This window comes from Heteronotia binoei, chromosome 21 (assembly GCF_032191835.1).
Source record: "Heteronotia binoei isolate CCM8104 ecotype False Entrance Well chromosome 21, APGP_CSIRO_Hbin_v1, whole genome shotgun sequence".
Taxonomy (NCBI): Eukaryota; Metazoa; Chordata; class Lepidosauria; order Squamata; family Gekkonidae; genus Heteronotia; species Heteronotia binoei.
The window spans coordinates 123433145-123577323 of NC_083243.1; the positions used below are offsets into that span (position 1 = coordinate 123433145).

The 144179-nt window shown below is 41.9% G+C and overlaps 1 protein-coding gene across 1 annotated transcript; it reads left to right on the top strand.

Moving 5' to 3' along the window:
• The first annotated feature begins 14638 nt into the window (after positions 1 to 14638).
• On the top strand, positions 14639 to 101490 carry SLC17A6 (solute carrier family 17 member 6). Its single transcript, XM_060262071.1, has 12 exons — positions 14639 to 15724; positions 18634 to 18889; positions 21234 to 21352; positions 78669 to 78783; positions 79719 to 79806; positions 80752 to 80838; positions 92074 to 92216; positions 92811 to 92960; positions 94870 to 95002; positions 98299 to 98409; positions 98561 to 98688; positions 100734 to 101490. Exons 1-12 carry the CDS (start codon positions 15639 to 15641, stop codon positions 101067 to 101069), a joined length of 1752 nt encoding a protein of 583 aa, XP_060118054.1. The 5' UTR covers positions 14639 to 15638; the 3' UTR covers positions 101070 to 101490.
• Positions 101491 to 144179: the final 42689 nt, after the last annotated feature.

Sequence of the window (144179 nt, forward strand, 5' to 3'; positions counted from 1 at the left end):
ATTCATTTTTGGTGTGATAACATGGCAGTGGTCCATGTCATTAATTCCCTTTCATCCAAATCTCAAAGGGTTATGAAATTGGTGAGGGTCTTCACTCTGCACTGTCTGCGGCTTAACATACTGTTTTTAGCCAAGCATGTTCCTGGGGTAGATAACGAGGTAGCTGACGCTCTCTCTCATAAACTAATGGAGAGGTTTCATCAGCTGGCCCCAGATGCTGTTCAAGAGCCGGCACCAATGCCTCAGGAGCTATGACTGATTGGGGAGCCGAGGCCTTCAGAGCGATAGGCCTAGCCATTACACCTAGCACCAGGAAGTCTTACGAACGTGCTGTGCGGCAGTTTGAAGAGTTTAGGGCTGAGGTAGGGTATAGCATTGTTTGGCCCCTCCAATGGAGCAATTGCTCCACTACTGTGTTTCTCTAAAAGGTAAGGGATTGGCCGTGAGATCCATTAGGGGATGCCTGTCTGTTTTGGCTTTTGCTAGCTAGGCGTTGGGATACAAGGAGGAAACAGCAGACTTTCGCCTTCGAAAGATGCTGGAGGGATGGGCCAGAGAGGCTGGGACTAATTTTGATACTAGGAAGCCTATTTCCCCTCTGATTCTTAAGGGTTTGAAGGGGGTTTGGGGCACAGTGTGTTCATCTTATTTTGAGTCCGCACTGTTCCATGCTGCTTCCTTGGTTGCCTTTTTTGCGGCCCTTATAGTTAGTGAGTTAGTGGCGGGCTCCAGAAATGATGTTTCTGGTAATGCTTTGTTGCTATGGGACCTGAGGTTAGTTGAGGGTAAGGCGGTCATTACCGTTCGACGCTGTTAAGACTGACCAGCGTCGCAAACGGACCGTGTTGGAGCTAGGCACATGCTCTGAGCCTGAATTGTGCCCAGTTTCCACTTTGGCTGCTTATTTGGCAATTCGGGGGACAAAGGAGGGGATTTTGTTTTGTCACCTTAATGGCAGCCCACTGACAAAGCATCAGTTTTGGGCCGTGACTTCCTGGGCTTTAGCTAAGCTGGGGTTGTCCGGGGTGCGGTTTGTACCCACTCCTTTAGAATTGGGGCAGCCTCTACAGCTGCTGCCCTGGGAGAGATGACCCAGGACCACTATAATTTGGTCAGCCATGATCCCCCGCCTTGTTTGGCGTAGTGCTTGAGAACCTGCAGGTATAGAGAGGGCCCATTATAAAGCTAACAAAGAAATTAGGAAGGCATTGGAAGGGGGGTTGGGCCACTTTCTGCCCCACCCAGATATTTCTATGAAATTTCCTGACCTCTACAGATGGGATGGGGTGCATCCCTCTGAAAAAGGTAACATGCTTTTCTTGAGAGATCTCCGGCAATGGCTGCGGGTGGCCTTGGGCCTCCCGGTGAATGCTAAGCCCTAAGTAGAGACTTGGCCTTAGTAGTGGCAGGTTGTTTATGGCTCTATGCAGCTTTAATGTGTTTATGGCTCTATGCAGCTAGGGGAGGATCAGAAAGCATCCCCCCTTTTGGGGAGTTAGAGGTCTGGCAGGATCAACCTTAGGGTTTGATGACCTGGGGTGTGAGAATACAGACCATCCTGGAGACTCGACTAGAGGGTGCCTTCCGTTGAGATGTGCATCTGGTGGTTGGGCCCCCTGGGGCTTGCCTCCTTGCTGGCTGGCCTGGCGGGAGCTGTGTCACACAGCTCCAGCTTGGGGGCTGGGTCTCTCACCCACAAATGGCAGGGGAGCGTTTGTTGAGACCCCTGGCCCTGACCAGACTGCAGTTCTTGTTGCCCTTACAATTTATTATTATACTTAATAATAAAGTGGCCCTTAGTTATACCAATACCTTGTGTCCGACTCTTCATTCTGACTTGGGGGGCAAAGCAATCTCACCCCCCAAAACTAAACTAGTGATGGTGCTAAAATTGGGAGGGTATTGCTCCAAACTGAGTGCTGTTCCCGCTCCCCAGTTCTCCCCTCCTCAGACCATAACTTACTACCTCTTCCCACTTATTTATCCAGGGATGGGAGTTGTCACCATACTAGCAGCAAAGAGAGATCTGGAGACTTGAGAAGCTGTCCAGTCATCCCTAGTCCCTGAAATGTTGGTCCTCCATGCTCTGTGCAGTCTAGGAGATGCAGCATGCCTCATGTGCTTGAGCTGATAGAAGTTTCAGGAGGCAAAAGGAAGAAGGAAACATATGTGAAGGTGCCTTACAATAAGTCAGACATATAAAACAGCTTTTGTCTGCTCTGACAGGCAGCAGCTCTCCAAGATCTGTGGTAGACATAATTCACAGACAAGTTAACTGAGACTCTTGACTGGAGATGCTACTGGCTGAACATGGAAACATCTGCATGAAAATATATATACTCTGTTATTAAGACATGATCTATCCATAGCCAAGACAAGCAAACTTCTTAAGATTCCAGTTGCTTTCACATACATTGAATAATGCAATTTCAATACTCTTCATTAATGATTTGCAACTGGATCTTCCTTTCACAGAGGAGGAAAAGCAGACCTCATCACTTTCTGGCAGCCATAAAATAAGCTGCTAGGCCTTCTTTGTAGGGGAAAGGTAACAGCAATGTTCAGCTTCCTGGAAGAAGGATGAAGGTTCCATGGAGCTTTCAGGATATTCTGATTCTGACAGTAAAAAATGCATCAGGATTTCTGAAACTGGGTTCAGAAGAAAGAGTTAGTTTCCATTTTTTAGAAAAAGGATCTCAATTTAGAAAGTCAAAGAGAATTTGCTCATTACTGTCAATCAATCAATACATAAAGGAGAGGAGGCAGCAGTCATCCCTGGGCATTCTGGATATTATAATATTGTCTGAATATTGCACAGTGGTGATAGTCTTTTTTAACTCAACAATGTAATGCTTTCTCATCATGCTCAGAAACAGCTTTTACTCTTTGCTGCCTGTTCTTGTTTAACTCCCAGCCTGAAGAAGTTTCCCAGGAAAATCAAAAGCTTGTTACATCACAACATTTTACTTGCTCCTAATAAAATCCATTGTTGACTATGGCCAAAGAAGTTGAGCAACAGTGCTGATCCCCAGGGGCATAACACTTGACAGCTGAAGGTAACTATGTATGATTTATGAGATGCATTGATAATGTGACCAGCTGAGAGCCAAAGACAATTAATATTGTCATAACTACTGAACAGCATATCCAAAAAGCAGAACCACAGTTTAAATAATGCAATGGCAAAAAGATAAACTGTGTAACACCATCCAAATTATCCAGAAACAACTCATTGCCACAATTTCAGTATGTAATAATACAATACAGAAAGAATAAAAGTATTGTATCATATACAGTGTCTGGTGTCTGTTGGAAATCAGTCCTAAAATGGCTGACTGACTCCATCTTAGTAATAGTAATGTTGTTTCTGCAATGTCATGCTGCATCATGGCCCAGCTGTTTCTTGTTACTGAGGTAAGGTGGAATGACCTCACCTGTAATTAGGCTTTGTGCTGACTCACAGAGCTGATGCAACCTCTGGTGAGCTTGCATGATTGATGTGTGTATTTAGGGAAGCTCAGTGAGCTTGCTCTTCCTGCCTGTAAGGATTGTGGGTACTGTGAGACTCACCGTCCAGGTGGCAGCGAACACTGCTGGTGTTGATCCTGTGCTACTGTGCTTGGATCATTCTGTTTATACTTACTGGTGTATACTGTTATCTACTGTTGTGTGTGCTGATTACTGTGTATGACCTTGGCCTGGAAATGACTCTGAATATTGGATACTGTCCTGATAAATATATTCCACTGTTGCATACAGTTGTCTCTCTTGTCTATTAATTCCCATGTTTCCCTGTCCCTCTTCTTCAGTGTCTTCTGCTGCGTGCAAATTCTCTAACAGTGTCTTTCATATCCATAGCAAAATAATGCACTAATATTAGTAATCTCAGTCCCAAAAACATTAACTGGAAAATTCCTTGTAAGTTTCTTTTCTTCTGTGCCAAAGAACGAAGAGAAAGGAAACCGGTTTTGGTGATGGACCTTCTTCAGCCCATAGCTTCATACACCCCCAATGAGGTCATCATATACTGTTGCAACAGAAGACTAACAATCACAAAATATTTTACAGGAATATAGTCCAAACATATATAGGAATCACAGGTAAAAAATGCATATGAAAAACACTCACCCATTCCCAGATAACGTGTCTGTTGATGCACCAGTCCTAATGAATTTCAAAGAATGTATTCCAACACTCTCTTGCCAGTATTGCTTCTCCTAACAAGCACCCAGATGCACTCACACAAATACAGTTTCATTCAAAGTGTATTTAGCTGTTAGATTCTCTGCTCCATCATAGAAATTTTCTTAAAGGTACAGTCTGATTATAACATTGTCACATAAAATACTGTCACAAATCATTGTCACATAAAACACTGTTATTGGACACACACACTCAGAACAATGAGGCCGTTGGGATCAGAATATGGAATTGGCAGCATTTTTGTAAAACTGTGACATTTTGATGGCTAGTAACACTCCACCCAGCTCCTCTGGGGAATAGTCCAGGCAGATATCCATTAGTAGATAGAGCTGGGTGTCATCCTCATATTGGTGACAACCCACCCCATATCTCCAAATAACCTGGATGAGGGGGTGCATATAGATGTTGAAAAACATTGGGGAGAGAATTGCTCCCTGTGGCACACCACATTCTAGTGCAGTCACCGAGATAATTCCCCCCTCGAACACCACCCTCTGTCCCCGACCTTAGAGAAAGGAGGCCAACCACTGTAAGGCAAGCTCCTGTATCCCTGCATCAGCAAGGCTGTGAGTCATTACTTAATGGTTGACCATATTGAATGCTCCTGACTGAAGGCAGTGCTAATCTGCCTTCATCCAAATGTCTCTGGAGATCATCCACCAAAGTGACCAGCACTGTCTTTGTCCTGTGGGCAGAGTGAAAGCCAAACTGGAAGGGGTCCAGGATGTTAGCACCCTCCCAGAAAACCTGGAACTATGTCACCACCACCCTCTCTACTACCTTGCCCAGAAACAGCAGATTAGATACTGGGCAGGCCACTGTGTGATACAGAGTGTTGGACTGGATGGGCCATGGGTCTGATCTAACATGGCTTCTCTTATATTCTTATCAAAGGCAGGGGTGTCAAACTCATTTGTTATGAGGGATGAATTTGACATAAATGAGACCTTGTCAGGCAGGGCCATATGTGTCATGAAATGTGATGTCAGGTAGCAAAGATATAAACTTCATAAAGGACACAAACAGGGCTGGCTTCAGGGTGTCTGGTGCCTGAGGCAAGGCCCTGCCCTGCTATCCCCTGCCCTGAATTGCCACCCCACCCTGATGACTGCAGCCTTCCTCCTCCCACTGTTGCCCCCAGTGAGGGTGTGCATCATGGCAGTGGTGCAATGTGGCTCCTGCACCTCATAGCGTATGCACTGCCTGACTGCCATCACTCAGCCCCCTGTGTGCTTCCAGAAGCTTCTGGACATGCAATTCCAGGAGGCTGAGCAATGGTGACCTTGCAGCACACATACTCTGAGGGGGGGGGAGCTCTGTAAGAAACTGAGCATGTTCAAATAGCACATGAAAGGGACATGATTTATCTTTCCTTGTTTATGTGTTCCATTTTTGTAAAACACCAATAACAACAGGTATCTCACCACATCATTTGAAGCTTCAAAGAAAGGAAGGAAAGCTCACATGGATTCTGTCATGTCCCTGTACCTCCTGTGCAAATCAGAAATTTGATTGCCTCTAAACCAAGGATACCTTCTCTATTTGTCTGAATATTGGAGGGAGGGTACCTTGGCTGAGGGATGAAATAGATGGGTGATATCCTGACTAAATTTCCCATTAACTGAAGGGAGGTATATCTTCTGTCAATTCCCCCTTCCTGCTGCAGATCCACAATTTGACCATAATGCTATTCTGGAGGGTCGCTTGTTCTCCAGGAGCAACATTTGAGTGAGATGAATGGACTGCTATGGAAGAGGAGAAGTAAAGAAAAAAAGCAAACCATGTAGCACTATATATGAGGTTATATTAACATATATAACACATAACATTCCATAACAAATTCAGAAGGAAAATATCCGTATGCTGTAAACCTATTTGTTGTCAGTTGATGTCCTCCTGTTAAGGTGCCTTTACATTCAATAGTCCAAGCAGAAATAATTGACAAACAAGCCCTCTTTGTATAATATTGTTGTGAATCCAAAGAAGGAAAAAGCGGGACTGGTTTCAGTTTATCCAAACTTCATCAGCCAAAGATTAATAGTTCAACAGCACATGGCTCCTTTATTCTTAAACAGAATAACACATAATTGGAAGCACCAGTCCTATCCCTTTCTGGGATCAACATTCCATCATTTTGTTGCTGGTATATGCTTCTCTGGAAGAGGAGAGGCAAGAAAGTTCTCTTCCACTGATGGAAGTGCCTTCTGTTAGTGAGAAAAATTAGTCTGGAGCCAACTCATTTGGCTGGATGGCAGAAATTACACCTAGGCATGTGTTTCCAATTGAATTGGTTTATTTAATAACATGACTAGCTTTACTTATAAATTAAAAGATTCTGACTCAATATGTTTAAATGTCAATTAACCTCCATATCCATTTTTGCACACCCCAAATGACAAAAAGGAATATGCTCAGCTTGAGACTTCTCAAAACTTGTTTTCTTATCAGGGCCTGTCTGCTGATGTCCTCATTAATGATGACCTAAAAGAAACTGATGACTTTTCTGTACCTTCTTTGAACAATGTTTCATTCAAATTTCTCAGGGTGAGAGGGAAGGAACATTCTAGGTATCTAAAATAACAAGCCATTCCTTGAGCAGGCTCTATCCAAACTCTCAAAAGCCATAATCTCTTGTTACTTCATAGTTTTTGGAGAGAAAAGGACATTGCTCCCCTTTTTCTTTGATTCTATGAATACTTTTTATCCAAAGAAAAATGTGCACTAGCATTGACCCATTAAGGTATACATCACTAATAGAGGGAAAGATAGGGCATGCTTGAAAGATTTCTGAAAAACTGTTTCTAGCTTACTGACTGGACATCAAAGGAGAGCCTTCCTTCCTTCAATTGTAAAGTTTGCTATAATAAATATTGGGTGTGGGAAACCCTACAAGGGGCTCTATAGGACATATTCAAAAACTTTGATTTCTGTAGCTTTTAGTTTCCTTGATTCAATTAGGGATGGGCATGAACCAGGAAAACACAGTTTGGTTCATGGTTTGTGTCATGCATGGTTCATGAACCATGACAATCATTAACTTTTTTGCACTAGATGAACCAGTTTGGTTTGTAAAGTCCATGCCATGGTACAAGGGCCCCTGGCATCTTGCAAGGGATCTCCAGCTGACTCTCCTCTACCTGCCCTAGAAGTTTGTTGGAAATTGGACTCATAGGGTCTGAGTTAACAGCCCCCCTCTGAAAGAAGGTGACCCATCCTCCACTGTTTTCAAAGCAGTAAGGTCAAACCAGAGATTCTCTCCATAGAAACTGAAGATGGGGAGGCATTTTTGCTGGCCCAGCAGAGCTAGTGCCACTGTGGCACTACAAACCCAACAGGACTAAGGTCAAGCCAGGCACAGGTTCAAAAGTGTATAGAATGGACCTCCTGTAAGCTTCACACACCAGATCACCCTGTCTCCTGTTCCTTTACAATCTCTCCAAGCTGGGGGCAGATCACATTTCTGGGGCTCCAGTTACAGACTCCCCTCCCCCAAAAAAGTTCTCCCTGGTGCTCTCTGGAAAAGACAGCTGAAGTTACAGGAGTCTATGGAACAGCTCAGGAACAAGCCTGTGACACCAAACTCATAAGAAAACTTCATTTTGGCAGATCCGCCCTCCCAGACACTGGAAGCAAAGTAAACATCCCCCCCCCCCCATGCTCACAGCTCTCCCTTCCCACTTCAAGTCTCTAAAGGCAGATTCTGAAGGATGAAAAGGCAGACATCCCCAGAGTTTTGACAGGGACTCTCAAAAGTTATGCCATGACAGCTTGGTGGGCATAACTTTGGTGGGCATAGCTTCATGAGACAAGTGTAAATCAGAGTTTTCTATTTAAAGTGATTAATGATGCAATGACAGCAAGGGAGACATGACAAGAGATTTGCAACAGTGGCTCCCCAAAGTTACCCCACAACAGCTTGGCAGGCCGGACACCCCAGCCCCACCAGACCAGTGGAAATCAGGGTTTTCCGCTTAAAGTAATCATGAGGTAGATGTTGTGTTATGAGACAGATGTTGTTTCATGAGGTAGATATTGGGTTAGGGAGCCCACCACCCCCCCCTGGTAGAGGTGGCCATCCTACCACACAAGCACAACCCACAGGGTGGACCACCTAGAGAGGAGGAGGGATGGGGGGATGACAGGAGGCATGAACCTCTGTGAGGTCCAGAGAGGGGTAGCCCAGCAGGCGGAGGTTGACCTTCAGGAAGGCCAACTCAACCACCCTGGCTGGGTCCAGGTAAGAGTGGTGGGGGATAAGAATGTATCCCAGGTGGGAGAACACCTGCTAGCTCTGAGCAGTGGTGGGAGGTCAGAAGTGTTACAGGCAATGCTTTTAAGTCTTTTATTTTAATGTGGAAATTAGCTAAGAGACTTGGTAGAGCGAATTAGGAGCAAAGATCTTTGCTTTCAATAATACGGAGTTCAGGTTTTCAACCAAGAATAGTCCAAGCAATTATATTTTATAGTGTTTACTTAGGATATGTAGCAAAAGGATTTTACACACACACATATCTTTGTACAAGCAGTCAAGAGACTAAGAAAACAGAGGTTATCGATAAAGGAATTCAAGGGTTGTTGAAGCGGGTAATATTCACCTGATCCAGAAGAGGAGACGTCCGTTCAATGGAAAAATACATGGAGAGGAACGCGAACAACCAGCATAACATGCCCTATAGACTCAATTACAGGGGTAACGCGTGGTACAGACTGCAAGTGGCGCCCTACAGAATGCACACCGAGGTGGGTTTTTGACCCACACTATATAGGGGTTAGTTGTTAGCTAAAAGGGGCTTTGATGTACCATTGATGGCTGTCTTGAATCGCTATGTTGGGAAACTTTGCACATTTTGCTAGGATGATAAGCTTGGAGAGACTGCATAATTTGTTACCAGGTTTTTGTCTGACACTCGGAAAAAGGGATCAAAGACCTTTAAGGGTAGGATCAATCAAGTTATGCATTTGATTGGATTTAGCAAGGTAGAGGCGATAGACTGGAGGAAGGGACAACTGGCAAGTAGCAGAAGATCAGAGTGAGAGTAATACTTACCCTCAGTTCTCATATTATTATGCATCCCATTTGGGCAGAGGCTCTAGAGGGGGAATGGGTGAGATTACGCTGAGAGACAGACTGCAGGCGCTGAGATTACGCTGAGAGACAGACTGCAAAATAAGCTCTCTACTGGGTCCACTCCATCTGTTTAGATGGAGTGTTGTCTTGGCCTGTCTTTGGTCGGACTCCATTTTGTTTAACAGAAGTAGGAGACCCTCTCTCTTTATCTGCACTGGGGTACTCCATTTTATCAGGCAGTGCTTCTCAGTAACAGAAGAGAAGATTCATGCAATAAAGGTTAGGCCAGATGGCGGCCTTCCATGATCAGTACTCCAGGGGATTAGTGGAGGTAAGTTCACGGGACTCAGCAAGGTGTTCCCTCACCATCACCTTTGACAAATCCTCCACCATCACATGCCTGGCATCTCCATCACTGCTGACCTCCCAGTTCTCCACTGACACCCAGTAGTAAGGGTTCTCTCTGGTTGAGCTCTTTGAGGCAGAGGTGCTGGGCTGCCCTCCCCGCCCCCAGCTTCTTCTATCTGCTGTTCCCTCTGCCCACATCTGCTGGCTTGTAGTCTTGGAACTTCTTGGCAGAGTTCATGCTTCAACTGCATGAGCTCTGTATTAAAGAAAGCAATGCTCCCTTTTATCCAGGGGTCACAGATACATGCCAGCTTGTACTCCCCTTCCTTGCAGAAAGGATGCAACCTGGTGGTGAAGCCCATTTGCAACCTTTCTGTCAAGGCCCTGACCTGTGGAAGAAGCTGCAGTGCAAAGGCCAGCATCCAGTCCACTCTCCTATCAGGAGGATAACTTGCCCCAGGCTGGCCATGTGGCTGTAAAGCACATTGCTGGTGTCCTAGAAAGACTTGACGAAATGCACGATTTGGGAGGGGGTCAGGCAGTCATTAGAGTTGATACTGAACTCCTCTTCCCTGGGCAGGGTGGTCATGCAGGGGATGGCAACATGGCACACCATGCTCTTCTGTTCCACCAAATGCACAATAATGGTGTAGGTGGAATGCCAGCAAGTGGGTAGGTTGAGGATGAGCTCAGACTCCTCCCACTGCCTCTCATGAGAAATGGGTTTAAACCAAAGTGGTTTAAACCTGACAGCTAAGTGCCGGAGAGCTCCCAGCCACTCAACTAGTTCTTGTGAACAGCAGAAAGCCTTGAGAAGTGGCTGCCTGAGAAGTGGGTGGACAGGCATTGTCAGGTCTCCTGCAAGGCATGCATCTCAAGGGTGGTAGCATCCCATGTGGTCCTGACAGTGCTCCCCAGCCCCAGAACATCCTACACCACCAGGTAAAGTGTGTGCACCAGGCAGGGATGCCCTTGAGGCATGCAGCTTTCATCACTTCCAGCATGCTGGCTCAGGTGTCTGTGGCCATGTAGCCATGTATGATGTTGCTACCATTCACCCACTCCATCAGGCTACTCTGTATCATGGTTTCAGTTCTCTGCACCATGTGGTCTGCATCCATCCCCTGTGTACGTGGAAGAACTACTTTGGAGCTCAGTAGCAGGACTGTCTCTTCCTGGGGCCCGGACTCTAGTTGCCACCAGTGGGTGGTAAGAGAGATTTAGCCATGCTGCTGGCTTCTCCAGAAGTCTGCCATGAAGTGCACAGTTTTGTCTTGCACTCTGGAGAGCTCACCCTTGAGCATCGCCACTGTGGAGCGATGCATGGCAGGCAAGACTCATTGGCTCATGGTCCTCTGCAAGAGGATGGAGTGCCGGAGGGAGCCACGTGTTGCAGTAGCTGATGAAAGCCTACATCCTCCATGAGGGTTGGCTATCCAAAGCAATCATCTCATCAATGAGGTGAGTGACTGCTTCCTGGGCCCTCCATGTAGCCCTTTCAGTAGTTTCTGCTGAACCTTTTCTACAAAAAAGCCCTGCGTGAAACAATAGTGATGTCAGGGGTGTGGCCTAAAATGCAAATGAGTTCCTACTGGGCTTTTCCTATAAAAAGAGCACTGGCTGGAACAAACCTATAGTATATGGCAACTCTAAACCTAACTATAGAACTATCAATCTGACATAGAGAGAAATTATTTTATCTGTTGGAATATTCAACTGTTAATCATTTTTAAAAGAAAGCAAGTAAAATCCATTGACTAGGTGATGCTTAAGAACTGTTCCTGCTATCGCATAGCAGAGGATATCCCTCTTTACACCAGGATTTGTGTTGATTCTGGATATCCTACATTCATCTGATATTCATCTGAAAAGTGGGATGCAATGTACAGGACAAACTGCAGGGCTTTGATACCTCAGTCTTGCCTCTCCATCACCATATCATTCTGCAGTAACTTGTGGGCTTCCTTAGGAACTGCATTTTTACTGGTTGTTTCTGAGGCAGATTTGTTCACCTCCAACCAATAACTGAAACTATGGCAGTGATATCATAATTTGTAGATACTGCATAGTGATCCAGAACTCTAGCTGCAGTAGAGAACACTGAGTCACTCCTGCATACACATAACCAGGCAGTGACTCCAAAAGGATTCCACACCATATAGAATTCAAACATTTCATTAAAATACGATGTATTTTCAACTACATGACACATGAATGGTCTTTAAAAGAAACAAAAAAGCCCACTACCATCAAAGTATTCCAATAGCATTGGCTAAACACATAGATATTAAACAGGTGAAGTTTTCCATAGCATAGAGATAAAATAATGGGGAAAAAATTCAAGCACTTACTATCTGCATGTTAAGCTGCTACGATATGAACAGGAGCAAGGCTAGTAAGGGGCTTGGCAATATTGGTAATCATTCTGATTGTGAAACGGCTAGAAAAGCATAATGTCCATTCCCACTTCCTCTTCTTATATAAAGTCAGAGTATAAGCAAGTTCCTTGAAGGAGGGATCCATCTCAAGTCATATTCCTATGCCAGGAGTGGGGAACCTCTGTCCCGAGGGCCATATACAGCCCTTGAGGTCACTTCGTGTGGCCCTCGAGTCGAACCGAGCCATGTGGCAGCCTCCCTGGGGCCTGGCTGATCAGCAAGGATCATGGGGCCCAACCACACTGTGCAGCAGCCTCCCCAAGGCCAGGCAGGAATCACAGGGCCCAGATGTACTGTGCAGCAGCCTCCCTGGGGCCTGGCTGGCCGGCCAGAATTGCTGCAGGGCCTAGAAAAGTGCAAGTTAGTTTGCACTTGATTATCCCAGATGGTGTGGCCTAATATGCTAATGAGTGTGTAACCTAATATGCTAATATTAGGGGATGTGGTCTAATATGCTACTGAGTTCCTGCTGGACTTTTTCTACAAAAAAAGAAATTTGCCTAGAGCGGCGGGCTGTGTCTGTTTGTGTGTGTGTGTGCGCGCGTGCGCGCGCGCGCCAGATTAGGCTCTCCCCACATGACTTCAAATAGAAAAACAATTATTTGCATGAATTTTGCTGGCCTGAATCATTCTCCCTCAGCAAAGCACTGTTTTTTAAGTTGATAATTTTTTTATGGCCCGCAAATGATGTTATATCCATATGGCCCTTGGCAGAAAAAAGGTTCTCCACCCCTGTCCTATGCAAAACAACATGTACAGTGATAGAGCTATATAAATAGCAAACAATTAACATTGCAATATAGGCATGATACTGCTTTCATTTAGTAGAACTGCAGCATTAATGGTAATGGTAAGTGCCATCAAGTCACATTTGACTTGATGGCCCCTGTAGTGTTTTTAAAGGAACAGACTAACAAAAGTGGTTTGCCATTGGCTGCCTCTATGCAGTAATCCTGGAACTGTTTGGTGTTTTCCCTTCAAATACTAGCCAGGGCTGACCTTGTTTAGCTCTTGAGATATAATGAGATTGGGCTAGTCTAGGCCATCCAGGCCAGGGTGCAGCATTAATAGTGCATCCCTAACTAGGGTTATACTATTCTAATAGACTTGGATAGACTTAGAAGGAAGTATTCCATTTAGGATTACACTATATGTCTATTAAAATATTTTGATAGCTTTAAAAGATGGCTCTAACGAATCAAGCAACAGACACACAAAACAGCAGTACTCACAAAAACTGCAGGCAGCAGGCACCACTTAGAAGGGGCATTCTCACATTTATACCCCACAAAAGAGTGTTCCTCTTCTAAAAGGATGCTTACTGTGATGTGTATGTGTGTCATCTTCTGAACTATTCACATGCAAATATATGCTGGCATATTCAATTTAAATGATAAGAAGAATTTGATAAATATTTCTGTAACTGGATGATAGCCCTAATATTTTGGCAGAGGCCATGTATAACTCATTTTATCAAAATTACTCACTAGCCCTTTCAACATTCAGAAAAATCTTTTCTTAAAATATTACAAACAATTAATTAATATGAATCAAGAGAATATGTATTGAATTTTGTAGAAGAATAAAGACTAACAGTCTTTAGTTTTTTAAACCATAAAGCCACAATGTATAACATAATTTACAACCATATTTTACATCCATATATTAATGTTATTGTGTAATGTAATTCATTCGCAAGAAACAACAACCTGCCCTCTATTGGCCAGTAAAACACAATCTCATGAAAATAATTAATTATAAAACATCATTGACCTTCCACCAGAGGGCATCCTTAGTAAAATGTTTCAATCACAGGGACAATGGTGTATTTATAAGGGAGCAACAGGGGCACACAGTTTATCAAGTAATTGTGTTGGTGGACCCCATATTTATGCTTTGCATAAAATTATCAATATTTAATGATTCAATGTACAATGTTTACATTTAACAATATACAGTTACTTTTTCAGGAACTTAAAATGAATTATCCAAACAATAATGAATTATATTTATAACAATGTCATCAATAATGTGTTGATGAATGGTGATGCTGTTGAAATATATACATTCTTACTACTCTTTGGATAATCCATTAATTTACACCTTCAATCTCACTAGACTACAAGTTCTAGAACAGCCATCAAAGTCTTCCTACCATAAAATGAATAAATTCCAGAAGCCCCAAATGAAAAATAGGATTTGGATATATTGTTATGAACTTAAAAATATTATTGTTAGGTAACCATGTCTTTCAAGGAAACTGATATTAATGAAACATTAGTCCGTTTTAGAACATACTGCATATGATTAATATTTAATCATGTTTTCCATTCATATCAGACAGGTTCGGATTGATACAAATAATGTAATCTGAGATCGATCCAGCGCTATCCATCTATCTGTTACCGTTTTCATTGAAGTTCTGACAGTGCTATCCTGTTTGTCTACAAACCCAGATTAGCTGTTTTGGAAGAGATTCTATCTTTCCTTTGCAGGAAATATTCGGGGGGGGGGGGAGGGTTATACTGCAGCAATCGCTCCTGAAATGCTCTATGGTGCTTGCACTGCGCAACTGGGTCAGTCTATGCGTCAGGAAAGAAACAGACATGGAAATCCGAAAGTTAATTGTCAGCGTCTTGTAAATCCCCGTTTTCTTTGAGACTTGCAGTGCTCTCTGGAAAACCTGGAGAGGGACCTAGACACGGCTCCTGTTTGGTTTCCATGGCATCCGTTCTTCATTGACTTCATTGTAATGAGTCCGCCCAATTCCCCAACGTTGATGATGGAGAAAATCTTCCGATTGAGCTTTCCGTGGTGCTGAGAAAACCCAAGCGCATGCAATCTTCATGAAGCGCTGCCTATGGTGCTGAAATCCCTCCGGAGCGCACGGGAGTGATAGGGGTGGTGGACAGGACAGAGCCGCCAACACGTACAGCATATTGACCTCCAAGTCTTCTTTACATTACTCTTTTAAGCACTGGAACGAGTGGCTGATGAGTTGGACACTAGTAATGGTAGCTCTGTCTCTGCTTCAGAGCTTGCAAAACAATCAGCAAGAGATTCACTTAAACTGGTTGGTGGTTGGCAGTGGGAAGGTTCGTATATATCCTCTTTTGGAAGCTATTCTGTCTGTCGGCTCTCTTCATATCGCAAGCTCAGAAAAATAATCGGGACAAACCTGGAATTTCATTTGATACATTGGACTTTCGTTAAAGATTGCTGCCTTGTTCCAGCTAATCATGACACCTTTTGGTGGTGGATCTTGCACTCCTAAGAAGACAGTCTAGTTGAGTCTCCTCTTCTATTAGGAAATCCGTGGGCTGCTTGTAAACGTTGAATCGCCTCTTTCTGGCTCTCTGTCTCTCTTCCCCTCTTCCACAGTCACACACACAGAGCCTCTCTCGGTGTGTCTCCCTCCCTCTCTGTCTCTCTCTGGCACACACGCTCATCTCTTTATCTGGATACACACCAATAGCCATTTTACGGGGGAAAGTTAGAGATAAAATCAATATGAGCTATCATCGCTGTTTGTAAGAGTGCTCGAGTTAACCAAGCAAACGCCAGTTCAAAGCTTTACAGAAATGGAGTCGGTAAAACAAAGGATTCTGACCCCTGGCAAGGAGGGGCTGAAAAATTTTGCTGGGAAATCACTTGGTCAACTCTACAGGTAAGGAAGAGGTTCTCTTGGGCAGGAACGTTTTACCTGGAATAATGTGGATCTAAGATGACTGGTCACTTCTGATAATAATTCTGTACATGCATATACGTTTGGCTGAGTAGAATTTAAAATCTATTTATAAATACTTCTTGTGCTCTTCGGATTTTGCTAACTGTAACTGAAATGAGATGACAACGAAGTGGTCAGGATATTTAAAGATTTAATATCCCTACCTACACACATTTGTTTTGAAGGAGGAGCTATAGGTTTCAATATATTTGGCTTGCAAATAAGTGATCTTAGATCACAGTCTTAACTATCACACTGGTGCTGGGTGATTTCCTCTTTAATTTAGTCCTATGTGATGTGGATTTCAAACCCAAAGTTACATACTCCCTTGTATTTGGGGGGGGGGGGGAAGATGCTTTATTGTGTTTAGTTTTAACTATGCAATGTATTTAAAGGAAAGTTTCTCCCCCCACACATACACAAAATATGGTTTCTTATTTGGAATAACCGTTCCCTTGTGTAATCGCCATTCAGATGAAGAAAAACATGGAGATGCATAATTGATAATCCAATGACTTCTCTCTGGGACACATAGGGTAGACCAAGAGAAACAGAATTTTAAATGCACCCTCCTGTTGAATAATATATAATAAAACTACTACAGCCTCAAAAGCAGAGGTTTCTCATCGTCAACAAATCTCTAAATCTGAGTAGATACCTGTAGGCGATGCCCATAGAACTGAAAAGGACTGCTAGCTTTACTTTGAATTTGACAAAATTCCAAAACGAAAGTAGTCGATAAACCAAACAATCCTATCTTAGAAGGCTGTGGAAAGGTAAAAATGATTATTTCAAGAGTTTTAAAACAGTCGTCGTTTCCTCCTTATGCTCAACCAGAGTGGTAGATTCTTTTAATACCTTCATGGGAAGGTCACCTTTTCATGAAATCTACCAATGCGGCAGTCCTTTGGAAGCCATGCTGTACAGCTGGAAACTTTACGGTATTCCGACCCTTTGGTAATGTTTGGAAAATGAAAACAGTACTGATTGAGAACTTCAAAGCTTTGCGTCGGTATCTGTTTGAATGGAACTAGACTGGCTCTTTAAAAAACAACAACCTATCAACCCATGTCTTTATCATGCTCACTCCACGCAAAGGCTGCTTTAAATTACAAAAACCAAACATTGCATATAATAAAAGCAAACGACTGGGCTTTAAACTTTTATTTTTAAAATAACGTTTTAGGAATACTCTGTTTTTAGGAAATGTTCCATTTCGCAAGAGCTATAGAAATGAAATGGTGGAAAAGCAGATTCTAATTTTCCTCGCTTGATATCAGTTTGACATCAGGTACCTTGCCATCTTCACACATATCTTTCTTTGGTCGATGTTCAAAATAAGCAGGTGTGACTACCGAGCAGGGTTTCTCTGCATTACTTAAATAATTTTTTAAACCCGCAATCTTCCATGATTGTCTATTGTCTCAGATGCTTTCGTGGACAAGCATGGAATCGGACTAGATAGGATTCAGGTGCTATATTGTTTTAGGTATAGTTCAGCCCATACTTTAAAGAGATTTAACTGATTTCATTGGGGAAATAACCTACACCCTTAAATTAGCTATATCCTGAACCTACCGCCACCACTGGATCGGAGATTCTGGTGGTATAGAGAATTGTAACGTCTGAAAATGCACCTGATCCCGAAAAGCGCCTGATCCTGACCCCAGACACAAGCACGTCTGTCTTCAGTGTTCTTTCCCTCCACTGAGTCTATGCTGTAGGCAAGGTGACTCTAGGAAGGGAGGGAGGATTCCTAGCAATGAGGCCCCAAGTATAAAACTATAGCATGAAGGAATGTTTGGGAGAACCCCGAGGGCCTCCAATTACTCTTGGCAACATAAATCAGCGCAAATTAAAGGAAGTTTCAACACTGAGCAGCACTCTGTCTCTGTATAGATAACAATTCAGTTCACAGTATGAATGTAGCAAATCAACTGTTGATGCAACGCAAGCCGGTATACATTTTTGGTAGCATTAGTAGCAGAATGCTAAAACCATAATCGGTTTGATATTTGTGTTTTTTTTTTCTTAATACGCTGAAGCCTTGGCCTGAGCCCTAATTTCAACATACAGAGAATGAAGACCGTTCAGTATTCTTCCGGGATTTAAAAAAAAAAATCAGATTGCGCGGTATGAAAGACATGAACTTGCAAAGTCATTGGTCTGTAGCTGAAATGTGTTTGCTGGAAATGTGCGAGACAGCCATTTTGAGCACAGAAATAAAATCAAAGACCGGCCAATCTTTTCCAGTTGCTGTTCTTTACCTCTCGACAAGCCTCACCGGGATGCATGGCTTGCACGTTTCCCCCTACTGTTGGCCATTAATTATAAAACAGTTAAGCCCATTCCTCAAAGCAATGTGTTTAGTTTCCAAGATCGTTTTGTTCTTCTCTGACCTATCCAACATGGCGTCTCTGCAGTAGTAGTTGGACGTGATGCAGGGGCATCTCCTATGCATTTAAGCAGGTACACAAGGAATGGTACAAAGACCATTTGGCTGGTTTGAGTGACACATTCGTGAATCCGATGCAGATATTAATTCCTACTGTCTACATTCTACAGCCAGCAGCCCCTCGTTGTTATCTCAGGTGTGTAAGGGCTGCTGAAAGGGATGTGCACTCTGAACATGCTCAGAAGTGGCCTGTCTTTCAGCAATCCTTGACCTTGAAAATATATGTTCCAAGACCACCTGGTTCTAATCAAGCCACCGATTAAGCATTTTTAAAGAGGAAAATGTACATGGAAAAACTTGGGGGGGAGGGGGATGAAGGGGAACTGACAGTAAGAGGGCTGCTCCTTTTTTTTTTTTAAGTCCTTTGATTGACTTGTCCTCTTTGATTGGGTAGAGTTCTAGAGAAGAGACAGAAGACTGGAGACAATATCGAGTTGACGGAAGATGGGAAACCTTTGGACCTGCCGGAGAAGAAAGCCCCGGTGTGCGATTGCACCTGCTTCGGGCTCCCCCGGAGATACATCATTGCTATCATGAGTGGACTGGGCTTCTGTATCTCTTTTGGAATCCGCTGCAACCTGGGAGTAGCCATCGTAGACATGGTCAATAATAGCACAGTACACCGAGGAGGGAAAATCATCATCAAAGAGGTGAGAGGCCCTAGGACAGGGGTGTCGAACATGCATTTCGGGGGCCGAATCAGGCCCCCGAGCATCTACTTCCTTCTCCCTCTCTCTTGCTTCCTTCTGCAGAACAGCTCGATTGCACAGGAGCTATAGAGCAAAATCTCAATTTTCTCCATTTGCTGAGGCTCCTCCCTTGGGGAGGAATAGCTTGCTTTGCCAACCTCTCAATTGCACAGCAGAGCTACTGAGCCAAGCCTCTCTTCCTTCTACTGGCTGAGCCCCCCCCCCCTCCAGCCCTGGAAAAGGAAGGAAAGAACCAGAGCTTCCTTTGCCCAGTTCCCTGGATCCCGTGGGAAAAATACAAAGGAAGCATCTTTAAGATCAATGAGCGCTAACGTTTTAAGCATGTTTTACGTTTTTTAAAATATATATATTCGTGTTTGTGTTTTTTATAAAATTTATATCTCTGCTACCTAATCTTAAATAGGTGCACACATGACCAGGCCCGACATGGTCCGGCCCAACAAGGTCTCATTTATGTCAGATCCGGCCCTCATAACAAATGAGTTTGACACCCCTGCCCTAGGACATTCGTCCTCCGCGCCGGATCCGTCAATCCAATCACCGGGGTGACTTCCACATGCCCTTCGCGTTGCCCACCTTCCAGAAATCCACAGCCCGCCCAGCTGTTACCCGAGTGTTGGGAGTTTGGCTCCAGACCTGAGGAACGTTCAATCATCATTGTTGGGCTTTCGTCAGAGTAAAACCAGTTCTTAAGATAAAACTTAGAACTGTTACGATAGAAGATAGAACTGTAAAAATATGTGTGTGCCCATTTTTTTTCTCCTCCTTCATTCTCCGTTGTTTCCGTGCTCAGATACAGTGTGGTTGCTTTTGGTACCAGTAAATCAAAGTGAAAACTCGCCTGCCCCTAGATTCCCCTCCCAAACCAGTGGGATGTACACCCACCCCGCCATCAAATCCAATCATTTACTTCACCGGAAGTTCCATTTATCTCTAGTGAGCCCACCTCTCCCTGGCCGTGCCTAGCAGCATCGGCAGCATTCAAAGGACCCAAGATAGATCAGTTAGAATCTACCTGCTTTCCTTTCCTCCCAGTGGCTATACGAACAAGTCGCTCCATGCACCCAACCCAAAGCACAGTGCTACTTGGCCACGTCTGTACCCAGCTTTTGGCAAAACTGATACCTGTTGGGGTGGGGAACGTACGTTTCTTCACTGTAAATAACTATGGTAGATAAAAATATGCGTTATTAATAATAGGACGCCAAGTACCAAAATACCGAAAAGATCGAGCAGCTGTCGTTAGGCTATGTTTGGAATCAACCAGACACAGTTCATGTGGGAGGCTCTATGCCGATTTTTAAAAGCAGCTCCACTTTTTTTTTAATTGAGAAAGAGGTGGGCACTGGGGGAGAGAGGGAGACAGTGAGAGAGTGGGGGGGGGCGTGTGCGCGTGACAGAGGCGGGGGAGAGAATATCTGGAAGTAGGTCATCAGGAAAGGAGGTAAATCTACAGCAACTCCCCAAATTGGTGGGGGGGGGGGAAGGTGGGGCTAAGGACAGAATAGTAGCTGGGTTTGCAGAGGGATTGGCATATAGTGTTGAAATACAGAATCTCAGACTAAGGTTTAAAGAGATTTACTTAAATGTATTAAGTGGGGAAAAGACACCTCTTTCGTTTACTATAAGGGAAATATAGTCAATTGAGAACATTTTTTCTTTAAAAAAATCATTTAAAAAGCAATCGAACTAAAATCGAGGGGAGGAAATCTGCCATCAAAGAAAACACCCTATAGAAGTGTGTGCGAAAACGGGAGGGGGGGGGGAGTTGGCTTGAATCAAGTCTTCTCAGTGGCATCTTCCTTGAGCGATCCTTCTCTAAAATGAGGGTGACAAAAAGGGGTTTTTTTGTCAGCCCAGTCGAGATTGGGCGTGGGCAACAGAACAAAACTCTCCTGGACTAATGGAGTCGCCATAGACCCTTTCAGATCCATGCATTACTCTTTGTATTGTTTTTAATGAAGTCACTTTTATTAAGTAAATAGCCATTCAGAAGGCACTGGTTACCCATCGAGACCTTAGCACCATCTCCTCCATCCCCAACTGTTCTTGATTCACGATTGATTTATGCTTCAGACTGTCTATTGCTTTAAACTGGGAGGTGGGGGGGGGGGCGGTTGTCCGATATTTATTGGCTTTCGCTGGATTTTGTGGCTACCGACAAAGTAGTCTCTCTGTAATTCCCACAGCCTTTCGCCTGGTCTTTAAAATTGCTTTGTTCCGCCGTGATTACAATCCCACCTTCTTTCTCTTCTTTTTTCCCATTGTCTGGCCCCTTTCGAAGAAAGCGAAGTTTAACTGGGATCCGGAGACCGTCGGCATGATCCATGGCTCCTTTTTCTGGGGCTACATAATCACGCAGATCCCTGGGGGGTATATTGCATCCCGTCTGGCAGCTAACAGGTAATGGCAACCTAATCTCTTTCCTAGGCGTGTGCTGCAAGTCAACAAAGAGGGAAAGTGCCTGCTTCGTATTTTGGGGAGGATTCCTGTTTCTAAACAGTCTGTAGCGGAAGCAGACATAACAAGAGCGGGAGCAGAGCCACGCAACCTGCTGGGGTTGGCTCGGGACTTCTTTCCTACCAGGACAGCTGGTTGCTGTATACACGTTTGGAACCCGGCAGCACTTGATGAGCAAAGCTAGCTAGACTACTTGGCCTCGGAGCGCTGGGAGGGGCCAGATCAGGCACACAGACTCGTGGGTTGTGATCCTGGGAATCCTTACTGGACAAGGATTGACCACTGCAATGTCACTTACTTACGAATAAATATGCATGGGATTCTTTGGCTTGAAAGCATGATAACAATGCAAATTGTATCAGTAGCGAAAGGGGAAGCAATCCCGCCACACGTGTGCCTGGGTGGTGTATGCGAGAGCACAGATCGTGCTGCTTTGGCTTTACCAGCCAATCTTTGCAGGTGGCGCCACATAATGTTTGGGTTACATTTACACAGAAGAGACTTTTCACAGCCGAACAGAAGGCACCAGGCTGACAGCTCCAGAGAAGACTTCGCCTAGGGTTGCTGAAATTCGAGTGGCTCTTCCCCTCCCCCTCCTAATTTAAAGGCTTTGCCACGCAGTCCTGAGCATAGTTGCATCCTTCTACATCTATTGATATCAAGAGTTTTAGAATAGTGTCTGTTCAGGGATGCTTAGAAAGGCAAGTCAAAACATTTCAGCTTCCCTGGGGTGACTAGCATAGTGCACAACGCTAATAAAACTTCTTCTACTGCTAAATGACTAGTAGTAGCAGCAGTAGTAAAGCTAGCTTTAGTTAAAATCTACAGTGCTTTAATCAAAACATCCTCTTTTTGCTCTGTAATTCTTTATTCTTAATTATGATTATTCAGATATTATTAGGATGATCTCCATGGATGAAAACAGCAGTGAACTGTTGATTTGGCATTCAGTCTGAATGGAGCGCTTTCATGTATTTGCTTGACAGTCAAGATCATTCTAGCCGGTCTGTTGGGCACTCTGTTCCTACTGGCTGCATGCAATGAACCCCCTCCCCTCTTTCTGGCCCAGTTATTCTAGTAGGCCTTTCATTGATTCGGAGTTGAGTAAGTTATGATTAATTATTTTTTTCCGTTCTTAACAAAGAGACTATATATCTCGGAGATTTAAAGTGGCTATTAATGGATCCAAAGAGACTGAATGAGGTGCCCTCTGTACGAAGCGGAGGAGGAAAAAAAAAGGTTTCCAAGGGCTTTGCACAATGAAAAGGAAGTGCAGATGGCGCAGGGTCTTAGGGCTTCGTTTCTATGGTGTCTGGCAAGGAGGTTTCAGGCACCCAGGGGGTGATTCTACCTGTTAATTAGATCCTCGGAGCTTTCCGACCGCACGAAGCATTCAGAGCCACGCTCAGTCGCTCGGAGGGGCCGGGAAAAGGTCCTGCTGCCGCTTTGGAGAGCTGCGCGGAGCTGGGCGCAGATGGGAGTTTGGAGCACTTCATAGGCTCTGGAGCGGCTGGAGAGCGGCGTGTGCTAAAGAACAAAGTAGCCTCGCTTAGGTCCTCCGGCTGCTCGACAGCCGATAGCTCCTTTCAAGGGAAATCAGTCCCGAACCATAGACGTCCGTTTGTCAGCTGATTCAGTTGCTCTTGGCTCCGAAACCAATTTAATTTCTTTTTATAGGTTGCTATAACAACGTCTCCCATCGAAACGGCAATATTTAATTCAGCAAAATCCATTCAAGATACGTGGGTGGGAGCACCCGGTGGGAGCGCCCTCCCAGGCCTGTTAAAGATAGCAGGATTCCCCCACGAATTCGATCCTCATTTCCCTGGGGAAAATCTAGTCAGTGCGCTCCTTTCAGGTACCGCCGATGTCTATGCGTTTAAATCGGAAAGGACTTGACCCAGGGTACTTTGCGAGAGTGGCGGGAAGAGACAGAAACCACATGTGACGCTTGCAAATGGTAGCAGGAAAGATAAGAGTTACGGTTTCCGGTATCGTCACCATGTAACAAGTGTTATAGCTGGCGCCTTTAAACATCACGCGGCTTATAATTAAGAACATAAGAACATAAGAGAAGCCATATTGGATCAGGCCAATGGCGCATCCAGTCCAACACTCTGTGTCACAGTGGCCAAAAAAATTATATATATATACATATATATACACTGTGGCTAATAGCCACTGATGGACCTCTGCTCCATATTTTTATCTAACCCCCTGTTGAAGCTGGCTATGCTTGTAGCCGCTACCACCTCCTGTGGCAGTGAATTCCACATGTTAATCACCCTTTGGGTGAAGAAGTACTTCCTTTTATCCGTTCTAATCCTACTGCTTAGCAATTTCATTGAATGCCCATGAGTTCTTGTATTGTGAGAAAGAGAGAAAAGTACTTCTTTCTCTACTTTCTCCATCCCATGCAGAATCTTGTAAACCTCTATCATGTCACCCCGCAGTCAACGTTTCTCCAAGCTAAAGAGCCCCAAGCGTTTCAACCTTTTTTCATAGGAAAAGTGTTCCAAACCTTTAATCATTCTAGTTGCCCTTTTCTGCACTTTTTCCAATGCTATAATATCCTTTTTGAAATGCGGTGACCAGAATTGCACACTGTATTCCAAATGAGACCGCACCATTGATTTATACAGGGGCATTATGATACTGGCTGATATGTTTTCAATTACCTTCCTAATAATTCCCAGCATGGTGTTGGCCTTTTTTATTGCAATTGCAAACTGTCTTGACATTTTCAGTGAGTTGTCTACCACCACCCCAAGATCTCTCTCTTGGTCAGTCTCTGCCAGGTCACACCCCATCAACTTGTATTTGTAGCTGGGATTCTTGGCCCCAATGTGCATTACTTTGCACTTGGCCACATTAAACCTCATCTGCCACGTTGACGCCCACTCACCCAGCCTCGACAGATCCCTTTGGAGTGCCTCACAATCCTCTCTGGTTCTCACCACCCTGAACAATTTAGTGTCATCTGCAAACTTGGCCACTTCACTGCTCACTCCCAACTCCAAATCATTTATGGACAAGTTAAAGAGCATGGGACCCAGTACTGAGCTTTGTGGCACCCCACTGCTTACCGTCCTCCACTGCGAAGACTGCCCATTTATACTCACTCTCTGCTTCCTATTACTCAGCCAGTTTTTGATCCACAAGAGGACCTGTCCTTTTACTCCATGACTCTCGAGCTTTCTAAGGAGCCTTTGATGAGGAACTTTATCAAAAGCTTTCTGGAAGTCAAGGTAAACAATATCTATTGGGTTTCCTTTGTCCACATGTTTGTTCACCCCCTCAAAGAAATGTAACAGGTTAGTGAGGCAAGATCTTCCCTTACAGAACCCATGCTGAGTCTTCCTCAATAACTCGTGTTCATCAATGTGCCTACTCATTATGTCCTTGATAATGGTTTCTACCAACTTCCCTGGTATTGAAGTCAGACTGACTGGCCTGTAGTTTCCTGGATCTCCTCTGGAATCCTTTTTAAGATGGGGGTGACATTTGCTACCTTCCAGATCTCAGGAACAGAGGCAGATTTCAATGAACGATTACAGAAGATCTACAAGTTCAACTTTGAGTTCTTTCAGAATTCTTGGATGTATGCCATCCAGACCTGGTGACTTATTAGTTTTTAATTCATCTATCAGTTGTAGGACCTCCTTTCTTGTCACCTCAATCTGACTCAGGTCTTTCAACATCCCTTGCAATATAAGTGGTTCTGGAGCAGGCAAACACTTCTCATCTTCCACAGTGAAGACGGAGGCAAAAAATGCATTCAGCTTCTCAGCCATTTCCCTATCCTCCTTCAGTAATTCTTTGACCCCTTGGTCATCCAAGGGCCCCACTGCCTCCCTGGCTGGTTTCCTGCTTCTAATATATTTGGAGAAATTTTTATTGTTGGTCTTTATGTTTTTTGCAATATGCTCCTCATAGTCCCTTTTTTGCCTGCCTGATCACAGTCTTGCATTTGATTTGCCACTGTCTGTGTTCCCTTTTATTAATCTCACTTGGACTAGCTTTCCACTGCTTAAAGGAGTCCTTCCTACCTTTTACAGCTTCTATTACTTTGTTTGTTAACCGTGCAGGCCTTTTCTTATACCTGTTTGTACCTTTCCTAACTTGTGGTATATATTTTATCTGAGCATCTAGGATTGTAGTTTTAAATAGCCTCCAAGCTTCCCCAAGGGTTTTGACTGTATTTATCTTTCCTTTCAGTTTCCTCTTCACATGCCTCCTCATCTCAGAGAATTTACCCCTTTTAAAGTTAAACGTGGTTGTACTGGTCTTTTGGAGCAACTCTCTATTTATACAAGTGGTGAAATCAGTAACGTTATGGTCCCTGATCCCAAGCGGTGCAATCACTTTTACATCTCTCACCAAGTGTTGGCCATTACTTAGGACCAAATCCAGGATCGTCCCACCCCTGGTAGGTTCTGTGACCATCTGCTCCATAGCACAGTCACTGAGAGCATCAAGAAACTCCATCTCTTTCTCTCGACCAGAACACATATTGACCCAATCAATCTGCAGGTAGTTAAAATCACCTATGATGACACCGTTTTTACATCTAGCCACTATCTTTACGCCTTCCATCATATTATAGTCGTCCTCTATCTTTTGATTTGGTGGGTGATAACAAACTCCCATAGTTAAATTTCCTTTTGGGCCCTCTATTTCAACCCAAAGCATTTCTAGAAGGGAATCTAATTCTCTGACCTCAGTCTTACTGGACCGTATGCCCTCTCTGACATACAGAGCCACCCCACCTCCAACCCTTCCCTCCCTATCCTTCCCATATAACTTATATCCAGGAATCACTATGTCCCACTGATTCTCCTCATTCCACCAAGTTTCTGAAATTCCCACAGTGTCTATGTTTTTTCCCAACACTAAACATTCCAACTAACCAATTTTACTTTGAAGACTTCTAGCATTTGTGTACAAGCATCTATAATTTCCCAGGCAAGCTAGGCCCACCACCATTCTCCTGCCGCCTCGAGACTCTGGCAGGCACTCCATTCTGTTTGCCACCATCTCAGTGGACTACTCTGATCCACTATCCAGTAGAAAAGTTACAGAAATGATTCGCCTCCTAGATGATTCTAGGCAATAGATGAGCTAGATGTTTCAAGGTAATAACGTAATATACCATTTAGCAGTTCAAGCAAGTTCTAAATATGAATATCTCCAGCTGCACTTGAAATCCAAGCCTTTTAAACATACATATTCTTTTAAAGCAAACATGTTTACTCCTAAGTAAGTCTCATTGCGCCCAGTGCATAAGATTGTAGCTTCAGTTTCATTGGAGTCAACAGTGGAATCATCAGAGAAAGGTTAAAACGCTTGGGGCTCTTCAGCTTGGAGAAACTTCGACTGTGGGGTGACATGATAGAGGTTTACAAGATTATGCATGGGATGGAGAAAGTAGAGAAAGAAGTACTTTTCTCCATTTCTCACAATACAAGAACTCGTGGGCATTCAATGAAATTGCTGAGCAGTAGGATTAGAATGGATAAAAGGAAGTATTTCTTCACCCAAAGGGTGATTAACATGTGGAATTCACTGCCACAGGAAGTGGTGGTGGCTACAAGAATAGCAGCTTCAAGAGGGGTTTGGATAAAAATATGGAGCAGATGTCTATCAGTGGCTATGAGCCACAGCATATCATTGGAACTGTCTGCGGCAGTGATGCTCTGTATTCTTGGTGCTTGGGGGAGGGGCAAAATGGAAGGGCTTCTAGCCCCACTTGTGAACCTTTTGGGGGGTTTTTTGGCCACTGTGTGACACAGAGTGTTGGACTGGATGGGCTGTTGGCCTGATCCAACATGGCTTCTCTTACGTTCTTAGAGATTGAAGTGCAAATTGGGAATTGTGTGAGTGGGTGGGGGTCACGCTTCTATTTTGGAACAGGAGAGGGCTGTAAACTGGAGAAACATAGGTCCGCTGTTTTTGAGCACTGAAAGTAAAATAATCGTATAGTTGGTATGAAGTGATAAGAAATTGTAGCCTTCATTATGCAGCATAGATTGATATAGTAGATTATGGCCCTTACTGAGCAACAATTTAGTTGCTTGCAGCAGCCCATAAGCTTTCAGAACAAGGAAGGTAGCCGATCTACAGGTTCCTTCCTCACCTATTGCGGGGGATAAATTCACCAACCGACCACACGCAAATATCTGGTGGCCAGACCGGTCCATTTGGGGGTTCAATACACAAGACTTCCTTAAATATTTATACCGCCTGTCCTATGAGAAAATGTGCCGCCCTCTCCTGGTTGAGGAAACAATCACGTTTCCTCCTGGAGGGATTTGCTAGTGGTTAGCATCCCTTCCTCCCATGCAGATGAACAGAGTGAAACTATATAACTGAAGACAGTATGAATATGTGTGGTGGGACCCTCGTATCTCCATTCCAAACAACAGAGTCCGAAACAGGAATGTTCTGTTTTCTCTCGGAGAGTTTTTCCCCTCCTGCTTCATATACCTGAACGACATTTTCCATTGTGTTGAACGAAATAATAGTAATAATAGTAATAGTAGTAATGATGATGACGATGATGATGATGAATGGAAGGAATCTGGCCATAGGATTCACAATTATTGGATCTCTGGCCATAGAATCCGCAATCCTGTTTCCTATGACCAACTAGATGGTTCAAGGCCAGTAAGCACGCAGGGAGGCCAAAGCTCCCAGCAAAGATACCGCCTTTGAATAAGGAGTTTCTATTTAGATATGGTGATTAATAGTTATCGCGGCCCTTATTCTCCACTAAATGCATCTTTTGAAGCCGTCTAAACTAGTGACCCTCACTATGTCGTGTGGAAATGAGTTCCAGACGTTGATTATGCTTCCCATGATCGGAAAAATGGGAGTCAGATGGGCTCCCACTAAGGAGCTGGAATATGCGGGACTTCTGCAGTCTATGCAGAACAACAGGTTCGACCCAGAACAACAGACAAAAACTGGCAAGAGCGAGTCAAATGGAAAATGCCCTTGGGAAGAAAGGGGGGGGGGGCGCAGCGGCATTCCAGACTCTGCAGGGTGCTTGGCCGTATGACAGCGGCAAGAAATTGCCCAACCTGCAAAATTGCCGAAATTGCAAAGGCTCTCGATAGTAATCGGGGCTTTAAGCTCCAATTGCAGCCATTTTCCTACAATGACATCTGTTTACACAAGAGAATGGGCAAGGAAGCTCCAGTTAACACTTAATTCAGACCTCATTCCATCTCGTTTTAAATGGAAAACAATAATTATGCTTCTGTTGAAACAAATTCGGTTTAGCTGTCTCTTTAAGGGCACCAGCGATGTCGTCTGCCTTCCCTGGCGTAGTCCTTTTCCTCCAGTGTGTTCTTGCCAAGCGCTGGCACCAAAATTGCGTCTGCCTATTAGAAAGCTCTGTGATCACGCAAGAGGGCGGTTGCTATTGTTCAACTAGTAGCGAGCGGGGCGTATGCCTCGGGGCTCCATGCAAACAACAGGAGGCGGACCATGTTGGGAAGGGGGGATTCTATTTTCATTCCGTGTCTCTACGACTGCCTTCGTTCTTGTTAGTAACCCTGCCATCAGTCAGTAAAACCCTTCACTCGATTGACTGTTTTGCTTTTTAACGATTTAATCCATGACCCACCTGATTAAATTACATGACAATCAGATTTCAGAATAAAATAAAGAGAGAAAATAATCTGAAAACCTCTGTCCAAATCTAGATGTTCTCTACATGTATCAAGATAAGGACACACATTGCTTGGCCCATGTTGTCAAAGTTGTACAGTTTAGTGACAATTGAGGTTTAGAAGACCTACCATTCATTCGTGATTAATTAATAAATCAATCACACCAATCTGGACATTAATGAGCTGCTGTTATGCACACAGTACCAAAGTGCTCTAGCAAATCAGATCTAGTAATTAAGAAGAAAAAGAAGATATTGGATTTTTATCCCGCCCTCCACTCCGAAGAGTCTCAGAGCAGCTCACAATCTCCTTTACCTTCCTCCCCCACAACAGACACCCTGTGAGGTGGGTGGGGCTGGAGAGGGCTCTCACAGCAGCTGCCCTTTCAAGGACAACCTCTGCCAGAGCTAAGGCTGACCCAAGGCCATGCTAGCAGGTGCAAGTGGAGGAGTGGGGAATGAAACCCTGTTCTCCCGGATAAGAGTCCGCACACTTAACCACTACACCAAGCTGGCTCTCCTAAATTATGTAAGAGTCAATAAGGAGGAAAATGAAAAGTCAGCCATATATGGAGAGGTAGATATTGTATTATTTCTATGATGCTGAGCTAAAACATCTAAACACGGTAATAGTAAGTAGTAGAGTAGATACAGATATGTGATTTTATGTGCTGGTAATACACCAATAAAGAGCCCCATGGTGCAGAGTGTTAAAGCTGCAGTACTGCAGTCCTAAGCTCTGCTCACGACCTGAGTTCAATCCCCGGCGGAAGCTGGGTTTTCAAGTAGCTGGCTTGAGGTTGACTCATCCTTCCATCCTTTCGAACTCAGTAAAATGAGTACCCAGCTTGCTGGGGGGAAAGTGTAGATGACTGGGGAAAGCAATGCCAAACCACCCCGTAAAAAGTCTGCCATGAAAACGTGAAAGCGACGTCACCCCAGAGTCAGAAATGACTGGTACTTGCACAGGGGAGTTTTCCTTTCCAATACACCAATACTTTACTTTTAATACTGACTCTATTTACACCCCCATAAAAACATACTATAAGCAAGTCACATTGATTTAAAAGGCCCTTCCTGTCACAAAAAATGATGCCCCCAATAGCTCAATGTGCAGTGTCATGCCTATACATGTCTCTTGTGTGTCTCAGTGGCTCCATTCACTCCAAGGAGACAGGAAACTGGCATGTGTGTCTGTCTCAGAGTCTTCAATAGGGAGGTTATTAGTGCAAGGACAAATGGGGACCCATTCTTGTGGGAGCAGCTATCCATTCCCTCACCTTTGCTTCCTCCCCTCTCCCTCTACTTCTCACAGTCTTTCACTCTTTCTCCTTCCTGTCACCATTTTCTTGTTCTCTCCTCTATGCAAGTCACTTTCTCTCTCTTTCTGCCCCCACACTATAGCTTCCTCAGCCTCACACCTGCTTCCTCTCATCACAGCAGCATTAATTAGGATGGCACCCACCTACTCTCCAGGGATCACAATGGATCTCACAACTACAGAAATCAGTTCCCATTAGTGCTGCAAACTCCAGGTTGGGAAATTCCTGGGAATTTGAGTGTGGAGCCTGGTGTGGGTGAGGTTTGAGGAGGGAAGCAACCTCAGCAAGGTGTAATGCCATAGAATCCACCCTCCACAACAGACATTTTCTCCAGGGGAACTGATCTCTGTAGTCTGGAGACCAGTTGTAATTTCAGATCTCCAGGCCCCACCTGGAGGTCAGCAATCCCAGTTCCCCTGGAAGAAATGCCTGCTTTGAAGGGTAGAGTGTATAACATTATACCACTCTGAAATCCCTCCCCTCCTCAAGCCCCATCTCTCCCAAATTTTTAGGGATTTCCTAATTTTGAGTTGGCAATTCTATCTCCTTCCCACCCAACAGCCAACCTATCTTTATCAGCCCTACATCTTAAGCTGTCCCTCTCAACCCCTGGCAGCCTCTACCTAGGAAAACCATGGTGACCCAGTTGTGTGGTGCTGACCACAGAGCAAAGCCTGCTTGCTTGGTAAGGAACCCTCAAGGACTTGTGGGGTTGCACCTCACTTTCCTCCTCGCCCCAATATTTCCTCTTTCTCTCCTCTTGGCAATTCCCATATCCTCTCCCTGCCCATCTGCCTCCTCTCTTCAGCTGTATTTATTATTTATTTACTTCACTTATACCCCATCTTTCATCACATTGGGGACCAAAGCAGCTTCCATTATTCTTTTCTCCTTTTTATCCATGCAACAATCCTGTGAAGTAGGTTAAGCTGAAAATATGTGACTGGTCAAAAATCACCCAGTGAGCTTTCATAGCAAGGTGGGGATTCAAACCTGGGTCTCCTCTGAAGCTATAACTGCTATACTGCACTTATGTTCATTGGGTAGCTGCTGTTTAACAGCAGCAAGCAGCCAGGCCAAGTTAAGTCAGGCAAGTTGGATGGTTATCAAGTCACTCAGAGGCTGCTACTGGGCATTTGATTGCCAGCCTTTGGGTGGGATCTGGAAATATCCCATAATTACAATCGAACTCCAGACAACTCCTGGGAGAAAAATGGCTGCTTTGGAAATTGGACCCTGTGACATTACATCATGTCGAAGCCTTTCCCCTTCCCAAATCCTGCCCTTCTTAGACTCTATCCCAAATTTCCCAGGAATATTTCAACCTGGCGCTGGCAACTAGGGATGCCAAGTCCAATTCAAGAAATATCTGGGGACTTTGATGGTGAAACCAGGAGACTTTGGTGATGGAGCCAGGAGCCAGGTTGTGACAAGCATTATTAAATACCAAAGGGAGTTCTGGCCATCGAATTTAACAGGCCACACACCTTATAAATGCCTTCCCTCCATTGGAAATAATGAAGGATAGGGGCACCCTCTTTGGGGGCTTATAGGATTGGACCCCTGGTCTAATCTTCTTGAAATTGGAGGGTGTTTTGAGGAGAAGCACTGGATGCTATGCAGAAAATTTGGTACCTCTACCTCAAAAACCAGCCCCCCCCCCCCGAGCCCCAGATACCCATGGATCAATTTACCATTATACCCTATGGGAATCAGTCCCCATAGGAAATAATGGGCTGCCAGCAGACATTTCCTCCCCCCCTCCGGTTTCTGATGACCCTGAAGCAAGGGGAGGAGCTCCAAACTGGGGGATCCCCAGCCTCCATCTGGGGATTGGTAACCCTACTGGTAACCCTAGCTAGGCTTGGCCATAATGAGTCCTCCCTCGAAGGCCAAATAAGCCTGGAAAGGGCTCTGCTTCCTCCCCCTGCCTTTTTACTGACAGAAACTGAAGCCTGGAATACTGTGGTACCCCAGCAAATGGCCACTGGGGGAATCCACTGCTTAAAACTGCAGATGCCCCTTTTATCATTTTTGGATTTTTTAAAGCTACCCAGTGTAATTTTTTTTTTTGTTAATTTCACATTTTTCTGCAAACCTAGTGCCCTTTTCACAGCCCATTCACAGCTCTGGTCACCAGAATTAATTATCCAAAGCTATTCTGACTTCTTTATTGGTCTGGGACATGCAACATGAGGTTTCTTGCAAAATATCTCACTTATTAATGTTAGTTACGGGTAGAATGTGAATGTGCTCCACTGTCAGATAAAATTTTATATTCAAATACAAAACCCAACTGTAGTGCCACTTGTGAAAATCTTTCATTTACAGTCACACATCAACAAATGTTACTTGGTTTTTTGCTAATTTGATCTCACCAGTGACAAGAAACCAGTCATTTCCTGGTTCTAAGAGCACTCTAAAGAAGTAGGTTTCACTAAAATCAGTGAGATATGCGATACAGCAATGCTGAATGTTTTTACTTAGAAGCACCTTTCATCAAAATAGATGGTGCCCCCCATGACTGAGTGAGGATCAATGTTCCCTCTGAGTTAGCATGGGCTAGCGCACAGATTTTTAACCTCCAGCTCACACATTTTTGTCATAGCTCAGGAAGGATGACCTCAGAGCACACTAATTTATGCAGTAGCTCACAACTTTAATGCCAGTAGTAGCTCACAAAGTAGAATTTTTGCTCACAAGACTCTGCAGCTTAGAGGGAACATTGGTGACAATATAATTTTACATTTAAAAAACATCCAGCTTTGCTTGATCATGGATTGAGCTGCATAAGAAATTATGCAAATCACAGATCTTCTATAGCAAACATTTCTAAATATATTAGAAATTAACAAGGAATTGTTGTGTCCAGTTAAAATTTACATATGAATGTTAGGGCCATTATGCCATACAGTTTGTATTTCTTGCTAACCAGACTTGAACAAAAGTACTTGAAGAAATTAGGGGGAAATACTGTGTGATTAATTCAGGGTATGGATTTCTATAGAGTTTTGGTCCTGCCACAGCTGGATTCTGTGTTAATGAAGTTGAGAAAACAGTTATGAAATGTAGAGTCATTCAGGGTCATTGTCCAGGCTTTGACTTCAATAGGATATACTGGATTTCCCCTGTGACCCTCAGCTCTTCAGATGACTGCATTGGGACTTCAGGAGAGGGCCAGTCTTTGCACTGTAGGGTAAAGACTTTTCAGAAGCCTGTAAAATGAGGGGAATTGTCTGAAATTAGGTAGAACACATCAGAATCCGATCAACTCCCCCAATATTATGCAGCAGGCTTTATCTTGGTCAGTACCCCAGATGTGGTTAGAATTCTGATGTAATTCTTCAATGAATATATACCTTGGAATAAGCCCATCATTTTCAACAAGTAAGATTTAAAAAAAAAAAAAAACACTGGGGCTTACTTTCAGCTATACTTGATCAAAATCATAGCATCATCTCATAAAATACTTGTGCTACAGAAGTACATAAACATATTTTCCCCAATGGCATTTGAATCCAGGCATTATGTGATATCTTATGTTATGCTAGTGATTCTAGCCTTAATCACCTAACTTGAAAATAAGATTGATTTTTTTAAGGGTGTATAACTAAGCAAGGTGTTAAGGATTGCAATTACTGGAACCTAGGTTTAATCCTGATAGTACTAAAATCACTCTTTTTATGTAAAATGGGTAGCCGTGTTAATCTGTCTGTAACAGAAGAAAAGAGTAAGAGTCCAGTAGTACCTTAAAGACTAGCAAAATTTGTGGTAGGATATGAACTTTCATGAGTCACTGCTCTGAAGAAGCAAAGCTCATACCCTACCACAAATGTTGTTAGTCTTTAAGGTGCTATTGGACTCTTACTATTGTCTACTGCTATTTTTATTTAAAATATTTAAATCCCAGATTACTATCAGTGTGAAGACACACAAGGTAGCTCAGTTCCTACCAATAAGAAAATAAATAAGAAGACCATGACGTGATCATTTCTGCCAATAATCCTCTTGTACTGTACACAATTTGAACAAAACATCTCCCTGTGATGCATCTAAAAAAGGAACAGGATTTCCCTTGCCTATAAATTCTTGAGACATCTTTCCTCCCTTAAGGGCAGAGTGATCTGCCATTGGAAGAGGGCATTTGTGACATCATTGTGAATTCACTAAGGGCAGAAAATAGGAACAAAAGACTGTTGGCTTTACACTCACAAGGGTATGATTTAGTTCAGCCACCTTCTTCTCTTTGGGGAAATTGTCAGTGAAAAATTGGTAGCATACAATCCACTTTTCATTGATTAAATGTCTCTAAACCCATAGTACAAGGCTTTCTAGAGCTTTCAGTGTAAATTTCCTCCTTCACATGAAAACACATTTTTCTCCTAAGCAAACATTTTGCAACTTATTCCTGTTATTTGCATGTATCACATTCTTTATGTTCTCTTTGAGATAACTTATCCTTAGGGTACACTTCTTAGTTTTGTGTAGAGTTGCCAAGTCTAATTCAAGAAATATCTGGGGACGTTGGGGGTGGAGCCGGGAGCAAAGTTGTGACAAGCATAATTGAACTACAAAGGGAGTTCTGGCCATCACACTTAAAGGGACCACACACCTTTTAAATGACTTTCCTCCATTGGAAATAATGAAGGATAGGGGCACCTTCTTTTGGAGCTCATAGGATTGGACCCCCTAGTCCAATCTTTCTGAAACTTGGGGGGTATTTTGAGGCGAGGCACTGGATGCTATGCAGAAAATTTGGGAATTGGTCTCCATAGGGAATAATGGAGTGCCCAGCAGAAATTTTCCCATCCTCCTGCTTTCTGATGACCCTGAAGTGGGGGGAGTGCCTGCAAACCAGGGGGTCGCCTGCCCCCACTTGGGGATTGGCAACCCTACTTTCAATCCACTTCCAATGTAGTTTCCAGCTGGATTTTATTGTGTGAACTGGCAAAATCCAAATGGAAAGTGCTTTGAAACTGCATTAATAATAATAATAATAATAATAATAATAATAATAATAATAATAATAATAATCTTTTATTTATATCCCGCCCTCCCCGCCGAGGCAGGCTCAGGGCGGAACATAAGTGAAGCCATGTTGGATCAGGCCAATGGCCCATCCAGTTCAACACTCTGTGTCACACAGTGGCAAATAACCCAGGTGTCATCAGGAGGTCCATCAGTGAGACAAGGATACTAGAAGCCCTCCCACTGTGCCCCCACAAGCACCAAGAATATAGAGCATCACTGCCCCAGACAGAGAATTCCAGCAATATGCTATTATTTAACGTGTGTGATTGCAGCCTCTGTCTGTTTACCTTCCTTCCTTCATTTTCTCTTTCGCTCACTCTTTTCTCCTCATCTTTTTCCTACCATTCTTTCTTTGTGTATCTCTTTCTTATTCTTTCATTCTGTTTGTCTATCTTCCTTCCTTCCTGCCACCTACACATTCATCACCCCCCTCTCAAATATTTTTTCTTTTTCTTTAATCTAAAAGGTCCGTTTATTAGTTTCATACATCACATACAATGATAAACAACCTACTAACAATCAAATACATACAGTCATCCATACCAACCACCAACCACACATCCAACCAAGGAGCTTAAAGGTCACTACCATCACATAAATCCTATTTTCTCAAACTAATTCCCATAATTCCCGGAGGAAGTGCGGGCCCTGCGGAACCTTGACCAGTTCCGCAGGGCCTGCAAGACCATCCTTTTAAAACGAGCAGACATCGACATCGACTGCTGAATTGTTGTGAATAAAGGATCCGCCAGCATGGTCCTGCTTAGGAACCTACATTACTATGGAACTATTTAAACTGGCAGAACCAGCGTCAGAATATCACTATCGCTGCCAGATTAATTTAAATCAACTTAAATTATGTATTTTAAATATACTAACTGTTTTTTATAATGTTTAATCTTTTATTGTTAAATTTAAAGTTTTTATTCATTACTGTAAATGTATAAAATGTTGTCAGCCGCCCTGAGCCGCCTAGGCGGGGAGGGCGGGATACAAATAAAATCTATTATTATCTATTATTATTACTTCTCGCCCTAACATATAATGGTTCCCAAGTCTTTCTGCATTCTTGCAAATTTCCATCTCTTAATCTTATAGTTAATGTATCCATCTCTGCGGCTTCAAATAATTTTTGCAGAAATTTCTCTCTGTCTGGCATTTTGGAGACTTTCCAATATTTCACATACAAAATTCTTGCAACCGTAATTATATGAAGTAAGAGTTTTTTTCTCAGATTTAGGGATATTTTCTTTATACACACTCAGTAAGTACAATTCCGGCATATGTTGGAACCTTATTTTTAGGATTTTTTTACTCCAGATATTAATTTGGGTCCAATATTTTTTGGCATGTTCACACTGCCACCAAATATGGTATAGAGTCCCCTTAATTTTTCTACATTTCCAGCACATATTGGAATAACTTGGATATATTTTAGCCAATCTTTCTGGCATAAGATACCAGCGATACATCATTTTATATAAATTTTCTTTAAAAACAGAAGATTTGGTCAATTTTAAATTTTGTTTCCAGATTTTTCCCCATTCCGCCAACTAAATACTAAATCCAAAATCCTTTAACCATTTTATCCAACTTTCTTTAACACTTTCCTCTTGCATTTTAATCTGTAACAGCCAATTATACATTTTTGAGATAAGTTTCTGGTTATCTTGAATTATAGTATCAAATTCACTTAGTTTTTTGGAAAAACCTATTTCCTTATCAGATCAGTATCTTGACTTTACTTGAATCTTAAGCCACCAATCTAGTTTTACATTGTCCTCTAAATTCAAATTGTTCTCCTCATCCAATAACAATCCATAATTATAATTATTTCCCCAACAATATAGATTGGGATGAATGGAGGCTTCTACTGGAGATAACCAAATTGGTACATAATTATAAGTCATATTTTTAACTTCCATCCATGCTCTGTATATCAATTTCCTTATTTCATGTCTCAAAAAGATATTATTTCTTGAGGGAGCCTGATACCAAATATAGGAATGCCAGCCTCTTACTAAACCTACACCTTCTAATATTAATAACCTTTTGTTCTCCAATACTAGCCAGTCTTTTGCCCAGGATAGACAGCATGCCTTATAATAAATTCTCCATTTGGGTAATGCAAAGCCTCCTCTTAATTTGCTGTCTTGCAAAACTTTTAATTTTATCCTCGGCTTTTTATTCTGCCATATAAATGTTATCATCATCTTTTTAAGTTGTTGAAAAAAGGCTTTCTTTAATATGATTGGAAGCATCTGAAACACAAATAAAATTCTGGGTAGCACATTCATCTTAATTGAGGCAACTCTCCCTAAAAGTGCAATTTGTAGATCCTTCCAACTAACCAAATCTGCTTGAATTTCTTTTAAGATCTTTTCGTAATTATCTCTTTTGTAATGTTTTCAGATCATTCGTCAAATAAATACCTAAATACTTTATTCTTTTTTCATGATTAAACCCAGATTTCATTTCTAAATTAGTGATTTGTTCCTTGGTCATATTTTTGGCCAGAAATTTAGTTTTGTGTACATTTACTTTAAAACCAGCTACTTCTCCATATTGTTTCAGTCTCTTCTTCAAATGTTCAATTGAAGAAATAGGATCTTCTAGTATAAATAACAAATCATCTGCGAAGGCTTGAATTTTAAACTTTTCATCTTGGATTTTAACACCCCCAATTTCATCATCATCTCTTATCTTCTTAATTAAAAATTCTAATGTTAACACAAAAAGTAAAGGCGACAGCGGGCACCCTTGTTCTATATCTATCAATCAATACCCTGTTCTATATCTATCAAATCAGTAAATTGACCATTAAAGTTTATTTTCGCATTTTGTTTAGTATAAATAGCTGTCACTAACTTTCTAAAATTTTCTCCACATCCAATAGCTGTTAATGATTTTAGAATAAAATTCCAATTAACATTATCAAACGCCTTTTCTGCATCTAGCATGATGCCCACAAATTGCTTTTCGGGATGCTCGCGATAATGTTCTAGTATATTCAAAATAAATCTTATGTTCTGTCTCATCAATCTCCCTGAAATAAAACCTGTTTGATCGTCATCCACTATAGTGGAGATAACTTTTTTTAGCCTATTTGACAAGATTGCCGCAAAAATTTTATAGTCAACATTTAGAAGTGAGATTGGTCTATAGTTTCTAATATCTGATGGGTCCGTCCCTTCCTTATGAATCAATGAGATCAAAGCCTCACTCCAAGATATCAGCATTACCGTAGATTCTTGTATTTCCTCTATCACATTTTTATAGGGAATCAATAGGATCTCTTCAAAACATTTATAGAGTTCGATTGGCAATCCGTCAGGGCCTGGTGCTTTGTTACTTTTCTGCCTTTTAAGTGCTTCTATTATCTCATGCATCGTGATAGGATTCTCTAATATTTCCTGCTGCTCCCCCGTTAGTTGTTTAATCTTAACATTCTCTATGTATTCTTCTCGAGATAGTTCTGTAATCTCCTGTTTTTTATAGAGATTCCGATAAAAATTTTGAACAATTACTTTCATTTGGGATTCTTGTGTAATTTCTTCTTTATCTTCATTTTTAAGTGATCTTATAATTTTTTTTCTCCCTTTCCTTCCTTAGTTTATATGCTAACCACCTACTAGTCTTATTGGCACTTTCAAAATAGTTTTGCTTCACCCACTTCAGCTTCTTCTCTAATTCTTCAGTAAGCAATAAATTATTTCATGTTGTATAGCATAATTCTTTAATTTTATTTCTTTTGTATTTTTAACTTTTTGTTGTTCCTTTTGCTCTCTTAATTCTTATTAACTCATTATATGATTTCATCCGTTCTTTCTTCCTTTTTGCAGCGTAACTGATTGCAATTTCTCTAAAGAAAGCTTTAAAGGCATCCCAGATTGCTTGCATGGATGTATCTTTTCTCAAGTTACATTCAAAAAACATCCTTATATCTTTTTAAGCTTTTTCTACGAAAGCTTCTTCTTTTAGAATCTGTAAATTCAAAGTCCAACGAGTATTCCTTGGGGAGTCTTGCAAATTAACTTGTATTGGGTTGTGATCTGCATACGTCTTTGGCAATATACTTGCTTGGTTAACAGATAAGGTTAAGGAAACAGACATCCAACACGTATCTATTCTAGACCAGCAGTTATGTACATGAGAATAATGGGTAAAATCTTTAGTTTGTGGATTTTTTATTCTCCAAACATCTATCAAGTTAAGCTCATCAGCCATTTAAAAAAAAGTCTTAGGTAATGAACTTCGAGATTTTTTAGCTTTTGCTTTCTCAAATTTTTTATCTTTTTCCACATCAAACACCGCATTATAATCTTCAAAAATACAATAATTTTCCAAAACAGATTCAAGTAATTTTTTATGCAACACAGTAAAAAATTTCTCCTGGCTATTATTTGGAGCGTATATGTTGCCGACAACCACTTTTTCCCCATTGATTTCTATTTCTATTAATACAATTCTACCAGCATCATAACAAATTAGATTTTATCTGCTCCTGCACATAAATAGCAACTCCCCTTTTTTCCCCCGAATCACATGCATGGTAAAGCTGTCCTAATTTTTTATTTTGTAAATATTTTATATCATCTTTCTTGATATGCGTTTCTTGTAAGCATATTACTTGAGATCTTGTTTTTTTGAAGTTGAAGGAAGGTCCTCTTTCTTTCTTTTGGTTCATTTAGTCCATTTACATTAACTGATAAAATCTGTAATCCTGCCTTGGTCGTCATCCTAATATTACAATATTACTATCCAATATCTTTCTTTGCTCTTTTTGCATTTGCAATCTTGTCTTTTCTCTTTCCTTTTTCTTTTTCTGAGAATCATCTTTTCCCATTCTATTTGGGTCAATCTTCTCTTCTTGGTCTTCCCCTGACTCAGACCCCTGACCATTTAACACAGCAAATTTCCCCCCAAAGTCTTCCATCTTTTCTAGTGAGGTTATATTATATCTCTTAGCTTGGTAAATAAAAAAAAAATCCCTTCTGGTACCAGCCATCTAAATTGTATGGAATGCTTCATTAACCAAGTTGTTAGTTTTCTGTATCCAAATCGTCTCTGCCTTATTGACCAAGGTATATCCTTTAGAACTTTGATATTGTTGTCTTTCCATTTTAATCCATTTTCTCTTGCCACTTTCAAAATCTTCTCACATATTGCAATTCTTGTAAACTTAAATTGTATCTCTCTAGGCAAGTTAAATCTTTTAGTATGGGCCGAAGCAACTCTTTTGGCCCAATCAATCTCTCTCTTCCCATTTTCTAACAATTCTTCTTCTTCTATAGTCAATAATTCTATAATCTTACTTTCTAGGTTCTCTCCCTTTTCCTCTGGGATATTTTGAAATTTTAAAACATAAGCCGCATTATCCATCTCCAACCTTGCAATTCTGTCTTCTAACTCTAACAAGTTAGCTTTATTTTCCCGGGTACTAGCTGATGTTACTTTCCCTTGATCCTCTAAATTTTCTACCTTTGCTGAAAATTTGTGTACTTGCTGCGTATTAGCTAGCAATTGTTTTTGGAATTCTTCAACTTGCTCATTTGTTTTCCTTATTTCTCCCATCAGTTCTGTCTTAATTTCCTCCAAGGCTTCTTGGTTTTGTTTGAACCCTGCTATTATTATATTTTGCAATTTTTCTAAAGCCTCCTGATTCAGAGTTGAATCTCCTCATCTTTTTCTTACCATTCTTTCTTTGTGTATCTCTTTCTTATTCTTTCATTCTGTTTGTCTATCTTCCTTCCTTCCTGCCACCTACACATTCATCACCCCCCTCCCAAATATTTTTTCTAGGGCTTGTTGTATTTCTTCCTACAATGGGCGTTACTGCTATGAAAGTAGAAATATTATTTTTAAAGAATTATGGATAAAACTCATAGGCAGCTGGGGCCATCTAAGAAGAAGTGTTTCTTTTCTCTTTCTAAAAAGTCATTTGCTAAGTTAAGCACATTCTTCACCTAGAAACAAAGTATGCTTTCCATTAAACCTGTTCATTTTTATGTGCAAATTCATACAATTAAATCAAAACTTGTACAGTGACTCAACAGTTCCTTCTTTAATCATGGGGCGATCCTAAAAGTATTATGCCTATTTTCATCACTGGATACCCATTGTGAAGGAGATGACTGCTTCTGAGGGGCATTGAGTATTGTGAACTAGTTACCATATCACATTAGGATTGGGGAGAGCTGCATTCAGTTTCTTCCATGGCCACCCAAGTAGGTGACTTTAGGCCAATCACTGTCTAGCCCAAGCTACTGTATGAGCATGGGGGGGTGGGGGACAGCAGGGAATTATGTAAGCATCCCTGAGCTCCTTGCAGGAAGGGCAGTCTAAAAATGAAGGAACAGAGCGAGACCGCTGTCCCATTTTTCATATTAATCAGAACATCAACCATGGTCAAATTCACACAAAGTTTTATCAGTATCATATTTCTTCATTACCTAATCAAATCAGACACAATTCAAAAACTGGGACATTGATAGTGCCATTAAGCAGTGTAAATCTCATTTGTCTGCTCCCTCAGTGCAGGCTTGAATGTTGCTATTATATTTGCTCCTATCAGAGTGGATGACATTTGAGAAGGCTTTAGCCTTGCACTCCTTTGTGTGGGTAGGGAACCATTTATGCAATTCTGAAGGCCTTCTGATTTTTTAGTTTCAAGTCTTAATCAGGTTTACTGATGCTAAACCTATCTTGTTTTGAAAGCCTAGATGTTTGATTTTCATACCATCATCATAGAATTAAACATTTATGTGAGAAATGATTTTGTTAATGATATTTCATGAAGTGATACCTCAAGCAAAGCTTTCTGTTTTTGTCAAAAATGAAAATAAATTATGGCTAAAAGAATTCACTGATTGAAACCATGGCATAGGATGCAGGGTGTAGTTTAAAGAAGAAGAAATGAATAGCAGAAATTAATTGTTAGTTGTATCACATGTCTGTTGTCCTTCAAGGCCATTTTACCAGTCAGGAACTGGCTAGCTTTGTGTTGTCTCTCAGTTCTGCCAACTCTGTACATAGGGACTTGGCTGATATTTAAACCCATCAACATGGAGTTCCATCAGACATCATAAACTCTGACCACAGATTGAGCAGTTTTCTGGCCAGTGCCGGATTAAACCCTGTGGAGGCCCCTAGGCAATTGAAACCTTGGGGGCCTATTTGCAAATTATCTCAGAGTGAGTGCCTGCCCCACTGCCCACGGCCCCCACTGCAGCCTGCAGGCATCTTCTTAAAAGCCCCTTTTACTAAGCTGCAGGGGAGAGGCAGAAAGAGACAAACTTGGTGATAATGCCAGCAGCAGCTGCACCAGCCAAACTGGGCAAAGAGCAGCTCAGTTGCTGGCTGCATGTGCAGGCTGGGAGGGCTGCAAGCAAAGGGGAAACCATGGGGAAAAGTTGGCCTGTGGCCCCTAAAGGCATGGGGGCTCATAGGCCAGTGCCTACTTGGCTTAATTGTTAATCCAGCTCTGTTTCTGGCTATGGCAAAGTTGTATTTAATAAACAATGAAATTCTAAGCACAGTTGCCTGTGAGTAAGCCTCATGGAATAAAATAGGATATACTTCCTGTTTAGGATTGCTCTCACTATGTAGCACCAAAAGATAAGGTTAAAATCATTTCATATGCCAATTTTACCATATGGAGGTCAGATAAACCTCCTAGTTATTAGAAGGCCTATTTTGTCTCATTCTGTGTTCATTGTTGTCTCTGACCATGAGAATCACATATTTTGTCCTGAATAGCAATGGAACAACTGAACAACTGAAAAAGATTTCAACATAAAACCTGAAAAGTACACAGTAGCATGTGGACACTGAAGTAAATGGAGAATGTATGTTTAGGGATTTCAGACTGGAGCATGTGTTGCATTTGCCACAGAAATACTGCTGAAATAGTCCTCATCTGGAAGCTACTTTTGATAGTATCTTCTGTCATGCATAATTGTAATTGCAGAAGAACAAGGCTGACTGCAAAGGCACAGTGCATTACAAACAAAGCATAATTTCAAAGTAGATTTTTGGCCACTTTTCTAAAGTGTGATAACTAGTTATGATATGTGACTATAGATTCAGGTGGGTAGCCATGTTGGTCTGAAGCAACAGAACAAAGTTTGAGTCTAGTGGCACTTTTAAGACCAACAAAGTTTAACTCTGGGTGTACAGTTTTGTGTGCATGCACACTTCTTCACACAAAAGCTTTTATTCAGAATTAAACTTTCTTGGTCTTAAAGATGCCACTGAACCCAAACTTTGGTATATGACCGGGGTCATGTTGTAGCAGGCAGACCTTTACATATTAGGCCACACATCCCTGATGCAGTCAATCCTCCAGCACCTTACAGTAGGCCCTGTAATAAGAGCCCTGTAAGCTCTTGGAAGATTGGCTACATCAGGGGTGTATGGCCTAAAATGCAGAGGAGCTCATGCTACAATATGAGCCCTGTTATGACTATGTCAAACAAAATTGAAACATAAAGAAACATAATGTAGATTAATATTTCTAACCCAATAATCCAAATTAGTATCCAAAATCCAATACACTTATTCTGAAACAGAAAAGTTCAGGTTAAGCTCCTAGGGAAAAGACTTTCTATCAATACAGATCTCAATGCACTCTTGATATTCAAATGTTTTAATTAATCTACCCTTCTACCAAGAAGTTCAGGGTGGCATACAACCTTCTCTCTTAACCTCGCCATGCCTAACAACTGTCCTGTAAGGTAAATTAAGCCAAAAAGGCAGGCCTCAGATTCAGCATGAGTTCACAGGAGCACAGTTCCTGAAACTTTCTGATGGTTCCCCCCCTTTCTCCCCACCTACCTTGTCCATTGAACAGTAGGTGCAGCTGCATAACAATTCCTGGATTAGGAGAGTGGGCAACCAGACAGCCACCAAGGGCTTTGCCACACCCCCAGCAACCCTCATTAATCCCAGAGAAGCTTGTGCCACCCTTTCTCCACTTATGTAGGCTTCCCAAATCCCCCGCCTTGCCTGGTGACCCCCGATTTGGAGCCTTCTTCCCCCGCTAGCCAAAAATCTGAAAAGCGGGGGGGGGGGGGAATGGCGGCCCTTCCCACCCAGCCCCGATCTCAGCAGCTTTTCTTTGCCCTGCCCTTCCCACCCAGCCCCGATCACAGCAGCCTTTCTTCAGTTTTCCCAGGCTGCTTCCGGTCCCAATCAGCTGGCTGGCGGGGGAGGGGGGGAGGGAGGGAGCCCCGCTCGCAAAGGACCATGTGCCTTTGCACCTCCAGAGGCTTGACTTGAAAGGCTTCCATTTAGGATGGTGTGTCTGTGGGTGTTTCTGTGAAGAAGCTGGCAGCAAATGGTGAGTAGAGAGGCTGATCTGCTGCTTCAGACTGGCCAGAAAGAGGGGGGGGGGAGAGGGAAACGTCTTCATTATTTCCTATGTGATCGATTCTCATAGGGTATAATGGGGAATTGTTCTGGAGGTTTCGGGGGCTCTGGGAGAGCTGTTTTTTGAGGTAGAGGCACCAAATTTTCAATATAGTATCTAGTGCCTCTTCCCAAAGTACCCCCCAAGTTTCAAAACGTTTGGACCAGGGGGTCCAATTCTATGAGCCCCAAAAGAAGGTGCCCCATCCTTCATTATTTCCTATGGAAGGAAGACATTTAAAAAGGTGTGCTGTCCCTTTAAATGTGATGTCCAGAACTCTCTTGGAGTTCAATTATGCTTGTCACACCCTTGTTCCTGGCTCCGCCCCCAGTGTCTCCTGGCTCCACCCCCAAAGTCCCCAGATTTGGGGTAGCAGGTGGCTTGCTGACCTTTTGACTGTGAGGGGTGAGTGGCTCAGGAGAGCCCCAAGTGAGTGAGGCCTGCTTGGGATAGTTGGATCTCTAGCCAGCCCAAGCAGGCCTCGCTCACCTGCGGCTCTCCTTTCTTGCATCAAGTTGCTTTTGGCTGGAAGGGACAGCATATGCTAATGAGTTATGCTAATGAGTTCTGCCACCTATTTTTCTATGAAACAACCCCTGCAAAAATGGATAGTCTAAAGTCACCTAGCCATTTTCATAGCCAAATGGGCACTTGAAACTGGATCTCCCTAATATCAGTCCCTATCAGACTGTCACCTTCATAATCACTAGCTCTCCATGCACAAATAGCACAGATGACATGGCTCATGGGTCACATTGGGCCAAAGCAAATATAATGTTCAAGTTGACTTTACAGAGTAAACAGATATTCTTGAGTTTCCCCTTGGAATGAAATTGGTGTTAGTAGAATTCAAGGGAATACTTTATTTTTTTCAGTCTAGTGAGTGACAATTGTTGTAATCCTAACAACACTTTCTGAAAATAAGCCCTTTGAATAAAATGGGACTTATTTCTATGTAGACCTGATTGGGTTTGTTCCTAATGAGACCTATTAAAACTAGACATCCTTTTAAAGTAGAATTGTTGCATCTGTGTAGTTTAATAATTTAAAGTAATTTAATAATCTAAAGGAAATAATTTTTCATTGCCATGAAACAAAGAAAAGTATGCATTATTTGTAGTTACTACTATGGCTGCCATTTCTACTCTTGAATACATGGTATTTTAGTCCTTAAATGGCTGAATCTTCAAAGAGTTGTTTAAAGTATTGTGAACACATAAAATGGGTATCCAGTGATCTGTGAATCTCATCAAATGGAAATTCTACGCTAACCCATCCAGTGGCAAGCCATGATCCATTCCTTGAAATTAACTTCCTGACAGTCAGCAGATGTGAAACATTCAGAAAATCTTGGTTTCCAGTCTCAAAGATGGAATCTATGCATACACACTTCATATACACATAGAATCCATGCTCTTAAATCAGCAATTGGATATAGACGGGGGTGGGGCCAGCATGTTCATGCCCACTACTCCTTAATGCTTAATGCCATGTATAGAGGGCCATAGGTAAAGTTCCCTGAATACATTTGTTTGTGTGTAGGGTTATCCCTACCTAATGATTGTGTGTAGGATCTGGAGGGAAGTGTGCTAGTATGATCTCATACACCTCAAGGTATGTGTCATTTTGCCCACATATGTTGTATGAAAAGAATATTTGCCTTATGCATACTTGCATGCTAGGAAGACAAAGATGAAAGATAGGATTTTGTTTATTAATTGTACACATCATAACTGTAGCCTAGAAAAATGAATGACATTTTGAATTAATTAGTTTTATTACATACTCTGCAATTGTGAGCAGTGCAGAGCTTTGACAATACTGTTTGATTTCATGTGCTATGGCAAAAAGAATGCTTTCAGAGCTTCCTAGATTTTATACAATTCTAATAACATTTATCTTTGTTTGTAAGAATACAGTTGTGACTGTGTTCCAAAATTTAAAAATGTATGCATTAGCTCTTGTTGGATCATAAATATTTATTGAACATTTATATCCTACCTCTCTATAAATTTGTATCCAGGGTGTCTTACAGCATTATAACCAGACCTCAGATTCAGTGGGAGCTCACAGGAGCATAGCTTCTGAACCTTTCTGGGAGTTCCTCCTCCTCCTTCTGAGAGCTCCACCTCCTTGTCCATTGAATAGTATGCGCAGCTGCATAACAATCCCTGGATGAACTCCACCATCTATTTTTCTACAAAATGACCGCTGATCAAAACCATATATCAACAAAAACATTAAATAAAAAAATAAATAATGTCTCATCTCCAACTAAAAAATGTCCCACATTGAACATCTGATCTTCCCTCCCACTCTTTGTATGCTTACCATATCTATTGACACCATTGCCTTCCACCCTATGAAACAAGTACAGAACTTAGGCTTTATTTTCCCACCTCCTGCTCTTCATTTTCATGTTGCTTCTCCTTTTACCACATTGAAAACTCACCCTCTCTGTCCTATGGCAAAAACTCTAGTCATTTTTCACCTTGACTACAACAGTTTGTCCTGTCTGGTCTTCTGCTGTCTCACCTTGACCCTTTACTTCTATCCAGCACTCTGCTGCCAAAATAATTATTCTCTCTCAGCTATCCTCCTTAAAAGCCAACATTGGTTTCCCTTTTGGCTCCTGGACTCATCACAAACTTTTTATCCTCATCTTGTCCCCTTACCTTTCTTCATTATCATATCACATTCTGTGGCCTTTGCTATCCCAGCTTCACACCTCTCAGCTACCAACAAAGCACACAGGTGATTCTCCCTCACTGACCTTATTATCTGGAACTGCACACAAGAACCCTGACTTCTCTCATGTCTTTCAAATCCCTCTTCAAAACACACTTCTTTTTTTTTTTTAGAAAGCTCCCTTTTCCTAATCAATCTAAGCCTAGAATCTTGTCACTGGAATGACATGTTCATCCCACCAGTCTACTTTCTCTTTATTGTGAATCTGTTTCTAGACTATACCAGTGCAGATGATAGGTAGGGGCCCAAATGACTGAATCCATATTGGGTTCCCTGTCCACAGATGTATTTTGCAGACAAATTACACATCTGGGGAATAACAAATCCCCAGTGTCATATGTAGCTTGGCTATATAATCATCCTTAAATGGCATGTGTATCAATCTTGAAATACAAACCTTAAAGTAAAATGTTTTGTAAAGAATAATAGCAGAATGGCCCTGAGTTACAGCTGAACTGAACATTCAAAATATTCAAAATTCACCTATACTTTTAAATATTTCAGTTTAAAAATTCTCAATGAAATTATACTGCAAACACCTACACTTCCTATATTACCATTAATGTTTAGTATACATTTTTGAATGTGACATTTTAATAAAATATGTGAAATATGTGAAACACACTCCTCTCAATAATAATATTAATAATAATTTTGGCTAAGATAAAGTGTAGTGAAGACAGGCAGACAATATGTATTTTTATAAGCTAACAGTGTTCAAATGTGAAATATCATTGCGTATTTTATATCAAATGCTCTCAAACATTAAATAACCACTGCATGCAAGCTATAAAATACTATCAAAAAGCTTGTAAATCTAAAATATTAAGTATTATCACATCACACAGATATAAAATGTTTGGTAAACATACAGCAAGTATTTGAGTATATTCAGATAATATTTAGAAAATATTTGGACAGTACAATCTTCAGTGGAGTTATACCCTTCTAAGTCTATTGACTTCAGCAGACTTAAATGTGTAACTTAGTTTAGAGCAGCACTGTAAATCAAAGTCCACAGAGAAGACCTATGAGAAAGATGTGGAGAGTAAATTCCTTAATGAGTGATGAATCAGCATTCAATTTCTAGCCACAAAAAACACAATGTAAGTTTTATTAACAGAAGACCAGCGATATCATACATCCCTTCTTATTTTTAATTCAGAAACTGAATATAAAATTGAATTTTATGATCTGCAACATGGTTAATTGGCATTGTGGCTGCATACAAGTAGAAAAAAATCTCATTTGAAGCTCTCTTCTAGAAAAAAATAACTATTATGCCTTGGATAATAGGAATATTGACACTGTACATGATTGTGTTTCCAATTTCTCTGTAATTCAGAGAATTACAATTACAATTACTATTAGAATTACTATGCAAATTGCCACCACCACTCTTTTGTTTATATAATACTTTTAAATGGTGCATATACTTTTATATAATACTTTTAAATACATGGTGCATACCATGTTGTGTTAGCCGCCCTGAGCCTGCCTTTGGCGGGGGAGGGCGGGATATAAAAACAAATTTATTATTATTATTATTATTAAAAAATAAAATGCTTAAAATAAAATAAAAAATGCTTATAAAAACATTCAAGCATTGAGAAAGCAGTGACAGAACAAATCCAGCTCTTTTTGGATAACTCATCTGCTCTGAACTTTTTTCAGTTTGGTTTCAGGTTAGGCTATGGGATGAAAATGGCACTGATGGTCTTAGTTGCTTATCTCCATCTGAATGTAGACAAAGGCCATACCTCTTTGTTGCCCCTATGGGATTTATCTGCAACCTCTGATACACCATGCTGACTCACCATCATGGCCTTCTGTGGGCACCACCTGGCAGATGGGCCAGGTCAACAATTGCCCATGCATGTGCATTCTCTGTTGTGACCCCTACTCTGTGGAATGTCCTGCATGAAGAGATCAGGAAGACCCCCAACATGCAAACTGTGGAAAACAGAATTATTCAGGAGGACATGTTTATAATGGTAACAGGGCTATACTATAATGGAATGGTTCAAAAAGGCACTTTCTAAAGAATAAGGTACTGTGGACTATAGCACTGTATATATCTGTTTGCTGTATACATCATCCTGCTCTCACTACATATTTTGCTAATATAATACCATTTTTGTGCATTGTTTAATGTAGCATGTCTAATACTGAATGCTTTCTTTCAGATTTCTGTAATCCTATAGTACTTTGCTCATCCTATTGAGTGCATCAATTTACACTGTATAATCTACCTTGAGTCTCAGTGAGAAAGGCAGAATATAAATATAGTAAATAAATAAAAGATACTACATAAACAGAACTATACTATCTACATGTTTCATCCACAGGATTTGAGAAGGGATCACTCCTGTACACATAACTCTGCATCAGCAGAGCACAATGCAGTTTGGGGTGGGGTGGGGTTAGAGTTGCCAATCCGCAGGTGGGAGCAGGGGATCCCCCGGTTTGGAGGCCCTCCCTCCACTCCAGGGTAATCAGAAAGCAGGGGGAGGGAAGGGAAATGTCTGCTGGGTACTCATAATTCCCTATGGAGACTTATTCCCATAGAAAATAATGGAGAATTTATCCATGGGTATCTGGGGCTCTGGGGGCCCTGTTTTTTGAGGTAGAGGCACCAAATTTTCAGTATAGTATCCAGTGACTCTCCCCAAAATACTCCCTATGCTTCAAAAAGCAGGGGGTCCAATCCTATGAGCCCCCAAAGAAGGTGCCCTTATTCTTCATTATTTCCTATGGAAGGAAGGCATTTAAAAGATGTGCAGTCCCTTGAAATGTGACGGCCAAAACTGCCTTTGGAGTTCAATTATGCTTGTCACACCCTTGTTCCTGGCTGCACCCCAATGTCTCCTGGCTCCAACCCCAAAGTCCCCAGATATTTCTTGAATTGGGCTTGGCAACCCTAGGTGGGGTGATATCATTAGGGCTGCATTTCCATGTGGGAAAACTATGTGGAGTTTGGGGCAATAAGAGCGACAAAATATTCTGCTTACTGGAAGTCAAATCAGGCTCCCACAATACTACAGCGTTACTCCTGCAATGCAATAGTATAAGTTAAAACATTCCTACAGGAATCAAGGGCAACTTCCAGCTGAATGTGTTCCTTCCTCTTTCTTCAGCCAACAACCACTGTGGAAGATTCAAACAGTGCAGCCAATCATGGCAAAACTATAGCCATACAAACCTCAGTCAGGGAACACACACCACAGAAATCAAGATATGCAATGCTTGAATATATCATTCTGTCTCCATGAACAGAAAACATGCAAAGCTTTTGGTGGTGATGATGATAATTTTGGTAATGGGCAGATTTCAGAAAAAGAGAATTTTGCAAAAACAGCAAACACTCAGCTTCCAGGAAGATGAAAAAGGAATGAAAGGAAGATGAATGGCACTTCTCAGAACCTTCCCAGACATCCTGCCACAGGCCTAAATAACCACCAGGAGTCTCAACTCTACTGCTGCAGCTAGGAGTACAGGAAAGAAGTGTTCCATATAGGTAAGGTAGGGAGTGGGGAACCATGTCTTAAAGAATAATAACTGTTCTTTTCCTCCCCCCAAAAGTAGAGGTAGGTATGAAAACATTACTTTTTTTCTGTTACTGTTCTGCAAAAAGGGAAGTGGTTTACTGTCCCCTCATTCAATGTTTGGTAGCAGTGCCCCCAAAATAGTTTTTATAGGATATAAGACAACTTTGCAGTCTGAGGGCAGCAAACATCCAAATACAAGTAAGTTCTTACCATACATCAGTGAATGAAATGAATTAGCACAGTCAACTTTATTGATAATTATCAGACATCCCACTCTACTCATCACAGCTACTGACCCAAACTAGTGGTTTGGATCATTGGGTGCAAAGATCAGTGATCTCTAAGATCTTGTCTTTGCCAACCTTAGGAAAGTTGATTCCTATGGCAGCAGGATCCAGATAGCCTAATAGCCATTTGTGTCAGTGAGCTACACTCAAGAGGGAGAAGGGCATAAAATAGCTCTTGCCTCTCGCTTCCATCAGCATAGCTCCATGGAAAGAAGAGAAAGGGTGATTTCATCCCTTTTGCCTTGCTGCATTGCAAACTATTCCAACCTGTCTGGCTATTAATCCACATGAGTTCTGTAATCTCTGGAATCAACTGGCTAGTGTACCATCCACCTAACATGCCAGCAGATACCCTGCCTGGCTTGTTAGATGCTGTTTCAGGTTGGCAATGGAGCATCCCAAACTATTAGTCTTTGTGGGGACTTTATTGTCCACGCCGATCATGCAAAATAACAGAGTGGCTGCACAGTGATAGGCCAAAACAAAAACACCCAGAATGTCTGCGAGTCAAGAGAGCCGATCTAAAGACAGTGGCCCCGAAGGCATGGAAAGATATATCAATCTTTGGAGCCTTCTTTTGAGGGGATCTGATCCCTCAACTACTCAGGAGCAACTTTGTTGCCACATGAATTTATGGACTTTATTGTCATAGAACCTACCCCTTGTTGAATATATTGTTCATAGGGTATCTGTGTACATATTTTTCTAATGAAATAGAGACTGTTATTGTCTTAAGGGGAAAAAAGGATGAGATCACCTCCCCAGTACCCTCTCTGCCCTTGGAGCATGGTATACCTCAGAGCTACAGAGCATGAAATAAGAGTTGAGATGGCTAGAGTGAGTGTGGAGGCATACTCCTGACAGAGCTATAAGAACATCTTATAGAATATTTATGAACAGGCCCGGCGCTAGAGGCTTTCCTGATGGATGGCTGCCTGGATTCTGCTCCAGAAAATCTTTCCAGGGCACTGGAGGTCATGTCTGGGTGGTTGCAGCAGAGTCCGTTGAAGCTTAATCCATCAAAGATGGAGGTCCTGTATCTGATTCAGGGTGGGGTGGGGGTTTGGGTCAGGAAACAGGCTCTCCACTTTGGATGGCACATTACTTGTGCCAGCCCACGATGTGAGGAGCTTGGGGATGGTCCTGGATGCCTCACTTTCTATAGAGGCCCAGGTCACCACAGTTGCCAGGTCTGCCATTTATCATCTTTAACAGATCAGGCAGCTGGCTCCCTACCTCTCCCCCCAGGACTTGGCTACAATGACCCATGCTATGGTCACTTCCAGGCATGATTACTGTAACTCTCTTTTTGTGGATTTGCCCTTCTGGCTGATCTGGAAATTCCAGCTGGTGCAAAATGTGGTGGCGCACCTGCTGACTGTGCTGCCTGGGCAGGTGCATGTTCAGCCAGTGCTGCACTGACTACCAGTTTAGTACTAGACCCATTTCAAGGTATTAGTGCTGACCTTCAAAGCCTTGCACAGCCTGGGACTGACATACCTGAGGGACAGCCTCTTGCCATATGTGTCCTGGAGAGTCCTGCACTCTGCTGATCAAGATCTGCTGGCTATTCCAAGCTCTAGGGACATCTGTTTAACCTTGACCAGGACCAGGGCTTTTTCTGCCCTAGCCCTGGCCTGGTGGAACATATTCCCACATGAGATCAGAGTCCTGCAAGACCATTCTTTAGGGCTTGCAAAATGGAGCTGTTTCAACAGGCCTTTGGTTGAGGCAGCAAGTGTCCAGTGAAAAAGAATGGCCTCCCCTGCTGAAATCACCATTTGAAATCACCATCTGCACTTGGCCCAGATTAAACAAATTCCAGGATTCCAGCAGCACCAGTTTTTAAATTATAGGGGGGGGGGGGGTTGTTTTATTTTTTAAAATTGTTTTAACTGCCTATGAATGTACTTATATTGTGTGGCTGAATTGCCTATTACATGAGCTGCCCTGAGCCCACTTGTGTGTGTGTGTAATATAGATTCAGAAACAAACAAACAAACAAACAAACATTATTTAGGATAGGACTGCTTTAGATAGATTTTATTTAGGACAGGACTGGATAGGACTGCTGGGAGGGAGGGAATAGGTAAATGATCCATGATTGTCAGTACCTTCCATTGTTACCCTGCTGGATTCAATGAAATGTCTCTTTTTTCTTTCAGTACGTGAACTAAGATACATGGAGCTGAACAAATAAAAACTGCAGACACCATTCACGTGCATCTTCCTATAGGTGAGTATTCCCTTGATAACTACGTTATCTACTCCAACAGATATCTTCTCAGATAAATATCAGGCTTGCAGATTGGGCTCCTAGTCTAGGGCATAAAGAATGGAGGATAACCTAGATGATATTATCATGGTTCACTGAATTCTGAAGAGTAATTATAATACCTATTGCAGCTGCTACCCATAACATAACTGCATATGTATTTCTCTGGTCTCTTTACAGGCAGGTGGACAGCCAGTTCAGACATACACATACGAGGATATTCTCCACCCTGCAGAGTCATGCAGACTTTTGTCTACAACAGCAACTGAGTCCAGCTGGAAACCAACTGCTCCTTTATAGAATTTCACCTTTCTGTTCAAGAAGGGTTCCTGTGTGTTTTCCAGAGCACATAACAAATGGAAATGCAGTGATATTAACATCTGTACATAGTGCAACTTTCAGACACAGCAGCCCAACAAGAGCAAAAAATGTTACAAACTTACTGTTCTATGATACTATCAGACCTTGTACAGCTGATAGTGTTTAATAATAGCACCTTGGTGGCCCTGAGTGGGCAGAAAGACAGGAAATAAATGTTGTAAATAAATAAACACAAGTTGTGGCCTTTCAGCTGTGTGTCTGTTACTGGGATTTTTTGCAAATGGGGAACTACAAAGAATCCCTCTGTTGTGTCTGTGATGAGACACACTTACTGGGAAGCAGGGCAAAAGTTCCCCATCCACCAGTGATGAAGATCTGCATTTAGCAAGGACCTGGCCACAAGAGCAATAGAAAGTGCGAGGAGGGAAGTACCAACAGCTCACTGTTCTTCAGACCATCTCTAGTTACAACTTGTATGGTGATAAACCCAGTGATGCTACTGCATAAAGTGCACAATGGTAGGAAAAGTCAATAACAAACTCTAGATACAATAAAAACTAAATAACAATAATCAACCAAATGATGATTGCATAGGAGGAAAGGCATGCATGGATAGGAGCAAAGATGCTGGCCCAAATTAGCACACAAATAAGAACATAAAAGAAGCCATGTTGAATCAGGCCAGTGGCCCATCCAGTCCAACACTCTGTGTCACACAGTGCCCAAAACCCAGGTGCCATCAGGAGATCCACCAGCAGGGACAGGACCAGAAGCCCTCCCACTGTTGCCCCCCAAGCATCAAGAATACAAAGTATCACTGCCCCATCCTAGACCTTGTGGCTAATAGCCGCTGATAGACATCTGCTTCATATGCTTATCCAATCCCCTCTTGAAACTGTCTATGCTTGTAGCCACCCCCACTTCCTGTGGCAGTTAATTCCACGTGTTAATTACTTTTTGGGTGAAGTATTTCCTTTTACCTGTTCTAAGATTATTGCTCATTAATTTCATTGAGTTCACATGAGTTCCTATATTGCAAGAAAGGGAGGAAAGTACTTCTTTCTCTACCTTCTCTATCCCATGCATAATTTTGTATACTTCTGTCATGTCACCCCTCAGTCCTCATTTCTGCAAGCTTAAAGAGCCCTAACCTCTTTAACCTTTCTTCATAAGGAAAGTGTTCCATCCCCTTAACCATTTTAGTTGCCCTTTTTTGCACTTTTTCCAATGCAGTTTTTCCCCCAGTGTGGTGACCAGAACTGTACGCAGCATTCCAAATGAGGCCACAGCATTGATTAATACAGGGGTATTACAACACTGGCTGATTTGTTTTCAGTTCCCTTCCTAATAGTCTCCAGCATAGCATTTACCTTTTTTTATTGCTGTCACACACTAATAAGTCAACATTTTCAGTGAGTTATCGATCACAACTCCTAGATCTCTCTCCTCGTCAGTCTCCATCAATTTGGGACCCACCGATATGTATTTATAGTTAGGATTTTCGGCTCCAATATGCAATATTTAACATTTGCCCACACTGAATCTCATCTGCCACATTTACACGCACTTGTCCAGCTTTGACAGAAACTTAGCCACTTCACTGCTTACTCCCAACAACAAATCCTTAATGAATATATTAAAAAGCACTGGGCCTAATTCTGAGCCCTGCAGTACCCCACTGCTTACTACCCTACACTGTGAAACTCTCTGTTTCCTGTTAATTAACCAGGTTTTTTTAATCCACAAAAGAGCTTGTCCCCTTATCTCATGATTACTGAGTTTATTTAGGAGCCTTTGAGCTTTCTGGAAATCTAGGTAAGCAATATCTACTGGTTCACCCATGTTCACATATTTGTTTACCCCCTCAATAGGGTTGCCAAGTCCAATTCAAGAAATATCTGGGGACTTTGGGGGTGGAGCCAGGAGATTTTGGGGGTGGAGCCAGGAGACATTAGGAGTGGAGCCAAGATCAAGGTTGTGACAAGCATAATTGAACTCCAAAGGGAGTTCTGGCCCTCACATTTAAAGGGACAGCACACCTTTTCAATTCCTTCCTTCCATAGGAAATAACGAAGGATAGGGGCACCTTCTTTTGAGGCTCATAGAATTGGACCCCCTGGTCCAATCTTTTTGAAACTTGGGGGGTATTTTGAGGAGAGGCACTAGATGCTATACTGAAATTTTGGTGCCTCTGCCCCAAACAACAGCCCCCTCAGATCCCCAGATACCCACGGATCAAGTCTCCATGATTTTCTATGGGAATAAATCTCCATAGGGAATAACAGAGTTCCCAGCGGACATTTCCCTCCCCTCCCCCCACTTTCTGATGACCCTGAAGTGGGGGGAGGGCCTCCAAACCGGGGGATCCCCTGCCCCCACCTCGGGATTGGCAACCCTACCCCTCAAAGAACTCTAAAAGGTTAGTGAGACAAGATTTTCCCTTACAGAATCAAACCTAAAGGCAAGTATTGTACAGAGGTATACATCCAAAATTATTGTTTAAATTTCATATTAGAATGTGGGGATGAGGGGCATGCTTATAAATTATTGTTAAATATTTGGAGTATTGTTATCATATTGGAAAATTGTATCAGGTACAATTTCTGTTTTAATAAAACCAAGTGGGAACCCGTGAGAACTTGCAGTAGACATCTTATTCCCCTTCTCCGACTACTTCCTCTTTCCCTCTCCTGAAAGCCTCATAGCCTCTCCCCTTTTCTGGCTTTCTTCTCTCCTTCTAGGGTTGCCAGTCTCCAGGTAGGATCTGGAGATCTCCCAGAATTACAACTGAACTCCAGATGACAGAGGTCTGTTCCGCTGGAGAAAATGCTTGCTTTGGAAGGTAGACTCTACAGCATTATATCCAGATGAGGCCTCTCCTTTCCCCAAACCCCCCTTCCTCAGACTCACCCCAGAATCTTCAGAAATTTCCCAATCTGGAGCTGGCAACCCTAGTCAAACCTATTTCCAACAAATCCTCCCTCAAAGGCCAAAATTGGCCTGGAAAAGAAGACGACTGCAGATTTATACCCCGCCCTTCTATCTGAATTAGAGACTCAGAGCGGTTTACAATCTCCTATATCTTCTCTCCCCACAACAGACATCCTGTGAGGTGGGTGGGACTGAGAGAGCTCTCACAGCAGCTGCCCTTTCAAGGACAACTCCTGCGATAGCTATGGCTAACCCAAGGCCAATTCAGCAGCTGTAAGTGGGTCCTGCCCCTCCCCACTACCTTTTACTTACTGAAACCCAGCCTGGAATACTGTTATTACCTAGCAGCAGCCACTGAGGAAACCCCTTGCATAAAGCTACAGGTGCTCTTTTTATCATTTTCATATTTTAACCCCCCAATGTATTTTATAAGCTTTCACATTTTCCTGTATACCTGGGGCCCTTTTCAGGTTTGTAGAAATACCTGTATTGTCCATTCACAGCTCCAGTAACCAAATTTAAGTATCCAAAGACTGACCAACCACTATTAGAATATAAAACTGGATGCCTGCTGATTGTTTTGTATGGAGAAGTAAAACGGGTTTCCAGAATGGCTATTTTTTAGGCAAATAACTCCAAGTTTTCAGAAATCCTAGTCCTCCCTTTTTACTAACAACCTCACAAATTTGAAGGGATTTGGATAGAGGTCCACTTTTATGCATCTCTGAAGAAGGTGATCTCAGACATCCTTGTTTCCATTGTTTCTTATGGTGGAGAATGCCAGAGAGTGATAACATAATGGGATTGCTTGGAGAGGTGTGGTCATGTATTGATTGGTACCTTTTGTGCAAAATATGTGGGTATGAATGCACATTGTAGTTGGGGAGTAATAGGAGAGTTGTTTGGGATAGTGTGGGGCTTTCTTTCAGTTTTGCTATACTAGCTTATCAGAAGCTGTTGTTGACTCTACTGCTGCATGACCAAAAGATCATAACTATGTTACACCAATATGAGTGTAACATCCTCATGACATCGTCCAACAAAGAAGGTCCATAAGACTAACAGCTCCAAACTTTGAAAGAACAAATTTAGTTTTCTGTAAATACTTAACTACATGCTAAACTATTCAACTTAATATACATGCATGCACATACATATATCATTTGAGATTCCCATTTCCTGCCTCTCTCCCAATGAATTTTAAATCATACTTATGAATTGCTAGACTATTGGTGACCTCATCCTGCCTCAAGTGGAAATACGTAATTTCCTTGATGTTCTTCCATTGCCATCTCAGCAAACTTACTTAGAGTATATAAGTTTTAAAATATCCATTAGTAGAATTGTAACTAGTAAATGGATAAATATTTCATGCTGAAATGTCTGTGCATTTCCTCTGGGTAAACCTATTAGCATAATATTAAAAACAATGGTCTAAAGGCAAAACAGTGTGTATGTCGTAATGAGGTTCTTTGAAAGCATAAAACAGCACAGAACATAAAACTGCAAACTTAAAACTCAGCTTCTTGAGAAACTCAGCATTTTTTAAAACAAATTCTGACCCTATGACTGCAAAAGCATATTTAAAAATGTCTCAGCAAAACTTACTGAAATGTAACATGTGACAAGTATAATTTTCTGATACTTGAGGTTGGGGTTCTAATTTCCTGCATACCTGAATGTATGCCTCTATGACTTGCAAATTATGAAAAAATTATTCAGAATGACAATGCCTAATTTGCATGATTTTTAAAAGGTTGCAGAAATGAGCTTTTGGCTGAATTGATTCTGATTATTTTGATTTTGGCACAGAATTTAGATTGTTGAACTTTTAAGTGCAGAATGACACACACTTCACAAAAGGCCATGCTAATCATTTTTGTCAGATAAATGTGATGTTATTTGTATGAGATTCCAATGTCTAGTATTAGTGTTTTTTGCTGAGATATCACCTTTTACAAATAATCATTCCATAATACTGGGAAAATGCAATTCTTTCTTCAGCTAGCACATCCATTGCTAAGGTGAGTGTTGTATATGAAAGTAACTGAGCAAAACATCAGTTGAGAATACTTAACTCCTTGGAGAAGAGCAGTATAACTCTTGATTTCTCATCTGAAGATCTGAAATATGTGTGCTGGCTTTCAGAATGGAAGTGAGCAATGACTTAGCAACAGGACTTTTCTGTTGTGGCATCTCAGTTATGGAACACTTTTCTTCCAACCCTAGCTCTAGTGCCTAATTTGAAGGTTTTCCAGTGCCCAGTGTTAAACCAGGTTGTTTGCCCTGGTATTTGTGTACCAATTTGCTTAGATAAGTTCATCCATGTGATGGTACTTGTTGATGCCTTTTCTTACTGCGTTTTCTCTGTTAATTTTCTCTGCAGTTTTGTTGCTTTTTCCCATTTGTGCTGGTTTATTGTTAATTATGTGATCAATTTGGGGCTGTCATTTTACTATTTTATCACCTTATAATTATTTTATTGCTGCTAGATTTCTTTCAGATTTTATATTCTGCTGTCATTATCCTATATTGACTTGTTTTATTGTGTTTTAAGTAGCATTGCATTATTGCTGTAAGCCACTTTGGAAATGCTTGACTGATGCATACAGCATATTTACTAACAAAATTATTCTCTCATCACCCATAGTACGCCCATCATGTGAAATTCATTGCATTTCTTGTTTTGGATGTTCCTAGTAGTTATAGTTGCCACTGATACCAGCACCCTTAGCGATAGTTTTAAAAAGGCATAAAAATGTTGTGCCCACACTATTCCAACAATTTAGGAAACCTGGCATTTAGGAAACTTTTTTGCTTCTGCTTCTACTAAGTATAAGTGTTTTCATTCTTGAGAAATGGACAAAGCAAGAAAGGGAAAGTGACCCACAACATGACTCTTCCAAAGTAGCAAGGGTATCTTTAGCCTCCATTCATGTTCTGAAGATGGAATATTATATTTTGGATGAAATATGTGATTATAATGAATAAGATACAAACTTTAAAAATTGTCTTGTAGGGTCCTGCCATCTGATGATTTCAGAAGGCATCAGAACTCATTATCTGCTCAGTAGACTATGCATACAAGGTTTTTGTATACACGATCATGTACGCAATTAAGACATAGGAACATGCATATCTGTTTGTACAGCTCATGTCATATTTCTAAAACTCCTCTTGCAAGAGTGGTAGTCAGAATTACAGCCTGTCAGCATGATCTCACATGTTTGACTTGGGCTAAGATCTCAGAGAACACCATGTGCTTCTTTGTTTCTAGGACAGATCAGCTGGTATGGTAGAAGGCATATTGAAGGGTTCCAGCCTCTTCCCATTCTATAGCCATTTGGTATCGGTTTCCCCACAGAGGGGACTAACAAAATATCAAGCAAGTTTTTTCTGCCATATGGCTTGCGGGTCTTCCATTATTCTCTCATAGGTGATGAAGCCATTTTCACAACTTAATGATGCACTAAGGGATTGGGGTGGGGGAGTGGAGGGTAAGGGATTTGTTTGACAGAAGTGGGCCTCAGATGTGTTGCAAAAATTAATAATGTATTTAGGCCTTTATTAGATTACAGGGGGTGGTGGAAGATCAGCACATATATTAATCCTTTCTGAAGGGTTTAAAGTAGTGTTTAGTGGGAAATGTACACACAGATGCTTCTACCCACTGTAATGTAGAAATTAATATACATTTAAAACTGAACAGAAATAGCCGGTTTCATCACAAGCTTAATATAACAAGGTAAACTGTTAATGCAACATATCTGTGAGTGCTCAGTGAAATATATTTCATTATTAACCAGATCAGCTGTAGGCAACCAATAGGAATGGGCATGAATTGCATGACAAGCAAAAATTCATGCCAAAGTTTGGCCAGATCAGGGCTCAGGAGGCAATGTTTGGTACAAACGTGGTCTCCAAAGATATCTCAGCTCTTGGGCACATCTTGGGGCAGCCTGGAAAACAGAACACACCCAGAAACTCTGGCATGAAAATGCTAGACAATGGCAGGGGTGGTGTTTTCCAGCCTTGGAAACACCAATATGGATTCTCTAAACTGCTTGACAGGCACTGCTGCCTGCCAATAACAGAGTTCCCATTTGTCACAGTGGGATTCAGATCTATAAAAGTGTAGGATGAGCATATAATCCCTTTGTTGGTGTTATGGTTTTGGACAGAGAAAATGGGCTTGTGATGAGATAAAGAGCTTTGCTTCTGGGTGTGAGGAGAGTTGCTTAGCTAGCTTACTCAGTCAGAGGCCAGAGGGTTTTGCTTTGCCCTGGGTTCCTCTGTGTTGCAATGGAGCGGGGGGGGGGGGGGGGGTTGTTTGCTGCAAATGGTGGAAAAATCAGGATGAGATTGAATTCCTCTCATTTCACATAGCATATTTGTTTAGGGGGATTTCCCTGCTGTCTGCTTCTTTGGTGGATTCTTCCATTTAAAAAATGTATTTCACCCTCCCCACTTTGGGATGCACCTTCCCCCACTTTGGGATTTCATCCTCCCCACTGCTTTTTTTTGGGGGGGGCTTCAATTTAGTTCTCTGCCATTTAATGCCCCCCCACACACACATTGAGCTGTTTTTCATTTTGAAGTGATTTGTATTTGTCTTTACTGCTCAGTGGCTTAACTGCCCACTGCTCTCCAGTAGAACCCCCTCCCCCAACCCACTTGTCATTGGGGGTGATCTGTCTTTGTCAGCCTGCCTCCTTGCTTCCTCCACTCACCTGCCTTGGGGGACTTATTCCAGACCAGTGCAACTTGGGTGACCATTATATTCTCCAGCTCTCCATTAGAACCTTCCCCACTAACCCGTTTCTCTTTGGGGATGATCTGTCTTTGTCAGACTGTCTGCTTTCCTCCTCCACCCACCCTGTCTTGGGGGACTTGTTCCAGACCAGTGTAACTGGGGTGACTTCCAGCTCTCTATTTTAACCCCCTCTACCAACCTACTTCTCCTTGGGGTGATCTGTCTTTGTCAGCTTGCCACACCTGTGTCTGGAGGGATAGCAATCCTCAATGCTTGACTACCACCTTTCTCTAGAGGTAGCTGCAAAGGGCACACCCCAGTTTGTCACTGCCAGAGGAAGGAATGGGAGGCAGAAGAGGCCCACTCCCACTCGGCAGGGAGAAGTGGTAGGTTAAGAGGAGGCCACTCAAAGAAAGGCTCCGGGCACTGTGGTTGGAACTATAAGGTAAACCACTCTCTTAGAGGTCATGCTCATGGGGATGCTGCCAGTGCCAAGAAAAGGACAAGGAGGGTGCTCAGGAAACAATCACTGACTTCATTGGCAAGATTTGCCATAGATAGCCAATCATTTTCTCTTGTGGAGGACTTGACCTTTCATTGGCTGATGGACCACCTGGCTGCTTGATACACCATCCCCTCCAGAAGGCCCATGAGGTGGTGAGTGTTGCCCTCTGTACATCGCTCTGCAGTGGAGCTCTTCTATTTCTTTACAATGTGCTCTTAAAGGATCTAGAGGGAGCAAGCAACTAAAGTGTAGTACTAGTTACCATCTCTTCAGAAGAGCTTGACAGATAAACTGGGGTATGAGTGAGTCACAGCATTCCAAGCTAGTTATCTACAAAGGAAGCAAGAAGTCCATACAGATGATACGGACAATAACAAGGATAGCTGGGAAAGGCCTGCTAAGCATCTGCTCCTCCCATTTCAGGTATTTTGAACATCTCAGAGGTTGCTGGAAGCAAACCTTAAACTCTTATCCTGTAGCTTGTTGCCTGTGGCTTACTTTATGCCAGACTGATAGTGAAGACCACAGAGTCTCAGCTCTGCCATTTACACACTAAGGCCAGGGTCCCGACCCCACCACTTACCAAACCTGACTTTCCCTGTCTGAGTTTGGGCTCATTGTGAGCCATGTTGGGAGACACTGGTTCAGTCCACCAGTGGAGCATCTTCCACCTTCACCTTGCTCTCTTGGATTGTTGTGAAGGGGGGACCTGGCATGGCCTGCCATGGCTCATAAGCTTCCTGTTCCCTGGTTGGGGTAAAAGGAGACTCTGGATGGCTTTTGCTTTGCTCCCTGCAAGGTCAATTGCTTCCTCAGGCTTTGGTGCCAAACTTGAGGGCTTTGACATCTGCAGGTGTAATGTACTGAGTGACGAGACGTGTTGAAGGCAACATGCTTTATTGGCGAGTACATCACAAGGCGAGGCAACGCGGGCTGGGTCTCGATTATATACATACCCCGGAACAACCCTCCATCTGGCCAGGTCCAATCCTGGCCAGTTAAACTTTCCACCACAGATCTTGATTGGTGGAGCGTATTAGCGAGCTACATCCGGGGACCAGTGGGCTTCCACTGGTCACCTCTGTAGCATTCGCTGTGTTGTAACTTCAGGACTGAAATGCAAGACATAACACTCCTCCCCCCCAGTTCAGGACACAAAGTCTTTCAAGTAGGCTGGTGCCCTGCGTTCCCTGGTCGACCTCCTTGGAGTTATTTGGGGAGTTGGAGCAGCTGCCGTGGCTGGCGGGGCGGCTGGTTCCTCGTGGTGGGGTGACGCTGGAAGAGGACTGTCCGCCGCTTGTTGCTCTTCTGGAATCTCCTCTCGGGGGGGGGGGCGCTCCCACCACTGTGGTGCTCTTCTGCCCGTATAGTTGGTGTGGCCAGTATAGGCTGGGTAGCTCCCGGGGGTGTTGCTGTCAGTTCTCCCCCGCTCCCCCGATTGCTGTTGGTTCCTCCAGCAAAGTGCAGCGGCACAGCTGGTTGATTTGCCTCCTTAGGATCTGGCCCCCCTCCGACGAGACCTCGTAGGAGCGGGACCCGGTGACTCACAGCACCTGGGCGGCTAACCACTCCGGGCCGCTTGCAAAGTTCTTAGCGTTCACTGGATCCTCTGGAAAGAACCCTCTAGCGGCTTCCCTGGTTTTGGGGGAACTGCAGAGGTCCATGGCCCGGTCAGGATGCAACCTGTTAGCCTCGTGATCAACTTCCTCCTCATTAGTAACTCGGCAGGGCTTAACCCGGTGACGGGGTTGGGGGTGATTCTGTTATCAAATAGGAAGGCTGCCAGGTGGTGGTCCCAATCTCCCTGTGCAATGCGACCCAGGGCCTCTTTAGTGGTGCGCACTATGCGCTCTGCTTGGCCATTGGTGGACGGATGGAAGGGGGCGGACTGAATGTGCTGGATGAGGTATCTATTCAAGAACTCCAGGAATTCCCGGGAGGTGAAAGCGGTCCCATTGTCCGTGACGAGGGTATCGGGAATCCTATGAGTGCAAAAGACCCTATGCAAGGCTCTGACCGCCGTCGCAGTGGAGGTTGAAGCTACGGGAATCACTTCCAACCACTTGGTGTATGCATCTACAAGAATAAAGAATATTTGGCCCTGGTATGGCCCTGCAAAGTCTAGGTGTAACTGGGACCACAGCCTCCTATTGGACTCCCAGCGGTGGACAGGGGCATTGGGTGGATCAGGCCGGGACTCTTGGCAGGGTTGGCACCTTCGAACCCACCCTTCTATCTCTTCGTCCATACATAGCTACGTGCCAGGGCCTTCATCTGCACTATCTCCGGATGTGTTTCGTGTAGGGCTTCCAGCACTTTTTTCCACAATGGGGGGGAACCACCACCCTGCTTCCCCAGAGAAGGCAGCCCTTGTGCATGGACAGTTCTCTGCGTGATGCGAATGCCCTGAATTCTGCATCCTGTTTGCCCGCGGGCCATCCCCTTCCCACCCAGTCTAAAACACAGGCAAGGATGTGGTGGCATGGAGGGGCCTCTCTGGTAGAGTCTCTATAAGCATCACATGGTGGGCAGGGGTGGGGTCCGGGTCCATAGAAGTCCATCAGCGTGTCCCATAGCTTTGCCAGGGTGGTGGACCAGGGCATATGTGTATGAATTGAGGAACTGATTCCACCACAGGACACGCTGTGACAGAATTTGTGGCATCTGGGGCAAGGAGACCTGGTAGTAGCTTATGGTCTGTGGCGATCGTGAAACGCCTACTGTACAGGTAGTCATTGAATTTATGCACACCCGCCACTACTGCCAAGGCCTCCTTGTCTATCTGGGCATAGTTGCGCTCGGTGGGGGTCAGGGTCCTCGAATAATAGGCCACGGGATCCTCCCTCCCATCCGGGAGTTGGTGCCCCAGAACGGCACCCACCCCGTACGGGGAAGCATTGCAAGCCAGAATCACTGGTAAGGATTTGTCAAAATGGTGGAGCACATCATTGGACACTAGGAGGTCCTTGACTGCCTGAAAAGTGGCGGCCTGCTTCTTTCCCCAGACCCACAGGGTGTTTTTATCGAGGAGCCTATGAAGGGGTTCTGCAATGGCCACTTCGTGGGGCAAAAATGAATGATAAAAATTTAATAATCCCAAGAAACTTTGTAACTCCGTCTTGCACATGGGGGCCGGGGCGTGGACAATAGCCCTAGTCTTGTCGGCTGTCAGGTGGATGCCCACGATGTCTACTGCAAACCCCAAGAACTCTACCCTCGACACCCCGAGGGAACACTTCTCCCACTTTATTTTAAGACCTGCCGCCTGGAAACGGCGGAGTACCTCACGCAGACGGCTGCTGAACTCCTCAGCGTCCGGGGCAGCAATCAAAACATCATCAAAAAACGGTTGCACCCCGGGGATCCCTTTGAGAAGAGAATCCATTATGCTCTAAAAAATCCCCGGAGGCACACTAACCCCAAATTGCAACCGCCGCACCTGAAAAGCTCCCCTGTGAGTTACAATGGTCTGGGCTTCTGCTGTCTCGGCGTTCACGGGGAGTTGCTGGTATGTCTGGGCCAAGTCCAGTTTCCCCAAAACCTTAGAGCCAGCTAGGGCTGCCAGTACGTGGCTGACCACCGGAACGGGGTATGGATTGTCCTGAAGTGCCTTATTTATTGTGCACTTATAGTCCGCGCAGATGCGCACATCTGCATTAGGCTTCACTGGAGTGACTATGGGTGTTTCCCATGCAGCGTAGGAAACCGGTTCTAGCACTCCCTGGGCCATGAGGCGGTCTAGCTCCGCTTCAACTTTTGGCTTAAGAGCGAACGGAACTCGCCTGGCCTTCAGCCTTATCGGTCTCATGTGGGGATCGAGGGGTAAGGTGTTGGGAGGCCCTTTGTAGCACCCCAGGGACCCATCAAACACTTTTGGAAATTCCCGGCACACATGCTTGAAATTTTGCGTTTGCAGCTGCTGCACCTCCACTATCTGAATACCAAGCGGTCAAAACCAGGCCAGCCCCAGTAATGTGGTGAGCTGGCGTTTGATCATGAGTATGTCCAGTTTGCCCCTAAAGTTCTTAAACTCTACCCTAACAGAAGCCCAACCCAAAATCTGTACGGGGTTTTTTTGGAAGTCCCACAGTATGAAATCAGCCGGTCACAGCCTGGGCCGGCCACGGGGGCAGAGTTTTCTTAGAGACTCCTCTGAAATTATGGAGATGAAGAAGCCTGAGTCCAGCTCCATTAGACATGAAGCGCCCTCGATTAGAACTGACACCCTGACCTTATCGGGGGTGGTGAGGGGCAAGTTCATTACCTGCAGGCTAGTTGATGTGGTCGAGTAGGCATCGGTTGAGTCGTGGTTGGTGGACTGGTGTCTGCGGGTGGCCTTGGCCCAGCAAGCCCACACTATGTGGCCCACTCTACCACAGTTCCTGCACTCTACGTTGCGATAGGGGCAGTCCCATTGCTCGTGTGGATCCCCACAGCTGGCGCACTTGGTGTTGGCTGGTCTCTCGGTCGCTCATGGCCGATTGGTCACTCTCAGCCCCATTCCTGGTTGGCGATGGAGCTGGTGTGCCTCCTCCTCCTCTGGGTTGCCCAGCACCATCTCCTCTTGGTGAACGGCTTCTGCTCGTGAGTTGTGGAAACCTTTGGTGGCTCTCTCGAATGCAGTGGCTTCGTTGAAGGCAAGTTGGAGGGTGAGCTCCTCCTTTGCGAAGAGCTTTTGCTGCAGTCTTTCGTCTTTGAGGCCCCAGATGAATCGATCCCTCAGGGCTTCATCCAGCTTGTCAAAGCTGCAGTTCCTCGCAAGTTGGCGGAGGGCAGCCAGGCAGACTGCGGCCATCTCTCCCACCCCTTGATCCCTCTTGTGGAAGAGAAATCGGCCGGCGATGATGGATGGCTGGGGCAAGAAGTGCCCAGTCAGGAGTCTGACTATCTCCTCGTACGTTTTCTCCGTGATTTTCGCGGGGGCTGAGAGACCCTTTGCGATCTCGAATGTGGCTTCCCCGCAGACACTCAGGAGCACATCTCTCTTATGGCTGTTATCCGTAATCATGTTCGCTCATAGGTAGCAGTTGACCCGTTCTGTGTAGGTCTCCCACCTATCGGGGTCGGTGGGGTTGAACTCTGCAAGGTGGCCCATCGTCCCACTCGGGTTAGCCATGGCGGGCGCTTCAGTCTCCCTAGACTGCGTGCCTTCCTCGTCTCCAGCCAAGTCAGCAAAGCTTGGGAAGTTACCTGGCTAGGATCCCATCCTCGTTGCCACTGTAATGTATTGAGTGACGAGACATGTTGAAGGCAACATGCTTTATTGGCGAGTACATCACAAGGCAAGGAAACATGGACCGAGTCCCAATTATATACATACCCGAGAACAACCCTCCTTCTGGCCAGGTCCAATCCTGGCCAGTTAAACTTCCCGCCACAGATCTTGAGTGGCAGAGCGTATTAGCAAGCTACATTTGGGGACCAGTGGGCTTCCACTGGTTGCCTCTGTAGTGTTCACTGTGTTGTAACTTCAGGACTGAAATGTAAGACATAACAGCAGGCTTCCTCCCTGCCTCCAGTGATGGGGCCATGGTGGAAGTGACAAAAGGCATGCTGAGTTTGGACTTTTGGGGGAATGCTGGCTTGGACCATCCTCTCTGTGGGCTCCCTCCCTGCCTCCAGTCATGGCCAATCACGGCCACCGCCCTGGCTTACAGTGCCAAGAGCCTGCCCCCTAGCCCCCCTAAACAAAAAAATTTGCCTATGTGCCCCACCAAACTTGAAATCCTGGCTACATTCATAGGAACCAGGGTATTGTGCCAGCAGGAACTTAAGCATCTGTTCTATCAGGGCATCACCTCTGAGAACTTGGTAGGCCACCAAATCACTTGCAGGAGGGATAAGGTAATGTCACATTTGTGGGTGTCTGGTTCAGATCACCACAAGTTCCACAGTACTATCATTCCACAAAATGTACAAAATAGAAATGTTTAGGTGAACGTTCTTATAATGGACTTAGAACTGTAGCAAGATGGAGCAGCCCAGAAGGACCCCTTCATATGGAAATAGGTCTGTAGTCCACTACAAAGACTATCATTGGCAGTGCTCTTTTTGTAGAAAAAGCCCAGCAGAAGCTCATTTGCATATTAGGCCACACTGCCCATCCCGGGAGCGTGTGGCTATCTCATGGCAAGTTGGCCAGCTGGGGCCCTGGCCAGCCCAGGCTGAGCTCCACGTCTGTGGGCTCCAGCAGAAAAAAAGCCCTGATCATGGGTATCATCTGAATTTACTCCATTGTTTTATACCTCTTAATCACACATTCCACATTGCTCTCAAAATACCTTGTATAAAATAGTTTGCTGTTCTCACTGTTGCATTAGAACAAAATAGGAGTCAATTGCACCTTTAAGACCAACTTAATTTTATTCAGAATGTAAGTTTTCGTGTGCATGCACACTTCTTCAGACGAGGAATGAGGTACAGTAAGCAGAGACACATATAGCTGGTGGGGTTTGGAATGCCAAGTGGTACAAAGTTAAAAACCAATAGTAAATAGTAAAATTAACAAATTCAGAAAACTTTTGATCTGGGTTGTATTAGCGTGGGAAACCATAAAACAGTAACATGTCAGAATGTGAGAATGCCTGTTAATTATTCTATTGCTAATAAACCTGGGTCAAAATGAAGGCATTTCTTTCCCAGACGTTGCTTGCATTGCCATTGAATTTTGTATTCCTCGTCTATTTGCATTATTCATTAGATGTGCTGTATTTAAAATATTTGGAGAAGATGGATCAGGAAAAGAGAAGTGATCTGGTTGTAAGGAATTGGAAGTTATTATACTTGGCTACTAGCCCAGTTTAAGATGCAGTGTGCTGTACCTAGGACAAGAAAGGAACTAACAGTACAGTCCTAAGTGGAATCAGACCCTTATATGTTCATTGAAGTCAATGGGCTAAATACTGTATAACTTTGCTTTGGATTGCATCGAAACTTAACAAAGAATTTAGTAAAGCAATTGCTCCATCTGCTGACATATAATCATAATGTATATTTTATGCACTAAGTTATGTAGACTTAACTCTGATGCATTTGAATGTCAGGGTAGCTTATCTCCCCTCCATTCCCTCCATTTAAAGTCACAGTAAACAACAGAGAGTGTGATAAAGTATTAATGTTCTTTAATTAGAGGATACAAAGGTTGTCAAGAGGTCTATAAATGACTGGACATTACAGTGCAGAAGACACCTTTAACCAAAATGAGGATTCCACTCTGTTGAGCTGTTGTGATAGGGACAGATCTATGCACGCATTTCATTAATGTGAAAGACCTCTGCCTGAGACCCCAAAGAGCTGCCATTTGTCTGATTTTGATGGACCACGGAATTGACTCAGTAGAAGGCAGCTTCACATGTTTAAAATACATTTGTTACCCAAAATCCATTGTGTCAGAACAGTGCCATCTCCCTCCAGGCAACACACACTGCAAATGATGCAAATGCACCTGTACAAACAATTTAGGCAATGACTTTAGTGAATGTGAAGAAATTATTTACCATCATTGTGAAGTTTAGGCATTGTCTGTATCCTTGTTTTGATGACAGTTGTATAGCTACCATTATGAGAAGGTGAAGTAAAATATGTTACAGAACAAAGGCATGACATGCTGGCCTGTGTCCTCTAAAAAGAGAGAAAATAATGGGAAAACATCAAAAACAAGTTCAGCTGGACACTTTTATTTCTGCTCAGTTTAATAATTCAAAGGGTAAACTGTATCTAAAGCACAAAGGTCTTGAGAAGGGCAGGCAACCAAGTGAGAACCAAGGAAGACATCCATGTAAGAAGTGATCAAAAGTGTAGCATCTTTTTTCTCATTGTTTGATCAGACAGCTGGTTTGTCTGCTGAATCCACAGAATAAGAAATATAGAACAAGTGAAATGGTACCATATTATCAGATTCATCTCAGTGTCTAATATGGTGCCTTTCAGATTGTATTTGGGGAATCCCTAGGGTTCCATAAAAGGTAACTGAGATGACCAAAAATGGTAGAAAAGTTTACCTAAAAATTTACTTCTTGTGCATGACTATTAAACTTCCCCTGCAGTACACAGACACTGGAAAGTGTTGAGTACAGGGGTCGTTTTGTAGGAAAAAAGGTGCAGGAGCTCAGTAGTATATATCAATTGCATATGCCCCAGGATCTGCGTGCAGCGGGGAGAGAACTCCCCACTGCATGCAGACCCTGGCTGGAGGTTCAGGAACTGCGCTCCTGTGAGCTCCTGCTGAATTCAAGCCCTGATTGAGTATATGCAGTTTAGAACAGTTTCCAGAATCTTCTGCTATATGCAAGAAGCCTGTGACAGAGGTGTGGAGGTTACTTGCAAAAAAAAAAAATCAGTATGGGCAGAGTTCCTAAGGTAAAATATTTGAAAACCAGATATTTAATACATAGGAGAGTTTTGTATTTTTGAATAAATGTTGTTGACAAGCCTGAGCTTGTCTGAGCCAGGAAGCTAAGTAGAATCAGCTGCAGTTAGTACTTAGATGGGTGACCACCATGGGGTTGCTATGCAGAGGAAAGTGATAGCAAACCACATCTGCTCATCTCTTGCCTTGAACACCCCGCAGATGGGATCACCATTAGTTGGTTACAGCTCAAAGGCACATTATCCATTCAGTCAGTCATCCCTAGTAAAAATTGACATTATATGTCAAACCAGGTGATGCCTATTAGGCTAGTGATGTCTACTAAGAACACATCTGGATAACCAGAAATTTGGACAAATGCAGCCTGTCACATGCTTGTGCCAGCTTTGGAACCCTTCAGTCCAATGTTATGAGCTACTGCTGTGCTTGTTCAAATGTATCATAAGTTCACGCAGAAAGTCAGATAATCAATACCATTTGAAGTTCTTGCTTCTTATAAAGAACTACAGGAAGGGCCATAAAGTAAAAATGTGTTCTGGTACTGAAAGAAGCAATGATCTCAGAAACATTTAATGAAAGGGGGAGACCTTCATTCTTTCTTTCATTCATTCATTCATTCATTCATATTTATATTCTGCCCTCCCTGCAAGTGGACTCAGGGTGGATCTCATTGAAAAAAAACATGTCAAATCAATATAAATAGCAATCAACCTCAATAAGAACATAAGAACATAAGAGAAGCCATGTTAGATCAGGCCAATGGCCCATCCAGTCCAACATTCTGTGTCACACAGTGGCCAAATATATATATATATATATATATATATATATATATATATATATATATATATATATATATATATATATATATATATATATATATATACATACACACACACATACACATTGTGGCTAATAGCCACTGATGGACCTCTGCTCCATATTTTTATCTAACCCCCTCTTGAAGGTGGCCATGCTTGTGGCCGCCACCACCTCCTGTGGCAGTGAATTCCACATGTTAATCACCCTTTGGGTGAAGAAGTACTTCCTTTTATCCGTTTTAACCTGTCTGCTCAGCAATTTCAACGAATGCCCACGAGTTCTCGTATTGTGAGAAAGGGAGAAAAGTACTTCTTTCTCTACTTTCTCCATCCCATGCATTATCTTGTAAACCTCTATCATGTCACCCCTCAGTCGACGTTTCTCCAAGCTAAAGAGCCCTAAGCGTTTCAACCTTTCTTCATAGGGAAGGTGTTCCAGCCCTTTAATCATTCTAGTTGCCCTTTTCTGAACTTTCTCCAATGCTATAATATCCTTTTTGAGGTGTGGCGACCAGAACCGCACACAGTACTCCAAATGAGACCGCACCATCGATTTATACGGGGGCATTATGATACTGGCTGATTTGTTTTCAATTCCCTTCCTAATAATTCCCAGCATGGCGTTGGCCTTTTTTATTGCAAACGCACACTGTCTTGACATTTTCAGTGAATTATCTACCACGACCCCAAGATCTCTCTCTTGGTCAGTCTCTGCCAGTTCACACCCCATCAACTTGTATTTGTAGCTGGGATTCTTGGCCCCAATGTGCATTACTTTGCACTTGGCCACATTGAACCGCATCTGCCACGTTGACGCCCACTCACCCAGCCTCAACAGATCCCTTTGGAGTTCCTCACAATCCTCTCTGGTTCTCACCACCCTGAACAATTTAGTGTCATCCGCAAATTTGGCCACTTCACTGCTCACTCCCAACTCTAAATCATTTATGAACAAGTTAAAGAGCATGGGACCCAGTACCGAGCCCTGCGGCACCCCACTGCTTACCGTCCTCCACTGCGAAGACTGCCCATTTATACTCACTCTCTGCTTCCTATTACTCAGCCAGTTTTTGATCCACAAGAGGACCTGTCCTTTTACTCCATGACTCTCAAGCTTTCTAAGGAGTCTTTGATGAGGAACTTTATCAAAAGCTTTCTGGAAGTCAAGGTAAACAACATCTATCGGGTCTCCTTTGTCCACAAGTTTGTTTACCCCCTCAAAGAAATGTAACAGGTTAGTGAGGCAAGATCTTCCCTTACAGAACCCATGCTGAGTCTTCCTCAATAACTCGTGTTCATCAATGTGCCTACTCATTCTGTCTTTGATAATGGTTTCTATCAACTTTCCCGGTATTGAAGTCAGACTGACTGGCCTGTAATTTCCTGGATCCCCTCTGGAACCCTTTTTAAAGATGGGGGTGACATTTGCTACCTTCCAGTCCTCAGGAACAGAGGCAGATTTCAATGAAAGATTACAGATTTTTGTTAGAAGATCCACAAGTTCAACTTTGAGTTCTTTCAGAACTCTCGGATGTATGCCATCCGGACCCGGTGACTTATTAATTTTTAATTTGTCTATTAGTTGTAGGACCTCCTCTTTTGTCACCTCAATCTGACTCAGGTCTTTCAACACCCCTTCCAATATTAGTGGTTCTGGGGCGGGCAAACACTTCTCATCTTCCACGGTGAAGACGGAGGCAAAAAATGCATTCAGCTTCTCAGCCATTTCCCCATCCTCCTTCAGTAATCCTTTTACCCCATGGTCATCCAAGGGCCCCACTGCCTCCCTGGCTGGTTTCCTACTTCTAATATATTTGAAGAAATTTTTATTGTTGGTCTTTATGTTTTTTGCAATATGCTCCTCATAGTCCCTTTTTGTCTGCCTGATCACAGTCTTGCATTTGATTTGCCACTGCCTGTGTTCCCTTTTATTAATCTCACTTGGACTGGTTTTCCACCGCTTAAAGGAGTCCTTCTTACCTTTTACAGCTTCCATTACTTTGTTTGTTAACCACGCTGGCCTCTTCTTATACCTGTTTGTGCCTTTCCTAACTTGTGGTATGTATTTTATCTGAGCTTCTAGGATTATAGTTTTAAATAGTCTCCAAGCTTCCCCAAGGGTTTTGACCGTATTTACCTTTCCTTTCAGTTTCCTCCTCACATGCCTCCTCATCTCAGAGAATTTACCCCTTTTAAAGTTAAATGTGGTTGTGGCGGTCTTTTTGGGCAACTCCCTATTTATACAAACGGTGAAATCAATAACATTATGGTCACTGTTCCCAAGCGGCGCAATCACTTTTACGTCTCTCACCAAGTCTTGGGCATTACTTAGGACCAGATCCAGGATCGCCCCACCTCTAGTAGGTTCTGAGACCATCTGCTCCATAGCACAGTCATTGAGAGCATCAAGAAACTCAATCTCTTTCTCTCGACCAGAACACATATTGACCCAATCAATCTGCGGGTAGTTAAAATCACCTATTACGACACAGTTTTTACGTTTAGCCGCTATCTTTAATCCTTCCATCATATTATAATCATCCTCTCTCTTTTGATTTGGTGGGCGATAACAAACTCCCATAGTTAAATTTCCTTTTGGGCCCTCTATTTCAACCCAAAGCATTTCTAAAAGGGAATCTAATTCTCTGACCTCAGTCTTACTGGACCGTATATCCTCTCTGACATACAGAGCCACCCCACCTCCAACCCTTCCCTCCCTATCCTTCTGATATAACTTATATCCAGGAATCACCGTGTCCCACTGATTCTCCTCATTCCACCAAGTTTCTGAAATTCCCACAATGTCTATGTTTTCTCCCAACACTAAACATTCCAATTCACCAATTTTACTTCAGACACTTCTAGCATTTGCATACAAACATTTATAATTTCCCAGGCAAGCTAGGCCCACCACCTCTGTCCTGCCGCCTCGAGACTCTGGCAGACAGTCCATACTGTTTGTCACCATCACAGTGGACAACTCTGATCCGTTACTCGGTAGAAAAATAGAAGCCAACCCTTCATGTCTTTGAGATGAGTCCTCCCGAACCAGAGACATTCCATCTCCTGTCGGCTTTCCCCCAAGATTTAGTTTAAAAACTGCTCTGCCACCTTTTTGATTTTAAGCGCCAGCAGCCTGGTTCCATCCGGAGACAAGTGGAGACCGTCTCTTTTGTACAGCTCCCGCTTGTTCCAGAAAGCATCCCAGTGCCTAACAAACTTAAACCCTTCCTCCTTACACCATCGTCTCATCCACGCATTGAGACTTCTAATTTGCGCCTGTCTCTCCTGCCCTGCACGTGGAACAGGTAGCACTTCCGAGAAGGCCACCTTGGAGGTCCTGGCCTTAAGTCTCCCACCTAGCAGCCTAAATTCCTCCTCCAGGACCTCACGACTGCATTTCCCCACATCGTTGGTGCCAACATGCACCACGACCACAGGCTCCTCCCCAGCACTGTCTATCAGCCTATCTACTACACGTGTAATGTCCGCTACCTTCGCACCAGGCAGGCAAGTCACCATACGGTCAATACGCAGTTTTGCCACCCAGCTATCTACTTGCCTAAGGATCGAATCACCAACTACCAAGACCCCCCTTCTCCCCCTGCCCAGGGATGGTTCCTTGGCGCGAAAGGATACCTGCTCACCAACCGAAGAAGAGGTCCCTTCTGAGGGCGCATTCCCCTTGTCCTCAGCAAGGTGCCCTGTTCCCTCTCGACCCTCACGCTCTCTGGCAGCAACGGGGCTGCCACATTCAGAGTGGGGCTCATCTAATACGCCCCCGAGAGTCTTCCCCAATTGCCTAACTGACTGTCTCTGCTTCTCCAGGGCAGTCACCTCGGCCTCAAGGGCACGAACCCGTTCCCTGAGGACCAGGAGCTCCTTGCATCGAGCACACACCCAAGACTTTTGTCCTGTGGGCAGATAGTCATACATGTGACACTCAGTGCAAAACACTGGAAAGCCCCCACCCCCCTGCTGGCATTCTACCTTCATTATATATATATATATATATATATATATATATATATATATATATATATATATATATATATATATATATATATATATATATATATATATATATATATATATATTAAATATACAGTCCTCTTTAAATGCTGTTGTTTACGTGGCTCCCCCTCTGGAAGGTCAACTTACCTTATTGGGAGAACAAGGAAATCAGGGATCTGGGTTCCTGGTCCTTCGGAAGCCCCCAGGCAAAGAGCCACAGGCCAAGAGCCCTTTAGCTCTCGCCCTTCGGCTCGTGCCAAAGGCTCGCGCCTTTGGCAAGGCGCAGCTTAAAATGCAAAGAGGGTGGAGTAGACCACTCCTAAGCAATCATCAACAATTACTCTCAATCAATCAATCAATCAATCAATCAATCACTTTCACCTTTAGCCCACTCACCCAAACATACAGCAGTTCCCCAGCTATCACAACTCAGCCTTTTCAGCAGTCACCCAAGCCTCAGAATGAAGTCTTTCAAAACACAGAAATTCTTAGCAACTTCTCCAGCTGTCTCAGCCTTTCAGAGCTGCTCTGCTCTGTTCTGCTCCTCTCAGGCCTCTCTGAGATGTGCTCAGCCTTTGGCAAGGCGCAGCTTAAAATGCAAAGAGGGTGGAGTAGACCACTCCTAAGCAATCATCAACAATTACTCTCAATCAATCAATCAATCACTTTCACCTTTAGCCCACTCACCCAAACATACAGCAGTTCCCCAGCTATCACAACTCAGCCTTTTCAGCAGTCACCCAAGCCTCAGAATGAAGTCTTTCAAAACACAGAAATTCTTAGCAACTTCTCCAGCTGTCTCAGCCTTTCAGAGCTGCTCTGCTCTGTTCTGCTCCTCTCAGGCCTCTCTAATAAAAATAATATAAAATCATTAAAAACAGGGAGGTTCTGACTGACTGGACTTGATTGGTGTCCAGCTTCCTAAACTGGGCTACATACAACAGTAGATGGTATTTCAGTATTATCAGCAGTGAAAGCAGTATTGGGGGGAGGGCTACAGTCTTCCAGGTTGCTTGGTTGCCTCAACCAACAGCCTGGTGGAACAGCAATATATCCCTCAGGGCCCTACACATTTAAAAGATGAGATGTGCATTTATATATGTGTTATTAAAACTTTAGGCTGCAAGAGATAAAATAGGAAAGTAATTACAATGAATAAAATTAACATATTAATGGCCATTTCTTTAAAAAAACTGTAAGAGATTAATACAGAATGGGTCATAAAGAAGGGGTTTATTTTTGTTCTTCCCATATGACTCAGAAACAAGTTCTACAGAGTTGTACTGAGTTCAGTGGGATTATTCCCTGGAAAGTGTGCTCAGGATCACTGCCAAACTGCAATGCTTTACACATGTAGCTGTGAATAAACTCAGTAAACTCAGTGGCGCTTATTTCTGAGTCAATATACATAGTGCTATAGTGCCTGCATTCTACAGAAGTGTCTGTATATTAATATAGAGAACATATGTAGTAAAACTATCCACCTTTATTGTGTATCTTGATACTTGCATATGAGATTAAAGGTTCTGGAGTGGATAGCCTAGGAATAAAATACAAGGAAATGAACCACTCATGCTTTGTTATATATTTCATTGTTCAGGAAATATAACCTACTGTATATGTTAAAAGTAAATACTGAATTCAGGCCAGGATTGTTAATCTCTGGAGGAAAAAAATTACAGGAAACTTGTGAGGAAAAGCTGTCAGACATAGGGATATGCAGTCTGTCACACATTCTGGCTCTCTGTCTCTAGAGATTGAGATATTGTTTATATAGAAAGAGGCTGGATGGGATGTATTAATAATAAGAGAGAGAGAAGTGGAAGCTCATCTCAGTGGAGCATCCTCCATGGACCAAATGACCTTTTCCTGTGCAGCTGCCTTAAGTCATTTGTCTGATTTTTCAGACAAAATCAATCCTATTTCCAGTTCAAGATTTCTAACTGCTTGTGTGAATAAACAGATGCATGGAAGACATGCACTGGAACTGTGCTTGCAATGTAGACCTCCTTCCTGCTTCAACAAGTATAATTCTTAACAAATACATGACAAACCACACTTCTGGCTCAAAGTAATGGTGACATTTACCTTTTTCTCACACAGCTTACCTCGCAGTCACAATCCTGTTCCCTCCGCAGCGTCTGTCAGATTTCCCACCATCTGCGCTGGAGTTACAGGAAGTGCCACGGCTTTTGCGTAGCAAACGTAAACTGGGTCTTAGCGGTTTACGTTTACTACGCAAAAGCTGCGGCACTTCCTGTAACTTCAGCGCAGATGGTGGGAAATCCGACCAGACTCTGCGGAGGGAACAGGACTGTGACTGCGAGGTAAGCTGTGTGCGAAAACGGTCATTGATGACTGCCCTCCAAACACTCTTTCCTGTTAAAGCCAACAAGACATCCTTATTTAATTTACCCTTAAAAGTAGCCTGAGAAAACAGATGACTTGTTCAAGGTCAAGGAGGAATTTCTTGGCTAAGTTTAGTTATTCAGCACTGACACTGTGCACATTAGTTTTTGGAGCTGATTTTCATATTAGTTATATTTGCTCACTTTAAGGGTGGTGACTTCCATGGTTAAATTGGACATCACAGACTGAGTAACAGATAGAGCTTTTGTCTTTTAATTGTGTCATATTTAAAGTTCAGTATAAATAAAGATGTGTGGTACTTAACATCAATTGTGTATACTGGCTGCTGAGTGGTCATCTATTGTTATGATGGTGAATGGCTAAGGGTCAAAGGTAGTTAATTGATGCTTTATCATTGGGAGCTAATGGTTAAGAGATTTTTTTCCTGAATATATTCATCCACCTATCTATCTAATTTTTATCCTGCCCCTCCCCCATGGAAATCAAGGCACTATATATAGTTTCTCCATTATTCCATTTTGCAATAATCCTGTCAGATGGGTAGACTGAAGTGACTGGCCAAAGTCACACTATAACAAATCTTGGGGAGCAGAAGGAACTTCCTGTGCCTGAAATCTGGGAGACAGATGGAACCAGATGTATATGAGTTGGTATACAATATAGGCATAAATATAAGAAAGACAGATATGCCACAATCAGATGGATTGACTCAATAAAGAAGGCAACAGCCTCTAGTTTGCAAGATCTAAGCAAGGCTGTTATCAACAGGATGTTTGGGAGGTCATTAATTCATAGGGTCACCATGGGTTGGAAGCAAATCGACAGGACTTAACATAAAAATTAAAGAATTACATATCTGTCACCTTTCTGTTCTCTTACAGGGTGTTTGGTGCAGCTATACTCCTGACTTCCACTCTCAACATGCTAATACCATCTGCAGCGCGAGTACATTTTGGATGTGTTATCTTCGTTAGAATCTTACAAGGTCTTGTTGAGGTATGGAAAAAATAGAAATTGAATTTTGTATTGCCACTGCTAAATTGAATAGGAGGAAGGGCTGCTACCCATGACCTCTCTTTCATTTTGGTGCTGCTTTTCTCTTCTAAGAATCACCATGAGGAACAGTGTAGTGGTTGCACTGGAACACATGTGTGGAAATGCATCCTGAGGCTACTAAAGGATTGGTCAGATTACATGATTTATGTATTTATTTGGTAGAATTTTTTATGCTGCCTTCCATCAAAAAGCCAAGTTACTGTAACTTACAATAAAACACAACTGCAGTAAAAGGGTAATTATTACATCCCCACACCACTAGAACTGCAAGTTTTTTTGAAGTTAACTAACTTTGAATAAGTAAAGAGGAGAGTGTGGAAAATCCCTTTATTTACCACCAGGAGCCCTGGAATATGGAAACCTCTTCACCTGATACCTAAAATGCAAAGGCAGCACAGATGCCAGGATGGAGTCCCACAAACAATTCACAGGATTGCCAAGAGGGGGAGATTATGTAGAGAAAATCCTTGGAGTCCTGATGATTCCAGAGGTCCATGGAGCTGAGTAAAATATGTAATCCCTTGCTGGGTTTGGTCTGAGTAGCTTTGAGGAGATTGTAGTCTGAAGGACTACTGTGGCTATCATCAGTTCTACAGAAGGGGCCTGTTCACTAGAACAGATCTGAGGAGAGAATTTCCCCCCCCCCTTTATCCAAGGCAAGTATAAGCAAAGTGAGAAAATGGGAATTCTCTTCAACAAGCACATATTATCTTATCAAAAAATTATGAACCCCTCTTTTCTAGTTTGTTTGTCATATGTTTTAAGAATGATTTTGACCTCCTTGGCAAGTCCTGTTAGTTTCATAATACCAGTTACAAATAATATAAAATGATATGACCAGGAAGTGTGTATAAACTAAGCAACCTATTCCACAGGGCGTAACTTACCCAGCCTGCCATGGAATATGGAGCAAGTGGGCACCTCCTCTAGAGAGAAGTAGACTAGCAACTACTTCTTTCTGCGGTAAGTAACATCCTAAATTCTTGCTATCATTTGACCGTATTCTCATCTGAAGTTAACTAGATTTTTCTTTCTTTCTTTGATTTATTCACAATAAATACTGGTTTTCAGTAGAATTCACTTTTACATAAGAATGCTTAGTATAGCAATCTCACACTTCTGAAATTATTAAGAAAACTGGGAACTTGTATAGGATCACAATGTTAAATACTTAAAACTGTGATAGTAAATAAATGATCTGAGCATGGTGTGCAACATTTAGAGGACCACATCACCTTACCTACCTACATTCCAGACTGACAAAAAAAGCCAAATGGATTAAGAATGTGAATTGAGAGCCAGTTTGGTGTAGTGGTTAAGTGTGCGAACTCTTATCTGGGAGAACCGGGTTTGATTCCCCGCTCCTCCACTTGCACCTGCTGGAATGGCCTTGGGTCAGCCATAGTTCTGGCAGAGGTTGTCCTTGAAAGGGCAGCTGCTGTGAGAGCCCTCTCCAGCCCCACCCACCTCACAGGGTGTCTGTTGTGGGGGAGAAAGGTAAAGGAGATTGGGAGCCGCTCTGAGACTCTTCGGAGTGGAGGGCGGGATATAAATCCAATATCTTCTTCATCTTCTTCTCTGATGTATTTCCTACCAAAGTGTATGATAGAGTTGTATGAAGAAATCACACAATAGTATCAGTCAATTAACATTTGTAAAATTATCCATATAATCTACATTCAGATATTTTGTCCAGAAAATATCAATGAATAGTTTTCTTCAAAAGTCTGCAAAATCCGAAGTACCTTTATGTTTTGAAACTAGGCAATTTATTCAACAGGGCTTAATTTATTCAGTTTGCACACACACTATACATGTGATTTTTTATAAATATTTATTTCAGCCTTGTTACCCCCCCCCCCCCCCCATAAGCATTTCCATTTTGTAAATGTCTGCCTTCTTTTCCAGGTTCCTATGCAGGTGCAGTTATTGCAATGCCTTTGGCTGGGATATTAGTGCAATATACTGGATGGTCGTCTGTGTTCTATGTGTATGGTATGATATGCCTTATCTGCCTCATTTCTTGTCTGTATAGCTATAGACTGACTGGATTTTTAAATACTATTATATTATTAATAAAATGCCATGTATTGTTGTTAGACTTTATGATACATCGGAAGATTAGATCAAAAGCATAGCATGAGGCCAGTGTGTGTGGAAAATAGGTGAATAGGGTGGATAGACCTGGCTTCAAGTCAGCCATGAAGCTCACTGGGAACTTGGGGTCAGTTTGTTGTTTTTTTCACAGCCTAACCTGTTTCATAGAGTTGGGAGACCAGGTTGTAAGATGACGGAAACTATGTATAACTATATACTTCTAAGCAGGCCTTGGATTCAGCAGGAGCTCACAGGAGTGCAGCTGCTGAACCTTTCTGAGGGTTCCTCCTCCTCCTCCCCACCTTGTCCATTGAATAGTAGGTACAGCTGCATAACAGTCCCTGGATGAGCTCCACCACCTATTTTTCTACAAAGCGACCCCTGCTTCTAAGCTTCTTGGAGGGTGGGAGATTAAAAATAAGCATGGCAATTGATCATTAAGTCATGGAGTAGGTGATGGAACTCTGCTTACCTGCTGCCATAAGGGAGTCGTTTAAAATCCCAACCCAGAAAATTCCAGCACATTACTCAGAGAGCATGGTAGCTACTCCCTGATCTCTGACAAGTTTAGCATAAAAACTGAACTGGATATCTTTAGATCAAATTTCAGCAAGCTCACGAGTTTACCACATAGCCACAAGACTCCACCAATCTGCAGAATGAAATGGAAGTATTCTATTTAATAATGCTGTTGTAAGGCAAGGCTCCATGGATGACTATTTCAGAAGTCTAAAGGAAAGGCAAGGAAAAGGAAAAGGTCTAAAGGAAAGGCAAGGAAAAGGAAAAGGTCTAAAGGAAAGACAAGTCTAAAGACAAGGGAAAAAAGTAAAAGGTGAAGGAAATAGAACCAGAAGCCCAAATGCAGTGTTCCCATGACTTGCATGCAGAGAAAAAGAGAACTGTACTAATAACCAAGAAATACAAGAGAATAACAAAAAGGGAAGAGCAAGAGATCTGTTCCACAAGATCCAAGAAATCAAAGGGGAATTCAAAGCACAGTTTGGCATGCTGAAAGATCAGCACAGAAATACACAAACTGAACAGGACAAAATAAAGAAAAGTTGGAAACAATATACTGAAGAACTATACAAAAGAGATAAAAGGATAACAGATTCCTTCAAAGAAGAAACTTCTGAAGAAGAAACATACAGTTTTAGAAAGTGAAGTAAAAGCTGTACTGAGAGCAATTGTGTGAAACAAATCACTGGGAGTAGACAGAATATCAATCGAGCTATTCCAAGCCACAGAACAAAAGTCACCAAAATCTTAAGAACATGCCAACAAATATGGAAAACAAAACAATGGCACACAGACTGGAAATGTTCAGTCTTAATTCTAGTTCTGAAAAAGGAGACTTCAAAGACTGCAGCAGCTGGCAGACCATTACATTATTTTCTCACACAAGTAAAGTGATGTTCAAAAGCTTATGACAAAGACTGTTACCATAAAGACAAGTGCCTAATGTTCATGTTGGATTCAGAAAAGGAAGAGGTACTAGAGGTTATATTGCAAATTTATGCTGGTTACCGAAGCCTACAATAGAATTTCAGAAGAAAACCAGCTTATGTTTCACAGGTTACAGCAAAGTTTTTGACTGTGTGGATCATGAAAAACTATGGTTGGTTTTAAAAAGAAATGGGTGTGCCACAACACTTGATTGTTTTAATGAGCAACCTATACTCCAGGAAAGAGACTACTGTTAAGACAGAATATGGAGAAACAGAATGGTTTCCAGTTGACAAAAGTGTCAGACAAGGATGCATTTTATTTTCCTGTCACTTCTATCTATATGCAGAACATATAAGGAAAAATGGGATCGATTTAGTTGAAGACAGGATGAAAATTGGTGGAAGGAACATTATATGCAGATGACATCACATTACTGGCGGAAAATAGTGAAGACTTGAAACTACTATTGATGAAACTTAAAGCCAAAAGTACCAAAGCAGGATTACAGTGAATATCAAGAAGACATAATGACTACTGGGGATTTACATAACTTTAGGGGTAACAAGAAATTGAAATTTTTCCATTCCTTGGCTCCATCATTGTTACGTATTAGGTTAAGAGCAGACATAGGAAAAGACATAGGAGTAAACACAGAAAAATCTGTATAAGCATAAAAAATTAATACGCCAAAATTGGGTATAAATAGGACATCGCTGTTGCAAAGACCAGGTGGTGATGTCAGGTCAAAGGATTCCAGTGCTCATGGGATGGGGAAAGTGTAGCAGTGAGAATAGGCAAGGGTTAAAGGGAAGGAAATTGAGATATGGAAAGGCTCGCCCTCTTTCCGGCCTATGTCCCATCTCTAGGGTAGCAGGTAATAGGGCTCAGGGAAATTACTCACCTCTGTCCTTGGTGTTGTGCAATGCCAGAGCCACATAATAAGACCACAATCCTTCAGGACTTTCTGCATGAGCAGACTATGGACCTGGCTTGTGTGACTGAGATCTGGGTGTGAGATGGAGAGAAAGTAGCCATGTCTCAAGTGGCTCATCCTGGGTACTCAGTCCTTCACCAGTCTTGGACTAGCGGGTGGGGGGAGGGGTGGCACTATTCATAAGGGAGACTTACTCCTGGGCACTTCTGACTCCAGTGATCACCAGCATTTAGTGTGTTGGCCTGGTATGGAATGTAGGGAAGAGATTGGCTATCTGGCTGGTGTACCAACCGCCTAACACACTGGCCAGTGCCTTACCCGTGGCTTCTAGTCCTAGGTGACTTCAACATCTATGCCGATGATGCAAACTCCATACAGGTGATGGACCTGGTGTCTTCCATGGTGGCACTGGGGCTCTCCCAATACTTAACAACTACCACCCACCAGGCCGGCACATGCTGGATTTGATCTTTGCAGCAGGAGTTTTAGTGGACCAGTTTACTGCTGAGGCAGTGCCATGGTCAGACCACTTTGGCCTGAGGGCCCATGTGGATGCTTCACTACAACCCTGTATAAATGGCAAGCGTATTTGCTCGCCTGTGAAGCCAGCTGGACCCTATGTGGCTTCAGATAGTTTTGTGGAATCCCTGGCCCTCTAGCGAATCACTAGATGTATTAGCAGAGATGTGGCACCAAAAACTCTATGTAGCCATTGACAAGATTGCTCCCCAGTGCCCTCTTCACTGCTGCTCACGGCTTGCACCATGGTATACCCCAGAGTTGCGACTGAGAAAAAGGCAACTTAGATGGCTAGAGAGGCGATAGCAATGTACTCGGGATGAGGCAATAAGAACATCTTATAGGCTGCTTATGAAGACCTATGATGTAGCAGTCAAGGCATCAAATGAGGCGTACTTTGTGGCTCAGATTGCATCTGCGAATTCTTGCCTAGCCCAATTGTTTAGTACAAATTCGGACCCTTACTAACTTGCCACAGGGCAAACCAAATGCTAGGGAATTGGAGATTGGCTGTGAGGCTTTTTAGACTTTCTTTTTGCAGATAAGGTCTGTTGCTCCACCACAACCTCCCTGCCAACTTTGATACAGTAAGGGAGCTTGAGGCTCCAAGCAGGTCTTCTGATTTGACTCTAGATCAATTCACTCCACTTGGCCTTGAGGAAGTTGACAGAGTCCTCTGTGCTGTACATCCCACTACCTGCAATTTGGACCCATGGCTGATACATGATTGCTGGACAGAGCTGCAGGTACCATTGCAGGAGATTATCAACAGGTCCTATATTGAAGGGACCTTTCCCACACCTCTTAAAAAAGCAATGGTTTATCCTCTCCTTAAAAAGTCATCTTTGGACCTGGCCAAATTGGTGAACTATCAGCCAGTGTTGAACTTACCCTTTGAGAGGGCAATGGCAGTACATCTACAGGGGTTTCTGGAGGACACTTCCATATTAGATCCATTTCAGTCCAGCTTCCACCCAGGTCATGGGATGGAGATGGTACTGGTTGCCCTCATGGATGATCTCCAGAGGCATCTGAATCAAGGTTGTTCGGCGGTGCTGTTGTTGTTAGATCTGTTGGTTGCATTTGATACAGTCGACCACCAGCTACTGACCTGCCGCCTTGCTGACATGGGGATTCAGGGGTCTGCCCTTCAATGGCTTACCTCTTTTCTCCAAAGTCAGGGACAAAGGGTGGCAATAGGGGGGGAATCATCCCAAAGGCACCCACTAATACCTGGTGTGCCTCAAGGGGCAATTCTCTGCCCAATGCTATTCAACATCTATATGTGCCCCCCTTGCTCAGATTGTCTGGAGATATGGGCTAGGATGCCATCGATATGCAGATGACACCCAGCTCTATCTATTGATGGGTGGCTGGTCTGGCTGTGCCCTGGAAAATCTAGACCTGGCATTGTAAGCCGTGGTGAATCCTACAAAGATGGAGATCCTGCACTTAAGTCGCGGTGGCCTAGGAAGAGATTTCCCTGCCAGCCTTTGATTGGGCACCTTTAGCACCAGTGTCCCAGGTCAAGAGCTTGGGGGTGCTCCTGGAGCTTTCATTGACAATGGAGACCCAGGTAGCAGCCACTGCCAAATTGGCATTTTACCATCTTTGGCGGATACGGCAGTCAGATCCATTCCTGGATCACAGCAACTTGGCAGCAGTGATCCATTTGATGGTCACCTCAAGAATAGATTACTGTAACACCTTCTACATGGGGCTGTCCTTGACTCAAATTTAGAAGCTGCAACTGGTGCAGAATGCAGCAGGCAGGTTGCTATTGGAGCTGTCTGTATGGGTGCACATTCAACCTGTGCTGCAAATGCTGCACTGGTTGCATGTGGCATTCTGGATTTGCTTCAAGGTGCTGGCTTTAACCTTTAAAACCCTGTATGGTCTGGGGCCTGCTTACTTTGAGAACACCTTTCCTCATATGCAGCCTAGTGGGTACTATGCTCAGGTCTCAAAATCTCTTAGTGATCCCTGGATCAAAAAAAGCCTGGTTGGTTACCACCAGGGCCAGGGCTTTTTCTGTGGCAGCTCCCATATGGTGGAATGCCCTCCCAGAAAAAAAATCAGAGCCCTTTGGGACCGAATATAACAACAGCAATGGTGATAAACGAATCTTGGACGACTAGCTTGTAGTTCTGTATATTGTTGTTTTATTATATTGTTTTGTTTTTAAGCTGTATTGTTGATTTTAAAATGTTGTTAGCCACCCTGAGCCCATAATGGGAGGGCAGAATACAAATCTAATGAAAATAAATAAATAAATAAATAAATAAATAAATAAATAAATAAATAAATAAATAAATAAATAAATAAATAAATAAATAAATGATCAACCAAAAGAGAGACCGCAACCAAGAAATCAGAAGAATGAGACTGGGAGGGGTAGCCATGAAGAAGGTAGAAGAGAACCTTACATGTAAGAATGTGTTGCTGATGACCAAGATCATATTAATTCATGCCATAACATTTCCCATTATGATGTATGGGTGTGAAAGTTGGATAATGAAAGGAAAACTGACAGGGAGAATGTGTTGGAGGAGAGCTCTACAGATATAGTAGAACCCTAAAACGACAGATAAATGGATTCCAATCAAATCAAGCATGAACTCTCCCTAGAAGCTAAAATGGCTGCACTGAGGCTCTTTTACCTTGAGACTAGACAAGAGTCACTGGAAAACACAATAATGCTAGGAAAAGTTGAAGGTAGCAGGAAAAGAGGAACATGAGATGCCATGGTCCCCAGTTTGCAAGACCTGAGCAAGGGTGTTAGCATCATTACATTTTGGAGGCCATTAATTCAAAAGATCACCCTGAATCGGAATCAATGTGATGGCACACATGCAAGGCCTGAGGCTCTAATAATACTACCTAATGCCTTAGATCCTAATTAGCTTTTCTACATATTAAAGGCACTTTCATCAATGAAAGAGGAGAGCCATTTTCACTGATTCTTCCTTTCCAGTGCAGACCTTAATGTCACCTCCATCCTATTCCAAGAACTCTACCAGTGCCTGGGGGCAGGATTTGGGGGGAAGGGTAAGGCAAACTGCAACAGGAGGAGGAGGTCAGAAAGTTCACTTCTGCAAATGCTGTTATGTTCCCTGAGGCCATTAATTATTAATACAAATATATTTCTTTATTTATTACAGTCTTATGTCTTGTATCTTTAATTATTGCCAAACTCCCTTACACCATAGACTCAAAAATCTAATGAATAAGAATAGTAATAATAATAATATCATCATAGCTATTGATTTGAAAGACTAAAATCTTCAAGGACATTATCCATTAGAATACAGTAGCAGAAAAGGTCAAATTATCAGCTGAAAGGGAGGGTTTCCATATGACCTAAAGGTAATGAGTAGCCAGATTTCCTGAGATGAAATACTCCCTAGGCTGGTGCTTAGATACCTAATGCTTTAAAAGTAAAAACTAGCATACTGAATTGGTCTCTGATGCTATATGCCAGGGGTGTCCAACGGTAGCTCTCTAAATGTTTTTTGTTTACAACTCCCATCAGCCCCAGCCAGCATGGCTGATGGCTGGGGCTGATGGGAGTTGTAGGCAAAAAACATCTGGAGAGCTACCGTTGGCCACCCCTGCTGCATGCTAAAGCTGCATAATCTTCGGGGACAACCCACATAGACTTCATTTCAGCAGTCAAGACTGAATGTTGCAAGAACACAAATGACAGTCATGATATTCCATGTCATCAGATAAATTCATAGTTCCTCACAGTTTATAGAATGTTCCTTTATTATTTCATTTGTTCATTCAAAATTTCAATCAGATATGAGATCTGCTTCCCTGAGGTAAGCAAATACCATCAATATATAATTGGTCATTTGTGTCTGTGGAAATGTAATCTCTATACATCTGTGGATATAGAAGAATGTCGTTTGAAGAGACCTTCAGGGCCACATAGTAGGGCTCAATGGTGGCTCCTATAACTTCTGATTTAAAAAAAATAGTGAGGGGTGGAAGCTCTAAGAGGATTTTGAAAAGAAATAACATCACAAATAGGTTTAGAGCAGAGGAAAAATAAATCAAAGGAAGAATTATAATGATTTCTGAAATAACAGATTTGTATCAATGAGGCTTCAATGAGGACCATGACTCAGTCACATTGCACTTATCTCAGTGTAAAACAACAGCAGCTGAAGTCAGTGAACTAGATCCTTACTTAGAACTAATGCACATAGCTAGATTGAAAATAATTTAATTACACTGCCTAGCACAGAAGAGGCTCTGCAAGTGGGGGATGTGGAAAGTGGAAAGCATACCTTTTGCAATCTCTTCTTATATTATTTCTGTGGAAATGATTTCGAACAGGCCAGTTTTTCTTCCAGAGTTCCTGTCCTTTTAACAGCCGTGAGCAGGCAGAAATGCAACAGCAGAATCATTGCCAGTCTCCAGGTAGAACCTGGAGATCTCCTGGAATTACAACTGATCTCCAGACTAAAGAGATCAGTTCCCTTGGGGAAAATGGCTGCTTTGGAGGGTGGACTTTATAGCAGTATCATCATCATCATCACATTGTATTTGTATCCCACCCTCCCCGCCGAAGCAGGCTCAGGGCGGCTAACAGCAAGAATTCAATACATACATTGTATAATATAACATTTTAACTACAACTAATTAAAATCCATTAAAATTCTAAAACCAATAAAATTAATATTACCCGGATGGCAAGTTTTATTTAGCAGTTCTACTCAGTGAAGGCCATTCGAAACAGGATGGTCTTGCAGGCCCTGCGGAACTGTTCAAAGTCCCGCAGGGCCCGCATCTCTTCTGGAAGCTGATTCCACAGCTGTGGAGCCATGACAGAGAAAGCCCGAGTACGGGTACTCTGGAGTTTTGCCTCTTATACCCATCTGAGGTTCCTCCCCTCCCCAAACCTCATCCTCAAATCTCCAGGAATTTCCTAATCTGAATTGACAACCCAATATTGTAATGGAAAAGCTGCACTTGAATGTAGGCCTCTTATGCAGCAATTAGAGACACAGATGACCTTATTTGGGGGAAAGCTAGAACTGTTTCCTAGAAATATTAAACTGGTGCCATCCGTGAGTAAATAAAATATGAGGGGATTTTAGACATGTATTTGTGAGATAGCTTTGAATGAATGGGAAGTAATGAAGCTTACTCAGTAATATCCGTAAAGGAAATATACCCACCGGTGAGCAACAAATGTTAGCCACATGACACTTCCCATGGGGAACAAGAGATGAAGAGCTAGGTGTATCTCCTCCCCTGTCCTCTTCCTCACATACACTGCCTGGATGTTACTTTCATTCCCATCTTTCTTAAATAACAAAGTGAAGATCAGATAGGAAGCAGGGTACTAAAGTTGGAGGGGATCCCAGAGTCCTTTGCAACATCACACAGGGCTCCAGAATGTATTCTCTGTAGGGTTACCAACATCAAGATTGGAGCTGTGGTAGTTCTGGAATTATAATTGATCCCCAGACTGCAGAGATGAGCTCCCCAGAAGGAAATAGGATCTGCAGAGGGTGGACTGTCAGGCATCACATCATTGCCAAGGTTCTTCTCTCCCCATCCCCAGGCAGAATCCCCACATCCCCAGGAGTTTCCTAAACTAGAGTCGGTGTGTGTGTGTGTGAAAGCAAAAAGTAATTTTTAATGCACTGTATTGCTTGCTTTCAACCTGGATGGTGTTGCTCCCCTCAATAAAGTAGGAGTGCACCCTGGAGTCCTTTCAGCTTAAGGTTCACATATGATTGCCAAGTAGGAAAATCACTAAAAATTTGCGGGTGCTAGCAAGAAAGGCAGGGATTATGGAAGGGAAGGGAGGGATTTCAGCATAGTATAACACCACAGAGTCCTCACTCCAAATCTGCCATTTTCTCCAGGGGAATTGATCTTGGTGGTCTGGAGATCAGTGGTAGTTTTGGAAGATCTATAGGCCTTAGCTGGAGGCTGGCAACCCTAGGTTTTCCACACTGCCACTGCAAATGCTGAAAGATTTGTGAAGGATGGCTGGGGAGAATGGAAATGTGAGAGGTTGTGATGTCACTTCTAGATGATACTGTAGATTGCCTCTCCTAGTCTGAATGGCTAGAGCATCATTATGTGGAGGCCATTTTCTCCTCTCACTCCTCAGTTCCTTTGGGGGTGCTAGCAGGAAAGGCAGGCTAGTAATTCTCTGCCCTGAGTCGGTAAATGGGTGATCTGTTTCAGCATGGCACTTCCTTGACTGATTGGATTGCACCTGAGACCTCTGAATGGCACAGAAAACTCCTCAGCTCACTTACACAAGTTCATGGCATCAGTCAGCCTTAGAGCACTTCAAGTGTTTGCCGTTGTATAGCAGATTTGTGACTGCCTTTGTCTGCCACTGCCCTTCTGCTCTGATGAGCAATAGTTTAACACAGCCAACACCACACTGTGATCTTAAACTATATACAAGATTTTATTTTACATATATACAAACTCTCCATCATAATGCTCCGCCAATCAATCATAGAATAGTAAGAGGGTAATATGTACAGCGTAGCTTCATTAATATACTTTTGCTCCTAATTACTGTACCAATGAGGAGACAGTGCTGAGTCATTCTGTACTCCTCACCTGATTACATCATTCTACTGGCTAGAACCAGTTCTCCTCTGATAGATCTTCCTGAGTCATCTGCCTGATAGTAACTGTCAGATCAGCAGTGCCTCATGCCTTACTGGCATTATTTCCTATGCCAACAGTGAGAGCTATGCACCCATTTTGACCCTACTAACTGCTCTGGAGTTCTCTGGAATGGCTATAATGACTCCAAGGTGCACCCCAGTTACATATGCCATGTCCCCTTATACCTGCCTGTTATGGAGGGATCCTGCAAGCAGTTAACAGGACTCCTTGAGGGGCCAGATTTGGTCTTGAACTGGCAGTTGCCATATACTGAAATAAAAATTAGGAAGTCATACTACTAGAAATTGGTTTGACATTTGTTTTGCCCAACAGGTGAACAATGAGTTGCTTTTTGGGGAGTGAAAGCTACGGCTTTGGCTATGTATAGAGTTCTCCCTTTTGCTCACAAATGGGTCTTTAGTTTCATCAATAGTCGAAGAAGAGGACATTTTTAGCATCCTATCACTATAAAAGCCAACAGTTGATTCCTTGTGAAATGTTTGTTACTTGTAGCAGTTGGGTGGTAATCAAAGTACGGTACTTTGTTGAAGAAGGGATGAGACTGAGGAATAATCATTACGTACTTCTAAAATTAAGGAGATATAATTATCTAAGCGTTTAAAATCAAATAGTGTATATTTGATTTAATGTTTAAAAGTCTAAGGAAAGAGGTCCACAAATGATCTTCATTGGACACACCAATGAATATGCTTCAAAATTTAGTTCCATTTAAAATTAAGTTAATACAATTAATGAAGGGCCTTCTTTAGGCACATCCCAGTTAATAATGGAATGTAAGCCAAGAATGGTTATTTTGTATTTACCAACACTGCTTATTTCACAAGTTTTTTTTTACCGATGGAAGTGCCAACACATTGCATCAGAGGTGTGACTGAGATGAGATTTTTAGCGTACCTGTGTTTATCTTGATATGGAGAGAGGAGCCTTCAGATTAGCCCAGAAGTATGTGGCACTGTCAGACAGAGAGTCATATCTCTGCTATAGTGGAGAAATTTTTTAGTACAGCAAGACCTTGAAGGGTTACAGCAAGGAGGTATTTCAGTTTGGTAGAAATACAAGTAGGTAACTTTATTCTAGCAGAATAAAGATAGCAAAGTGCTTTGATGGGTTGCCTCCCAAGTCAGCATTCACATATGCACAAAACAGGCATGCATACATCTGCAGTCAAAAAGAGATTGTATAAAATTCTTGGTTTACAAAGTATGAGCTTCATTGATAGTGGGAGTACAATGATGGTCTCTGCAATTTTGCCAGTAAAGCAACCTTTTCCTAAACTATGGTGAACATACAGATTGCAACAGATATGTGTCCACCTCCATTTGGAGCTGCTAGTTTATGCAAACATTCCAGTGACTTTTCATATTAAAACAAGGAGAGATCTTTATTATGGTCCAAACCTTATCAGTACTCACATCCAGCACAGAAATATCAGAGCAGTGACTGGATAAGGAAAGTGCTATACAATACTAAATACCAAACGAGTATATATTTTGCTCTTGCGTGATCTAGTTCAGAGTTTGATTTTAATTTTTTTTCTTTCTTTATATATTCAACAGGAAGTTTTGGCATGGTTTGGTATATGTTTTGGCTTTTGGTATCATACGAGAGCCCTGCAAAGCATCCCACTATTACAGATGAAGAACGCAGATACATAGAAGAGAGTATTGGAGAGAGTGCCAATCTTTTAGGAGCAATGGAAGTAAGGATTTTGTCTCTGGTGGTCAGTGTAGAAACAATCATATTGTAGCTTGGCCAGAAGTTGAACTGTGAAATTAATGTTGGTCCACTGTAAGAAGAAGCAAACTGGGGCTACATTTTCACTTTGAAGAAAGAAAAAGAAGTTTAAAGTGTTTTGACACACAAAATAGAATTACACCTTTCAAAGTCCTTTGAAATCATTGGGCTTAGAGAGATGTAATTCTGCTTAATAATGCACTTTCTGTAAACAATCACAAAGTAATAGCCAATGAAGTAATGCCAGCTGATTAAAAATGCAGTCTAGTTTTTGATATGAATCTTGTTTTATGATTATAACTTGAAAAAATGAAATAAAAATGAAGTTTTGTAAAATGTTTTCTGTATGCGCCATAAGCATTAGTGCACTGTTTTATGTTTTTTCTGATCTTCTGAATGTTTGTGTATTTTTCTCCTTGTTCCATGGGGAAAACTTCACAAGTGTACAAAAGTCTTTCAGCCATGGTGACAAATGTGAGCAACAAAGCTTTGCATGCTATGCTGAAAAAAAAAAGTTCAAAAGTGCACAAAAGCTAATGAACTGCTGATTTTGTTTCAGAAATTCAAGACTCCATGGAGAAAATTTTTTACTTCTATGCCTGTCTATGCAATAATTGTTGCAAACTTCTGCAGAAGTTGGACCTTCTACCTGCTGCTTATTAGTCAACCTGCTTACTTTGAAGAGGTGTTTGGCTTTGAAATTAGCAAGGTATTTATATTATTGAATCGAAAATTTGTGGGAGGCATGAATACAAAACCACTGGTTTTTCAAAAATTTGTTTCTAACTTCAGCTAACTTTGTAAGCTCTATGCTTCAAATGGGAATTACCAATTAAGTAGAGGAAATATGGAAGGAAAGCAGAAGGGACAACAACAGCAGTAATCAGCAGAGGGATGGAGCATGGGGATGCCATTCCTGTCCATTTCCACACCAGTTTCTGCTGCTCCTACAGCAGGTCCTGCCTTCTCCCACCTCCCTGTGGAAGCAGTCAAACTTACAATAATGACTTCAAGTAATGATTTTCACATTCACATAGCTTGTGTTATATTGAGAGGTTACAGCAAAGAAAGCCACAGAAAGGTATTATCAAAATATTGATCTCCAGCACTGTTGTAGCACTGTTTCAAAACCTGCATTCCAAACCAAGAGGAATTCTCCACTGAGTACAGAGCTGAGAGCCACTTTCATTATCCACATTGCATGAATATTTTTTCAGCCTGTATGGCTGTCCACTTTTTTCCCCATTTGTTTTAATGGGTTTAAGACTGCAGAAACTCTGCACACTGTTTGCTCCCCCTTCCTGAAATGATAGAATGTTTCAAGCAGATTTTGCAAGGTTTGATTTTGGGGGGGAAGGGGAGGAGAAAAGGACAATTGAGTAATACTGGCCAGAGAAGTTAGGGGACAAAGGGGATGAAATTCTGGAGTCTCTAGTTATTCTGGGGGCCTCTTGGGCAGGCCATGTGATTTGTTTTCATAATGTTTGGGTTGGATTTCAGTAAGAAGGAGGGGCCCAAAGGATACCTTTGTCTGGGCTGGGGACCCAAGATTGCTTTCTGCAATCTTGATCCTAAAGTAACATCAATCTAGGCTCTGCCTGGAGTTTATGCTAGGCCTTTCTCCTCAACTGGACCAACACCCTGTGCAGCTCCTCCCTGCCCTTTACTCTTTAAGCACAGGCATTTTTTCTGCTCAACAGAAAGGATTGAAAGAAACACCTCCAAGAAAAGGAAAGGATCAAAAGAAAGGAAGCAAATAAGTAAAATGGAAGAGAAGACAGGAAAAATGACAGGGCAGAAAGACTGTATTGATGTTCATCTGCTATTTCTTTTTTGTCTTCTTTTCCTTTAGTGACTTATTTTGAAGCAGTTGAACATTAAGCATCATATGCCAGCTGCACAAAAATGTAATTCTCAGTGTAAAAGTTTTCCATTTTGCATAGCTTGAGACAAACTGCACAGAATCCTTTCCATGTACAGAATGCATCTCCACCAAATACTGTGCCCCTAATGTATTCTACTGTGTACCAGGAATAGCTGGTAGTGGAAGTCACACAATTCACGTGACTATTTCAGGATGAGGCAATCACTGGAAAATACAACTTCTCACTGACTTTAGGTATTTCAGCCCCATGCTTGCTTAGCTGATCACATGCATGCCCCACCATAGGCTGAATTCAGCTGGATTTAGTATTGGCCCAACACTAACACATATTTAATATGGTTTTTAGTGGAACGCTGAATAATGAAATCAGCTTGTGGCAGAGCCTGTGCATAAGAGGTGCTATGTGGCCAGCACAGAAGTCTCCTTAAACTGCTCCATGCTACAGTGTTGCTTCTCTAAAATAAAGTTATCAGTATAAGACCTAAAGTGAAATCTTACCTGAAATTATGCATCTAGGCCCTAACAAGTCAGTTCTTGTCCTAATCTATATTTTGTTCCATCAAGTTCAATGCCACTGGTAATTCATAATAAGGAATGCAGAAATAAATGTGATATCATTAGTCACTGGTTGAAGATTTAGTCCTGGAGATGAAGATTTCTTGAACCTGAAGAGAATCACAAAGGTTTATCTGCTGATTTCCCCTTCACATGCTGTTTCTTATTCTAACTTTAGGTGGGCATGTTATCTGCTTTGCCACATTTAGTGATGACTATTATTGTGCCAATTGGTGGGCAAATTGCAGACTTTCTAAGAAGCAAGCAAATTCTTTCAACTACTACTGTCAGAAAGATAATGAACTGTGGAGGTAAGCCATCACACTTTATTCATACTGTGGCCTGAGGGGGAACATTTGAACCTCCCTGATCATTCTATCAGGAACTCCAAGAGCAGTCATTCTCCAACAGCTGTATTTGGGTGGACATATGGAATGGGAAATGGTGCAACAGAAGATAATTCAATTTGACTGTGTCAATCAAGCCCTATGCAGGGATTAGAGTGTGTAATGTAAAAGCTGAAAACAACACTGTGCTTGTGCCTTGACTTCCCCATTTATAATCCTTTTCAGCCAACATCCTTTTTAAGATTCCATGCATAAACATTCCACCAAGTGATTTACCTAGCTTGCAGCCAGCAGCATATGATCAAGCAGATGCTAATTTATGAGAACTCACACTCTAAATAAGACATGTTAATCTAAAAGAAACAACTGGATTCTTCTCAATATTATTTTATTTGTGCACATGTTGGACATACAACTCAGACCAATAACATTTAAACGGAGGCTACAATAGCATAAAATGCTTTGCTTAATTATTCTGATGCAGATGTAGCTACATCATCAGTGGAGCTATGATGGGCCAGATCATAGACAGCTATCAGTTCTACTTATGATGGAAAAAGCATCTCCAACTATGTATAAACATTGTGTGACATGAGGACTTTGTGCATAATCTTAGTCCACATGATTCTTATTCCCCAAAAATGATGGATGGGGATTTGTACAAATCAGGCCAGTGCATGCAGTGAGGTACTTGAAGACAACTTGTTTCATACAAACTAGCAGATGTAGTAGAAAAAAGACGGCCAATGAACAGGTGAAATTATGAACTCAGTCAGGTTGCTCTAATGCAGGGGTGTCGAACTAATTTGTTATGAGGGCTGGATTTGACATAAATGAGACCTTGTTGGGCAAGGCCATGTTGGGCTGGGCTATTTGTGTACCTATTTTAGATTAGGTAGCAGAGATATAAATTTTATACAGAACACAAACACAAATATATATATGTATTTAAAAACTTAAAACACTAGCACTCATTGGTCTTAAAGATGCTTTCTTTGTATTTCTCCCATGGGATCCAGGGAACTGGGCAAAGGAAGGTCTGGCTTTTTCCTTCCTTTCCTAGGGGACTGCGGGGGGAGGAGCCTCAGACAATAGAAGGAAGAGAGGTTTGGCTCTGCTGTACAATTGAGAGAGCCTGGCAAAGCAAGTTATTCCTCCCTTCTTCCTTTTGCTCTGTAGCTCCTGTGCAATTGAGCAAGCCTTGCAAAGCAAGTTGTTATGCAGAAGGAAGCAAGACAGGGAGAAGGAAGCAGATGACAGCCTGTTGCTCAGGGGCCTGATTCGGCCCCCAAACTGCATGTTTGACAACCCTGCTCTAAGGGTCCATATTCATAGTTTCATATATTCTTGATTCTATTTGGGAAAGCATCCAGAATAATAGTTTGCAGAGCCAGTTTGGTGTAGTAGTTAAGTGTGAGGACTCTCATCTGGGAGAACCGGGTTTGATTCCCGACTCCTCCACCTGCAGCTGCTGGAATGGCCTTGAGTCAGCCATAGTTCTCACAGAGATGTCCTTGAAGCTCTCTCAGTCTCACCTACCTCACAAGGTGTCTGTTGTGGGGGAAGAAGATAAAGGAGATGGTAAGCCGCTCTGAGACTCTGATTCAGGGAGAAGGGTGGGGTCTTCTTAATTTTTGTTACCTATAGAGTAGTGACAATAAAACTGATCCAATGCCATGCATCATTGGCAGGAATCACTAAGAGGATATTGTTACTGCATCATACTGTAGCAAACAGAGGAAGCAAGCCTAAACAGGTCTACTCAGAAGTAAGTCTTATGCTAAATGGGGCTTACTCTCTGGAAAGTTTCATAAGGGTTATAGCAATTTTTCATTTATGAGATCAATTCAGGAGGTGGCACAAGATTGTAAAGATTATAACTTCAAGCCAACAAATCTTATAGTCATGCACAGTCTCAGTCCCACATGCCTTAGGATAAGACCCCTTCTGTGTGAACCTCCCTGCTCAGCTGCTTTTAGCCTTCATCAAGCTAGGTAGGCAGTTATGGGTCATAGAATTCTTCTGTTGTGATGGCCTTTCCAAGAAGAGTTTTCAGACTAAATCTCAAATTTAAAAAAGGACAGTAAATAATTTTTGATTTTATAAAATGTTTCAAAGCTGTTGAGGAGCGTGAGTAAATTTTATCTGGAGTTCTTCTGACTTGATCTATTGCTGCAGTTTTTATTATTTCTCTTTGTGTTGGGATTGATGTTCTGCCCCCAAAGGGTCAAAAACTAGAATAACATAAACCTAAACATTAAAGGAAAGTTCAATAACAGGCTTGAGCTAGAAGTTACCCCAAATTAATTCTCTCCCATGTTAGAGATACTAAAATTAGCACATGGCATAATGCTATTTATTTCCATAGCAGTGGTATACAATGGAGACAGGGAAATGCAAGATGTGATGTCATGCATTTCTATTATTTCAGGTTATGAAATGGAGGAGGAATTTAATATAAGAAAGTGGGCTTGTGGTGGGTAGGATCTGTCATAAGGAGGGTTTTTTTTACATATAATGACAGATGAAGCAGAAAGGGATGTAAAATTGTTTTTGTTTATTCATTTTTACTACAGTTTTAACATCACTGCTTTGACTGTGTTATAGTGCTTTCTCATTGTGAAATTAATTATTCTTTTTTTTAATTTCCCAGTGTGGTTAAATCTGGGTGTTTATTGTGTTTTAGGAACCCCACCCCCCAGTTGCAAGGCCAGATGGGAGAAGAGTGGAATATAAATTACTGAAGCAGTCAAATGAATAAATCTTCCCCTCCTATCACACAGGAGATTTCTCTTAAACTGCTGTAGCATATATTATGGATAGGAGCACTTTTAAGCCTCTATCACATTTGCTAGGAATCCCCATAATTTAGCTCCTTGAAAGGACAGGTCATTGCAATGCCTGTGCAGATGGGCCCCATCTAACAGTAGTAATGTAACAGTGTTGGGGCAGCTAAAGTGCATCCCTTTCCTGGTCAGTTTTGATAAAATCAGAAGTCATGAGGGAGGACTGGCAGTGATTCCCACCCTGCTAAGGTACCACCAGAATGGCCCTATAAGCATCCCCTGTTACCAGTCCCTGAGATCTTTGCTGAACATTGTTCCACATTAACTGAGTCCTGAAACATATCAACTGAAAAGTGACACAATCATTGACTTTGTTATTGTGGACCGTGTAGTGGAAATACAGATAATCTGCCCATCTAATATTTTTAACAGAGGGTGACTAGCTGTTCTTTCTTCCTTTTTTAATTTGTCAAGGTTTTGGAATGGAAGCAACTCTTCTCTTGGTGGTTGGCTATTCTCATAGTAAAGGTGTGGCTATTTCATTCTTAGTGCTAGCTGTGGGCTTCAGTGGTTTTGCCATATCTGGTAAGTGATCATTCTGTGGTTCTAGATAATCAAACAATGTCAGTGTTTTCTGTGAATATGGAAAGAATATCAATAATCCATGACAGCATTCTAAATCTAATCAGCATAATACATTCTTTTCTGGCCCGTTAATACCATTTTTATGTTGCAGGATTCAATGTTAACCATTTAGATATTGCTCCAAGATATGCTAGTATCTTAATGGGGATTTCAAATGGAGTTGGAACACTGTCTGGAATGGTGTGTCCCATAATTGTTGGAGCAATGACAAAGAATAAGGTGAGTTTAATTAACAATACAATTTCTGAAATGTTTTGCACAAAGATTGATTAAAATGTTGGCCATGAATCTTTTCGAATCAAAGATTTTTATTGAAATTTTAGATAAAGAAACAACAAGGGCAGGGAAAAAGGGGGAATAAAAAGAAAAATTTTATGATTACATTCTGCTTTAAACATTACTACAAAAAAACCATTTGAAAATCAGTTACACTACTATCCAAAGTAACTTACACTTACACTTCAACCAGGATCTGTTAAATCATAAGAAGTAGAAACAAAATTCATAGATTTGGTTTCAACTTATAATATCATAACAATCATAAAAAAAAGAAAAAAAGAAATTTTATGACAAGCTATCCAGCCATACGTATAAAGGATTCCAAAGAGTCTCTATCTCTTGTATCAATTTCTCTTCCAAAAGGGATGAAAGTTTTGGCCATGAGTGAACCATCTCTTCTTCAGATTATACTGCCATTCCATTGCATCTGTTTAAGATACATTGTTACCATGTCAAAAATCGAATTACACTGACTACCACAAAATAGTAATGTGAATTCAACTCGGAAAAAGGATAACATTGATGGGCTATAATTTTTCATAAAAATGGTTGAAGGTGTATACTCACCAATTTTTTGGTTGTTTCCTATGTGTTTTATTATAAAAATGGGACAATTGTTAAAGTAAGACTACTGTTATCCACTATTTAGATTTCCCTCTATTACATTTTATTCCTAGAAGTCTGTTTCTCCTGACTCTACCGTCTCTTTTGGTTATGATTTTTTTAAAAAATTCAGAAGATTCCAATAACAGGAAAACTAGTTACTGAAATACTAAGATCACATTTGTATTGTTAAAGGAGAATTGGTATCAGGCTGAAATGTAAACACACATTTTGTTAACATAAATAAGCTTCAGGATTATTTAAAGAACATTTTAGCAAGAGTGAATACATTCTATGCACCACACTAAGGTTATAATCTGAGGGTAGAATTCCAGGGTCCCAGCATCAGACTAACCTTGCTAGAACTAGGGGCCTCCCAGCCCAGTTTAAGGAGGGTTTTAAGAATGCCACTGGTTTCCACGCAAATACTGTCACAACACTGTTGTGCTATGAGAAGAGCTTGTGTGGCAATGCAGAGGATAGATACCATTGATAGCTGCTCTAATTCACCAGAACACAAAGAGATGAAAGTCACAAATTTCCATCAATCTTTTAAAGGTAAACTGAGTTTGCACACAGTTATGATTCTGACTGCGGCCATATGGGGTGAGAAAAGATGATTTAACCCTTCAATCCGTGATCAGGTTTGCCAGTTGAAACTGGACTTCCTATGCTATTAATAGTGTTTTAAAAGAAAATACAGGGTTGTTTTTTTTAAGGACACATATCCTTTCCCCCTTTAAACTACTGTATAATGGCGGCTGACCAAATGGTTGGGAGAAGAAAGAATTTTTGTAAAGGACTCATATTCTTGTCCCCTAACAACAATATGAAAAGCAAAACCAAGTAAGACATGAAGGATTAAGTCACCTCTTCTCAGTATGAATCATAATTGCATGAGCACCCAATGAATTGACTGAGATCCATGAACTTTATTACATAAGTATTGGCTTTCATATAGGATGTTATGGAGTCAAAGAGGGCTCAAGTCCATAGCAGCAAGAGGAGCTAAGTGAAAATCAAATATTCAAAATCAGAACATGCAGAAAGTCCCAGATTCAATCACTGGAATCTCCAGCTAAAAGAATCTCAGGGAAAGGACCTCTACTGATAACTTGCCAATCAAAAGAAACACTTTTGACCACTTGAACCAATGGTAGGGCTCAGTTTAAGGCAGTTTAATACATTAGTATGTTCAGGAATTGTAGTAGGAGTCTACCTCACATGTGAAGTTTGGAAAGCTGTTGTAACTGCTGCAACAACTAAAGCCAATCCATAGATTCTATGTTGAAAAGCTGTAGTTTCCATAAAAATAGTTTTTCATTCAAAGGACCTACCCACTTTAGACAGCTATTCTAAAATGGCAGTCTTCTTTCTCACAGACACGTGAAGAATGGCAGTACGTCTTCCTTATTGCTGCTTTGGTCCATTATGGAGGAGTCATATTCTATGGTGTATTTGCATCTGGAGAAAAACAACCATGGGCAGATCCAGAACAGACTAGTGAAGAAAAATGTGGTTTCATACATGAAGATGAACTTGATGAAGAAACAGGGGACATCACTCAGAATTATGTAAATTATGGTACCACTAAATCTTATGGTGCTACAACCCAGGTCAATGGTGGCTGGCCAAATGGTTGGGAGAAGAAAGAAGAATTTGTACAAGAAGAAGTACAAGACTCATATAGCTATAAGGAAGGAGAAGATTATTCATAACAAACCTATAATTGGATATATTTTGTAGTGTTTGTGATTTATTCATTGTGATTGTTTGCACATGCAGAAAGACTCACACACACACAAATGTGATATAGACATGTAAACACATATCAGACAGAAGGTCTTACTGTAAAACCTAAAAAAAAGAATCCATTAAGTGCAATCTGTATGAGTTTGTGACATCTCATCACCTCCATTTGGATGTATCCATTCTATAGAGTTTTAAGGGTTTATTGGTCAAAACTACTAGAGGAAACTAGGTTCTTTCAGTATATATGAGCTGAAAGCTCATAACTAAGGATTAAAGCACAACTACCAACCAAGTTGGGACATCAACTCTTCTGTTTAGAAAGCCAAAAGTACTTGATTGTTTGAAATAAATGCACTTACATATTTGTTACACTGTATTGAAACAGATTTTTAAAAGATTGTGTGAAGTTATACACATGTTTACTTGGTACAATATAGGAAATGTATGGTTGTTCTAAGGCAAGATTTCTCATAGAAGGTTTCTGTTTTAGATTATCATAAAGCCCCAATCCAGTTCTCTTTCAAGAGACCTGAATCGAGCCTTTACAGAACAATGAGGGTATAGCATATATTTATTGTGATTGTATGCTGCAGGCTACTCTGTGATAAAGAAGAAAATTGGTTATTTAGGCACAAATATTTTATTTCTATTCTTTACAGACTGGTACAGTTGTTGTATGTGTCATGTTCTTCCTTACATGTACCAACCAGTATAAGTCTGAACTTCCATGCAGAATGTTAAAGCAAACAAACAAACCTTAAGCAAGACAGGGATGTCTTTGGTATGTTCAATGTCTCCAGCAAATTACTAGCCATATATCTCCTTTGACCCAAACAAAATCCAAAGAAAATGGAACTGCAGAGAAGTAGCCCTAGAACAAAAATGGATGTATTTCTTTTGGCACCTGTATTGAGGTAAATGCAAGAAATAGGGAAGAAATTAGCTATTTGTTAAATCCTGGATAGTTTTTCATATTTTCAAATGCTGTGCCACAATTATATAAATAAAGTCATAGTTTATTGAAGATGCTGTATAATTATAAAATAGTACTATTTTAAAGATTTCTGAAGTTAAAACAAAGGTGTATTTCTCTTTCAAATAAATAGAATTATAAAGGACACTGATGATGAGCAACAATCTTCATGGTGAGCCAAAAGTGGCATCTAGCGGGTTGGGCTTAGGAAGAGAGTCACATACTTTTACAGGGCTCAAGTGCAATTCAGATCCATCAAGATCAAGGGAAAGTTTGCCATTGGCTTCAGGGGGCTGTGGGCTGCAGCTCTTTGCCTTGAAATTCTTTGCAGGTGCAACATTTGGGTTGCCAACTCCAGTTTAGGGAATTCCTGGCAATCTGGGGGTGGTGCCTGGGGGAGGGCAGAGTTTGGAAAAGGAAGGGAACCCAGAGGGAAAGTGATGTATAGTCTGCCCTCTGAAACTGACATATCCTCCAAAGAAACTGATCTCTCTAGTATGGAGATCAATTTGTAATTCCAGGAGAATTCTGGACTCCATCTTGTAGTTGGTAACTCTAGCAGCAACTTCAATGTGAATCCTGAACCAGCGGTGCAAAAACAGGCTTCTCAGTCTGCTTCAAAAAAGGGGACAACACAGACTGCATCCCTTTGCACATGCAGACCTGCCTATTGAAGTAAGCAAGGGAATCTATGAAAGTAGGAACTTTGTATTCACGCCAATGAGCATGGAGCTCTAGGTCGAGGCCTTGTGTTTTTTAAGCATTGTTCAACAAGAATTGTAATGTTAGTGTACCAAGCAATAAGTGCAGTGCACAATTACGTGCATGCTCTTTTAATCTCTTTGTTACTGTCACTATTGAGCTTGTTGTAGATCCTTGAGACAGTTGGGGTAATAAAAAAGCAAAAACAAACAGACCAGACCAATAAATAGCGAATTTACCAGACCACTTAATGCTCTAAGAAGTATCCATTTCCCAACTTCAATGAAACAACCATCATTGTATGTTAAGAAGCCATTCTGGGTTTTTTGATCTGCTCCTTGTATTGTGCTAGTATTTTAAGGCCCTGCTACTGCAATATACAACTCGAGGATTGTTTTTTCTTTTCTTCTTTTTTTAATTAAATGAAAATAAATAAAGTGAACCATACTTTGATCTGAAGAAAAATCAATGATATATTTTGCTTTGTGCCTCAAAGTGATGTAAAACGTGATCATAGCTTCCGCTGTGAAAAGATGTGGACTGTGTCACTTTTGTTGCTGCAAAAAAGTGTTAATAAATGCTCAATTTATCCTTTTATATATAATGAAAGCATATTTGTGATTTCTGCTTCCATAGTTTGTACAAAATGAGTCTTTCACCGCTTTGCAATACTATAATGCAATCTCAAGCAACAGCCCAGAGATTCATTGTCCGTTATCTGTCTCCTTAGCCTTATAGCTAGAGAATACTTAAGAGTGTTTATGGCTTTAGGCAAGTCCTAGACAGAGACAACTGATGACAGAATTAATATCTTAATTATTGGATCTCATGGATCTCTTAAAGCAGGTCTGGGATCCATCAAGCCAAATGCAGCCTGCCAGGTAGACCACTAAGTAAGTCTGCTCCCACTGGCAACTTCTTCCCAACCTCTAGTGCCACTAGGTGGGCCAGTAGGGGAGGAATGACAAAAATGCCACCGTGCCATTGTAGGAGTCAGCAGAAATTCCATGGAACAATCATAGAGTTTCTGCTGAATCCAACAGTGGCGTAATGTCCCTTCTGAGTTCAGCCAAGAAATGCCATAGTGTTGTCAATGTGACAGAGTACCACCATGTCCCTGCCTCCTCCAGTTTCCCACCAGGTGGCAGCTGCTAACCAAGAGTTTTCCAACTGTTTGGGTGTTTACTAATCCCAGATATAATCAGGAGGCTTACTGAGGTTTTACATCCTTCCTCCAAAGTGTAGCTGTTCTCTCAACAGAAAAGCAATTTAAGTTGGAAGCAGGCTTCAAACTTTGTTCAGTGGTATGGAAGGATACTTGTAGGATCCACTCCACTATATGTAGCTGGAGAACATGAGCATACTAAATCAGAGGGTATTTGGCAAGTCAAAGCTTTTCAAAACTTCATCAAAAGAGATTTTTATAAAAATATATATATTCCATTTAAAGTGCCATCTCATTGAAACTGAAAGCAGATTTCATTTTAAAAAGCAGCAACACAACAAAAATACATACAATAAACAATGCAATGAAACTGCCTAATTTTTTAAATGATAGAACTTAAAACTGACAATGCAAATTATTCTGCCCCTTGTGCCCTATGCAGTATTATAATCTGGGGTTGGGGTTAGAGGATTTCTACTATTAAAACTGATGTCCTGGAAACTTAAAACATTCATGATGGCTCCAACCCATACTTCAGCTGGTACTGCATGCACATAGGTCCAGTAAAAAGAAAATAATGAAAACTGTAATAATTAAAATCCAGTGTAGAATAGTGTAGTGGTTCACACACTGGCCACTCACACTCCATGGGCTCAAATTGTGGCTGGGGATCTCCTGGAATTACAGTGATCTCCAGGCAACAGAGATCAGTTTGCCTAGAGAAAATGGCCACTTTGGAAGGTGGACTCTATGCCACTATAGCCCTTTGAAGTCCCTCCTCTCCCCAAATCCTACACTTAGGCTCAATTACCCAAATCTCCAGGTACTTCCCAACCTGGAGCTGGCAACCTTAAGACTGGCAGAGCTATATACGTTGCCCTGAACTCCTTGAAAGGAGGGTGAGATAAAAACAGACCATATCTTTGACATCAAATAGGAAGCAAAAAGATTAAACTACCCCCTGATTGCCCTTCTGACAGGCACAACTACAGTTTATTTAGTCCTGACCTGGATAGTCCAGGCAAGTCCAGTCTCATCAGATCTCAGAAGCTAAGCAGGGTCAACTCTTGCAAGTACTTGGATGGGAGACCTCCTTAGAATATCAGGAGGTGGGAGGCTGGGGGCAGGCTTGATCCAGCCACCTCCCTGAATATTCTCCAGGTCCCCAGTAGGGGTCAGTCATGAGAGGTCACCATAATCTCCAGGTGCACACACACAGACATGGACACGTGCACATATAAATGCAAAAACAAAAACAAAAAAAACCAAGCCCTGCAGTTTATTTTACAATGCTACATGCACACAGCCCTGGTTGCTAGATTTTCATAAGAAATTCCTAACTGGATCTTGGCTGAAGATCTATTTATATGTAAACTTGCACACAATGCTTAGCTGATTGATAACAAATGATTTTTAAAAACATTTTATAGGCTTGAATATGCTTTTCTTTGAAGAACCAGTTCTGGATGTTGGCCTTTCCATAGGAAGAATTTATAAACCAGCCAGCTGAGATCTCATCAAGTCCAAAGAACCAGCAACCTGTAACAATAACATATAATTAGAAAGAAAACTATATTAAATCTACATCAATGAACCTGCCTTTTGTTTGGAGTAGGCAATCCTGTGGTACAAGTTTGAAGGAGCCATTTAAATTTTTGCTTGTGGGTTTTATAAGTTTGTTCCAGACTCTGGTAGCCTTCAGAGTTTTCTGCCCTCTGTATGAGTATCACCCCCCCCCCCAATTTTCAAATGTCAATAGCAGTTTGGATCCTGCAAAAATCTTTACTGAAGGAAGAGATTTTTGTTTGTCCAGTAGTATTTCCTTACCTGCCCCTTCCCACTGCAGCCCCAAATGTCCACTGAAATGTTGTTCTAGTTGGAGATTTGCAGAGGGAGGTGGAAATCAGTAAAAATCCCATCTGTAGAAAGTCTCCACTAGATCCAATCCAGAGCTTCTTTTATTTCCAGAAAGACCTATACTACCTTGCCTGTGGAAATGCTGCCAGAAACAGGTGAACAACACTATGAATTTTAAAGTGTATTTTTCTTTATTTATTTGAAGACAGGGTAGCAGAGGAGAAGAAACCGGCCCCTCCCAGACAGCCGGCTTCACCGGCGATAGGATGAGAGGGATGCTGTTGCCTACCCGGATGGAGGAAGGCTGATCGGCGTTCTGGCCATCCAGGAATCAGCTGCTGGGCGGGGAGTCGGGGCTATAAAAGCCCCGGCCCCTCCCAGTGTTGCGCCGTGGGTTTTTTTCAGCCCTTGGCCCACCTGCCCACCCCCTTGGCAGTACAGGTTATTTACCGGTCGCCTTATTAGGGGCCAGGTAGGAATTTTTTCATTTTCACTGAATTGGCCTATGTGAATTTGTTTTTGCCTACCTTGTACTGCCTTATAGTCTTAGGGAGATGGGGAGGAGTTGTTAGTTGGTTGCTTGGCAGGATGAGGTATTGGCCACAGTGTTTTTGGGGAGCATCTATGGCTCAGCACCTGTTGGTGTAGGTGGTCTGCATGAACTGCAGATGGGCTTTACGGCTCAATGCTGAGAGTGCAGATCACGATAAAGCCTCACCAGGAGGATCTTTCCAGTGGGATCAATGCCGGCCTAGGTGGAGGTGGAGTTTGGGCCTGGCTGCTCAGCACCACTCAGAGTATATTGGGCTCGTGCTGGGGGCAGGGTGGCTCACCCCTTTTAGGACAAGGCGGGGTCATGGGGCTGACCCCAGGGCTTGTCTTGTTAGGCCTTACCCCTTGCAAGTTTTGGTTTGCTCAAGTTATTTAAATAAAGCGGCCCTGTTTATCCAACATACTGTAACAGCCTCTTCATTCCGACTGGGTGAGCAAAAGGGAGTGGAGGAGCATCAGGATCCCAGTAGATATGTAGGACTGCTGTGACAAGAGGGAACAAAATTCTATGGGCCCTGGTCACTTTTGGAAGTTGGTCATATGTCATTTGAATTTGGTCTGGCTGACCTAAAAGCAGCCCACTGGGAGTTTTTGTCTGGGATCAATCAGTGGCTCTCAGCAGTCCTGACCTTATAGAAGGCAGCAGCATCACTGTCATGAAGCTGGCACAAGGGGGTGGGCTTGAAGTGTTCTGTGCTTCAAAGAGTCTTCTGCTATACCACATCCTTGAAGATAAATTCCAGGTTACAGCATACTCTGGGAGATGCTTTATTGAGCATATCATCACTAAGAAAAACCTTAATGAAGACTGCTATTCTCCAGGTTTCTTTTAACTCACTTCTGCATCTGCAGAACTAGACTACAATTGTTTTGTATTACAGAATTTCATAGCATTAAAATTGCATGTGTTTTGGAACATTTTGTGCTGCCTAGACAGCATTTTGCACAACATGTATCAATTAACAGTATTTCTTTGTCACATAGAACTGTGTTTTCTTTTTACCCATCTTTCTTTAAAACATTTACTCCCCTCCTGAAGATCTCTTCCCAGCACTCAGCTGCGGCTTTGTCTTCAACATCTTTCACTTTTCTGCTCCTCCCTTCCTGGTATTTCTCAGCTTCCTCTACGTGACACAATAGAAATTTTTTAGTAAATAAGATGAAAAATTAGTCAATTCTCTTCCTCTAAGATCATTTTTCACAGCACCTCACAATTGGAGATGTACAAAAATAGATCTTTATGGTCACTGCAAGTAGAGTTAACCTCCACATCCTATTTCCCTGTTATCTGGGTCAAATACTAAATATTTGCGATGACTCATTTCTGCAGAAACTGTACTGTAAAGTGGCTGCAAAGGTCCCTTTACAGTGAGCAAGATATTCTTTTTAAAATCCACATTTAGAAGCAGAAATTTAGAGCTTGACAGGGATCACAGTGGGGAAAATATTTTAAATTGTTCCTGAAACAACAAAGACAGAAGGGGGGAAAAATGGGTGTAGATACATTTTGCAATTTTAACAGAAGGTCTGGGTCTTGGACAGTTCGTGAAAGCAGGAGTTCCCTGTGAATTTTGGCTTTATGAGACTTTATTATCACCATTTTAAAACTGATCTAATGAACTGTGCTGCTTTAGTGGCAAACCTGCAAATTAAATGTGCATAATGACTCCATTGAATAACATTGCAGTTGAGGTGTTCCTGGAAGACAGATCTGCAGTGGCTCTTTAGCAGCATTCGACTCACCATTTGATGAACAGTGTCTATTTTTTTTAGATATTTGTATAGCACTTTCCTCCCCAATGGGGACCCAATGCAGATTACAACATTGTTCTCTCCGTCATTTGATCCTCACAACAGCAGCATGCTGTGCAGTAGGTTAGGTGGAAAAGGAGTGACTGGCCTGTGGTCACTCACAGTTAAGGTTGTCAACAGGTCTGGAGAAAAATGTCCTCTCTCCTATGTGGAAATAAGAAGAAGAAGAAGAAGAAGATATTGGATTTATATCCCGCCCTCCACTCCGAAGAGTCTCAGAGCGGCTCACAATCTCCTTTACCTTCCTCCCCCACAACAGACACCCTGTGAGGTGGGTGGGGCTGGAGAGGGCTCTCACAGCAGCTGCCCTTTCAAGGACAACTTCTGCCAGAGCTATGGCTGACCCAAGGCCATTTCAGCAGGTGCAAGTGGAGGAGTAGGGAATCAAACCCGGTTCTCCCAGATAAGAGTCCACATACTTAACCACTACACCAAACTGGCTGAAGTTCTTCATGGCATGAAGGTAAATGACATTCTTTGGTAAATGCTATTAAAGTGCCATTACAGGGACGGGCCATTTTTTCTACAGGCAGTTGGCTACACTCCCAACAGTGCAAATCTAACCAAAGTTACACCCTTTAAGTCCCTTCAAGCCAATAGGCTTAGAAGGGTTTAACTCTGCTTAGTACTTCATGGCCAGTGAGTTTTCATTGTAGAGTGTGAATTTAATCTAGGCCTTCCAAATCCTAGTTCAGCACTCTAATGAATAGTCATGCTGGTATGGATCAAATGTAGTGGTTGGGCTGCTTTTTCAGGATTGATTGCCTTTGGATCTGAGTGGCTTAGGTACTGGGGCTTTGGCTCATTGGTAGAGCATCTGCTTAGCATGCAGAAGGTCCCAGATTCAATTCCTAGCATCTCCAGTTAATTTCAAATGAGAGTTCGACTGAAGTGGTTAAATTCTGTGTTAGGTTTTATTTATAAGGAATCAATAACTCAGTGCACCAACACCTAGCAAGTATAGCAAGGTGTTTTAAATTTAAAACTTTTCTTCTAATGTTTATGCTTATATGTTGCATATACTAGACTCAGGGTGATTCTGCATTAGCCTTTGCTCCGGCTCCGACGCTGTGTTTCCCCTGGGGCAGATGTTGGTTTCCGCACATTTTGACCCGGGGTGGCAGTTTGACTCGCCTCTGAAGCGGTACTGCCCCGGATTAAGGAGATCGGCAAAATACCAGATCTTTTTTTTGCTGCGGTTCCAAGGCTCAGAATTTTATGTGCAGAACTCGAGCCAGTGTGCTGTCAAACTTCTTGCATCAGTAGAACACACCCACATAACTCCACGCCCATGATTCCGCCCAGTTATTTCATCATACTTCCGCAATTTTACTCCCTTTGAAAATTATGCAATATTTTCCAGGGATTAATTAAAAAAAAAAAAACAACTCGTTTCGCGTTACAACATGAAAACAATATAACGATGTAACGTTATTTTCTTTTTCTGAATGCATCACTTACTTGCACCCGCCCCCTTCTTTACTAAATTCCACGTGAATTTGATAATGTGCCATTGCGTGATTACGTTCTTCCCTCCGAAAAAAAATCAATCCTGACTGCTATATTTTTTTCCAAATAAGATTGTTGCAAAGCAACTAAATAAAAAGCGATGTTGCACGAACTACTTTAAACATGCGTGATTGCCACCTTTATCGTTCCGCCCCCCCCCCATGGCCTCAAACAGGAGCGAAAATTTGATTATGTTTACAGCTTTATATTTTTGATAGGTTGGGGAAACTTTCTCCCTTAACCCCTCTGCATATTTCTCCCCCCCCCCTTTCACACATCTGTTTGTAATTTGTTATAGGTTTTAACGGAAAACTGTGCTTAACATTCAGCGTGTGTGGATAAAAACGGTGGATCGCCGACTCAGATTTCATGGTGCTTAACCTGCCAATGGCAGGGCGAAAGGAAAACATGTGATTTTGCTAGTATTATGCCTCTGGCATTACATTGTAATGCAAACAAAGACATTATGTTGTAACGCAAACACGCATGCGTGTAAAAAAAAAAGGGGGGAAACATATGAGGGAGGGGGAACTCCAGGAGCAGCGGTAGTGCGGAATCAGAAAACATGGAACAGATTGGGAATTGAATCCGAGGGAAATCCTCTAATGCGGAATCGGGAAATCTGGCCTACATGGAACAACCCCGGAGTGAAAGGAGGGCAAACGCCAAATGCGGAATCAGCCTCAGACTCTGCCATTATAATGTTGTTTGATCTCTGGATCATAAATAATGTACAGTATGTATCTCCAGTCAACTATCAAGTAGTAGGTGTACTCAGGGCTTTTTTTTGTTGATAAAGCCCAGCAGGAACTCATTTGCATATTAGGCCACACCCCCTGATGCCAAATCAGCCAGAACTGCATTCCTGTGCATCCCTGATTTTTTAAAAAGCTCTGGGTATACTAGGTGTCTGAGTAGACAATCTGACTCTGTTGAACCAATGATCTGATTCAGTTTAAGGCAGCTTCATGTGTTCATGTGCTGAACCCCTGCTTAGCCATGCAACTCATTAGCTGACCTTTGGTTAATCATTCTCCTTTAGCCTGTCCTACCTCAAAAGGTTGCTGTGAGGGTAAAATGGAAAAGGACAGACTGATGTACACAATCCAGTGTAAAGGTGGGGTAAAATGCAATAGATAATTGGTCTCTCTGTTTGTTTACAACATTTATTAGCAGCCTTTCTACTTTCTAGGAGCTCAAAGTAACTTACCATGTAAATAGCAATACATACAATATGTAAAAGCACTACTTAAGATTAATAATTTGATCTGCCAGTAGGGAGAAGAACAAATCCAATGCTTTCGTGAATAAAACTGTCTTCAACTGCCTCCTAAAGATTGAGACTGAGGGGGCCAGGTGCACCTCTCTTGGAAGGTAGTTCCTTAATCATGGGGCTTCCACTGAAAAGGCCATCTCTCTCACACACACACCAGACAAGCTTCTTGGTTGATGGGGCAGTCAAGAGGGCTCTCCCTGTAATCCAGTGTAATTGCTGTAGTATTGGGGAATATATGGTCCCGATAGCAGCAGAAGTAGTAGCAGCAGCATCCTGCACTGGTCACAGCCTCTGAATGCTCTTCAAAGGTAGCCCTAAGTAGAGCACATTGCAGTAGTCCAGATGTAACTAAGGCATGGATCACTATGACTTGATTGCCATAGTCCACTCCAGATGTAACTAAGGCATGGATCACTATGGCTAGATCAGACTGAGCAAGGAATGAGAACAGCTGATACACCAGACAAAACTGGGGAAAGTACTTGGAACCACAGCAGCTACTTGCTTTTCTAAGGTGACTGCTGTGTTAAACAACACTCCCAAACTGTGAACTTGACTTTTCAAGGGAAGTATAGCCCCATCCCATTCAAGTCCCCAGAGCACCTTTGTCTTATCCTGATGAGACAAAGGACTACAGCAGACCTCTCAATGTATATATTTCAATGTTTGCAATCAGTCTGCAGTCAAACTAAGTCCAAAATGGACAAGGAGAAGGTAGCAAATGAGAATAACCATGCCTGAAATCTTCACTTACCTTTTCAGTGAGAGAATTAAAGAAAAATTGCCTTTGCTTGGGTTCTTTGTAGATTTCTGACAAGTGCTATCATTACCTTAAAACACATTTCTTACCAGTGAACACAGAAGCCAAAAACCATGATGAACATAGATTTTTTCTGTTGTTTTTGCAGAACATAAATTATTTTCAATTATTTGTGGCCAAGGAATGTACTGCAGTAAATTCCAAGGGGAAAATCTTTTCATGTGAAAAAGGTAATAGTTGAATATCAGTCACAAAAGAATATCTGTGTATTAGAAATCTCTTTCATTGGGAAATAAAGAATGGGAACAAATGCTGAATGCAGAAGAAATGTCACAACTGAAAGCAGCAATATTTAAAAGATCACATCAAAGTTTGAAGCCACTGCTACAGAGAGATAAAAAAAGGTTTTGTTCTTTTCTAGGTTAGCACTGACAACCTGAAAATCTTTTTCTTCTCACACACAGCACCTATTTTAGCTGCTTAATAACTTTATAGCAAAGTTTTGTTTATTTCATATCAGGATAAAAACAATTAATATTATATATTACAATTGCACTAACATACTTTTCATTATAGCATCAGTATGGTATTATTATCATTATTTATTGCATTTGATTAATCACCCTATCCTGGCTAGTGCCAGGCTCAGGGTGATGTACAACAGTAAAAACATACACATTTACATTAAAATTTACAGACCCTGATGGTGTCTTTAAAGTGCTCTTAGTTATTACATCACATCAGGGGGGATATATAGGTTAATAAAAATTGGTATTTTCTAGATCTGGATATCAGGGAGCTGAAAAATATCAGTATTCTTGATTTCTCATATTCCAAATACTGGTTTGGTATTTAGATTTGTTTGGTTCCCACCCCCACCCCCATGATTCCAATATTACTCAGCTCCATTGTTCCCTATGGGGAATCTTTCTGGATGGCTGGAGGGACTGGAGGGCCCCTGAAGAAGGTGCTCCCAAACATCATTCATTGCTTGGGGGTAGGTGGGTGGAAATTCCATGCTTTCTGCAGAGCAAAGAATAGCCCGAGATGCAAGAACAAGCTAACCAACCTCTGGCTAAAAGCTTCCCAGAGCAGACAGAACCAGTAAGCTCAAAGAAACAATGCAGAACCACAGGGCAATGTGGCAAGCCTAGCACAACCAATGTCATAGCAGAGGATTCAAGTCAAACCATTTGAACAAGCAAGAATATAGTAAAACAAATGACAAGATTGCCCATTGAGAACAACTGGAGCTGCTGGAATGCCCATTGTACAAAATAAGAGCCAGGAATGCCAACTGACTTCCATGGGCTCCACTGAAATGCATTACAGCATAATGAAGTTGCAATAAAAATGCAGAATAGATTTATGAGTGTCTCTGGGCCCAGATAGACTGCTCTGAGAGTGGAATGCCAGCCCACAGAATGGAATGATGGCCACTGGAACTAGATAAACAGCTTTTGACCCTGGAATGACTGTTTTCAGAGTGGAATGACAGTCCCTGGAATCAGATATACTGCTCTGGGATTAGAATGATCCCCCACCCTGAGCAGCATTATGGTCCCTGGGAGTATCATAGGTGATATGGTACTGGAATGACAGTCCCTAGAGTGAAAGGATGGTCCCTGGGAGTAGCAGAACTGTTCTGCAACTTGAATGACAGGCCTCAGAGTAGAATGATGGCCCCTAGGAATAGAATCAGTGCTCTGGGACTGGAATAATGGGCTCTGAAGTATCTCCCAAGTTTCAAGTGCATTGGGTCACGGAGTTCAATTCCATGGGCCCCTGAACAAGGAGCCCCTAGGCATTGTCCATTGTTTCCAATGAGGGGGGGATTCATGCTTTCCCCAGGGAAAAGGCAATAGCAAAACACACTTGAACATGCTACAATGACCACTGGTCAAATGCCTCTCATGCAAACAGAACCAACAAGTCGAACAGAATCACTGCAGAATCCCAGCAGAACAAATTTAAGTGGGGGGCATTTTTGCAAGCCAAACAAAACCAATGGCAATTCACATAAGTTCAGCAAGGCCAATGGGACAGCATACATCTGAGAGAACTAATGACAATCCACAGAAGCCCAGCAAAACAAACTTAAGCAAAGGGGGGGAGGATGGACTTTTGCAAGCTGACAGTAGTAGTGGCACACCACAGAAGCCCAGAAGAACCAGAGACAGCCTGGAAGATGTGTAAGACACTGACACAGACACACACACAAACATTGGTTTACCCTAACGTGATTCCACTTGTCTCTGACAACTGCTTCTTCCTCTCCTCTCTCCTGTTGCCTGGGAAACCTGCAAAAGGGAGGAGAGAAAGCAAGCTGCCTTGGAGAGTTTTAAAGTTTAAATTGCCAGCTGTGGATATTCTGTACCTGAATATATCCATATATATTCAGGATGTGATTTACTGGCTTTGGCATAAATTCTCTAATGTGTATTTGGATCTAGATATACCCAAAAAACACTATTAAGTTTTTTTCAGGTGTATTTAGGATTGATTATATCTAACTGTAGGAGCCCCATGGCACAGAGTGGTAAGCTGCAGTATTGCAGTCCAAGCTCTGCTCACGACCTGAGTTCGATCCCAGTGGAAGCTGGATTCAGGTAGCTGGCTCAAAGTTGACTCAGCCTTCTATCCTTCCGAGGTTGGTAAAATAAGTACCCAGCTTGCTGGGGGTAAAGTGTAGACGACTGAGGAAGGCAATGGCAAACCACCCCGTAAAAAGTCTGTCATGAAAACGTCATGATGCGACATCACCCCAGAGTCAGAAATGACTGGTGCTTTACCTTTATATCTGAGTGTACATACCTATAGTAGAGCACATAAATTTATTGGCCCCTTCAAAGCATTTCAGAAGAAGGTAGATCACACATGCCACCCAGGACAACACCCATTTTTAAAAAAACCATTCTTCCCCACAGCCCCCTTGGTAGCTCTACCTACAGAATAGCCAATGGATCAAGCGAACAAAATGATATTTTGGATTTTGTGTCTTGTTTGCACTTGTTTATAGTACAAGTGAAGTTTTGAATCTTTTACTGGGCAAAGGTTCATTCTTAACTATTCTGTTTTGGATGTAACCAACTCATGATGTACTGTCTTCACTTGTTCCCCTGCTATTGGAAATTGTTTTGTTTCCATTTGCATCTGATTATCCCTAAGGTTGCATTAACATTCTCTAAATGCTCAGAAATCAGCCATTAGTGCTAGTTCTGCAATCTCAATTGAATATACTAGTCAATCTTTACATGCACTTTAATAGAACAGCATATGGCTCTCATTTTTTTTCTAAGCAGACGTGTCCTTTCTGTGTTACCAGTCTTCACAGTCCAGATGTTCAAAGTATTCTGTATCATTCACAACTAATCAAGACTGAATAATTGGCTTCCTAGGATGCTTGCAGGTGGTGCATCTTGCCTTAGAATGCCATCCAGGTTCCTCACAATATGTTCCAATGTGCAGCCAAAAAATAGGGGAACTACTATCTAAACATGCTTTGAAGATAGCTTCCCAAGGCTTTTTATAAATCTCCTGGGTTAGCACAGTTGCACAACTGCTCAGCATCTGTTCTTAGTAACAGGTGGGGATATGATCTTCTTGATCCTTTGTCTAAATAGGTTCAGCAGTTCAGTTTCAATGAGAAAGTAAAAGGCATTATCAAAAACCAAAGATTCTGTGCTGACAAGAGGCTCATGGAAGAAATACATTATTTGTAACCCAGCAAATTGGCCAATTGATTTGGTAAACAAAACTATGTGCTGTTGAAAAAGGTGTGTATATCAGTTGTAGCTGATTACGAAAAGCTCATTTGTAATTCTTCTGTCAGTTAATTCTGCAGTTTAAAATGTCTAACCCCTAGATTAAATCATCTGTTCCTCTGATTAAACAAACAAGCAAGAAAGCAAAGAATTCACGCTCAATTTCCCCACAGGCAGGATCAACCTGGTCAGAAAGGTACTGTATACATTTTATACCAACACCTTCATGAAAAACATTGTCAGTCCTAAGTGAAAAAAACTGTGGAAATAGTACAAAAGAAAGAATCAGTGTGAAGCAGTACTTGGCATTTAGTGGGGTTGGAGCAAAGTGGATAGCAATGTTCTTGAACCACTCACTTCTCAGCCTAACCTACCTAACAGGGTTGTTGGGACAGTAAAATGGAGGAAGGGAGGTTAAATCATGTATTCTGCTCTGAGCGCCTTAGATGAGCATTGGGATAAAAATGTAATAAAAAGACAGAGATCTTCTTTTCACTTGATTAATCATATTAGCAACATAGAACACATGAGAATGCTCCTCTGCAGCGCTTGAACCTTAACTAAATATAAACTTTTAAAAACAAAAGTGTAAATGTCAGTTTCTCAGTTCAATAACTTTTATGTCAGAACTTGTTTTACTGCTTCAGACCAACATGGCTGGCCACCTGGATCTATCTTGTATGTCAGATGAAAATTTAAACATATATTTTGAGGAATAAGTAACATGATGGGAAAGTATAAGCAGGAAAAAGATGTGAAAGCAAAGTTACATTCTTTATATGTTAAAAATGCATTCAGATGAGCTAAAGAGTTCAAAATGTTTGCTTAGGTCACAAGCCAGCCAAAATTAATCCCTTTCAAGTTCCATAGATTCTAGTGAGAACAATTAAAATCAGTAAAAGATACTTTGTTCTTTTACTCTTATACATACTATTTTTAAGAAGTCTTTCTAATTTATGGGATTATTCAGTCAAACTGAGACCATTTTACCTGCTTTAAACTCACACAGCAGTGCTTGCCATCCCACCTAACAGTTACACACTGATCAGACAAAATCAGCAATATAACCATTATTATACTGTTATTCTTTATACAGAAAAAAAGTTCTGTCTGAACCGCTTGTTCTAGAGTTATTTTCATTCACCTACATGCTATGAACATCTTTGGACCTCTTTTCTTTTGAAGGATTCTTTCTTGGCAACAGTAGGAAGAAAAATTATTCCTTTAATAAATACTAGGGATCAGTGTTCCCTCTAAGCTGGATTAGCGTGAGCTAGCTCACAGATTTTTAGCCTCCAGCTCATACATTTTTGTCTTAACTCAGGAAGGATGACCCCTGAGCACACTAATTTATGCAGTAGCTCACAACTTGAATGCCAGTAGCTCACAAAGTAGAATTTTTTCTCACAAGACTCTGCATCTTAGAGAGAACATTGCTAGGGACTACAAATCGCTTTGAGTCTTGAGGCTGGAGGTATGCCTGTGTCTGGGGGGGGGGGGAGTGGAAGGAACAACAAAAACAATAAGAATAGCTGGAAGAGATGGCCAGGACAAGAACTTATAATGGTGGCTGAAGAGTAATGCCCACACTGACTTTCCTCTATGGAGAAACAGTAATCTCCAGACACCATCAACACTGCTGCTTGCCTTGACACCCAAAACAACTAATAATAATGGTGGCGGCTGCAATTATCTATCTTGTATCCCACTCTTCTTCCAAGAAATTCAGGCAAGTATCACAGTATATCATCATCAATCATTTTGGCCTCACAATGTTTCTATATGCCTTTAGCTAGATAGATTTAAAATGATTATATTCTTATAAAAATTTGCAAGAACTAGAGTTACAGCAGCTCATGCTTGTGACTTAAAAATAATTTCAAAAATGTTATTTGTGGATGTGCAGGTACTTTACACAGGGGGCATGAAATCCATATGTGTTTTATGAACAAATTATCTCTCTTGAAAAAAAAAACACATTCTGCTTAGTTTTATTTCTGACCTTCCACTACTTAAGGAAGCTTTTTGGAGGGTCTCACATTTTGAAAGCAATGATGTAGCTTCCGTTATTCGTTTCCAGAAAAGTGGTCCAATCAGGATAAAGCTGAAAATTAGAAACACAATCTGTTTTCAACTTTGAGATAAATGGTAAGGCTCAAATATGACCTTGTAATGAATCAATAACCTTACATGTCAAATTGAGTAATCACGTTCAGAGATTGATCATCTCCCACAGAGACTAAAATTAAAATTTTAAAAGAAGAGTTACTTCTTTTCAGTCAATACTTGTAACAAGGCAATGTTGCTGGGTTTTTCAATATTCTGTCTTTTATAGAAATGGGGGGGGGGGATGAAACAAGAAATAAACCATTAAAATCTGTATATATTTGTCAAGATAGTGAGCTTGCTCAAACAAATAGCTTTTTTATACTGGTTAGATTCTGTATATTTCTCATTTAATTATGTTGTTCTGTATTTAGAACAAAATCCATGATTTACTGATTCTTCAAAGAATGTTTGAAAAGATGGAACATATATGTGTGTGTGTTTAATAGTATATAACTTTTAATATAAATATTTAAAAGTATATAACTCAGTGAGAAGTAGAAATGAAAAATAGGCATAACATTAAGTATGCACATTTGGAAAGCTTGATACACAAATCAGGTTATGTTTATGGAGGATCCAGTACAGTACATCAATGGGATGAATGGATAAGGCTGAGCTCTGACAATTCAATAGCTTTTAGCTATCCTACTACTTCCTCCTCAGAATCCTATTCAAATCTATCAGGTAGAATTTACTCCTGGGAAAATTTTGTAGTATTGTACTGTTAAAGTTTAACCCCTGCTGTGTCTTGGTTCAAATAAGGTCCTGAATTAGTTAGGAAAAGCCTAAGAATATTCTTCAATTCTCTTGTCAGTACTAAGTACGAACTGGCTTCTAGTCTGTGAGCCTGCAGCATATCAGCTGCTGGGACCAGTGTCAGTTGTAGAGCAATGCAGCTGCTATCCTGGGGGACCACAGTGGAGTCATTCTGCCATGTGTGGTCATTAATTTAGTCAGGGATTGCTGGCAAAGTGCAAGAAGATGCAGATGGATGAATTATTGATTTACACTTGGGGCACTGTTCGGAATACATTTGCAGCTCATCTTCTTTTTAAAATAAATAAATGCTAACACCCCTCTTTTTATAAATCTCACAGGCAATAAAACAGAAGCAATCTTAAAATTATTATTTATACATTCCTCATTTATATTATTTATACATTCCTCATTTGATTATTTGAGAATGTAAAAACAAATCTGTCTCGAATCCATAATAATTAATTTACAAATGAGAGTATAAGGTTTGCAAACCCTCTTTTCTCTATAATAGTTCTGATGAGAAAGAGAGGGCTGTTCGCTAAACAAGCCATCAAATGCGGTCTGGCAGGAGTTTTGCATTCATGTGGATGAACTGGTCATGACAATGAAATTTATGGTTATTTTAGTTCAAAACTAAGCAAGTCTGCTCAAAAGTAAGTCTTCATCCCAGAAAAGTGTTCTTACAATTGCGACCATTATTTAAAACTATGCCTTCAGATTATTCTTTTTCTTTAATTTTAAATACTTACATCACTTGACATCCCTCAGCTACATTCCTTGATATCTGATGAAGGGAATTTTGACTATTGAAAGTTTATTCATGGAAATCTTGTTGGTCTTTAAGGTGCTATTGGACTCAAATCCAACTGCTCAACTGCAGACCAATATGGCAAGCCTCTGAAACAAATCTCCTTGGCATAGAGTAGTTCACTGTCAACAGTTGGAATCAGTGCTATTATTGGCTTATCCTTGGGGATGAAGTTATTTTTTCCCCTTGCTTCCTCCTGCTTGAGACAGTTGATTGCAGGCTAAAACAAGGTATGGAACTGATTAGTTAAAAATAAGTCATTTTATCACCTGGGATCAAGCTCAAGAGCCAGTTTGGTGTAATGGTTAAGTGCGTGGACTCTTATCTTGGAGAACTGGGTTTGATTCCTCACTCCTCCACTTGCAGCTGCTGGAATGGCCTTGGGTCAGCCATAACTCTCGCAGGAGTTGTCCTTGAAAGGGCAGCTGCTGTAAGAGCTCTCTCAGCCCCACCTACCTCACAGGGGGTCTGTTGGGGGGGGGAGGTAAAGGCGATTGTGACCGCTCTGAGATTCATCATTATCTTCTTCTTCTTCTGTCTCGTAATAACATTAGAATTTGACTAAATGGACAATTAGGAGATTAGGAGTAGGATGATAGGAGATACCATGTAAAACTGAACCTGTTAAAAGTATAAATATTCATTTGTTTCCAGCTTATCTTTTAGGAACCTAGCTTTTCTTTTTCCTTTCAGCTGAAACTTCAATGGGCTGCTTACTGAAAAGTAGTGTCTTTTGCTACTGGGAAGTATAATAAGAACAGACATTCTATTAACAATTAAAATGGACAACAATGCAATGCTTTTCTAAATCTGAAGTCAGGCCAAACTACATTTTCTGTTCTATACAAGATCCCCACGGGGGCTTGCAGCTTTGTATAAAAGCACTGCAGGGACCCAGTTTGATAGAGACTGTGATATAGGGGGAGGAAAAGCTCCTGCCTTCTCCCTGTGCAGTCTCCTACAGCTAAGGGGCTGTATTGCTCTTTTGGGGGGCTCAACGTGCCCTGAATGCTTGTATTTACAGCTCCTCAGTGGGGCAAATAATGCACCACGGGCTATTTCAGTGCAGCAAATGTCACAGAGGGAGGCAGGAACCATTCCTCCGCTATAGCACAGTCCTGATTTGAATTGCTCCCCTGCAGCACTTTCCAAGGAGTTGCCACCAGGGTCTCACAGCTGCAATATGGCTGCCAAATTCCACTAGGAACTCATGTGACATATAACATGTAGTTTTGTCCTCAGTTTATGCGTAATGTTCTCTTTGTGTGTCATACTGTCTTCTTTTTGTTGTTCAGTCGCACAGTCGAGTCCGACTCTTCGTGACCTTATGGACCACATCACACTAGGCCCTTCTGTCTCCCACCATCCTCCTAAGTTTGCTCAAATTCATGTTAGTTGCATCGATAACACTGTCTAACCATCTCATTCTTTGCTGTCCCCTTCTTTTACCTTCAATCTTTCCCAGCATCAGAGTCTTCTCCAGTGAGTGCTCCCCTCTCATTTGGTGGCCAAAGTATTTGATCTTCAGTTTCAGTATCTGACCTTCCAGGAAACAGTTGATTTCCTTTAGGATTGACTGATTTGATAGTCTTGCCATCCAAGAGACTTCTCCAGCACCACTGTCCGCACTGCCCTTTTCCTCACTCTCTTTGTACATGGAAGCAGTAATCACACTAGGCAAGTACAAACTGGTGAAATAAATGTCGAGTCCCATTAATACAGATTTATCCGGGATATAATTTATCAGGTGATGTTACTTAAATACATACCAGGAAAAGCTTCAACTGCTAGGATATGGATCACTGTATTGGGGGGTGGCAATCACAAAATGCTTATCATCAACACTAGGGACAATCACAAAGTGTTGGAAGCCAAGCATCCTCCTATGCTGCAAGCAGCTGTTTCCAAATGGGTTACAACAGTGGTTCCACCTTGATTCTTCTGAAATGCACACTGTTCTTATGAAAAAGAAGAAAGCCAAGACCGGTTGATTGCATTTGGAAAGAGGTACTTTGAAGCAGCAGCAAGTAGGGGTGTGTATCAAAAAATTTTTTTTTTAGAATTCTGGATACAGCCTTGGAGCAAGGAAATGTTTCTATTATTGCTTATTTTAGGCATTTGGAACCATTACTTTCAGTGGGGAAGGGATATGAGGGTCTCTGGACCAACTGCTTATAAAGATGTGTGTATGTTAAGTGCTGTCATGTTGCTTCTGACTTATGGCAACCATAATTAATGACCTCCAAAATGTTCTATTGTTAGCAGCGCTGCTCAGGTCTTGAAAATTGAGAGCCACGGTTTCCTTGACTGAGTCAATTCATCTCTGTTTGATAGATTTTTATTTTACATTTTCAATAGAGGTACAAAAGGGGGGAAAGGGGAGTGGGGAAAAGGGGCAGTGCTGGCCCTAGACTATCTGGCACCCTAGGCAAGGCTAACTTCTGGTGCCCCCACTCCTCACACTGAAAACCAATTTTCAAAAACATATGAATGATGGAAAAATGAAAAGCACAAAACTTGAAATTGCACCCTGACCTGGATAGCCCAGGCAAACTTGACCCAACCAAAGTGGGTCTCATCCCTAGGCTCAGATTCAGTGGGAGCTCACAGGAGCATAGCTCCTGAACTTTTCTGAGAGTTCCACCTCCTTATCCATTGAATAGTATGTGCAGCTGCATAACAATTCCTGGATGAGCTCCACCACCTATTTTTCTACAAAACAACACCTGCTCATCCCAATACCCATGGGTCCCCTCATTAGAACCTCCCACACCTCAGACAAGCCCCCCAGCCTCCCCCTGCATTTCCCCTTTCCAAAATAAGCCATTTGAATCCTTTTTTTTTAAGTGAGCAAAAATCAAACTATGCTTGGGAACAAAATATCAGTCATGTCACAATCAGCTTGTGTTCATGTGAAAATACCATTTCATATGCCCTGTATTTTTGAGCATTATTCAACAGATTTTGTCTGAATCATTCTCAGGGTTTCTAATCAGTGCAGGTTAAACCCTGTGGAGACCCCTAGGCAGTCAAAATTTTGGGGGGCCCCTCACAAATTATCTCAGTCAGAGAGCCCACCCCACCACCTGCAGCCCCCACTGCAGTCTGCAGGCACCTTCTCAAAAGCCCCTTTGACAAAGCTGTGGGGGTGAGGCAGAGAGAGGCAAACTTGGCAACAACACCAGAAGCAGCCACACCAGGCAAGTTGGGCAAAGGGCGGCTCAGTTGCTGGCTGCACATGCAGGCTGGGAGGGCTACAAGCAGGGGGGAAACTGGGGGGGGGGAGCTAGCCTGGGGCTCCTAAAGGCATGGGGGCCCATAGGCCAGTGCCTACTTGGCCTAATTGTTAATCTGGCCCTGTTTTTAATGCTCATTGGAAAATACACAGCACTGAGAGTGATACTGTATCAAATGTGGGTCATTTTTGGTCATTTGTTTTACAGCCAAAAGACATATGTGTACTTGTGAGCAAAGATCCCCTCCAAGTCTAAAAACAGACATTGTAATTTCTGGTTCAGCTGGCAAGTTGCGAAAAGCACATAAGACTCTCAAACATTTGGACTTCCGGAAAGATGGCGTGGTGAGACACAGGGCATCGCTGAGCTCCGGCGTGCACTGTGATTTAGAGCGCTCCAGAGAGGTCCCTCTTCGCAGGGGGTCTCTTAAGAAGCGTCTGAAAGACGCATCGAAGCTTGGGGGAGCTGGTTGGGGGCTTAGGAGGAACGCGGAGGCGTCCCTTTTACCCCAGCCTGTCCCTCGCCTGGAGCTCTCTAACGCGTTGCGCAACAACCAGGCCTCCGGAATAGGAGCGGAGGGGGCGACCGAACTCAGACGAACTGCCCTAAGCTAAGACTAAATTTGAAAATTGCTAATTATTAACACAAACGAAACATCAAAAGAGAGTCTACTGAAGAATATAAAAAGTACCGTCCGGCGGAGAAGTGGGGAAGCGAAAGACGGATCGGAAGCGGCTGGCGGCGCGGCAACGGAGAGGCGGAAGGGGCCGTACGAGAGGTCTGACCGGGCGAGAGCGGCGGTGGCGGTGGCGGCTGAATAGCTCTGGCTGAGCGGATCAGACAATTACTAGAGTCCGAGGCATCGGCGGCCTGACTCAGGCGGAGACGGCGGAGCAGAGTTTGGAGAAGGTGCCGGGGCGTCGGGGCGAGTTGACGGGAGGAGATACGAAAGCGGGCGGCGAAATGATGAAGCGGTGAAGCGGAGGAACAGCAACGGGTTTGTTGAACAGATGTGGTGAACGGAGAGTCGGGGAGTAACAGCCTGGTGTATGGTTTGGAGCGAGGCGGCATGGTGGAAGATGGCGCAGAGTGGTGAGTGAAAGAGAGAGCGGTGGCTGAGAGCGGGCTAAGAGTTAAAGTCTAGTGACGAGAATTTAGAAGGTGTCTGGAAAGTGAAGAACGGCCAATAAGACCGAAAGAGAAAGAGAAGGAGAGAAAGAGAGAAAGAGAAGGAGAGATAGAACCAAGGCTTAATCAAGTGAGGGAGAGGCAGTTTTTAGCAGGGAACTCTGCGGCTGTCCCTCCCTTGAAGAAAGGGTGAGAAATAAAAGGATATAAGAACCGGAGAAACTGAGACAGAGACTAAGACTAAGACTATATATAATAACTCTCCTGAAGTAGACTGTAAGCGGTTGAATAAAAGGGGAGAAAGAAGACAGAAGAAAGGAAGAAGAAGATAAGAAGACAATAAGAAGAAAGAAGAAAGAAAATAAAGTAAAACTAATAAGACTGGACCTTAAATTAACAGTGGATCTTAGCTGTAATGTTCATACTGAATTGTGAGTTGTGTTTGATGAATTTTGAATATTATATTAATGCCAAATAATGAATTGTTAAAGTGAAGAAAGGCTGGGGGAAGAGATACTGATTTACAATTTATTATTTGTTTAGGTATTGATGAAGGGTGGAATTGATTTACCAATGAAATTGATTTATTGATTTTGGGGGAGACACAACAAAATGAAATGGTGGGGGTTTGATTTAAGTAATTATTAGTAGCAGTTAAAGTGGCACATAATTTCTGAATGGCCAATATATGTTAATATCTTGAAGTAATTGCTTTGGGCTGTGAGCAATAATTGTAACAGAAGATTTGTGCTTTGTGCGGTGAATAATAATAATTGAACAGAAGCAATATAAAGACAGGAGAAAGTTACTCTACATTGTTTAAGTGACCAGAAAGACTAAGGATATGGGAGATAAAGAGAAAAAAGAAAGACAGATGGAGGCCAAAATCAAAAAAGTGGGCCAGGGTACCTCACCAGGAGGTCAAAGAACTTTACCATCAACAGATAATCAGGAAGCTATAGAGAAACTGCAAGCAATAATGGTGGCAAGCTTTAAGCAAAGCCAAGAAGCCCTGGAAGCGATGAAAATGGATCTGATGGGGGAGATCAAAAAAACAAATGACAAAATGGATGATTTTCAAAAACAGCTATTAGCTAACACACAGCAAGTGCATAGTTTGGTTGCTAAAGTGGAAAGACTGGAAGATCAAAATAAAGCCACTACAGTGACGGTGCGAGAGAATCAAAATGAATTAGTAGAGTTGGAAGACAAAGTAGCGAAATTAGAAATGGAAAAGGCGGCATATGTACTAAGGTTCCAGAATATCCCAGAAGCTAGGGGAGAGAACTTGGAGGACAAAATTCTGGAGATACTAAATACAGAGGAAGAGAAATTATTGGAGGGAGGAAAGAGTGAGATTGACTGGGTAAGGAGAATATCTTCCTCCTATTCCAGAAGACATAACTTACCAAGAGAAGTTTTAGTAAGGTTTGTTCGAAGAGCGACCTGTGAAAAGATTCAAAAAAAGGCAAGAGACGAAGGCTTATCCTGGCAAAATATTAATATCAAAGTTTTGAAAGATGTTCCATGGACAATTCGCCAAAGAAGACAAGGATATAAGAAGTTGACCAGCTGGCTATTGAAGCAGGCAATTCAATTTAGATGGCTGGTGCCAGAAGGAATCTTTTTTACGTACCAGGCCAAGAGGCATAACATTACTACCCTGGAAAAAATGGAAGACTTCTGGAGCAGTTTTGTAGCTTCAAGTAACCAGAGTTCTGATATAGGGGAAGATCAAGAAGAAGAAACAGATCTGTGTGGAAAGGAAGTAGAGGATAGCTGCAAGTTTAGAAGAGAAGGAGTCAGAACAAGACAATTTACTAAAAGAGACCAAAGAGCAACAGAAGGATGTAAAACGATATTAGGATGAATAAAAAGGCGGGACTACAGATCGTATCGGTAAATGTGAACGGTTTAAATGAACCAAAGAAGAGAAGGAAAACCTTTTTACAACTTCAGAAAACTAAAGCCCAAATAATTTGCCTTCAGGAAACGCATATAAAGGAAAGTGATAAGAAGTTTCTACAAAATAAAAGATTGGGACAGTTATATTATTCGTGTGATGAAGGAAAGAGGAGAGGAGTAGCCATATATGTTCATCAAAATATAGATTCCAAACTGATTTATAAAGATGAAATGGGAAGGATCCTGATAATAGAAACAACAATTAACAAAAAAAAGATATTGCTTGCAAACATATATGCACCGAACGACAAGCAAGAAAATTTCTATAAAAATGTACATGAGAAACTAGTGGAATTACAAACGGAAGCCTGTTGCATTATAGGAGATTTTAATGCTGTATTTGATGCTCATAAAGATAAAAAATTCGAAAAGTTAAAGAAAAATCCATCACGTAGTGTCTTGCCAAAGGCTTTTTTCAAGATGGTTGAGGAGTTAAGTCTTATTGATATCTGGAGGGTTAAGAACCCACAAACAGAAGATTTTACACACTTTTCACAAGCTCACAGGTGCTGGTCCAGAATCGACATGTGCTGGATGATGATAGGCCTGATTCCGCAAGTTACGCAAGCCAACATTCTCCCGAAAACATTTGCCGACCATAATCCATTGCAAGTGATGATACATTGCCCATCAAGGAATAGTCGCTGGACTTTGAACACCCAAATTTTAAAAGAGACAACTTTTTTGGAAGAGGTGAAAAAAGAAATAAAAGAATTTTTTCAGCGTAATGTGGAAGAAGATACCAGCATCCAAAATATTTGGGATACTTTCAAGGCCTTTTTTAGGGGGATGGCTATTAGCTTCACGGCAAAAAGAAATCGGGAACGGATGAAATTATTCAATGAGTTAGTGAAAGACTTAAAAGAGCAAGAGAGACAACAGAAAATTAAGAATACGAAAGAGATAAAAGCAAAAATACAAGCTACGCAACACAGAATTAATTTATGGCTAACAGAAGAACTGGAAAGGAAAATGAAATGGACCAAGCAAAACCTTTTTGAAAATGCAAATAAAACAAGCAGATGGCTAGCATACAAACTCAAAAAGGAAAAGGAAAAAAAAATCATAAGATCACTTATAAATCAAGAAGGTGAAGAAACTACAAAGGAAGATCAAATGGAACAAATAGTCAAAAGTTTTTACCAAAATCTATACAAAAAACAGGAAATTGAAGAACAACGGCAAGATGAATATATTCAAAGTATTAATGTGAAACAAATTACGAAAGAACAACAGAATGCATTGGATAGTTCTATCACAATCCACGAGATAATTGAAGCAATTAAGCAGCAGAAATCCAACAAAACGCCCGGTCTGGATGGTCTTCCGGTGGAAGTATACAAAACCTTTGAAGATATACTCTTAATTCCCTATAAAAAATTGCTGGAGAAAATTCAGGAGTCAGCAATAATTCCAACATCCTGGAGAGAGGCGTTGATTACATTAATTCATAAAGAAGGAACAGAGTCTAAGGAAATCAAGAATTATAGGCCAATTTCTCTCCTAAATGCAGACTACAAAATTTTCGCTACGATATTGACAAATAGATTCAAGAAAGCAGTAACCAACATAGTGCAAGAAGATCAAACGGGTTTCATACCCGGAAGAATGATGCGGCAGAACTTAAGATATTTTTTGAACATCTTAGAATACTATAAAGATCATCCGGACAAACAATTTGCAGGAATTTCATTGGATGCTGAAAAAGCGTTCGATAATGTGAACTGGAATTTCATGAGCAAAGTATTGGAAGCTGTTGGTTGTGGCAAAAATTTTAAGAAGCTGATCGAGGCTATATACACTAAGCAAAATGCAAGAATTAACATAAACGGAAACAATTCTGGATTTGTGGAAATAGAACAGGGGACCAGACAAGGGTGTCCTCTCTCCCCTCTCCTTTTTGTAACTACAATAGAATTTTTGATTCAAAAAATAAGAGAGGATACTGAAATTAGAGGCCTGAAGGTAAAGAACGAAGAATTTAAGATTCAAGCATTTGCAGACGATCTGCTGTTTTTTCTGGAGGATCCTATCTCTTCGATTGATAAACTAAAAATGAATTTGCAACACTTTGGAGAAGTTTCTGGATTCAAGGTGAATATACAGAAAACCAAATTTCTAACTAAAAATATGACTAAAGAACAAATTAAACAATTAGAAGATAAATCGGGCTTTAAAAAAGAGAAGAAAATTAGATATTTGGGAATTTATTTAACAAATGATGTGAAATCTCTCTATTGTGACAATTACGAAAAGATTTTAAAGGAAATTGAAACAGATCTGGAGAAATGGCGAGACTTGCAAATTTCCCTTTTGGGAAGAGTAGCCACAATAAAAATGAACATTCTGCCCAGAATCCTATTCCTATTCCAGATGATCCCTGTCCAACTACCCAACTCGTTCTTTCAAAAACTCAATAAAATGATCTTGACTTTTATATGGCAAAACAAGAAGCCAAGGATTAAGTTAAAAATTCTCCAAGAGAGCAAATTAAGAGGGGGTATGGCCTTACCAAACTGGTATTTATATTATAAAGCCTCTTGTTTAGCCTGGGTCAGAGATTGGTGTCTGCTAGAAAACAAAAGGTTACTAGTTTTAGAGGGAGCAGGATTAACTAAAGGCTGGCATGCATACATTTGGTATCAGACCTCCCCAAAAAACACCAATTTCCAGGCACATGAAGTTCGAAAAGCAATTTACAAGACTTGGTTTGAGATTAAAAAGAAAATTTATACATATACTCCATTGTGGGTCTCACCAGTGGAAGCAACTACCCACCCTAATTTATATGACTGGGAAAATCCTCAAAACTATTCAATCCTATTAGATACTAAAAATAATTTAAATCTGGAAGCAAACATAATCCCGGACTGGTGGGTCAGATGCCAAATTAAGTCAATATATCAATCTGACAAAAGCGTGGGCTTTCCTAAAGATGCCAAAGTAAATGAATTTGACACAATGATACATGAACCCAAAAATCTTATTTCAAAAATCTATAGTTGGTTATTGGAGATGGAAATGCAGTCGGAAACGGTTAAAGAGAGCTGGATAAAGTGGTTACAGGACTTTGGCTATTCGATTGAATTAGAAGAATGGGAAAAGATTTGGAAATATAATATTAAATTGACCAAATCAGTAGTTTTCAAAGAAAACCTATATAAAATGATGTATAGGTGGTACCTGACTCCAGCGAGATTAGCCAGAATGAACCCAACCTATAACGACAAATGTTGGAAATGTAAAAAAGCTAGAGGGACACTTTACCACATTTGGTGGAACTGTGAGATTGCTAGAAAATTTTGGATACAAATAAGTATATGGATCCAAAAGATTTTAAAGAAAAGGTTGAAACACTCACCCGAACTGTATTTGTTGAGTGTATGTAGAGAAAACTTAACACAGGGTGAGAAAAAACTGGTAATATATATGATCACAACAGCCAGAATCCTCTTTGCAAAATATTGGAAATCCCCCCAAATCCCGTGTAAAGAAGAATTTTTGTTTAAATTACTGGAGTCTGCCGAAATGGATGTTTTAACTATAAGGTTGAGAGATGGAAACTGGCAAGAATGTATAAAAACTTGGGAACCAGTGTATATATGGGCGAAAAGTATGGGATATGATATGAGACAGTAGACTTAATATCCTTATATGCTCCTAAAGCTCCTTTCACAGGTGGTGGTGGAAGATGGGTGGGTATGGGATATATGTTCTTCTTTTTCCCTTTCTTGTATTTTTTGTTGGTGTTTTTGGTTTTTTGTTTGTTTGTATTGTTTTTTCTTGAACCTCAATAAATGTTAAATTTTCTCAAAAAAAAAAAAAAAGACTCTCAAACATTTGAGGTAGGCATAGGTCTTGCTGGGCGTAAGCCAACTGTTTCCAGGGCTTTAATCATCCAAACAGCCAGCACATAGCTTGGACTTCGTCCCGATTGCACAGACTCCCAGTTGACATCACGTTCCAGTCACAGCCATGGTACAGATGGAAAGCGTGCCTACTCTGAGCTGTTCAGCTCCATGGTTTCAGCACAGCTGCTCCGGCCTCGCTGTTCCAGCCTCCTGATGCAAGGGAAGCCATTACTCAGGCTAACAACAGCAGCTATCATCCTCCTGTCTCTTTGGGAAGCCATAGGAGCAAAGTGGGAGACCCATGTACATAGGGTGTACCTCGGACTTTGCATAAACCCATCAAGTTCGCTGTAAGGCTGTATCCTGCCAGACATCCTAAGCCAGATGACAAACAATAAACTATGTCTGTTTCAGAAGAGGAGACCATCACCATTGTGTTCGCTGGGTGACACTCTAGATAACAAATTTGGCTCCATAGTGACTCTTTAGATAAGTCTTATCCTAGAATGTTAATCCCTTCACCCTTAATCCCTCTTTCCACATCATCCTGAAGCATCCCACTTTCTATAAATCATACCCCATGTGGCCCTGCATCACTGCCCACCTGACCCCGTGTCACAGGTCATCTGACCTGCTCCCCCTAAGAGCATCAGGTAGTCCTTAAAAGGTCCAACACACCATTCCTCAGGTGTGTTTCATACAGTTACCCTACCCTGCTGTTTGAATCCACCCCCTAAACCTGATCAGTTAAGGGTCACCAACAGCTTGCCACGCAGGTTGTGCCTTGCTACTCCATTCCCTTTTGTCGCTATTGGAGCTTCAAGAGAAGACTTTGAGAGGTATAGTATTCCCTTGTCTGTGTTTACCCCAATGTTACCCCTATCAATTTCATATTTGTTTTCCTAGGTCTATGTGAGTGTTGTATGTATTCATTGCCTTGTATGTGTGTTCTATTTTTATAATAAAAACCTAATTGTTTTAGTTAATTAGTCTCCTCATTAATTCAGTGAAAGTTTCTGGAGATCATCTCCTGTATACATAGATTCTGTATCCTGTGAAGCCATAGTTGCCCACCTTTATAATCCCCCAACCTCTTATTGAGGGCAACTTGGCTTACATACCAAGGGGATTTACAGCTTTGCCCAGTGGTTTCAGTTACAACAGGTGAGATGATACAGTGTTGATACAGGTTATATACAATACACCAGAAAAACAGATAATTTCTGTCTCAAAAATGAAGAACATTTCAGCTCCTACCACCTGCCACCTCTATGCTGCAACATCAATAACAAACAGACCACAATTAAAATATGTCACCACGTGATGGACTTTTTAAATATGCCATGTACAGCAGAATACCCTGCAGTGAAGTATAATGAACACTTTTCAGCTTTGCTAGAGTCTTTTTCCTCAGCTTTAAAAAGTCACAATTAGCACCTGTGATTAAAGGGCAAGAGCAAAATAAAGGGCAAGAGCAAAAAAAATCCAAAAAGGGTTCCATTGTCATGGGGAGAGTCAGATTCTCCCTTAGTTTGCCCTTCCCCATGTATGTATGTGTGTGTATAGCATTAAGATGGGAGGTTCACACACTTACCCCTCCATGTTGGGAACATGCCCAGGTAAGCGTACTTTGGACTGCTACAAAGACCTGATATAAAGTGTGAACCATTTTATATTCAGGCACGTATTGCATACATGCAGAGGTTCTCCAATCTAATCCAAAACACTATATGAATAGACAGTCACATACAAAAAATGTACATGTGTGAACCTTCCCATTTGTTTAAGTTTTGTTTGCATACATTTTCAAAATAGGATGGCTGCCACTCCACTGAAAAGAGTGGGAAAACATTGATAGCAGGAGAATGTATGTGGCCATAAGGGATTGTTCAGGCAAAAGTGTATATTTTAGAGTGTCTTAAAATTCTCATTATTATAAATTCAACATTTTTAGGACTGCACCAGCATTAATTTCTTCATGCTGCTAGGCTCTTGACAACACAGAGAAATCTATTCTTATTGGACACAGATCAGTGGTGTCCTAGTTTCTTCTTTAACAGCACTGTTGCCATGTACTCAGTCTGGCTGACACATATTTTCCATAATGCTATTTTAACTGACAGGCAGCACCCTATCTGCTAATATTTGAAAACTCTTCTTGCAGAGAGCTAAATATAGCTAAGGTTGTGTATCAGTTTCCCATCCCACGTTGAAATGAACTGGGCAGTGAAAGAATAGTCCATTAAATTTATAATTACAACCAGCAGAGGCAAGCCTCCTTAAGAGGATTACTGGTGTGTCTGTGGAAGATGCATACACTTCTAGAGTTGTTACAAATTTGTTGTCACTGATGGCCCCGCACAACTCACTTAACTGAGACCTTATGTAACCAGGGCCAGCTCACACACTAGGCAAACTAGGCTCCCCCTCCCGGTGCTCATGGCAAACGCCTAGTTTGCCTGCCTCCCTCTTCCCCCGTGGCCACCACCCTCCTCCCTTCATCCCCAGTGCTGCAAGCCAGCGCTGCGCTCGTTTGTCTCTGTCTCCATCATTGTTATCGCCGCCCCCCCATCCCCCGAGCTGCGGGTGCTCCTTACCAGCTTCAATACGGCTGCGCTGCTTTTAATCCTTTGAAGGACCCGCAAAAGGAGACTTCATTCTCCCTCACTTCTAATTCCAGGAAGGAGGGGGAGTGAACTCTCCTCTCGTGGGTCCTTCAAATGATTTAAAGCAGCACAACAGCATTGAAGCTGGTAAGGACCAGCTTCGGCTTGACGGGGGACGGTGATGGAGCATGGCACTGGCTTGCAGCGCCACAAAGAAGAGGAGGGCAGGGGTGGCGGGGGGTAAGAATCAGCTGGGGGATGACTGCTTTGTGTGATTAGACTTTGGGTCTTTTCAACAACACAGCTAACAACATTATGGATTTGCTAAGTGAGAATTAGATAGCCTCATCTGCATTCTTTGTGCATTAGAGGATACACAATGATTTTTTCATTTTTCCCTCTGCTTTTAAAACGTTGCTGCGGTGATTATTTTTCTCCACATTTTTCATTTTGTGAATTCAATGCAGCCAGCAATAGCAGAAATTAACAAGATCTTACAGCATTAAATGGCTACATAGACATTGCATTGCATCCACAAGTAAGAAGGTGCACCCAGAAAGATTCCTTGCAGGGTTCAAAAACAGTTTTTATTGGATTTTTCAAAGAAAGAATATTTATCTTTGAGTAGGCTTCCCAAACCTCCCGCTCTGGCGGGAGACTTCTGGATTCGCAGCCTCATCTCCCGCTCTTCAAAACTCTGGAAGCGGGGGTGGGGGTGGAGGGGGGGGGAGAACATACCTTTAGGCTTCATGTTGTAGAGCTCCTGAGCCGTTTGCAAAATGTCTGCCCCTTTAAGGCTGGGCAGGAAGCAGAAAGGGCTTCTGAGAACGGCCCCTCCCTTTCTTTGCTTTCGTTTTCACAGGAAGTAGAGTTGTCCGGAGGAAGATCTGGTAAGAGTATGTGTGTGAGGGAGGGGGCAGGGGATTCCCTAGTTTTGAGGCCCTCCCCCCCTTTAGAAAGAGTGGGGGGGAGGGAAATGTCTACTAGGCACTCTATTATTCCCTATGGAGAACGATTCCCATAGGGAATAATAGGAAATTGATCTGTGGGTATTGGGGGCTCTGGGGGGGCTATATTTTGAGGTAGAGGCACCAAATTTTTAGTATAGCATCTAGTGCCTCTCCCCAAAATACCCCCCAAGTTTCAAAACAATTGGACCAGAGGGTCCAATTCTATGAGCCCCAAAATATGGTGCCCCTATCCTTAATTATTTCCTATGGAAGAAAGGCATTTTAAAAGGTGTGCTGTCTCTTTAAATGTGATGGCAAGAACTCCCTTGGAGTTCAATTATGCTTGTCACATCCTTGTTCTTGGCTCCACCCCCAATGTCTCCTGGCTCCACCCCCAAAGTCTCCTGGCTCCACCCCCAAAGTCCCCAGATTTTTCTTTAATTGGACTTGGCAACCCTATCTGTGAGGGTTTTAAATATATCGTTATTATCACTCAGGTGCTGGGTGCCCCTCCTACCTCACTGGAACAGTTACTGTTTGGCATACCACTAACATGTGCTGGCAGCTTTGTTTTCTCTTAGTGTCTTGTTTTGTTTTAGTTTTTTTAAAAAAATTAAACTGTCTAGTATGAATATTTACAGTGCAAATCTTAAATTGAAGTAAGAATGTCAGATATCCAAACATCTCAATTTTTTTTAAAAGACATAACATGACTCACTGCAAATAGGACTGGTTTGCATTGCATTATATACTGACAGGGTATCTGGTTGGCTGCTGTGTGAGACAGGATGCTGGACTAAATGGACTACCAGTGTGATCCAGTAGGCTTTTATGTCTGTGCCTGCTGATTTCTGCAATTGTTGCAAAGCAATGGCTAATACTGCAGCAAGATGCAGCTTTATGAGTAAAGATAGTTGTGATGCTTGGATAGCTAACACTCTCATCATAATTTAATGTTTCCCATTGCATGCCATAAACTGGGGTAGGAACTACATATTTAGCAGCTAATGTAAGCAATGAAGCATCTTCTGTTTCCATGACAGTTAGTGTGCAACCAAGAGACTTTAACCACTTCACAGTTCTGGCCTAAATTTGCCAATGACTTACTTTCCCTTGGAAAGCTATTTTTAAAGCATTTTGTTCTATAGCACATGAAAATCTTGCTTCCTCATCTTGCTGCCATAAGCTACTTAATTTTTTTTAAACCCTCCAACCTGGAAAAATGTCAAATATAATCAAAAGGAGAAAACTATAAAAAGAAAGAAAGCTGGCACATGCTTTTCCTCAGGGCCCTATTCTCAAAGGTTCTGCAAGTTCTTCTGTTTCTTCCACTAAAAATCCAGCTGCCATTTTAACCATTTCTACAGTCTGCCATTGTGCCCTGGCTTGAGCTGCATAGCACTAGTTATACCAAAATAAAGCTTTCTTAAAAAAAAAAATCTAATATCAAGTCTAATTGAGCAGTAGAAAAATTAGCTACACTAACAGTTAAATACTGGGATTTTTCCTTTTCTTCACCTTTGAAAAAACTGCTAAAACAAGCCAAAGTGATCTACCACAGAAAAGCACGATTTCCATTGTTTAAACATAATATCAGATATCCTAGCAGCATTCCAGCACCACACCGTAAATCACCAGTCATGAGCCCTGCATCCAAAAATCATATCTAAAATTACAAGACATGGGAAAGTCTGCCATTTAAAAAAAAATGGAGTGGCTGAAACAATTTTAGTGAACTCTGGTCAAGCACCTGGGACAGAATGAATACTGTTACCACAACATGGCAGGTCAGGATTAAGCCAGGTGTTGAAATATAACATGGCATGCATTTCAAAAGTAGTCTTATCATTGTCCACTGCGTATCAAGTGAAATCCATCCTTATGGCAAAATCCCTCCTGAAATGCTGTAGGAATTTCTCTTTCCATGGATGTAACTCTGCCTAGGAGCTCTGGTGAAAAGTGTAAAGAACACATTTATGGTTAAAGCAGTCTGCATATGCTATGGCTACTTAAAACTGTCCTTAAGACAAAAGTAGTCAAAATAGCAAATATGTGCAGTTAAACCTGGAGACCTTATGTCCACTGCCAAAATGCAAAACCCATTCAGAAGTCTTACAAATACAGAGACTCATAGAAACTGGGCTGGGGAAGCTTTCAAGGGTCCATTTTGCTTCCTATATTCATGTTTGCCCTGAGAATTGGTAGCAAGCAGGATAATTAGGATTTCCAGGTCCCCTTGGCCACCAGTGGGAGATGGGGAGGTAGGCTGGCCAAATCCAGGTTGGGAAACTCCTGGAGATCTGGGCATGGAGCCTGGAGAGGACAGGGAGCTCAATAGAGTACAATGCCAAAGAGTACATCCTCCCAAACATCCATTTCTTTTAAGGGGAACTGATCTCTGTATTTTGGATCCCAAGGGATTCCCAGGTCCTACCTGGAGGCTGGCATCCCTAATATTGGCAGATTGTCTATTCTCTCTCTGGATGGTGGTGGAAAATTGGCCTAATTCTCACCAGAAGGAAGAGCAAACAGCAGGTGTTGCTTGGTATTTTTATTGCCCAGTCTTTCTTTCTTTTCTTTTTTGTGGGTTATCAGTAACAGTAGCATGAAGCAGCAGGCACCTCTTGTTCTCTCCTCCTTGTTAGCAAATGAACAACTGTCAAATGGCATCAAGGAGCAGGAGCAGATCAGAATTTAAAGCCTTCATGCCAGCTTTGCTTGAATACACCTCTTCAGGTCAGTGACTCTTAAATGTAGTCTTTACAGGTCACAAAAGATGGCCTGTGAAGGCAGCATTTAAATGATATGTTTGGATACCTGCTTATTTAATAATCATAGTGTCTGCCTTGAGATCCAATCTAATGCACACATAATTTATACAAATATTACAAATCTCATTTATTATTAATTTTGAGGAAAAGGTGCTGGTCATATAAATTAAATCACACTTAAATTTCCTGTCAATTGGTATGTTTGAGATAAATAGATTTTAGGAGACTTCTGTAAAATATATCACATATTACTCACAATATCACTTATCTAGGAGCCATCATGTTATGTATTGAAACTGAAACTTGCCCTTAGGGTCAATCAAAGACTTGGCTGAGCTTGAGGCTCCATGACAATAGCCACCTGGATTCTGGGAGGAGGCCAATCAGGAGTCTGCTGACCAGCCATGTACCTATAGCAGGCCTGAAGCCACAGGGGGGCCTGTGGAGGCACTGCCCCCTGACTTCCAGGCTGGGCCTTCTGACTCTCGGGGGCCCTCCAGGGTGCAACCATTGTTTTTGTCATGAGTGACAATCAGAGCAGGGAGAGCAGAGCAAGGCACAGTGCACTGAAGCAGCAAAAGCAGCAGGTGGAGAGGAGGGAGGCGGAGGAGTGGGAGGCAGAGGAAGCTGTGTGGAATGGGCTGGGGAGAGGGGGATGAATGCTGCTGCTGGCTAAAAAGGTGAGAGAGAGATGGAAGGAACCCCCCTGCTTGCACGCAAGGTGCAGTCTCTTCTTGACTCCAAAGTTTTAAGGTTGACTCCCTTGACTTAGCCACTTCCAGTGCCTCCAGCTTTTGCCCCTACCCCAGAAAGTTTCTGAGAAAAGGCAAGCAGTGGATGGGAAAGGGTGCCCCTGGACTTTTAAAATCTTGGCTACGGCCCTGGCCTATATATTTATGACAGGCATGTTTACAAGGTTTACAATATTATGCATGGGATAGAGAATGGAAGAGAAAGAAGTACTTTTGACTTCTGGATTTCGTTGCCTTGAGCTCAGCGGGGATCCGTGGAGCTTGTCTCTTGTGGCCCCCCTGAATCAGGCTGTTGGAGAGGTGCCACAGATGTGGCACCTCTAGGGGAGACCCTGGAGGGGTTTCCTTTCGACATGGGGCTTTTGCAGGGAGAAAGGCATACAGCGGCGACTGTTCCTGTCCTTGTGTGCTCCAGTGCTCCATGGCCATGATCGCCATTACAGCAGAAAGAGCTGAACACCCGACCGCTTGCTTTCTTTTCTGCTAACAAGCCTTTGATGCATTGCTTTCCTACCTCAAACACAGCAATTCTACTCTGCAAGTAAATTTGCTTTTCATACCATCGGCTAATGCGTCGTTTTATATAACAACAAATGGGTCAGTTCAAAGGAAGGGAGAGAGGTGAATTCCCCCCCCCCCCCAACTTTCCCGTGAATCCGGCTTTCAAAAGATAAAAAGAACAACTTTGAATGCTAGCAACAATCTGAATTTGACTGAATGTAGATACTTAAATCGACCTGGATTATGATTGAATAAGTGATAAAGAGACTATTATTTGGTTATAATTTGGTCTGAACAAATGAAATATATTCCAAAGAAATTGGTATTTGTCATCTGAGTGCAACTGAAATGGCAACAATCAAGATATACGGCTGATGGAGATTTGGAAGGATAGACTTACTGGATCTCTGAGTTACTTTTCAACTTTGAGTTATTCTTTGGAGTAAAATGGCATCACAAAGCAAAATGTTTCATTAAAAAGATACAATGGATATTATATTTTCTCTAAAGCAGGACCTTGGTTTATTAAGAATTGATAAAAAAGCAAATGGGAGCTTTTATGTTGAAAGCTAGCGAAAACTTGAATCTACATGGGCAGGGTGACAAAGAGATCTTTGTGATGTCTGTGGAGTTGGAAATGGAAAAAGATCCATCGGGAAACAAAAAGAAGAAAATTAAAATGGAACCTTATGGCGCAGTTACTATGAAGAACCGGAAGTTAAGGCTGTTTGAAGTTTTTTTGAGAGGATCTAATGGTGTGGGATTTAAACTATTGTTACTGAGAGAGGTGCTTGCATTAAGGAGAGAGGATGCACATTTCATAAAAAAAAATCAAAATGTGGAAAACTTTCAGGAAGAAGGAATTTTAAATTGTTTTCCCTCTCTGTAGGTAACTGGATAATATGGAACTCTTAGCAAGATATGCGATTTTAAAAGGCAAAGTGAGATCTTTGGGACATAATAGGTTTGTTACTCTCTGATTAATATGGACATAAGAACTAAAGGATTGAAAAGTTCTGAAAAGAAATTTAGATAAATAAACAATGAACTTGGATTAATTTTTAAGAAAACAGACAATACAATTATTTTGTAATCTGGTAGATATGCTCTTAATATGTTTGTTTGGAGAAATTGCTTATATTGTTTTGCTAATATGCTCCTTGTTTACCATTTTTCTTTCTTATCTCTCCACTTTTTACGTTATTTTAAATTTGATCTTTTTCTCTATCCGTTTGAAATATGTAAGTTAGAAGGATAAAGAAGTATTTGTTTTTTATGCCTATCTAAAAGATGACATTGTTAAAATAACAAGTCAGTTTGTATTTTTAATATGGTTAAGCTTATTCAGTTAGTTCTGTGTTGAGACCTTGGTGATTTTTATATATATATCTATGTTTGCTGAAGAAGAATAGTTCAGACTTGTATTTTAAGTAATAGTTTAGTAAAAAGTGTCTGACTGACTGACTGACTGACTGACTGACTGACTGACTGACTGATAGTAAAAAGTGTACAATGGAAAATGAAGACGATAGAATATAAGTGGAAAACTCAATATTTGCAGGTAGAAAGGATTAGGTATTTTGTTTTGAGGTAAAAATGTAAGATATATTTGCAACTTTCTTTGTTTCTGATCTCCCACTCTGTATTTCCCCCTCCCTCTTGATGTTTCTGTACTTATGCTTATGCTTTTTCTTTTTGTAGTTAAAATTAATAAAAATTATAAATTGGAGAAAGAAGTACTTTTCTCCCTTTTTCACAATACAGGAACTCATGGACATGCAATGAAATTGCTGAGCAGTCAGGTTAGAAATGAGAAAATGAAGTACTTCTTCACCTAAAGGATGATTAACACATGGAATTCACTGCCACAGGAGGTGGTGGTGGCTACAAGCATAGCCAGCTTCAAGAGGGGATTGGATAAACATATGGAGCAGAGGCTTATCAGTGGCTATTAGGCCCAGCATATTGTTGGAACTCTCTGTCTGGGGGCAGTGATGCTCTGTATTCTTGGTGTGGGGGGGGGGGACAGTGAGAGGGCTGCTAGTGTCCTGGCCCCACTGATGGGCCTCCTGATGGCACCTGGGGCTTTTTTTTGGCAACTGTGTGACACAGAGTGTTGGACTGGATGGGCCGTTGGCCTGATCCAACATGGCTTCTCCTATGTTCTTATGTTCTTACCAATAGACAGTTATATACAGATCTTGCCACTGAACCAGCTGTACAACCTGACTTCTTGTACAGATACTTAAGCCTATATTACACTGATTTTTTCTCATCCAGAGATCTGAGATTTCTCCTTTAAGCTTGTGTGACGGATTGCACTTTTTAAAAGCTTAGAAGTACTGTACAAACAGGTAAAGGACTGTGAAGGGTTAATTCTTAACAGATCCAGAGAGCCTTGAGTGACAGGCTGTTCTAAACGATCTGTTTGGTTAGCATCAGTTGAGCAGAGAGAAACTTTAGAGCTGAATGCTGAGGAGGAAATTTTCATTGGGAATTCAGCCGTGACTGAGAGCAGATTAACACTGACAGACAAACTAGGGAAAGTTGGCAAGGATGAGTGAGTAGATAGATGGAGTCCCTCATTTAGGCCAAAGAGAGGGGATAGATCTTCTAGTGAGAGTAGAATTTTCCTATCCAGCCAAACAGGGAGTTAGCGCTGAAGAGTGTTTCACCCTGGTCTGGTGTGGTTAGAAACTGCCTTTAGAGATGTGAGGGACCCAGTCAGAAGCTTTACTTGGGAGGCAACCACTTTAAATTTCTCCACGGTCACCTTCCCTCAGTCAGACTCACAGAAATCCTGTCAGAACTAGTAATAATTGGCACCAGATGGTTTTAACGTTAACAACCACAAAATATTTATTAGGTAACAAAAGGCAAGGAGGGGGATGAAATAATATTGATTCTAACTGTTCAATATTAAAAGGCAAATCTGTTGGCAGCTGGTTGGCAGAATAAAATAATTACAGAGGGTAGAGACTTTTTCAGGCTGAGGTAAAAATATAACAAGACTTTGGCAGAATATCTTTAAAATAAACAATAAACCAGGCAGGTTTCAGAGTCCCACTAGACTCTACTTCACACAGGCTGTCTGTGCCTTCTGGGCACTCAGAATGCTGTTTCTTCAGATGTTTTACCCTAACGTAGGCAGTGCCAAATCATATAAATAACAAACTTCAATCACTCTTCCACACACACATAGAGAATTCCTGACCCGGTGTCAGTATTCTCCCTCACAGACCCTTTCACACTAGCTATCTTTCAGGACTTGCATCACTCAATTCCAATGCTTCTCAGCCCCATAGCTAGTCCTCTGGTCTGAGTCTTGGGCAACCCTGCTGACCACCAGAATCCAGTTCTCCCCTCAGTGTGTATTTGTGTGATCTAGTTTGTACTTGGAGATTGCCTGATGCGCTGGCAAAATCTCCCACAGAGTTTAAACTGCTTGAAAACTCCCTCTTCCAGACAGAGTCCACTCAGCTCTGTCTTCCACAAGGAGCCCAGCCACTCTGGCCACTCTCAGACCCTCGTCCAGTTGATTTTACAACTGCCCGGCCTAGGCCCACTGTCTTCACTTCAGACTGGTGTACTGAAGACTTCTCTTGAAGACCCCCTGGCTCCGACTACCAATCCTGAGTGATTTTCTGCTGAGCAAACCTCCAAAAGATACTTTTCCGTTGCTTGGGCAACGTTCCAGCCAATCGCTGCAAGCCTGTTTCTCAGCTACTCAGGCTAAATGCTAAATGGCCTGAGTCCGTCACAGAGACTCTAGCAGTCAATTAAAAACTCAAGATGAATATTGGTGTTTCAAGAGAAGGGATTTGGGTACTGGAAAGAGTATACCAGCCTTCTGAAAACCAAATGAGTCAGAGACTATTCAAAGAATGTGTGACTAGAGTGTTTGGGAGAGCACTGGAACAAAAGCTTCTCATCATAAAGATTTACATATCTCAGAAATGTTCAACCCCTGATTTCACCTAACCTTTCCCTCTATGTTAAAATAATTTATTATTTTTGAATTTCAAAACACCTTGAATCATTTAAATTATTTAAGTTAAAGTCAGCTGCTCATCCTTCCACCAGCTTCCTGGGCTGAGCAAATGGACACAATATTGTACTGTGACTGGGTGGAACAGCCAGAATTCTTCAGCAAAGATGAAAACACAATACTAGGGTGGTTCAGTCAGAGGGGAAATGTTGCCTCTGAGGAAGGGAAGTGGATGGAGGGGGGTGCATCATAGCTGGCTTTCAGTTTTCATAAAATACTAGCTTTGTCCACGTTCCGCCAGATGTCCCTGGAGTTTGCCCTGAATTGAATTGCTTGGCAGGTTTTATGCCTGCAGGCAATCTTTAAATAATTTATACCTTAATTACAGTTTATCAATTTTGTTTCAAAAAGGAGAGAAAAAGGAAATCTTAATTCTGTTTGTGCACATGCAAAACAATGAGTTTGTGATGCAATGCTTCTGCATGAATTTATTTTAAGTACTGATTTGATCAGGATGTTTCAACAAATGCAGAATACTTTTATTTCCCTAAAATAAAATATCATTAACAATTTAAAAAACAGTCTCTATTTATATGGATTTCATGTTATTTTACAGCAGCCAGGCTGCATTAAGTTCATAGCATTTACAAAAATGTAACATATTAAGAGTTCTCTGAGAGCTTCCTTATTGATCACTCTTTTCAACAGTATCATTCTGTTATACAATCTACAATTCCATTCCATTGGGCATCATGACAGAGTCCAGCTGATGTTTCAATCAATCTCCACCAATAGCCCCAGGACAATCTTAGGCATTTATAACACTCAATATAACCCTATTATTCCTTTAATCTATGGCTCAAAATTAAATTTTATTTAAGAGCAAGTTTAAAATTTTCTGAATGTCCACACCTGACACTAAATTCATAATAATCTAGAAAAGGAATATTTTTTTTAAAAAAAAGTTGCAGGTAAAATTCTTTAAAGTCATAGATCTCTTTCTGAAGAAAGTAGTAAAGTTTTACATCTGGGGGAAAAATCTGAAACTAAAGAAGTTTGACCTGACTGATGATAGACCAGGAAGTCTGCAGAAGTTAGTCATTTACAGAAACAGCTACGTTTTACTCTGAACAAAAGATACTTTTCTTAAATTAGAATTGCTAGTGGTAACTAAAGTATTAAGTCAAAAGTGATATTTAAAAAACAAATCAGATTGGTAAACTAGTTCTGCAGTCCAAGCTCTGCTCATGACCTGAGTTCAATCCCAGCAGAAGCTGGGTTCAGGTAGCCAGCTCAAGGTTGACTCAGCCTTCCATCCTTTCAAGGTTGGTAAAATGAGTACCCAGCTTGCTGGGGAGAAACTGGGGAAGGCAATGGCAAACCACCCCATTAAACGTCTGCAATGAAAACTTCCTGATGTGATATCACCCCATGGGTCAATAATGACCCGATGCTTGCACAGGGGACTACCTTTCCTTTAATAAAATAAACGCAGGGCTTTTTTTGTGCAGGGATGCACAGGAACGTAGTTCTGGCTGGCTTGGTGTAAGGAGGTGTGGCCTAATATGCAAATCAGTCTCTGCTGGGCTCTTTCTACAAAAAGCCCTGTGTGAAACAATGATGACGTCAGGGGATGTGGCCTAAAAATGCAAATTAGTTCCTGCTGGGCTTTTTCTACCAAAAAAGCCTTAAATAAAAGAGTAACTGTTATAATGTTAACAGTGCAATTCTAGGCAGTTATACCTTGCTTTTCTTCACCTGTACCAAACTTGTTGCCAGTCAGCCCCATCACTGCAAACCATACAGTGTAAAGGAATAGATGTGGAGCACCAAGGGATTAACCACAAGCAGTCCTTTGGGACTGTGCAGCCATCAAGAGTTGGTTTAATATCCCCCCCCCCCCATCATTAGATGCCTCAGTGTGCTTGCCAATCAAATTCAGCAGCAAGCACTTCACCCATAAAATCCTGTCAACCCTGAATAGGGTCTTACCAACTCCTTAGAATCAGTCTATTTATAAAACCCAATCCCACAACAACAAATGAGAAGCAGACAAATTAAGGTCCTTTATCTAAGCCAGTCATACAGGGATCCAAAAATATTCCCATTCAGTCCTAAATAGGGATGGACACAAACTGGTTTAGAGCTAAAGTTCATCACAAATGTTGGCTAGTCCATGGTTCATTAGGCAATGTTCATGAACCAAAGAACTGCCACAAACTTCCATGAATTTTGATGCAATTTGTGAATTTCATGGCAGTTTACCCCTGCTTTCTGCTCTTCACAAAACACAACTGAGCAGTGGCCCCACCATTCAGTGGTTCCTATTCTTCTCCAGGTTCATCTTCAAGATCACGTACATTCCCAGCTCCCAAAACAAGTGAGGGAATTCCCTTTTCCAGAAGCCAGAATACATCATGTCCCCAGCAAAGTAGCAACCCATAGCTACAATCTTGTTCTCTGAACCATTTGCTGCCACTCAATACTCGCTGTCACTTAAGAGACCAAATATGGAAACAATATTTGCCCCAAAGCACCTCCAAAGCCTTCAAGACTCAACACAAAATGGGCAAGCTGGGTTCACTGAAGACCAAGATATTCTTACTCACCAGGATTGTGTATATGTACCATCAGCACTGCTGAGGGTGGAAGTGTTACACAAAACCACAGCATAGATTAATCTCATGATGTATTGGCTTCAATTACCACCCAAATTCTGCATCCACCCTGTATTTCACCATTCCCTCCTAGTTTTTGTGCTGCCCTCACATCTGTTAAGGCCTCCAGTTCCTCTCCCACCATTGCTGTTGATGGAGGGACACAAAGAATATTAAATCACTCATATCCTGAATTCCCACCAGAGGCAGGGCCAACTCCAGTACCTTGTAGTCTGGAAGGGATACAGTCCAGAAGACTGTTCCTGGGAACTTGCTGGGAACCTCCATGCTCCTTACTTATTATGCCAAATTTCATTACTTGTACCCATGGAAACCTGACCAATTAGGAGGAGGGACCCTGTGAGAGTGATGCTGTTGTGGGTCAGCTGGGCATAGGCTTGCCAATCCCCAGGTCCCAGCGGGGGTTCTTCTGCTTTCCCAGGCTCCTTCCCGAACCCAGTCAGCTGGCCAGCGGGGGGAAGCCTGGCCCCCACAGGACCACGTGCCTTTCCACCTCCGGAGGCTTCAGCATCCAATTGAAAGGCTTCCTCTTGGGATGGTGTGTCTGTGTTACTTTGAAGAAGCTGGCAGCAATTTGTGAGTAGAGGCCAATCCCTCGCTTCAG

What these genes read in the sequence shown, in the direction of transcription:
- SLC17A6 (XM_060262071.1), top strand. Translation starts at nt 15,639, where the DNA reads ATGGAGTCGGTAAAACAAAGGATTCTGACCCCTGGCAAGGAGGGGCTG. An exon ending in TCACTTGGTCAACTCTACAG is followed by an intron (nt 15,725 to 18,633) that starts GTAAGGAAGAGG and finishes TTGATTGGGTAG; the next exon opens with AGTTCTAGAGAAGAGACAGA. An exon ending in TCTTACAAGGTCTTGTTGAG is followed by an intron (nt 78,784 to 79,718) that starts GTATGGAAAAAA and finishes CCTATTCCACAG; the next exon opens with GGCGTAACTTACCCAGCCTG.